We start from the raw sequence: 133,781 nt of genomic DNA on the forward strand, positions 1-133,781 counted from the left end.
CAAATCACATTACGGCTCCTGCTATCCCCCCTTCCCTCCCCGTGTCTCACCGAAACTCTTTTCTCTAAACCTGATGTTTTTGGCATGACAGTAGGTAGCAGCACTTGCCACAGCAGCTGCCCGGCTCCAGAAATGTGGCCTTGGTAGCAAGAATTTTGTCACAGATCCAGTTCCTTGGAGGGAGCCCAGATCTCATGCAGACTGCTGCTCTGAACTCTTTATGTTGAGGACAGAAGAGAAAAGTTTCCGGGTCACTGTACATCCAAGGCCCTGCTCAGAGCCTCCGGAGTCAATTTCACTTGCCTGGTCCTGGACTAAAGAAGAGCTTAACTGGGACTTTGACACGAGCTAACTTTACATCTCCTTTTCAGTTCCATTAGCCTTAAAACAATCGCTGTATGGTAAAAACCGTCATCTTTACTATCAAAAGACTTACTAAATCATTTGATCATGTTGTATTTAGCCGAAGAGAGCCGTGACTGGAATGAAGTCCTACATCGAGTGCTGAGATCTTTTAAATGTCTTTCTCTTTGTCACAATTAAAGAAAGATGACGAACTTTACATATCAGAAGATGCAATCGCGTGTTGTTGCATGAAGCCAGGCTCTGACGGCTTTTTTACACAAAACGCAGTATATCAGGACAGCCCTGATGTTACACAGTATGTCTGCGTGTACTCTTTGAGTGTGTCAACATCTCACAGGTAGTGACAGGCATGTCACTACATGTAGGTGTTTTTGCTTACTATCGCTATCACATACTGCCATCTGTGATTCTAATCAGCAGCGGAGTGATACACTCCTGCTTTGAGCCGGGAAACAAGCCAAGATGAGCAGACTGCGGTTAAGTGGTCCGTTCCTCCTTTGCTCGCTCCCGTCTTTCATGGCTTTTTCATTTTCAGCCCCCTTTATCGCTATGCCAAGCAGGCACTCCACTCCTGCATTTTTAATTAAAATGTAAAATGCGCAATAACTCCGGAGACTCTGGGCTAGATGGCACACAGGTCCACTGGTCTTGTCACTCCCTCCTTGCCTTTGTTGCTTATTTCATCAAAGCCATCCATCTAGCCTTTTCCATTTGCCCAATTCAGTTCACTTCACTGCATAAATGCTTTGACATAAGCCACACAGGGTACACAGATTTATCAAGGGTACACCTTTGTGGAAAAACTCTACAGCAAACGAATGAAGTCTCACTCTTAGCCTAATCCATTCAAGGCCCCTGAGAAAAATCCAATCCTCAAAGTCACTCTTTTTGACTTCCCATGACTCCCTGAAGACAAAAGGCTGCTTGTGTAGACATGGACTGGGTAAAGACCCCGGTGCTTTAGTTCAGTCATCTGGGTGCGGCTGTGTAGTGTTCTCACACACTTTACAACGAAATAAATTCCATCTCCCCCTTTGGAATTACCCATAAGCCATATGTTTTTCTACCTGGGAAACTGGTAGGTTGTCATGTTTCACTGTGCAACTGTGATGTTTTAATCTACCCGTACAGTTCCTTGCACAGGAACAGGTGGAAACGGAGCCTAATATTTTAATTATAAGGCAGCAAACTTGGTGCAAGTTTTCCCAGAGTGTTTAATAGCAGAGACTGGCCTTTTTACCAGAACTAAAGACAGACTCCACTAAGCTTAGAGGCGATTATTACACCTGAAGTGAAATGAACCTTCAGGGAAAACACACAGAAGTCATTTAATGCAAGAGCATCCTGTGTACACAACATGTAGTGTCAAAATTTAACATAATTAGGACTTGAACCTCACATAAAATGCCCTAACATTCCTGAAAACCTGAGCTGCTGAAGCACGAGTATTTTCCACGGCCTTTAGTAACTGATTAACTGATTGAGCAAAATAACTGGTCCTTTTTTGGAAAGTCTTTAACTCTTCTGGGGATCCATATGATTGGCATGTGCGTTATGAAGAGCTGCAGGTAAAAACTGAAATGTTCACTCCTCCCCATTTCATCATTATCTCCTCACATATCAATAAAGAAGGAGGAGGGAGAGGGCAGCCAGGTTAGGAATTCCAGTCCATTCCAAGCCTCCTCCTTGCACAAACAGTGGAGGGAAAAAAAGCTTTCCACAAGACCCAGCTTCATTCACTCCAAGCAGCCCCTTGAGGAGAAGGGGGGGGGGGCTTAAACAGTCATCCCACATCCCACCCACCCCGCAAGACTGTCTGCTCGGCCATCATTAAGCAAGACCACCTGCTGGCACACCAGAACCCCCATCATGTTCTCAACAAACCCGGCTAACCTGCAAGCCTTTGGATTGCTGTACACACAGATCATAAAGCATCAGTAGGAAGTCGAGTGGTAAAATGCTGCTCATTATCACCCCAGAAGGACAGCATGCACACTAGCTGCAGTCAGCATTATGGATTGAAATAGATGCAACACAAAGGGGCAAAGAAATGATCTTTGATGCAGCTGTTGCATGACTATGCGCTGAGTTCTGACTGGCTCGTTCCCCCTCCCCTAAAAAGAGAGAAACAAAATAAAGAAGACGGGAGGGGGGAGGAGAGAGAGGAAAAGATCAAGACAGAAGGAAGAAACAGCTCTTTGTCTTTGTCAGGGCCTTAAGGGAAAGACTTTGGCATCAAGTCATCAAGAGCTGAAACAAAAGCAGCTGATAAACAGAGCAAGACAGATACAATCTTCCTGCATACTCAACACTTCTCCATCAAGCAGCTTCCTCTCTTCCAACATCCCCCCCCCCCCCCCCCCCCGCCAAACACTTTTGTCTTCAGTTTGCCTTCTGTTTTTGTTACGTCATTACGTGTGTGTGTGGGGGGGGGGGGGGGGGGGGGGGGGGGAACAGATACAGCACAGGCATTTATTTATTTTTATCTTCTAAACTCTTCACAATATCTGGAGAAAGAGTTCAGTTCAGCCCTAAAATTGCCTTCTTTATCCACTCTTGCAATCCACAACTCAATTTGTTTCCAAAGACACAGCAAATGACTGCTGGATCCTGCTTGACACATTATCTGTCAACTCTCTGCACAGCACAAATGACAGGGCTAACATTTAACTGGTAGCTAGAGAGTTGAACAGAGGAAGACATCCTGCGTGTCCTCAGGGCCTTCTGCTTATCTGCCCTGACAGGGTGCAAATTCAACTATGTGGGAGAGGAGCTGCATTTGTATTAAAGAGCTGGATTTTCAGTTTCTTCCTTTAAGTAACAGAAATGCCTGTAAGGGCTTCGGTAGGTGGCAATAAGACCTCAACATACAAAAGCGGGGCACAAAAGAACACCGAGAAGGCCTTGCTTATTCATCTTAAATGTGGCGGACAGCGTTTTAAGACATAACTGACATTGCAAATGTTTGCTAAATCTTGTATTAGAGCCTGCAGCCAAGTGAGCGCACGCATGGACTAAGCGGCACTAAAGTGGCACCACCCAGTGCGAAGAAAAACGGTGAAACATAACGCCTGAGGGTATCTATCTTCTCGTGGGGCCCCGATCCAACGAATAAGCCACGGCAAACAAAACATCCCTCACAAACCACGTCCTCACATGCGCAACAACAACAAGGAAGAAAAATAATAATCCTCTGCTTTGCCTTCATTCTACATCACTCATCCTATTTCTTTTATGACTGTGTCCAAAAAGAAAAAAGAAAAAAAAAACTCTGGTGGCAAGGAGCACACACAAAGCCTTTTTTCTTCCGCCTCAGACAATGCACCTCCCCACCCAGCACTCTGCCAGGCATTCCTGAGTCTATCCTAGCTATCGAAAATGTCAAGAATGAGGAGAGAGCAGAGGAGGGTACAATGAGTTGCTGCGGCAGGTACAGTCTTGTCCCGCTGTGCTAACATCCCACAGTCTCCGGGGGTACTGGCTGCATAAGAATGGATGGGATCTGACTTGACTCTCTTAATTAAAACCCTTCACTGGAACAAGCCTCACAGCTCATTCTCTTCTGGATGAAGGCATTCAAGCTAATTATCAGGGCCCGAAAACAAAATAAAGATTTCACGGCGGGGCTGCACCTGACAGTTGTCCTGCAGGCTGTTACTTACAGGATGATCATTGCATAAGAAGCTCCACAAGCTTCGCAGCAAAGTGCTAAATAAACCGACTTTTTCATAATGACTAGTATTTCCTTACTGCTATTCCTTCAGCTGTAAATCGATATGAGAAAACCAGGTAATGCGACGTAAACCCTCTTCAAACACAAAGCCCCGTAACAAAAAGGGCACATTCTAGACAGTTTGTCAGAGCCAAGAAACTCCCCTTTCCACAACAGGAGTCCGAAGAGAAGAAAAGGGGGCTGAATAAAAAAGGTTAGCAGTGCAGTGTTTCGTGCCTAGACAGACAAACAGAAGAAGTTTTATGTGAGTGCCAAATGCAACTTAACACTGCAAACAAGCTCCATCCACTGGAACATCCTGCCACCCAGAACTGCTTAGAGGAAAGTACCCAGAATATAGACCCCCGCAACTCGGAACCAGTGATTGCCCCAGAATGCCTTCAGCAAGGTGATTCGCGCTCTGATTCATTTCCTCGCTCTTTTGCTCCTGGCTTGTGTAAGTGTTACAGTCAAACTTTGAACCGCTGCCAGCATTGTCAAGCACCAGTAAAAGTTAAACAGCAGCAAGCTCACAGCTCACTGGCATGACTGGGGGGGGGAGGGCACAGGGTGCTGCAGTCTTACAGTCATGGTAGATGCTGAGATTTATTAGTCATGGCTGCACAGTTTATCTCCTAAGAGCATGACAAATTACTTCTCGGACGAAGAGGAATGTTTTTTAATCGGCTTGTTGTGGGCTGAAGCAAATCAGTTGAATAAACAACAATATTTAAAACACGTCACCTATTTCGACTTTTTTGAGAACGCGTGTGAGCTGAGAGTCATTTTCCCTTTCTCCCGCCATTAAGCGGTGGGAATGTGCATTGCTCCGGAATGCTCCCACGTCATGCATTATGTGTATGTAAGAGTTCAAGAGTTTCACCTCAGACTTAATAAAACTGCCCAGCTTCAAGGTGCAAAGGTCGGGGATCATCCCTCAACTTCTGTCCTTAAGGTGTTTATCAGACACACCCACCTCAAGGCTTTGCTGGGAAAGACCGGAGCCTCACCATAGCAACACAGCTCCTACAATGACTCAGGTGTCCTTGTTTCATGGAGTTCAGGGAAACTTCGACACTCTGAGCCTGGGGCTGTAGAATTTCAGAAGCCACAGGAGTATGAAATCCTGCCTGCTTTAAGTGATTTACAACTGCTGTGAGCCCTCAAACCACAGCATAGATCCTGCACTAAATTCCTTATATGTCACACACTTTATGGAAACACCGTCACAGCAAATTGACTTACAAAACAGCAAGGATACGTACTGATAAACTTATCAGGAGCTCCTGTGTGTTTATCATTATAAGAATTACTACATAAGGTAGAGTCCAGATCTTATTCCCTTCAAACTGGCTGCTTACCTTCCACACAGTGCTCCACAGCCTCCAGGTTACGCAGGGTAATCCTCATCAGACTTGAGTTGAGCATAAGTTCGTTCCTGTGTTCCGGCCTCATGTAGTCAGGGGCAGGGTTGAGGAAGAATATGCGAGTGTCGCCCACGGACACCTGATTGTCACAGATCCCGGGGTTGCCGAAGCCGCCGATCATCACCTTGTTGCCGCCATCCAGGAGAATTTCACGGTTCACGCTGGACTTCCCTTTCAAGTAACGCCAAACTCTGACCTTTACAGAACGACAAAAGAGAGATTTGCATTTATGCATACGCACAGGGGTGCATGTGGGAAATTTTGAACTCAAACATAATCAAGGTTTCCCTGAAACACCCAAGGGCCCCGATGCTTCTGTAACCCCAATTTTCAAATCCTAAACAGATTCTTGCAACTTACATAAAACCCAGCCAACTCTTCCAGATGCAGAATTTGCCCAGCCGCTGGAAAAGTTGCCCACGATACTGCACGCACCAGTGCGCACTGTGCCCATCAAGTGCAGCAAACGCTGCTTCATACGTCATGGGAAAGCTCACTCCTTTCTTACGTGTGTGCTCTCTTGTCTCATTTCAGAATTTGGTGGTGGTTTCTGCTTCAAGAAGGAGAGCTGTGCGCCTCTAATCTACTTCATTCATTCACGGGGAAACGGGAAGCAAGTGGGCGCAGGAAAAGCGCAGCGGGAAAGCTGACCAAATAAAACTTGTTTAGTTTTCACAGATTATAGAGTGGTCTACCACAAGTCGGAGATGGAGGAAGGGTGACTGAAATTTTTCCTTTTAGCGCTTTAGGGTATAATTTAAATTAAATAAATCATTAAATAAAGGCAATTAATTGTAGATCATATGTCTATGTTGCTGAAAATATTACAGCTCCAGGTTGCTCATTAATGAATGGTGACAATGTACTGAATAACTATACATAGCAGTGACTTAAAGTTGTTTGTTTGTGTGTGTGTGTGTGTGTGATCTTTGTATATGACCTGTTATCCACAAGTCACAAAGCCCTAGTTTAGGCCAATGCCAATTGTCAGAGAAACTATAAAATACAAGATTCACGATGTTATCCTTGCATCCACTGGAAATGGGGCATGTTGCATGTTTTCAGCATTTATGAGGGGACATCAAGTACACGCTACCTGTCAGGTTTCCTGCTACAACATGTTTGGGATGATTACATGGTCGGTTAGGCCTGCTTTATGGCTATGTAATTGGCAAGAGGGGAGAGAGAGAAAAAAACACCATCCATCTATTTCTGAAAGCAATGTGGATTCACTCGCACTGTCCATGTAAATGTGCTGCCAAATGCTTCTGAATGAATGAGTTTGTAAAATGTTTTTCAGGCAAGCTGATGATGCCTTTTAGAGAGTTGGAACTGGAAGGTAATGGCTTCCATCATCTACACAAGGGTAAAGATAGCCTATTAGATATTATTAAAGCCCATCAGCAGGTGTACATGCGCTCGGGCGCAGTCGTTTCGGAAAGCACATGAAAAGTCCTACCTTGCAGGAATAGTTGTTATGCACCGGGTCCTTGTTAATTATCTCGTCCACGGTACCGGTCAGAACTATGTTGGCTTCCTCTTCTCTGTCCTCCAACTCTTTCTCCGGGCAATTTGCGGCGCAAAGCTGCCACACAGCCACGAGCAGCCCCGCCAGGAGCAGCCCCGTCCGGCCGGCCCTGAGTGTCCGCTGGGAGCCCATGACCACGGATGTAACCCGAAAAGTAAACTTTTCTCTGATTGGATTTGACCGCACGGTGCGTCCAAATGCAAACTCCAAACTCTCTCGAGTGCGCTAAAGGTTGCTCCAGCCGCCTTTGCCACAACTTCTCTACGCTTTAACCATGCAGCCCTGCTCTTCGCATCTGCAGCCCGGGTTCAAAATCCCTCTCTGCCGCCGCCGGCTGGGAGACCAGGAGGGAAGAGAGGAACTAGGAGGAAGAAGGAGGAAGGGGCAGGGATCTCTCTCCAGGAATGCAACCACACTTCTCTCCTCTCCCCCTCTCTTTTCCTCTCTCTCTCTCTCGCTCACTCACTCTCTCACACACACACAGACACACACACACACGTCCACAGTGACGCTCCCGGATTTGCATGCAATCTGAATTGCTGATCCCACAAGTGAGGATGGAGTAGGTGGTGAAGGGTGGCAGGAGGGTTGCACGCTGGGACGCATGTAGAAAGTGATTGTCCAACGCCGCCCCCAGTCGGACAGACAGTGTCTCTACCGCTGGTGCCCCCCAGCAGCCCCGGAAACCCTGCATTGCAAAGCAGGAGCAACCAGGGATGACACGCTGAATCCCCACCAGCAAAATGGGAAACTTCTAGGCTACAGTTTTGCAGATTTTCATAACTAACCATAAATAAGTCAAATTTATATAACATAGGTAATTAACTATGAGTAGTAACTTCTCTTGTTCTATAACTGATAACATGACCCTGTTTATTGTCATCGTATGTAACGATATAGTGTTCCACGCAGAGGGGCTTGGTTTGTTCAAAGTGATTATCCGGGTGACTGGTTTTGATGGCGCACAGACGTGTAAGGAAACTAAAGGAGATTTTCGTTTATCTCAAAGGTTCTAGGAGCCTTTTTTTTTTTTTTACCAGTGAAATAAGTTAAATTTGACTTTTACAGCACACTAAAAGTGACTTCTAAGTTATCTGGTTCAACTCAGACTGCATTTAAAACTAGACAAACTAGACATCACCCATTGCTTTGCGGCAGTCGTCATCTTGTGACTACATATAAGCCTACCATCATAACTGTGTGTATTTGTGTTTATGTTAACTTATATTGAACTTGGTTTGTTTTTGTTTTGTTTTGTTTTGTTTGTTTGTTTGTTTGTTTGTTTTTTTTTGGGGGGGGGGTTGCGTCATGGCAGGCCTACATAGTTTCTTATATTTATATGGCACAAATGTGTCGTATAGGTGAAACTGACACAACAGTTATGAATGACATTAAATGTAAATGGCCAGGCCATTTACATTTAAGCAAATTACTATTTTTTAGACAAAGTTATTATTACTACTAATAATAATAATAATATAGCACATTAGCTAACACTAGCCTGAGCACAGACGCTTGCTAATTTCTGCTAAGTAACTTACATACTGTAGCAAAGACTTCATTTATAGTAGCTACACAAAATTATTAATCAGATATTTTCAGAATTATATTTTAAAAAAGCGTCAACACCGAACAAATTGACAAGAGGTCCGGTTCACTGACCTGAATTCGCTGACATGGAGCTTCCAGATAGCTCTACTGTGGTACGTCTGCTGCATTCACTCAGTCACAGCAGCTGTCCTTACCACAACTTTAAATCTCCATTGAATTTAAATGGTGAGTTAAAAAATTGAACCAATCCCAGTTTTCAGGACACGCATTTTGGTCAAATTTTTAAGCCTTAACTCCCACTCGGGTTTAAACTTAAGGTTTTAAACTTTCAGTGATTCAGTGATTATATAAAATAATTGTAGAATTAATACTTGTTTTTTTTTATAATACAATCACTGGCCACTTTTAGGCAAACCTTCGACCTCCTTTTGCCTTCAGAACTGCCTTAATTATAGTTGGTATAAATTCAACAAGGTGCTGGAAACATTGCTAAGAAATTTTGGTTCATGGTTCATTTTTGGTAAATGGAGACTTGATGAGGCCAGTTTGAGATGTTGGATGAAGCCATCAGAAGATAAATACATTGTGGTTATAAATGGATGGACTCTGTGGAAAACAGAACTCAGGTAGGCTGTGGCTGTTGAATGATGATCATTTGGTACTTAGGGACCATAAAGTGTGCCACATCCCCCACACTCCTCAACACTAGCCTGGACCCTTGTTTACGCCAAGTTCGTCTAAAAGTCACAGCATAAATCAAGACTCATCAGACGAGGCAAGGTAACCTTCTACTGACCAATTTTGATGAGCCCGTGTGAATTATAGTCTCAATTTGCTGTTACTAGTTGACAGGATTGGCACACAGTGTGGTCTACTGCTGCTGTGCATTAAGAGATGCTCTTCTGCAAACCTTGATTGTACTTTGTTGAACTCCTTTTGCCTTCATATCATCTCAAAGCAGTCTGCCCAGTCTCTCTGATTGCTGACTTCAAAAAGGCTTTTTCACCCACAGAGGTGATGGAGATTTTTTTCTTTTTCAATCCATTTGCCATAATCCCACAGTACATCAGTAATTTTTTTAAAACACTCAAGCACCACAAACAACTTCAGAGTCACTTAAATCACCTTTCTTCACCATTTAGCAGGACATCTTTACCATGTTTATGTGCTTAAATGAAATGAGCTTATCAGATATCTCTATTTACCTAACAACATAGCAGGTAAGTGTGTTGTTATATATATTCTTACATATATTCAGTTTTGTTTTAATTCAAGTCAAACTCTTAGTTCACGTTGTAGCAACTAATTCACTTATTCAGTTTGACAGACCATAACTTTACTGTTCACTTGTTTCCCATGTCTAACAGGTAGCCTTTGTCAGACGTCTGAGTGGCCAGCAGACAATGTTAGCAGCCAGCTGACAGTCGCAATAGAGCAGCTATCAGCTAGAGAGGCATTTATTTTCTAAAAAGAGGTGGATGCCAACAAAGAGATAGAAGCTATATAGAGAACAGAAATGGTACAGAATGACTGGACATACCCTGGCCCACAGCCTTAAAGCTGTAATCGTGTTTCGTTTAGGCGTTAACTCTTAGGAAGATATGGAAATGATAGACTGTAGAACCATAAATATTATGAACTCCCGCTGAAAAGCTACCTCAGTGACTGAACATCCACGTGAAGTTGGACCCTACCACAAAATAGGCGGATCACTCCGTGTCATGTATCATTAAAGATTCCCCTTATATCTTAAAACTTCCCATGATTAAATCTGTAAATGCAACCATATGGCTATTTTGTTAGAGGTCCTTTTTCAGAACAGACAGTGCGTAAATTTCCACTCCTCAGAAGCTGTAATTTTAACTACCCTTCTATTCCTGGGAAAATGACAGGCTTGGTTATGCACAGTTGCTTGAGAGGATATTTGCAGAAATTTGTTCAAGCAGGTCTCAAATGTGACAGTTAGATGAAGGAAACACATCTGTCTGTTGAATGACGAATGTAAACCAAATAAAAATAAAGAAAATCAAAAATAAGAACCAGAAATGAAACAAAACACTGTTATCACATTATCTACCAAGTTGAATTTGATTCAGCAATTTTAAAATGCAAATAATCTTCCAAAATCCACAAATCACATAATGCATAATTTCATCTGAACAGAAATCGCAGGGCCGCTCCACTTACTCCAGAGTAAATGGCAGACTGACTTTGTGGTCTTAAAGAACATTTTCATTGGCTTCCACATGGAAATGAGTTTCATTTTATAGCACTAATGACCGGTTTTAACCAGAAAGCCTATGCAAATACAAAAACATCTCCTCTGCAGGTTATTATGCATTATAAATTATTCCTAATGTAGCTTTATCTTAGTGTCAGACAGCAATCATCGCTATAATTTGGAGACAAAAATATTCTCTCTTTGTTTTCTGGTTTTAGTAAACAGTAATAAGTGTAAATTAAAAGTGCTGTGCAGTGGTATTTCCTGCTCAAGATTACAGGATGCTACACAAAGAGAAATGTGTCTCCAACTGTAAAAACTCTCTGTCAGAATTTTGTTTACAGTTTGGCCTCTTGCGTCGCAGAGGCAATGGACAAAATATTCACTTGCCAGCCACTTCATTAGGTACACCTTGCTAGTACTAGACTGGACTCCCTTCTGCCTTTAAAACTGCCTTGTTCCTTCTAGCACAGATTTAACAAGGTGCTGGAAACATTCCTCTGAGATTTTGGCCCACGTCACACAGTTGCTGCAGATTTCTCACTTAAACATTCAAGATGTGAATCTGCAGTTTGACCACATCTCAAAGGTGCTCTGTTGGAATGAGATCTGGAGACTGTGGAGGCCATTTGAGTGTAGTGAAGGGAAGTCATTGTCAGGTTCAAGAAACCTGCTTGAGATTCAGATTGAGTTTTGTGTTATGGAGCGTTATCCTGTAAAGGATGGGTACAACATGGTCATCAAGGGACACGGACAGCAACAATACTCAGATAGGCTGTGGCATTTAAATAATGCTCATTTGGTGCTAAGAGGCCCAAATTGTGCTGTCTTCTGTGTACCTTGGTTGTAACACACACCTATTTGAGTCTCTGTAGCCTTCCTATCATCTCGAAGAAAGCGATAGGAAGGCAAAATAATACATTTTGTCTCTCATTGGACATTTGGATATCATTGTGAACCCCAGAAATTGTATTTTAGGGAAAATGCATGTAGATCAAGAGTTTCTGGAATACTCAGACCAGCCCATCTGGCACCAACAACCTTGCCACATTCAAAGTCACTTAAATGACCTTTCTTCTTCATCCTGATGCTCAGTTTAAACTTCAGTGTGTATTTTGTGAAAACTTTAAAAGTTTAAGCATTTAATAAATTTCTGTATCTGGAAAAAAACAATCAGAGCTGCTGTTGATTATTAATCCTTTGTTTGTGGACACAGAACACAACATCCCTCATGGTGAAACTTAACAGAGCATCCCCCACCTCATCCCTCCTCTCCACTTACATCCTGACAGCCTTCATCCTCCCACAAATATTTCAACACAAAAGCCCTGGAAAGTAAACAAGCTTTAACAAGCATCTTACTGAAGGAAGACTTTTAATAGGATCTTTTGTGAATAAAATTGTAGGCAGATGCAGTTGCAGCAGATAAATGTGAGCTCTATGCAGTTGCAGCAGATAAATGTGAGCTCTATGCAGTTGCAGCAGATAAATGTGAGCTCTATTCCCTCAGAGTGGCACTACCAGCCGGCGTGAGGAGACTGTATAGGAAAAAACTGGTGTGTTATTTTGCTTGAACATTTTCCCGTAGCCACATATGTCAGTTTTATACAGATGCAGAAAACAGTATTTATAGCACAAAGCCACTTACTTTGCAGTCTGGCACAGTAAGTGGCACCTTTTTTGCTGTACTTTTTTACAGTTTTTCAAAACTAGCAGGTCCGGTTAGAATGACTTTAGCGTGAATGATGCATGCCTGGCCTTAAACCTTTTTATAAAAACACATTGCCGTCAATATGTATTTTTTCACAGTTGTGACGAGTATAGACACAGATGAAGGCTTTTATTACAGTCTATTTTGATAAGTTGTACTTATGTTGATGGCTTACACAGAAGAACCGCCGCTGCTGGAAAGAGTTGACCGTGTCAGGCGTGTGTCACTGGAAAGAAAGAAGTGTAACCCGAGAAGCAACATTAGCAGCCAAATTATATGCGAAGCCCGGGGACTGAAATTTGCTGAGGAGCTGCTGTATCACTGCATCACGGTCAGTCGGACAATCACAGTGCAGTGCAGCGCTGAAAACCAATCCAACCTTCGGGCTTGTGTTCTAGTCGTGTAAGCGATATCTTATATTGTGTGTCACATAAATAATGCAGCACCCCTGCTGAAGTTATTCTCTATGTCTCGGCATTCGCATTGTGCTCAGTTTCACCATCCTTTATACTGATTGTGCACTTGTTACCTCTGCTGACTGTGTCATGTTGTATGTTGCTTTTATAGATAATGTGTGGGTGCAGTCCCACTTAGCATTCACCAGTATGCATCACACATATAATCTCACACACTCACACATTCCAGTGTTATCAAATGAGGCTACTGTAGCTCTTTTGTTTTTCTAGAGGACAGGCCCACTCGCCATTATCAGGTATGTGCATGACAACAGAGGAGCGAGGCTCAGCTTCCTGGCATCTATCTGACTCAGACTACAGATAAGGTGTTCAGTTTCCTACAGTGCAGCCTGCCCTCTTTCTGCTGTCTAATGGTGCAACAGTCAAAAGCAGAGAAATGCTCTAATGATGTGTTTACCATTCATGTCTTATGGATGGACTTGTCATTTTGTAAGGATGCAAAAATATAGTATTTTAATTTTTGGTGTCAGTAAAACAACAATTTGGTCTGAGTATTTCAGAAACTGCTGAGATAGTGGGATTTTCCAATGCAATCATCGCTAGTGTTGACCGAGAATGGTCTGATAAGAGAAAATATTCAGCTAGCAGCAGTTCTCTGGGTTAAAGTGCTTAGCTGATGCCAGAGGTCAGAAGAGACTAGCCAGACTGCTTCGAGCTGATATAAAAACAATGGTAATTCAAACAACCATCCGATGTACAACACACTGGATCTTCTAGCAGATTGCATACAGCATCAGAAGGCGATTAAAAAGCTAAAATAATGAAATTGGGGATACAATTCATTCAAATTAGACAGAAGAAGGAAAAGATTCCGTTTTTTTACACTTTGGTCCTCTTAGTACCAACTGAGAATTGTTTAAACATCACAGCCAACCTGAGTATTGTTGCTGTCCCTGTCCATCCCTTTATATACCCATCCTTTATTGGCTACTTCCAGTAGGATAACTCACCATGTCACAAAAGCTACCCGAGTTATCACATTCACAAAATTCTGAGAAAACTTGACCTCTGACCTTTAGGTCAAGGTCACCGGGAGTCAAACTCCCGGTGACCTTAGCGTGTCTTTAGCGTGTCTGCTAAAAAATTTTTAGCAGACACGCATATGGTATCAGTTTCAAACTCCTATGTTTACTCATTCTCAAGTTATCACATTCACAAACTTATGTGTTCCAAGCTGCCTCACTGCCCAGCAGGGTGACAACAATACCCCATCAACCCTGTGTGGATTAGGGGTAAAAACCAATTTTCTCACAGTGTGCCCATAAGGAGGCCAGGTTGACCTCGACAAAGGGCTGGTTGACTGGTGAAGAGGCGAAGCTACAACAGGTAATGTAAATAAAACTAAGGCTCATGAACACTGAATCCCACTGAAATAACTAAATGATTAGAACTGAGAGGCGGAGTCTCAGTGTGGTGATGATAATTGTCATGCTGATAAAAAAAAAAAGCATAACTATTGAATTGTCTATCATGTTGAATGTAAAACAACATGATTGACAGACCTACAGGAGATAATCCTTTATGGTGGCTTACAAGGACTGTGTGTGGAACTACACTCTGGCATTTCCATTGTTATTCATTATGCACAGAGTTTGTATGAGAGAAGTTCTATAAAAAGAAGAGCAAGAACAAAAAATATGAATATGCAAAATGTGCCTGAAGCCCTGCTCAGTTTTTCTGAAATGGAGCAATAAGGGTTCTATTTGAATAGCGTGCATGCACAGAGGCTACAAAGTCTGTACAGGTTGATTTCCATACCAATTATTTTGCAGCAAGAGACAATTGTTAGTTTTTACATCTGTTTTTTTAAATATAATTTTTGCCATTAGGGTAGACATTTAGATTTAGTAAGGTGACCTCAAAACCGAGGCAGTTTCATCGAGTACTTGTTGAACCATCATATATGAAATGCCTATAGTGGCTGATTGCATTTCCATAAGAAAATTGCTTTTTCAATTTTGCATTTCTGCACAGTTTAAATCTATTTGAGTCATTACACCATCCGGTACAAGGTTCATTCACAGATAATTGGTTTCCCAAAAATGTGTAGCATGTCGCCGACAGCATTAAATTGCTTTGTTTTCTGCAATGCAAATTGTTTATTACACCTCTTCACTGCAGACCCGTTTATGGTGTAAATTAGGTATTGTTGCAGTTAGACTTGTTGATGTCTGCATCATTCGAAAGGACTGAAATTACTAAACTTTTAATCTCTGAATGATATTTCTTTCACCCTATCAGCTTGCAAACAATGCAAGCCTTACATCCATTCCAAAGCATTTCCAGTTTTCCAAGAGCTGTAGCAAAAAACATTTTGTTTATCTGTCTGACAGTTTGCCAGATGGCCCTCTGCTTTGCAGCTTCAAGTCAAAACAGGAATGGTGGTCTCACACCTGGTTTCATCCCTGGGTATGTAGCTGGAATGCCAGAGAGTTCATTGACCCGTGAAGCCTGTTCTAGCTCTTTCGGTTTTACTTGGTCAAAAATGACGTGTTTTTTGTTGGTGTCTACAAATTAGTCACACAGAAATGTCAACTATAATCTGGGTACATTATTGTGGACCTATGCACACCCAAACAAGCAAGCATCTTCTAATTCTAATTCTAATTTTATTTTTTTTATTTTTTTATTTTTTCCTTGCCGCCTGTTCCGTTTGGTTCTTTTGCCATCAGAATTATTGTCTGAAGGCCAAGAAAGATGCCCAACGGATTTACTATACCAAGTGGACCATCTCGGCCTAGCCGTATTGGTCCATTTGATTGACCTTTGTTTTTATTATTTATTTATTTTTATTTTATTTTCAGTTGTTACATACAGGCGAGACATGACTGGGGGAAAGGGATGGGAGAAAGAAAGAAAGGGAGGGAAAGAAAAACAGCGGGGAAGAGGAACGGTGATAAAGAGCACAAAAAAAAAGGTGGGGCGTCAAAAAATACATATGTATATCTATCTATCTATCTATCTATCTATCTATCTATCTATCTATCTATCTATCTATCTATCTATCTATCTATCTATCTATCTATCTATCTATCTATCTATCTATCTGTGCTCGAATTAATGCACGACGGGACCACAGATCCATGTTTTGAGCCATCTTTATTTAACATTTGCATCACACCACCACAACCCCACACCAACCCCTGAGTCCCCGTGTTTTAACACGGCGGGCGTGATTGACCACACCCGCCCACCACACTATAGATATACATACATACACACATATATATACATACATATAGATATCAATATCACCTGGATCACCTGTTGAGAAAAAAGAGAAAACAAGCAGAAAAAAAGAGCAATATAATAAACAACATCATCGCGATAATCTATGTGTATATAACAGTAAATACTAAATATTGAATATTATTGTGCAGCACGTAAGATCGACAGCGCACAGTGTGCTTTGAGGTAGCAGCTGAGAAAGGTGTAGTTTGTGTCTGTGAGCACCCGTGTGTACACCTGTCAGCATGAGCGCGCTTGTATTCAAAAGGTTCCTTCGTGTAATGATCTGCTAGAGGGTGTGGGGAGCAATAGCCCCGTCCCCCATGGCATGAAGCAGGTATGGAGGAGATCCAGGCTCCAGACATCCAGAGACCCCAAGAGCACAAGAGTCCAAAGAAGACCAACGGAGGGGCAACCGTGCAACCCTCCTGGAAAGAGCTGAGGAGAGCCCCAGACGAGGGGTCACTCAGCAGCCGTGGAGCAGAAGCCAGAGGGGGTTGCAGTGACGTACCCGTGAGCTAATTCTAATTCTAATTTTAAATATAAATGATAACCTTGTGCTCCTTGAGGTTTTCCACCACCATTATCATCTGTCTTATCTGAGATAAGGCTAAGTGGGGACAAGAGAAAAGAGTGTCAGTGAGGAACACCATGTAGACTGTCTATCCACCTCATAGATAGCCAGCCAGATAAAATCCCCCTACTAAGTCATGTCACACATACCTACTGTATTGACTACTTAGGGGGGATTTTATCTGTGACTTCTCCACACAAACTTGATAGACATTAGTACCAAGGTGATATGGACCTTAGTTGACAAATTCTCTCAAAGTAGGGTCAGTAAACGCCAACTTGAAAAAGCGACATGCAAGGCAGTCTAAGTTTCTGCAAGTCATTATGTTTAAAACCAGCTGTAAACTGTTCACTGACCGTGCTGACAGCAGGGCAGCAGTGAATGATCGCAGGTCTGCTTCCATTAGTTTGTTGCGGGACCTCTCCATCCATCTGCTCCTGCTCCCGCCCAGCTCCTGCTCATTTATGCAGAGTGGCCACAATTTACAGAAGGCCATTTTGTCTAATGGATACCATTCATTCATTCCCAGTGTGCTCTTTGGCAGGCGCTCACCAGAGTCCATTAGGAAATTAGTCCACTGCGTACGCGGACGCCATTGGAGATGAACGGCAAGATCAAAACCTGTCTGACTCCCGGTGATTGAGTCACTGCCATAGAGCTGATTTTGTATTCGGTGTCTGTCGGCTATACTTCAGTTGCTCGATCGGTAATGACACCATTTTGATGTGAAATTGGCTACTCGGATTCACTATTAGAGAACCATGCCATCTTCCCTCTGTTTGACATATTGAATCCCACCATAATAAAATGATTACCAAAGAACAAGACACAGGCCTGTAGTGGATATTATGAGTAATGCCTTTATGTAAACACTAATACTATTTTCAGCCAACGGCACCAGCAAACACTGTTGTACCTCCTGATTAAGGACTTTTTGATGTACAGGAACTCATTGTCAAAGAGGATCCTCATTTCCATAAGCTGGTCTTAGGTTTCCCCTGCAATGTGATTCATGGATTAGCAATAGTGTTTGATCTATATGACTTGCCAGGGGAAGGAAACTTGATCAATAGACTGACTCTGTGGGTGTATGTGTAGCTGCCCTTCAGGGAGCTGAGCAGTGTGCCAGAAGACAAACTAAGCACTGTGACAAGAAAGTGCAGCATCATCATGGGTTCCTCCTCTGCAGACTCTATTTGATCTAAAATGCCTGTCAGGTTTCATTAGGTAATTGCCCTCTACATTGTCTCTGAGCTACTTTGCACTTTTTTTCCACATCTAATCAGCTTTGCTGATTCACTTCAGAATCATTTAAATCTCCTGCAGTGACTAAATTTAGACTTACCTGTATTCATCAAAAGGACATGAAAGATACTGATCTAAAGATTTAGAGATCTCTAATTCTTTGCTTTCCTAGTAAGAAGTTAAGTCTATCAGCACAGAGTGCTGTTTGTATTGTTTTTGCTTGACTGCCATATTACTCCATCATAGCTTTGCTGGGATTTACAGTGCTTTTACACACAATGGGAAGAGCTAAACCCCTATCCCTATGTTGGAAATAATGCTTTGTGGTTACCCAGGTGTCTCCCTCTAACACAGGCATAGTAGGTAGTGAAGGTATCAAAAGATGTGTTGCCCAGGCAGGTGGGTAAGACACAACATATTCAGACCAGGATACACTGTTGGGCTGCAGCCAGGTAGGGGATAAGAGCTGCCTCTAGCATTTAGAACCAGATGTTACCTCATGAATTCTTGTCCAGGAATCTGTGACTCATACTATACCGCCCAACCACAAAAAAAAAAGAAAAGAAAAAACCCCCGCAACAACCACAGAACTTGTGGATACTGCAAAAAGAAAAGGGGAAGAGTATGGAGAAGTGGTGGGGGATAAATCATGAAGCATTTTGACAGGGGGAGGGAAGGATGAAGGTGGGAAGGATTAACAGATGGATGGATGGCAGATGAATAAGGTAGGTGGAGGAGCTAGTGCAAAAGCGAGTGCTTTTTTTCCCCCTTCCCCTCCCGACTCTCTCGATCCTTCAGTGTAAATGGAATGACAGGCTTCATCGTGGGGGAAATATTTCAAAAGCACGGCTGAGTGAAGAGGCAAAGCAGAAAATAAACAGGACGGATGGCAGACGAATCAAAGCCTTGGACTGATGAAAGTGCACCCAATATCCTGTCTGTCACTTAGCAGAGGAGGCCGGCTGCTTGTTAGGACAAGAGCCTCTGCAGCTGTGAGTGTACATACATTTGCGGCGCTCAAGTGGCTTTATATGTGCGTGTTGAAGTCAAGTGACTGCATGTATGTGTTTTTTTTAATACCATTTAAGCACCATCTAAAAGTCTTTTTTTTTTCTCTGTCTCGCGCACAAGAACTTTTCAGTGAAAGCACATGTTTGACAGAAAGGTGAGTCTTCCAGATTGAATGAGTTGGTGTCACATGGGTGAAATATGTCTGGCCCAGCTAGACCTAAGATAGGGAAGGAGGAGGGCCTTGGGTACACAAGTAGGGATCCATTCCTCTTTCCTGTGTTGTTATACGCTTCATTTTCTCCACGTAAAGTGCTTTAAGGCTGTAAAAGCTCTCTTTCTGGTTCTCCTCCCTCTGCAAAACCATAAATCCATAGCTGCATTTACACAGCATTTACACATTAACACGCACATTTGTATTTGCACCACACATTTGCACATACATGATGCACGCATGCTCACAGAAGTTGCAGCTCTGCTGATTACAGCAATAAACTGATCAGTGTTTGATTGACTTCATGTGTCACATGACCTCAAATGCATTTCATTTGGCACAAGAGAAATGTGCAAGAAGGATCCATCCATTAGAATGAAAGAAAGAAGTGGTTGTTTCATTTAGTAAACCTGAAGATATCCTTTTAAAGCGTGGCATTGCTTTTCATGTTAAGTGATGATCTTTATTCTTTTAAAGCTGTTAAAGAGAAACCTTTCAACTATAGTTGTAATTCTAAATGAAAGGTTCACTGTCAGTAATGACTGAAATTAATTCAGCATTTCAAAATGACAGGATGGCTCACAGTGATATTGACTACTTATCCAGTGCTCTCGGTTCTACTGTTATAATCCATTATAAATTTGTGGGTTTTATAAAATGTGTGTTTTTCTCTGTCATTACACAAACTTGCTACTGCTGTTTTTCTGAACTTGAAAAAATGTAGGTGTCTCCTTGCATGTTTTAATGCCAGGTGTGCAATAGCTGCACACGTGTATGATGAAATACATAAAGTAAAAACTCCAGGCTTAGTCCTTTTTTGTTTTGCAGGAGTAAAATTCATTGATAAGTTAGAAGAATTTGTGGTTGTGTTGGATGGTGGGACCTCCTGACACTTCTAAAGGAACACTCTTGGGCCCCAAAACCCCAGGGTGGGAACAATGGGCATACAGTACATTGTTTGCTAGTGAGAAATTATCTCCTATTATGATCTCATGGGGAGAAAGACAGTAGCTGTGGTGAGGAAAATTAATTTGACATTTAGGCTCCAATTTTCTACGAGTGGGAAATAAGAGGGTACTCGCTTAATTGGTGTGCTGCACTATGGTAAATGTCACCGGTCATGTAGAACCACGTAGAGCCAGATATGTTTCTTTAATACTGCAAGGTGTCTGTATGCCTGGTCAATGTCTCCCCCAAGAGGTTGTAAGTTGAACAGCAAAATAAAAAACAGTCACACAGGCTGCTGCGTGTAGTGGACGCTTTTTGTACACTTAAATATCTTATTATTATCTGTATTCAAAGTGTGTTTTCATTCATGTCCTGACAAGGAGATCAAAGCTTTATAGTTTGTGTACCTCGTTCTGATATGCTTATACTGTATATCTTATTAAATTATCTAAATTCTCAACAGTGTTGGGCTCATTTCCTCCACCAGATCAACAACAACAACAACAACAAACAAACAAAAAAAACTCCCTGACATGACAGTATGGATACAGTTATATATATGTGTGTGTGTGTTTCAGAACATTTATGGCTCCATAACGGAGGCCTTTCATACATTTATTCTGAAGAACAAATGTATGAAAGGCCTCCGTTATGGAGCCATAAATGTTCTTACAAGGCTGCTTTGTACTCATGGTGAACTAAAGCGTACGACTATCATTATTGTTATTAAGTAGCTACACCATGAGATTATGTCTGCCTGTAGTACACCAGATTAATTGCATTTAGTCAGGGGAAGAGCACAAACTATAAAACTGTAAAATTATAAGTAATTTTAATAATAATAATTATTAAAATTATTTTAATTTTAAAAGTATACCGGAGTAAAAATGTTGAGTAACTAGAGTACTGGGCCTCAAAAAACATTAACATAAAAAGACGACAGGCTCTGGAAACTACACTCAAGGACGTGTGAGTTGCGCTCAGCTCAGCGCAGACTGCGCAACTTGACGCTTGTGAAGTTCCGTGTGTATCGCTAACTCGAGCTAATTCATCACAGATACCTCAGCTAGCCAACCTTGCGCAGTGTTGGCCAGGTAGACGTACAATGAGAGATATTCCGGATAAATCGAATAGCAGTTAAGTGTTCGGCATTTAATACAAACACGTAAGTGCTACAAAGCGACTTTGCCTCCTTGCTATTGGGTTGTCACGGGAAATAGCTTAACATTAGCACTAGCTCGAGCTAATCAAAACAAGCACGAAACACTCATGAGGCTCTGATTTCACCTATTACACTGCAACTACCCAGGCGTCTCCGGTTTTGTATTAGTTGCGTAAAGAAGTCTGATGTATATTTCCTAATAACTAGCAAGCCTTGCAGCTTGTTTTATTAGCTAACCAGGCACGTTAGCTAGCTGGGACCAATGTCAGTTAACAACATTAACCTGGTGTTTTATCAGATTAGCGCTTGCATTCCTTCTTTCCATGTGTACTGTTTACCTTGTTGTTGTTTTTAGATACTGGTTGTTTAATAACCCGGAATGTTGCATTGAAACCACATATGTCGCCCTCCCCCATGCAGATTAGGCCGTCCAAATGGTGATCATATCAGGCACAGCCACTGTGCTGCAGCAGTTTGTCAGTGGACTGAAGAGTCGAAATGAAGACACTCGAGCAAAATCTGCCAAAGACCTGCAGCACTATGTGACTACAGAACTCAGAGAGGTAACAGCAATAAGCTATATGTGCATAATTAAAAAACTGTCATTGGAAAACCACTTAGTATACTGGATTCTTAATCAAGATTGTTGCCCACTAGTTGTTTAGAGTTCTAGAGTTTCACAAGTAGACATGAATCCCCAAATCAGTTCAGTTGTAAATGTTATGTAGTGACTTATGAAACAATATTAGGAAGCATTTTCCTCTCCTTTTCCCCCCTCTTTGTCATATCATGGTACAAATTCATGTCATCAATTCCTTCCTGTTTCCATACTTTTTGACACTGGTCTTGTCCCACAGTTAAGCCAAGATGAAGCTACTACGTTCTACGATGAGTTGAACCACCACATATTTGAGCTGGTGTCCAGCTCTGATGTGAATGAAAAGAAAGGAGGGATTCTTGCCATAGGTAAGCATTAATAAAACGTTGTTAAAATTGTTATGTTTTTAAGTGCTGTCAATTTTGGACTTATTTAAGATCTCTTAGTTTCTATCACTATAAAATGATTATTGTTTTCATCAGTGAGTCTAATTGGAGTTGAAGGAGGCAATGCCACCAGGATCAGTCGATTCGCCAACTACCTCCGCAACCTGCTCCCTTCCAGTGACCCCGTGGTGATGGAGATGGCCTCTAAAGCTATGGGCCACCTTTCTATGGCGGGGGACACCTTTACGGCTGAGTATGTGGAGTTTGAAGTGAAGAGAGCCCTGGAGTGGTTGGGAGCCGACAGAAATGAAGGGAGACGCCATGCTGCAGTAAGTCACTAGCAGACAACAGTCACTGTGGTGTTTGCTGTTCAAATAAAACCACATATTGGTGGTGTTTACATTTGCTGGAAATGTGGGCACGTTGGGAGCTGTAATAACTTTATCTATTGCTGTAGTGAAGGCAGTGTTGAAAGTTCCTCTAGTGTGTTTTGGGTTGAAGGCACAAGTACTACTTCATATGCACTCTCATACCCCAAATATCAGCACATTCTTGTTCTGATTTCCTCTTTGCTCTGTTCTGTGTGCGTGTGCGTGTGGGTGGGTGTCGCCCAGCTGTGGCGTCAGCAAAACCTGAAAGCAGAGAAGCTTGACAAGATGTTGATGCAACCCGGTCTCTATGTTTTTATAGAGTACCGACCCCAGACACTGTTATTATTGGCTGGGGCATCACACTCATAGTCCAGAAAAATCCTGAACGCTGCAAAATTAGAAAATGAGAGAATGTGCTTGCCTTTTTCTATGTTTTATTTAGCTTATTATGCAATTACCATTTTCCCATTTCTAGTGGCTGTAGAATATTAAACCTTGTTACTTTCCCGAGAATGTCCACATGATGTTGTTGGGAAATATTTGTAAAAGAGTACGGGGAGACCAAATTGGCAATAAAAAAACTAAAATTCATAGTTGAGCTGTGCCAAAACGAAAGAAAAAAACAACAAATCCTACAAGCTAAAAAAATTTAAGTGATCAAAATGCACTACGTAGGAGTAAATGGTCAGAAGAACACACATAGGATTGGTTGTGTAAAGAGATCAGTGATTTCACTCCCAAGTGGAATGTGTTCCAGCAGTAAAATTGAAAAAGTAAGGAAAAACGGGATCTGTTTTGCTCCTTAGCAAGATGGAGCCATCCATATATCAGTAGCATCACAGTGTGGTCAGTGCTCCGCTTATCTAACGAGTCACAAATACATTGCAGTGGCAGTACAGCTGACAAGATTTACAGTTTTACTATTATTTACATGCACTGTCGCTATCCTGGATTGTGAAGTCGGGGTTGGTGAGGCTGTGCAGACTTTCCAGGGCTCGCAAAATTGCTAGCCCGATGTCCCGGGGCTAGCGATATCTCCGGTCGGGCGACCAAAATCTATCTCAGCCCCGCCCGTCTGGCTACAGCTGAGTTGGAAGTCCAGCTTCAGAGGGCATTCCAGTTGAAAACACCATTTGGGAAATCTGAAATTTCGATTTGCAGCTTCAAATGGTACGCACCACAGACACTGCAGTGGAGTCAAATGAAAGGGACAGTACCTAAAACAAGGAGAGAAAGCAGGGCACACCTACACATTTAAACAAGCAACGTAACATAACTACATACAGGACATTCCCAGCTTATAGTTGCTTCAGAATTCAAACAGCGACAGTCAAAATTTTATGTCAAGCTATTTTAGGATCATATGTGGATTTTGTTTTGGCGAACAGATCGTTGAAAAAGAAGATTTCAGGTTTCTCAGGTGTATTTTGGTAAAATAAAAAATGTGGAGCAGTGCACGCCTGCATTACTTTCGTTTTGCAATCTCTTCCAGGTTTTGGTGTTGAGGGAGCTGGCTGTGAGTGCACCCACCTTCTTCTTCCAGCAAGTCCAGCCGTTCTTTGACAACATCTTTTACGCAGTATGGGATCCTAAGCAGGCCATCCGAGAAGGTGCTGTGTCTGCCCTGCGAGCCTGTCTCATCCTCACCACTCAGAGAGAGACAAAGGAAATGCAGAAACCACAGTGGTACAAAGTAAGAAATGTAACTGTACACCGGCAAATCATGTGTTATTCTAATTAAAGTATTGGAGAGTTTGTTTGTTTTTTAAAGCGGTGACATGAGTGGGTTTTTTTTTTCTGTGACAGCAAACCTTTGAAGAGGCAGAAAAAGGCTTTGATGAGACTTTGGCCAAAGAGAAAGGGATGAATCGTGACGACAGGGTCCACGGCGCTCTTCTGATCCTGAATGAGCTGGTTCGCATCAGCAGCATGGAGGGAGAGGTGAGGTCGGATATCAGCTTGGACACATTATCAGTGGTAAAATCCAGTCCGCTCACAGTCTTATTTCCCACCAGCGTATGCGCGAGGAGATGGAGGAGATCACACAGCAGCAGCTGGTCCACGATAAGTACTGCAAGGAACTGATGGGGTTTGGAACAAAGCCCCGCCACATCACACCCTTCACCAGCTTCCAGTCGGTGCAGCCGCAGCAGTCCAACGCCCTCTTAGGCTTGTTGGGCTACAGCACACCTCAAGGCTTCCCCAGCTTTGGGGCCACACCGGTACCCGCCAAGAGCTCTCTGGTGGAGAGTCGCTACTGCCGTGAGTTGATGGAGGAGCGATTTGACCAGGTAGGTTTTAACTACAGACAAAATGCATTGTAAAAGTGTAATTGTATATTAATGTAATGTGAAAATACCTTGGACTAAAATCCTTGGCACTCAAGGACTTTAGCTGCCATGATAAATGCACTGAACAGAGTTTAGACATATAGTTTCGTGCATACTGTTGACTGAGTTTGGAATCAGATGTTAGTGAGGGTGGTTTCTGCATATGCAGCTCCCCTTTGGAAAAACATGGAAACTATTGTAATTGTTGTCAAATCATGGCTTTCTTAATACATACTGATGTCAAAAGTCATCATTAAGGGTACAGGGGATGTCATCAAATGTTGTCTTTATGGGGGAAAGAGTTAAACGTTTTGAAAAATACGAAAATTTTCACGGTTTTTTTTTTTTGACAGTCAGAGTGCTGGTATCAGTCTTTGATGTTTTCTCTATGCACTAACTTGGATAGTGTGTTGGAAAATGTGTTTGTGAGTTTGCTTGAGGTTAGGCAGTTGAAGTCATACCTGTGGTAGTCATCTGACTGAATAATTGAGGAAGCTTTTGTGTAAATATCCAGGTGTGTAGGTGGGTGCTGAAATACAGGACCAGCAAAAATCCTCTGATCCAGATGACCATCCTCAACCTGCTTCCACGCTTGGCTGCCTTCCAGCCGCATACCTTTACAGGTGGGTTTAATTAACACATATGTGATTATCAGTTTGGTGCAAATTTTATGTGAGAACTTGAAGCCATGTATTGTTTTCAATCACTATGCACATTTGGTCTATATATGGTTACTATTGTGATGTAAGTAGGTCATGGTTAGTACTTTTCAGGCTACCTTTTGAAATGTCACTACCAGGGTTTCTACCGCTTGCTTAAATGAATGTGTTGTAGCTAATAGGAAAAAAAGATTATGTGCCATGTGGATGTTCATTTGCTGTGCAGACCAGTATTTGTCAGACACTATGGGCTACCTGCTGGGCTGCCTGAAGAAGGAGAAGGAGAGGACGGCAGCTTTCCAGGCTTTGGGGCTGCTGGTTGTGGCTGTGAGGACAGAAATCCAGCCGTACCTCTCCAAGATCCTTGAGATCATCAAGGCTGCCCTGCCACCCAAGGACTTTGCACACAAGTCAGTTATTGTTTCTAACAATTTTTTAAAAAATGTATCATTTATTAAATAGTGACATATTAAACGTTACATTACAGTGTCCCTTAAACCTAAAGGCTGAAAAAGTCTAAAATTATATTATGGGTAGAATTTGCTCAGTGGAGTTGTGAATTAAAAAAACCATGTTGCTGTCTATGCACAGTTTCACTTACTGATCTTTCATCTGTGCAGGAGGCAGAAGACCATGCAGGTGGATGCTACAGTGTTTACGTGTATTAGCATGCTTTCTAGAGCCATGGGTCCCAGCATCCAGCCAGACATCAAAGAACTGCTTGAGCCTATGCTTGCTGTGGGCCTCAGGTAGGACATCTTCAAAGAACTTTTTTAGCAATTCAGTTTCTGCTCTGAGTCATGTAATTTTCAAATGAATGCTTGGGTTTGATTGGATTGTTTGTCTGTTGTTCTGGTCTAGTCCTGCACTTACTGCAGTGCTGTACGATCTGAGCCGTCAAATCCCCCAGCTGAAGAAAGATATACAGGATGGTTTGCTGAAGATGCTCTCTTTGGTATTAATGCACAAGCCATTGCGTCACCCTGGCATGCCCAAAGGCCTGGCTCACCAGCTAGCCTCACCAAGCCTCACTAACATTCCAGAGGCTAGTGATGTTGGCAGCATCACCCTGGCCCTGCGAACCCTGGGAAGCTTTGAATTTGAAGGTAAGAACCTTAAACAAAACGTATATCTGTGTGATGGATTCTTTTCCTGCATAAAATTTTAGGTCAGTAGTATGTGTCAAAGTCCAGGACCCAGTGTTTCACAGCACAGTGTTGCATTGTAATACACAAGCAAGCAAGCAAATGTTTTTTCATTAGCACTTATAACAGAATTACAAAGTGCTTTACAACAATGGGATTAAAACCAGGGTAGAATTAGAAGAAGCAAAATAGAGCAATGGAATTTAAAGCAACACAAAAATGCAAAAAACGGTGAATCCAAAGGAACACCGTGAAAACACAGTGGAATTAGAAATGGTATATAAATTAAAACAACAACAAAAGACAGAGGTTAAGAATTTAAACTCGATACCGAATGGCTGTTGCTCTCCTCACCCAACAATCCGTTGCATTTTGTAGCTAGCCATTTTTTTTATTATACTGTTCTAATGGGCAAGGGTGCAGTGATAAGTTGGGCTTGCTGAAGAAATTATTTAGAGAGTAGTGGCATTACTGTCCTGAATGATCATAAGAAATAAGTGGTGCAGTTTTGCTGTCTATGCACTCTATATCACATGCAGTGAAGTTGAAAATGAAATATGTTTTTAAACTAGGCTTAAACTGTCACTCGTAAGTCATTGGAGCCGCCAGCGGTGACAAAAATGTGGACCAAAAGAAATGATTATGTGAACTGCAGAAATGGCCGGGGCAGTTGTGCTGATGACTGTGCCCATCTTTCAGTGGTCGATATAAATAGCGTCTCTTCAGCCTGTCACCGAGATGACTAGTTTTTTGTTCTCCAGCAGAGAAACTGGGGAGAAAAATGATCAGTCTTTGGTGTCATTCCTCAGCAGACTGCTGGATAGGTTTGCATTTTAGCGCAAAAGCTGGGGTAACATTGGATATTTAGTTAAGTAATTCAGTCTCCACTGAAACAAACCACCCGACTTCCTATTGAGTTTTAGAATCCCAAATAGACAAATGAAGAAGAAACGCCATTATAGGATAAATCAAGTCAGTGTTGTTTGTTTTACATAAAATAAGCAACAAAAATGCTGTTATTATCTACCAGGATATTAATACTACTAAAAAAAATAAAATAAAAGCAGTTGTATTTTGATTATTCTACATGAACGTCTTTCCCCAGGACATTCCCTCACCCAGTTTGTGCGCCACTGTGCTGATCACTTCTTGAACAGCGAACACAAAGAAATCCGAATGGAGGCAGCTCGGACTTGCTCACGCCTGCTTACTCCCTCCATCCACCTGATCAGCGGCCATGTTGTCAGCCAGACCGCTGTGCAGGTTGTTGCAGATGTTCTCAGCAAGCTGCTAGTTGTTGGCATCACTGATCCAGGTAACAAATGCACAGAAAAGGAAGTCGGCATTACTATGCAGATTTATTTTGTTTTGTTGCTTTTATGGTGTGAGGCTTCAGAACTGTTAACAGCTACAGTGATCCATTATGGCAACGGATAAAAAATAAAAGTGATAAAGAAAGCCAGTCTGATTTTTGTCCCTGATTTCCTGTAGATCCAGATATCCGATACTGCGTGCTGGCGTCACTTGATGAACGCTTTGATGCTCACCTCGCCCAGGCTGAAAACTTGCAGGCGTTGTTTGTTGCCCTGAATGATGAGGTGTTTGAGATCAGAGAGCTGGCAATCTGCACGATCGGACGCCTGAGCAGCATGAACCCTGCCTTTGTTATGCCCTTCCTACGCAAGATGCTCATCCAGGTATGAGAGGCACAGTAATGGCTCAATACGAGTTTTATTTATTGCATTAGACATAATGTTTTAATTTATTTAAACCATTAAATTTGTTCATTAGGATTCCTTGCATGCCAAAGATGGCATGCAAGTATTCAACAGTTTTGCAAACGCTTGGCTTCTACATTCATCATTTTCTTGTGACAATTACCTGCTTGCGTTTCAGTTGGATACCTTTAGGGGGCAGCAAAGGCCATGATATTATGCTAAGCTGAAAACTCAAAACACACACACACACCTCTGTAGTACAAAGTCACAACTGATTTTTGTCTAAATGCCTTTGTGTTTTCCACGACTTAAGCTTATTAAATGTATTCCAGATGAAGATGAGTGCATGTGCTGTGCTAACATTATCATTTTTCTGCAGATCTTAACAGAATTGGAGCACAGCGGTGTCGGCAGGAACAAAGAGCAGAGTGCTCGTATGCTTGGTCACCTGGTCTCCAATGCGCCCCGACTTATACGTCCTTATATGGAACCCATCCTCAAGGTACTGCTTTGCAAGTTCTCCGTTGTAATGGTGGATAAGTGTGTATGAATCTAAACCAGACTGAAAGGGGCTTCGTGTTCCCAGTAGGCCTATGCTAATAAGTAAAAGCTGAGGTCCATTACATCCTCATTTCCATGGGCCTTCAAATAAGTAATGATTTCAAAGTATATGAGGAAATGACCACATTGCTTTTAATTTTTCTAGGCTCTCATCCTCAAGCTTAAAGACCCAGACCCTAACCCTGGAGTAGTCATTAGTGTCCTTGCAACCATTGGCGAGTTGGCTCAGGTAAGGCTGTTTTTACTCTGTTTGTAATTATAAATAGGCTGTTTACTGCAACTAGATAAATCTTAGCAGAATTTATTGTCCATTGTACACAATTAATTATAAAAAAAATGTACATCTTTAATCTGGGTAGTTTTCAATGTAAATCCAAGCTTGTCTTGAGATTGAAGGTAATTGCAGGCTCTTACCCTTAGATGTTTGCCTTGTTCTACCCTGACCAGGTGCTTGAATGGTCCCCTGAAAGCAGTCAGGGAGTCACAGTTAAAGGGCCTTTGAAGTTCAGACAGAGTGCGGGAGATGCTCAGGGAGACTCAGTGCAGGATGAGACAGAAGCCCAGCTGTTTGGGAACCCAGACAAAGCAAAGATGCATGAGAATGTAGGGAGTACAGATAACAGAAAGTAAATGTTACTTTGAAAACAATCTGTCTGCAGCCTGAAAGCACATTTAAAAAAATAAATTGTACATTTGGTAAGTGATGGTGGTTCCTAATATACATGGACTTGAGAATTTCACATGGATTCTCTGACAAATAATTTATTTAATAGCTTTAATATTAGCTTCTATTATTTTTCACTGTAGCGTCCTTGAGTTTTGTGCACTTCAGTTTATCTATAAAATGTTACGAGTTCTTATAACAGTGCCCTTTTGGCTTTAGGTGATTCTACAGAAAATGGCTAATTTATAAAATTTCTGTAGTTTTGATTGATTCTTTCTCTGCCCCGTCAGGTGAGTGGCCTAGAGATGAGGAAGTGGATGGATGAGCTTTTCCCAATTATTATGGACATGCTGCAGGACTCATCATCACTGGCCAAGCGACAGGTACACAAGGAACAACTTAAAAAATAAATACAGACGGTATACTCTTTTCTTGTTGATGATTAGTTAATGACTGTCTCTGACTTTCCACCAGGTGGCTCTGTGGACACTGGGCCAGCAAGTAGCTAGTACAGGCTATGTGGTGGAGCCCTACCGCAAGTACCCGTCCCTTCTAGAGGTGCTGCTTAACTTCCTCAAGACTGAACAAAACCAGGGCATCAGGAGAGAGGTATGAATAAATGTTGTGCCATGTGGGCCGATCACCTTACGTTTCCCCCACCGTAGTAATGGGAACCTCATAGGCCAGCAAGGCTTGAAACCACTTTACAGCATGCATTGAGTTAATGTGTAGATCTCTGTAGATGCATTGGATTTGGTGAATTACAATGATATGGACATGTAGCATGAAGCAAAGCACATTTTCCATAAATATATGGACATTTTGATGTGAAAAGTTTGAGTGGAAATTGTCATTGTTTAATTTCTTACATACGATATTGTTAAAAGTGCAGGGAATGCACTTCCCTCACTTTATATGGTGAGAAGCTTCTCAAACCACTCTTACTATTTGGCTGTAGCACTTTTTGTTAGTGTCCATTTTCCATGAATACTTCGTTTTCAATAGCTTCCTTATATATTTGAAACTCAGCTAAGGTACCAAATTTGGTGAACTTTTGACATAGATTATGTAAAATGACCAGGTATATACTCAATTTTGTGTTCCTGTGAGGGACCACTAACTCTGTGTTTCCAACAGGCTATACGTGTTCTGGGGCTTCTTGGAGCCCTGGATCCCTACAAACACAAGGTGAATATCGGCATGATCGACCAGTCCCGAGATGCCTCTGCTGTCAGTCTCTCAGAGTCCAAGTCCAGTCAGGACTCGGGTAGGTCTCAGATTACTGTTAATACAGACAGTTTTTTTTCACCAAGAGTCACAGTGTGGATTAGATTAACTTTTTATTTGCATTCCTCAGACTTACAGCAGTATTTTCAGTACAACAGCTGGAAAGTCTCTAAATGAGCACGAACCCATTTTCACATCTCACAGTGGAACTTGGGACTGTTGCTGTAATTTTAGTGAGTCTGCATTATGAGCCTGATGAATAGTGTTGTCAAGAGTTTGTATATAGACTTGATGTTATTGTAGCTTTGTGCTGCGTTTACTGCATTTATCATAATGTTGTTTGACTCTTCAGTCAGAGTTTAGGGTATTTTCTTCCAGATTGCGCTCTAGTCATTTACTTTTAATCGCAGAGTTGTTCGTATTGATGAGACATTATGATCTTTATTTGTGGGCTCTCTCTCATTGTTGGTGTTGTGCCCTTTGCGTCACAGCTGGTTGTGTTAGACAACCCCCTTTCTTTCCATCATCACCAACTCTGTGCTCATATGGGATTGTCTGATGGTTGGCTTTTTCTTTCTAATTTTGTAAGATCTTTACCTCACAGTACCAAGTTGATGATGACTTTGAATTAAAACAGAAAGGCCCCAGTCAGGCACCTTCTTGCTGGGAGGTGACACCATGCAATCATGTGTGCACGTAAAATCATCATCTCGATGTAGTTATAGGTCAGTGCTCCAGAAATTGCCGTGAGTTAAATACGCCACGCAGCAGTTTTTCTTAGGTCAGAATGTGATCCCTCGAGTGAGGAACCGATTTCATCTTCAGTTTTACAGTTTTAGGAATTGCCGAATCTGGCTCCCATAAATAATAATAATAATAATCATGGATTGCATTTATATAGCGCTTTTCGGGAACCCCCAAAGCGCTTTACAATTCCACTATTCATTCACTCTCACATTCACACACTGGTGGAGGCAAGCTACAGTTGTAGCCACAGCTGCCCTGGGGCCCACATAAAGCCAGTGAAACTGTCTTTTGAAAAAACACTGAAGATTATGCTTTACTCATTGGCTGTTTTACATTTAATAAATCTACAAATCATTTAAAATGGAGTGCAGGGAGGAGATATGTCTACGCCGACAAGACAAAACACAATCTTTTAAGGTCTTGCCCTTGTATTTGAAAAGTCAACAGCATCAGCGGCTTTGGGTTTGCCTTTTGTGGGAGTTTTTTATTCTTTGGGATCTTATATCTGGCTGCTGTCTGATCTAAACCCAACTAAAAATCCTTCAGAACAAGAGTCTGCCAGTTTGGAGGGAAATATAAGCACCACAACTGGAGTAGGACTTTTTGAAGTGCTGATATTAAATTTAATGTGACCCACTTTAGACAGATTTCAAGCATCTGTTTAATAGAATATCAGTGATATACGTCACTCTTTTTCTTTACGGGGTGCACGGATTACTGGTGCAGTCCGAATTTGCGTAAACGTATTACCATATCAGCTGAATAACTCAGCATTGCCTGTTAAAAGGCTTTTTGGTCAATATGTTTGTTGCAATAAACAATATGTCCAAAACAGGATTAATGACATTGATCTTAACCCAGCTGACAGATTTTTGAATAACAGTGCTAAACACAATGTGGGTGGATCTTAATATACCCTATGTTATCTGTTAGAAGTAACAAAAGATGTAAAAATGTTTTTCTTGCTCGTAGTGGGTTTGACTTTAAACTCTTGGATTATTTCTCTGAGTATGATAAAACTCTCAGAACACAACTTGGTGGTTGTGCATCAAAAACGGTCTGGATATTGTGAATTTCTCTAATAATGCACATCTGTCTTCGGTCACACGCCTCGTGTGTGGAAAATGCAGATCTCCACTCGTCTGATCCAGTCATGTGTCTCAGAATGACCTTGGACAGTATGGTAATGGTTTTACCAGTTTGTTCTCCAGCTAAATAGACTGTGACCAGAACTAGAGGTCGTATATCTGTTGGCGAATTTGATTTGTTAGGGTCACTGTCTGAAACACTAGTATCTCGGACCACTTTTTTTTTTTTTTTTTTTGTAGGTTTCTGGGAGTTGACTGTCTAGTTCCATCTCCTCACCTGACTTTAAATTAGACCAGTCAGATCATTACAGAACACAACAGTCATAAAAGTGATGAAACGCTTCATGTCCCCTTGGGAGTTGCTATATTTTTTACATGCTATTAGGAATAGTTAACAGTTCCTATTCGTCCCATTCACCTGAATTATTACACTACTCTTGCTTCACTTGGCTACACTAATGCCTGTTTGTTTGCCGATAAATACAGATTGTTATCATTTATCACCATCGTGAATCTTGACTTGGTGAATACTGAAATATTAAAAAGCTAACTTTTAGTCCTCGGCGTCTAAGGGGAGACATTCAAGCAGCTGAAACAGTAGTAAAAGGCTGAATACCACACATTTGTATTCTCAGGTGCCTTGTAAAATTTAATAGCCCCGCAAAGATAAATGGACGACGAGAGCTGCTTTGTATTCCCTATTACAAAAATATTAATGGAACTAATGCACTAATAAAACCCCAAACCCCGTGATCTTTTATTCTCAGCAACCCTCACACAGCTCCTTGTGCTCTTGGATCTATTAGGAATGGAAACTGGTACATATTTTACTGGTGATGGCAGTGCCTAGGTGCTGAATGTTACTTTATGTTGTGACAAAATTTTGATTATTTTTTGGAAGAACTTTAAGTATTAGGTTTCCTACTGTCTCCAGCAAATCTAAGATCTCATTAAGCTGAATGAGGGGATTTACTAAATGCTGAAGAGATTCCATCTTTTTCTTTTACCTTAATGGTAAAACCTTGACTAAAGCGCTAACTAGATCCTGCAGTCACTGCAGTTAATTTGAGCAATTTATTGCATCTGACTGAAAGTTGTACAACAGGCTGAAATTATATTATGTGATTACGACGAAAGAATGTCCTCGTCAGATTTATATTTGGCAAATTACTAAATATTTCTAGGGTTTAAGCATGGCCACTCACAACTGTCACATTCATCAACTGCTCCATCAGTATGACTGAAGGAGAGATGGCACAAAAGATTCTTGCATCATTATTTTTTTATTTTATAGTTTATATAGTTTATATGACAGCATCATTCAAACTAACCAACCTCACTGTCCTCTTTTTGTAGCTGACTATAGCACCAGTGAAATGCTGGTGAACATGGGTAACCTGCCCCTGGATGAGTTTTACCCTGCTGTGGCAATCGTCACTTTGATGCGCATCCTGAGAGACCCATCACTCTCCAACCACCACACTATGGTAGTCCAGGCGGTCACCTTCATCTTCAAATCTTTGGGCCTAAAGTGCGTCCAGTTCCTGCCTCAGGTCATGCCCACTTTTCTCAATGTCATTCGGGTCTGTGATGCCAGTATCCGAGAGGTAAGCTGTTGTGTGGATTAAGAGGAAAGAGACTGCCTGACAGATTCATTATGGCATTTCTCTTATTTTGTCAGCTGTTCACAAAGCAGATCTTAGACTCTGTCTTCTGTCTTCCTCCAGTTCCTCTTTCAGCAGATGGGAATGGTCGTGTGCTTTGTGAAGATTCACATCCGTCCCTATATGGATGACATCTTCACCCTCATCAGAGTGAGTAACTGTTTCAACCCAATCTCTAAACACTCGTTATGCAGCCCTTCTTTATTTTCCTTTGAGTTAGGCTGACAGCTAAGAACTCTTAATTGCACTCAGTTGTGCTTTCTACTTTCCTCATTAGAAGTAATGTGTTTAAGGCCTCTGCATGAAGTCTTGCCCCATGTCACACAGCAGTATGCATTGTGTGTAGTGAGGTACTTAACAAGATTAAAGAAACTGTGAGTCAGAGAAAATAAGAAGTTATGTATATTTAGAGATGTTCTTTTTACTCTTCCTTTTATTGTCACTCACTGTTCACCTTCTAACTGTAGCACTGCATGTGGCTCCGATGTACGTTTCCACTCACGTTATTCAAATAATATTTAGGAGAAAAACTGCCGATGACTCATGACGCTCACACTTATCCCATGATGTGGAACAACTGCTAAAGCCATAGCCCCTGCCTGCACTTGCACAAACACAATGTCAAGCACATAATCATTTAAAGAGTCACAAAATATCATATGACTGTCCTTGCGTCGGAATCTTGGTAACACTGTTACCGAAACTTTTGCAATGGCCGCAACTCCACCTGGTGGAAAGTAATTGAGAGAAGCAGGCCACTGCGCCTCCAGTCCCTATGAGTTAATAAATGGCAAGTAAAACAAAGAATCTATTCATTTTTGCTCCAGTTCTGCTCTTGCATCCAGATGAGGGGGCTGGAATAGCCATTCAGGACGTACTCTCACTTCCTCTCTAGTTAGCAGCCACAGGCAGGGAAAGCAGGAAGTTGGGGGTTGCTTGAGACCTCTCGTCCCTGACAAAGCGCCTTTGCCAAATCTCACAGCTGAAGCCCATTGACTGATTGATATATTGTGTGACTTCAGGTCTTCTCTACTCCAGCTATTAATATTTTTAATGTGCACAGTGGTCAAACCTAGATTTTCCAAAACACTGTCAAAATCCACGCAGAGGCATGATGTAAGTCCCAGCTGACAGGAAACTGTCTCCATTCCTTGCCATCCAGTATTGTGACCCCCGCTTTGTGTCTCTAGCACGTGAACGTTTTGCATTTCCAGAGGGAACACTGATCCAGACATTTGTCTCTCACTCAGCTTATTGATAAAGCACATTTTGACCTACTTCTGTATACCTACACAAAAATTTTAGCATTACAATACAGCATTTTTCCTTTTTTTCCACACTGTTGCTCCTCCTGTCCCAATTTTTTGGTAATATAAAAAATTAATAAAATTAATTAAAATTAATAAAATTAATTTATATAATATAAATAATAAGAGCCAACCAAATCTAACACACAGTGGTCTTTGCACTGTGTTAATCTAAATGAGTTATAAAATATTTGACTTGTGTTTTTGTTTTTATTTACATTTTACAAAGCATCAAAACTTTTTTTTAGGTGGATGTTTAGTACTGTAGTAATTTTGTTATTACATACTATTAGTATTAGAAAGCGTTGGCATTTGATTGTCTAAGAGTAATTTGAATTTCTGTAATGTGTTTGAATATACTCTCCATTAGGGCTTTATCAGAATGTACAATCTTGTAACTTATGTTGGCTTTGATAATAATGAGCAAAAATGGGTGTCAAGTTAATGTAATGAATACCAACATTTCATTATCTGTGCCTTAGGAATACTGGACACCAAACAACCCAATGCAGAACACCATCATCCTCCTGATTGAGCAGATTGTGGTGGCGCTGGGTGGAGAGTTCAAGCTCTATCTCCCTCAGCTCATTCCACACATGCTACGTGTCTTCATGCACGACAACAGCACCGGGCGCAGTGTTACCATCAAGGTGAGTTCACTGCGGTGCAATTGCAGACGACATGCGATGTCAGTATCTGATTTGCCAGCAATAGACTAAAGCTGTGTAGTTCATTGGGTCCCATATTTTTATGAGCTTACAGTTACTGTGCATACACTGAAGGGTAGCGGAGTGTCCAACAGCTGGAATTAATAACACAGAAGAGAAAAAAGTCAGCTGAAGATAGATTTTCAGTGTTTTTATTTTACAAAAAGCTTTTAATTACTTTTCCAATTCTGCAAAAGTTGTTTAGATTCTGGATCACAAATCAATATATTGTTTTTGCTTTTCTTGGCATCTTCGAGAACATTTTTCAGGTTTGTGTCTGAAATCACGTGCAGCTTACCGTGCCAGAATTATAGGCCGCGGCATTGCCCGTGACACATAGATGTTTAAAAGCTGTAGTTGAGATTACATTTTGGTACGAGGGATTATGATTTAGTAGTTGCAGCAAGAGAATGTACTGTTTTCTTATGTTAATGTTGCCATGAATGCTTGCTCTGCAGAGTGCAGAGCTGTTGGTGAAATAAAAATTAAATTGAGTACCCTTAATTATAAAAACAGACCAAAATGCCTGCTATGGTGCCTTGGGCGTCGTTATCAGAGAAATGGTGGTTTGTGTACTTGTTAATCCCTCCATTGGAGCTCTGCATTCTCTAACTGGCAATCCAGAGCTTATTTCCAGCGCTGTTGCCTTCACTTTCCTTTTTTTTTTTTGTTTAAATGAAAGCAGTTTTGTATTCTATCCCAGTTTCATCTACACTCTAAACTACAGGTGGTTAGAAAATCCGTAACAGTTTAAGAGACTATTAAGTATTTTGTCATACATATTTTTTTCCGTTTGCAAACGTGGGAATGTATTCACGAACCTACTGACCGTCGAATAGAAAGTAAACTGTGGGTGACCCAGATGATCAATAGGATGTACGTATTCTGATTGGTGATTGTTTACTCAAAAATACATATGTAAGAAAAACAAGTCTGCATGAAATTGAAAGGCCAACTCACAGAATGCAGACACTGGTAGCTGTATTTGCATATATTTATTTACAATACCAATGAATCTTTTTGATACTTACAGGGGGAATAACATTTTTGTGTAAACTGGAAGATATGATGATGTCAACCAGAGACATTCTCCTGGGAAATCTAATTTGTAGCGCTTCACTGCGTTTCTAACTCAGTATTTGGAGAATATTTCTCCTACCTTAATGTCTGCCATTTTCTCGTCTGCTTAAGAAGCTCAGAAGATTCTGAAAAGTCTCACGTACTCCCTTTAGGGCTGTTATGTTTTAAGAACTTTTATCTCTACCTTGATCTCATCTTGAGAATATGAGAGTAAATTCTTAAAAACAAAAAAACAAAAACGTTTTATCACTACATACTACTATTGGTCTTTTATATCACAATATAATTTTGGTCATACATACAGTACTGCTTTTCTTGTTAATTATACAACAGAGTTGATTAATCCCACACTTTGCTAAGTGTCTGTTTCACCATTGTGCTCATTGTTGTATCAGTTATTAGCAGTGCAATTAGCATTGATTCCTGAGGATTACTGCTGAGTAGTAACAAATTATTTAATTTTTAGTAACATCATTGTAACATTATTACTTTCTCCTGTAGTGACTTTTGTAATGTCCGAAAGAGCCATTTCTGAAGGCTGTAGTTACTAATGCAGTTCTGGGTAACTTGCCCAGCACAGATAAGGATAAACAGGAAAGTACCCTCATAAATCTCAGTTATATTAAAGCAAAAAGGGTGCTGTAAAGATTTTTTTTAATATATAAAAGTATGATCATACTTAGTTTAACTGAAGTAAGTCAAAAGATTTAAAGTTAAACTCTGTAACTGAATAAAATCAGTGGTTAAAGCCAGGTGCTTTATTAAGACTAACTGGTTGATCATGATTAGTTTGGTATTATGCGAGATATTGTGATGTAATTAGTAAACAGAATAATTAAGTAAACTCTTGAGATATCATACATTTGTTGGAAAGACATTGTATTTGTATTTCTTGTCCCTTTGGACTCCTTGAGAAATGACATTTTCTAAATAATTGGTGTTTTTTGTTATAAACAAAAGCGCATAATACATTTTCTTTCAGAAGAAAGAAACTTGAGAAGTGCGTGATTGCACGAGTGGTGTAGTCAGTAATAAAAACCAAATGCCAACCAAAAGCAAAATGGATGTCTAGAGGATCGCGCGCCAGCAACTGATCTTCAGGAAACTTTTTTTGGAGGAGGACTGGCACACCGGGCCAAAGTTTTGCCAGTGCTGCTGATTATCATCAGCCACACTTCCCCTCAAGTGCTTTAAAGAGCAGCCACGCAAACCAGCAGGGAAAACCGTCACAGACAAAGGGCCCTCTTTGGCCCTATTCATTTTTGTGTCTGACACCCTCCCACGCACGATTTGAACCCTGTGTGGAATTACATGCTGAGGGTTCTCTTAACTTGGGGGCAGGGAAGAAATACAGCAGCAGGCTTTGGGATCCCTTCACCTTTCTCCAAATGAATTTCAGCATCTCTGGTGATTTATACTGCTATTAGATAGGAAAAGAGTGCCACAGTGAAGGAAAGTGTTGTGCAGAATTTATAGCATAAGACAACACGAGAGAAATATTAAGACAGAATAATTATGTTGTTTCACTTATTGTATATTCAGAATGATCAAAGTCCTAAAATCTTCAGTAATAATAACATTTTAGTGCAGTGCAGAAAGCTTTCTTTCATAGACTCCCTGATACACATTCATACTCTCAGGGAAACACTAACTAGTAATTTACCATTACATTTCTTGTAATGTTACAAGAAATAGATAATACCTTGGTAATAGCAGTCTGAACAGGCTGTTTGCAGTTTTCTCTGCTTTTAGCGACACACTAACTTTTAGATTTCAGGCTGACGTCTACCAGCAGCTCAAACCATAGTTTGTATAATGATGTATAATGATGGCCTGGTTAAAAGTTGTACTCAACACATGCTGTGTCCTTAAAAAATGGATCTGAAAATGTGAAAACATGAAGATATAAGGATCCTGTAAGACAGAATAATGAAAGTTTATTGTCAAAAATTAGCAATGGCCACAAAAAAACCCCTCCATTATGAATGTCTCAGTGTAGCACGACCCTGAATCTGTGTTTTGTAATAGATTTCTTTGCGAGTTGCACTGAGTCAAAGTAAAACTTGTCATAAATCTAGTGGAGAAACTATATTAACTAGACTGAAAAGGGCCTGTGTCAGAATGACGAGATGACTTTGTTTTGCTAGCATTAATTTAGGTTTAATAATTTAAGCTCACATCACTCTACACTCATACTGAAAGTACAGGAGCTCAGCCTTCAGTTGATTTATTGGGGTGGTGTTTTATGTTTGTGGCTTCCATCAATATCCATCAGGACCTTTTGAGGTCTAAGCCACTTGCTCGTAATACAGCAGTTCAAAGACAGCACGGACCTATAAGTAACACACTCTCCTGTTTCAGCAGCGGCAGCCAGTAGTTGTCAGGGTTTTCCCTCAAACCCTAAATCACGATTTACGGGGAGACCACAAACACGGAATCGTGCAGAGCACAGTCATCTAGTCTTCTCTCCTCTGGTGCTGTTTAGTTTCAAAGTCTGTAGTATAGCATAATTCAGCAGCCCATAATCTGGATTGTCTGTAACTCAGGTCTGTGTCTGGAGCCTGATCCTTAGCGCAGCATGGGGGTCATGAAATGAGGGGAGTGGGAATCAGATTTCCCGCTTGTCTACAGGAGAGGTGAAGAAAAACATACTTCCATCATTTCAAGAAGCCTTCTCCCCTGAGCTCCACCCCCACCCTTCTAGGCTCACACATACACACACTTGTACACCTCCAACTCAACTTCCTGCTGTCTCGCCGTGTGCACTTTAGACATGGGGTTGGAGAGTGGGGAAAAAGCAGAGGCGGTCATGGTATGTATTGGGGGGCTGGGGTAATTTTGATGCTTTCAATAGACGTCATCCTTTAAGACCACCATGTAGCCACCAAGCCTGTGTGCACATGCGCCACACAACACCATGTTTACTGTTACCTTAAGGCACTGTGAGGCTTTCTCAAAAAATGCCATTTAGTTAATGTTGGAATTTGTATGCAGTAAACATGACTGTACTCACTAATAATAGAAGATATACAGTCATTGGTGATATGTAGATTAATAATCTAAAATTGACAAAAAGCCCCAAGCAGAGGTAGGTCATGAAACTAACATCAATTTTAAGGAAGGTAAAATTGATGTTTAAAAACCCCCCAAAACCCACTAATGTAATGTTTGTATTTTACTTTATGATTTGCATCCTGTGAAGGCACAGATTCATGCTCACTCATTCGCTAACAGCTATACACAGATTTCCTGGATACGCTGGCTCGTGTGCCAGCACCTTGCTGAAATAAAATGCCATTCGGCTTTCCCTTCAGAGCTCCTGAAGAAAAGCATTTACAAGCTCATTAAAGCCGCTCATGTTTAAGTGCTGCAGTATGTGGAATTAAGGAATGTGTGCTGTCCTTTTCAGCTACTCAATGCCATCCAGCTGTTTGGTGCCAACCTAGATGACTACCTCCACTTGTTGCTGCCTCCCATTGTCAAGCTCTTTGATGCCCCTGATGTGCCCCTGCAGGCGCGCAAGTAAGCGCTACACCCGTAGTTTTAGTGAGGAATCTAGTGTGATAATAAAAGTCATTCTCACTTAATTTTGCAAATAAAAATGTATTTAGCATCAATCTGATGTCACCACAGAAATGGGAAATTAAAATTAGACCATCACTGTGGTTAAAAGAGGGGGAAAAAGAACAAAGCTAAACATTTTTATGTGTATGTTTTTTTATTAAAGAATCCATCTGGCAGCGATGTCAGATTTTTCACATGACTTCTTGGCTATCGGAGCAGGCTGTGTCTCTAAGTCCTACAAACATTTCAGTAAAGCTGAGCGTCCTTTGTTTTTCCTCTGTGGCTCAGGGTTGCCTTGGAGACACTGGACCGACTGACAGAGTCCCTGGACTTCACAGACTACGCTTCACGCATTATCCACCCGATCGTTCGGACACTTGACACCACTCCAGAGCTGCGTTCCACTTCCATGGACACCCTGTCCTCGCTCGTATTCCAGTTGGGCAAGAAGGTAACCAGAGCTGTCCCCCGGGCTGTCTTTTAGCTGTAGATACTATTAACTGTACTTTTCCAGTCTTCCTACTGTTGGCTTCACATGCACTGCCCCCCCCCCCCCCTCCCCCCCCCCCCCCCCCTCTAGTTTTATTACTTCCTGCCAGACTGCTGATGTCATTGACCATTACGCAGCATGGGGTGGTGTTTACAGGAGCGGATGAGGTCACATTTACCCCTGCCTGTCCTCTCAAGCCTTCCCCTCCCTTATCCCTCAAACCCCGTGTCGTTAATGTGTAGGGGAAGCTTTTGATCTGAGGTTCATGGAGGTTAGAAACAAGTGCAGGACACCCAGTTATTTACTTTATGGTGAAGGGAAAGCGGTCTCCAGACACACATACACCCTTATGTTTATCCTTCCTCTCTCCTCTTATTTTCAGTACCAGATCTTCATCCCCATGGTGAATAAAGTGATGTTAAAGCACAGGATCAACCACCAGCGTTACGACATACTCATATGTCGGATTGTCAAGGTATGGCTCGCCAGTAAATCCAGATTATTACTACACATTTTTCACACGTCTCGTAGATTATCTGTGAGCTGCCAGTCTTTTATTTCATAACGTCACATGGCACAAGGTGACCTCACATGGTCTGGCAATAAATTACATAAGTATAAATAAACATTTCATATTCAGTGCACCATAAGCAAGTCATTACCATGTCTTGTTTATCAACAGTCCCTCAGGAAGGAAATGCACTTCTACTTTCATAAAACGTGTTTTGGGACTCGGCTCAACAGTTTGAATGTGTGTGGCCTGCATGTGTGTGGCCTGCATGTGTTTGTTTATGTTTGTTTTTGTGCCTATCAGGGCTATACTCTGGCAGAGGAGGAAGAAGACCCTCTAATTTTCCAGCATCGCCAGCTTCGTGGTAACCAAGGTGACGCTTTGGTCAGCGGACCAGTAGAGGCGGGGCCTATGAAGAAGCTCCACGTCAGCACTACTGCACTCCAGAAGGTTGGAAGGAACAGTTGGCATTTTTTTCCCCCCATGATTAAAGACACGCACACGTCCAATGTTTATATCGGTGGCAGTGTGGCAGGTGTTTCATTTGTGTACAGCAAGCAGTGCTGAAAGCCGTAGTTCAATTGTGGTGAGGATGTATGAGTCAACAAACTGGTGATAAATTAATGGAACAACGTCGTCATATGAGCAGAACACCACAATCAGTGCGTATATTTGACTGCAGAAAACAAAGGATTACCCGCTGATTTGATGATAGTTTACAGAGTGGTGTCAGACTGGCCTGTGGACCGATAAATTACACAGCGCTGTTCACTACCATCATCAAGATAATAATAAAAAAAATCTCACAGCTTACATTATAGTCAGATTATCCCATACACATTACATGTGAAAACTTTGCGTCCACATATTTGTTCTGAAATTGATGATTTCTGACACTGGAAAGGCTTGGGGAGCTGCCAGGAAGGTGTCCAAAGATGATTGGCTGGAGTGGCTGAGGCGCTTGAGTGTTGTCCTGCTCAAAGAGTCATCCTCCCCAGCTCTGCGCTCGTGCTGGTCACTGGCTCAGACCTACATCCCTCTTGCCAGGTAAATGCAAACATAATTCCTTATGAAGAATGTACATAAAATCTTAAGCTCTGTCACTACTGCCAAAAGATTCTCAGTTATCAGTAGTGCAAAACTGGTCAAACTTGACAATGTCAAAGGTGACTGTATGTAGCTGTATGAAAAGCAGAGTTACTAAAATGCTAAAAAAAAAAAAAGCTGTGTAAAAGCACAAACACCTGTTTATTCTGTGATCATTTTTACAACTTTTAGAATGATCTCGCTACTGCAAAATACTTGAATATTTTAATGTTGTTTTAATGGCAATATGTTGTTTTTGTTGACCCCAGAGACTTGTTCAATGCAGCTTTCCTCTCATGTTGGTCTGAGCTGAGTGAGGACCAGCAGGATGAGCTGATCCGCAGCATTGAGTTAGCGCTCACATCTCAAGACATTGCTGAAGTCACACAGACTTTGCTCAACTTGGCAGAGTTCATGGAGCACAGCGATAAGGTTAGCAGTGACCTGATAACCTAATTAAACTAATAGCTGTGCTATTGTTTAGACATACATGGTTTAGGGTCCTTGCAGATGTGAACTGACTCTCAAACAGCATTTTCAAAATTAAATTCTAATCCTCAAAATTTTTATATTAGCCAGAGTATTTATTTCTACATCAATCAGGTTTTGCCTCGTTAAAGATTGTAATAAAAATGTCTCTCAAAAATCAAAGTAGGTTTAATGTTTTTAACTCTCGCTCAAATAATTAGTCGTATTCTTAATTTGATTTTAAATGTTTATAGTGTCAGTGTATATCGGTCTAAATTGCGAAGTATAAATGGAAATTCATCTGTTTTAAATTAATCCACAACACATAGTGTGAAAAATAAATGCTTTTGCAGTCCCACTGCACATGTGTTTATGATGTTGAGATAATATTCTTCTCACAGCCTTTTAGAACTTAATTTTCATTGTGAAAATAATACAGATATTTTATTTGATTCGCTTAATTATTTCTGCCATCAACATCACAAAATTTAATTAGCTTTTTATCAGTTTATGTCTCTTCCAGAAAAGACAAGAACTACAGCAGATATAGATGTGGAGACATGATACTCATTTGCTGTTATTTTTTCATCTACTTATTTGCACAGTCACATGCAGCATTATATTAACAGTAAGAAAAAGATTAACTCCAGAAACACGGAAATGTGTTAACCTTTTGATAAAATAGGAACTTTAGACTTTGCATAATAATAATGATGCTGTTACATTAAGGACTGTGAATGTTGTGGTTGGGCTGTGATTTCAGTTTCAATATGCTCCTCGGCAACGAGCCCACCGTCGAAGAATGATGGTATTCTTCATAGTTGGATAATCAGAGCCAGTGGAATGATTGTCATTTAGAGTTATTTATTATATACAATTTCCTTTTCCAGGGCCCTCTGCCCCTCAGAGACGATAACGGCATTGTGCTGCTCGGTGAGAGAGCTGCCAAATGCCGTGCCTATGCCAAGGCACTGCATTACAAAGAGCTGGAGTTTCAGAAGGGACCAACCCCCCTTATCCTGGAGTCTCTTATCAGGTAGGAGGTGTGAAAAAGCTCAGAAGTGAATGTGTTATTTTTATGAATAACAGCCACAGCTTACCTGAATAGGGTAATTAAAAAAGCATGTCATGGTCCACTTAACTTTTTTGTTTGTGTAATTTAACAGGTCCTCAGCCCAGTTACTGCAGTGTAGGTTATCGCTTAGAACAAACATTACACCACCCCCGAGGAGTCAGTTTTTCAATCTAATAAATAAAGAAAAAATATATTAAGCATATCCTCCTCTCCCACAAGCCTTTGATATCTTCTGTCAACTTTTCCATCCCCTTTTCTCATCTTTCTTTATTTCTACGCCTTTGGCATTGCATGGAAAAATCTGTTTTGCAGGCATCTAATTGGAAGCTTGCCTCCTTTTCATCTGTGAGTGTCTGGACTTGTGTTTCTCTGGGGCCTGTTTTCAATTTCTCAGAAGCCTTGATCATGATGAATGATGGAAGCCGGCACTCTGGTGTTTTCAATATCCCCATCTGGTTCTCACCTCTCCAGGATTTCCCATAAAAGATCTAGACGCTAGTGTGCAGAAAGCACTGCGAAAACCTCTTTTTACTGAGTCGCGGCTGTATTAGGGGAAAAATATGTTTCATATCTGATGCACACTTTTTGATGACAAGGAGTTTTGTCATAGCCGTTTCGGTGCCTGAGTCATTGTGTTTGTAAGTGACATTGGAACTGATCATTTCATTCTTTCATATGGATATTCAGTTAAAATAGTTAGTTTATGGTAATACATCTGTGACCGCTACAAATGATGTGTGAGGGATTTTTAGAAAATCCACAGAATTAATTTGTGGTTTGACTATGTTCTTAGTAGGCACAGAAGTATCGAATATAGCCAGGAAACTTGTCACATTTTCCCCTTTATTCCTAACAGGAGAGGAATGCTGCTAATTTAGCAATTTGCATTTATTTGTAGAAGTCTATCATGCAGTGTTAATATATGTGAATCATGTGATAGTCTTTGGTTCGGATTTGTTAATATTATGTATTAAAAAATATTGAATTTGTCATTATTTGGTAGAATGGGGTAAAAGAAAGCTGTGTATCTTGGAGGTAAGTGCTTAATAAGTGCTAATACATATACATTTGGTTGATCTGTCATAGTTGTAACAGTAGAGGCCAGGCATTGTTGCATCTAAACCATGTGTTGGTCATTTTTCTGTAGCCTTAGTGTTATGGGTACCATGGAAATGCTTGGAAATTGAGTCTTGAATAAAACGTAGCATGTTGTTGAGATGCACAAAAGACTGCACGATGTTGGGTATAATATCATCTTATGCTACCCAGCCAGTGTGGCTTTTGTTTGTTAATACCAGCTGCAGTAGCTTAGCTTAGCTGGGTTTGTTTTTACCTTGTGAGTCTGCGTGCGTATCGTGTATCTTATAGGGGGCACAACCATGACACTGGTTTAGAGTACTTTGACAGGTGTTTATACGGTATGTTTGTCTGTCCGGATCTCTGTAGAGAGATTGTGTCAGCATAATAGTTAGAGTTTACAAATACATTTGGGCTGACTCTTGAGCAATAAGTACTCATGTAACAATGAAGTAATTCTTAAATAATTGTCATATTGTAGATGGTACTGCATTACATTCCTGAGTCAGGAATATTGACAGGGATAATGCATTTGATCCCCCTGCAAGATGGTCTAGTTTTTTTTTTTCTTCCACTGGGAAGTTTTGATGGATTAGGATAAAGAGATGTCGTCATCATCTCAAGTTGGTAACTTTTAATCTACCTGTCTTGTCTCTCCCTGCGCTTTCACCCTCTTGGGTTCTGGTCCAACCAAGGCGATAGTAATAAAAGTATGGAGTATAATGCACAACCCCAATTCCAGAATGTTGGGATGCTATGTAAAGTCTCACGAAAACAGAATGCTGTAAATTGCAAATCTCACAAACCCTTCTTTTATTTGTAATGGAACATAGAAAACATATCAAATCCTTTGAGACATTTTACTGTTTGATTAAAAATCTTAGCTTGTTTTTAATTTGATAAACATGTCTCAAAGTTGTGATGGGAGCAACAACAGGCTGGAAAAGTAAGAGTTACTAGAGCAAAAGAGCTGGGGGAATATTTTGCAGCTAATGAGTTTAATTGGTAACAGGTCAGTAGCATGAATCTTGGAGAGGCAAAGTTCCTCAGAATTAAAGATGGGCAGAGGTTTAACAATCTGCAAAAAACAAACAGTTTCTACGAATTATAGAACAATTTGAGATTTGTCTTCCTTGATGTGAAATTGTAAAGACCAATCTCATCATTTCCAGTAGAAATGATCCAGAGAACATGGAGAAAACTGTGCACAAGGGACAAAACTGAAAATCAATATTCTGTGATGGAAATCACTGTATGGCCCAGAAATCATTCTCTGTGATCACAGTTCACCTCATCCACAAATGCAGGTTAAAGCTGCAATAATGAAGAAAAGAAACCATATGTGAACATGATCCAGAAACTATGTCTGCTCTGGGTCAAAGCTCATTTAGAATTCAAAAGCCTGCATCTCTGATGATATGGGAGCGCAATAATGTTTAGGAAACTGGCAACTTGCACATTTGGAAAGGCAAATCAACACTGAGAGGTGCATACAGGATTTAGAGCAACATATGCTCCCATCCAGACAACAGATTTGTCAGGGAAGACCTTATATATATATTTCAGCAAGACAATGCTGAACCACATACAGGAGATCCTACAATAGTATGACTTCATAGTTGAAGTCCAAGTGCTGAACTGGCCTGACTGCAGTCCACACCTTTCACCAATTACAAACAGTTTGGAGCGTCATGATATTTAAAAAAAATCCCCCAAAGAAGATCCAGGACCGTTGAGCAGCTTGAGTCCTATATCAGACATGAGTGAGACTACATGTCTCGCCTAAGAGTCCATAAACTTGACTGGTTAAAAGAAAAGGGATTTTACACAGTGGTAAACATAGCTGTGCCCAAATTTTTGAGACGTTTTACTGCCATCACATTCAAAAGATGAAAACACAGCTTTTCCAAAGGTAGTATTTATTGCACAATCCCTATATTTCAATTGAGAAGTACACAATGAAATGCCTGTAGTTCTACCTTAATATAAAATCTGCATTTCAGGTAAAAAAAAAAAAAAAAAAAAAATAGAGTGAAATCTTGCTGAAGGAGCTGTCTTCACTAAATATTAAACAACACTTTTGGCAGACCTGTCACTGAAGTTTAAATCCCCTAGGAAAATAGAAAAAAAATCTATTTATTGAAGCAACTTTCTTAAATAGAACGTGCTAAACATTAGAATTCCTCCAAGAGCAACAATGTTTATGTCAATAGTAATTGGCCTCTTATTGTGGTATAGTTCACCACTGTTTGAGGTTATCTTTTGTGGTGGAGCCACATGCTTAAACACATTCTAACCCTTAAAATAGATAGACCTTGTTTGTTTTAAGCGACCTTTATTCTAGTATGGCCATTTCATTTGAAGGGAAAAGATAAATGTCCAGGTTTAATTAGATGTTTACCCTGACGAATATTTCACCTTGTTAAAGGAATCTGTCATGCCATTGTTGTGATTCTGAGTAATCACAAGACTGAGCCTGTGTAGGCCGTGCTAGCTCTCAGTCGGTGTAATCTAAAAAAATCTTTGTTATCCTAACCAAATGATGTTATTGTTGTCATGGTAACAAAGCTAAAGGCATTTAACTAAATGGAGCTTGGGTGTGTGGTTGTGTAGTCTTCTTTCATCTGTTTGGGTTAGGTGGCACGGGACCTCTGGCTGGGATGTCAGAAGTCAGAGGTCGGTGGCTCAAGGCAAATATGTAGCCATTATTGGACACAAGTGGACATAAGACCATGACTCGTTCCGAGACTTTTTCAAGTTTGTCAGAATACCTATGCTGTTTGTTGAGTGAAGGAATGAATAGGCTGACATGGAATTCTATGTTTAAAAAATATTTTTTATTTTCTACCACATAAAAGAACATAATTACAGAACTGTACACATTTTACAAATCACACATTTCCATCATGAAGGTTTATTGTTTGAAGTGAATGAAGAAAAAGAAATGGAGCATCATTGATAGGACCGATCCCTCGCAACAGCTCACAAAGAAATGGTAGTCTGGCAGTCTTTAAAGATTTATAGATGAATTAGAAGTTTCCAATGGTCCTTGCTTGTTATAACTGAAAATACATCCCAAGTGCATTCAAGACAAATGACTGAAAGAATAAAATTCCAGTTACCCACAGGGGAGAGTGTTGAAAAGGCATCTAGGAAAGCTTTTAAAAAATAAAATATCTTATATCTGATAAATACACACAATTAACTACAATTTACAATCAAAACACAAGAAAAACATTACACATTCATCTGACTGAAATCGAGCCAAACCATTACAAACAACCTTATCACTTCGTTCGCAGTCCAGAAAAAGCCACAGTTTGGTAGAACAGTTAAACGGGTATTATTGAGAGCTCTCTTTATTCATGCGTATGATCTTGATCCAGAAAAAACAGCCGAAACACTTATGACTAAAAATTAACTGGTCGGACCTTCATCTCCACCTTCTTGAGGGAGTAGGTGGGTCCATGCCAGCTGTACCAAGTGATCCCATCTTGGTTCTTATCTTGGCTCTTTATGTGGTTACCGTAGCGATAAAAAACACCGTTCAAATTTGAGTCAGTGCAGCAGTTGTACCAGTACCCACCTGGAAGTAAGAATTGGATTAATGGCAGCACATAACAGCCTTTCTTATCTGCTGTAGACGACTGGATTGGTTTTGTAAGATTTTCTCATACGTCTTACCTTTGCGCCGGGCTGCACAGTCGTCCAAACATTTGTCATTGTCTTTGTTCATGGTGCTGAAGTTGGTGTTGTTGTGGTACCGCAGAGAGTCTCCAGCATTTCCACTGTAGTTGGCAAGGAAGAGCTTGTAGCTGTTGAGCTCATTACTGACTGTGAAAAAGCCATACTCGGCATAGCGTTTTTCTCCTTCCCAGTCCTGCATTGGAAAACATATAACACGATTTAGAGAATGACAGTTACAGAAACAGAATATTTGCCTTTGTGGTCTGCCTAATGTCTTTTCGAATCAGTTTGATTTATTGCTAGTTCAAGTATGGTGTAAAGTGATTGTTATGCCCTCTTGCTTTTAGCCATGAAGTGGCTTTTACATGGTTTATGTATTCTTGCTCTCCTGCGTAATGGTCCCGACACTTACCTCCATATCAATCCTAAGTGAACTTGGCTGCCTTGTTAGGCGGAAGATGTTGTCATTGCCCAGCCAGAAGTCTCCACGGATGGATCCAAATCCTTGTTTGTACTGCTTCCAGTCACGGTTAAAGGATGTGAGGCCAACACTTCGCCTCTGAATCACAGTCCAGCCACCTCCATTTGTCTCCATATCACAGAAGAGCTGGGAAAAAACAAAGCCTGTAATTTAGTTGGCTTTTCAAAAAGCTGAAAAAAGCCTCTGATAACCCCCCCCCCCCCCCCCCCCACCCCCCAAAAAAAAAAGAAAAAGAAAAGACAACCCACATGCAAGAGTGCTGAAACTTACAGTGAATTCAGGTGTTCCCAGAAACTCATCTTTAGGCAGCTTGTACTCGCCAGAGATCTTGTAGTTCTTGCTGTAGAGTGACGCACAGTCATATATGGCTTCTGGAAAAAGGAATATCCCAAGTTATGCTAAAACCATATGCAGATCCATGAGCTTTCATAGTTTTTAAAACATATGATACCTATAAATTACAGTTTTCAGGGTATCTGAGGAATTGGACAGAGAAAAAAAGAGACTTTTCTTTTTCGCCCCAAAAGAAAAATAGATCAAAGAAGAATGAGACATGCACAGCATGCTGAGAGTTTTCCATAGCTGCACCTTTTACTCCTGTCCCAGTATAGTGATGCCTTTAAGATTACGGTGGAGCAAAGAAGCCAAAACTTAAAGATATGGAAACCTTCCACTCCTAATCACTGCAGCCCTTCCTGTTCTGTTCTCTTGTTTCTGATTTACTTTACAAAGGTCTGTGTGTTCTCTCTGCCAATGACATGAATGCGGTCCCTTTAGACCACACAGTAAAACGTGAAATAATAAACGACGTAATGCCTGGTTAACTGCTCCGCGGCAGCCAGTGCTGATTAGTGGTGTGTTGAAGTCGAATTGAACGGTGGATATGATGTGGCTTTGATGGAGCTCATTACTGACAACCCTGCAGATGGGATTGCGCAGCTCTAAATGATTGGTTTTTAGTACTGTGGGGCAGCTCTAGAGAAGTGCGGCACTGTAATTTCCCTCACGACTAATTCACAGCAGGTGTCTCAGATCCTGAAAGGCTGATTATAGTGTTTTGCAGCAAAAATAAATACATGATGATAATGTGTGCAGAATAGTTTATAGTGAAGTGACTTTGTTTTGTCTACTTTTGAATATGAACACCCTTCCCAATAAAAAGAAGCTTTTATGATATATTAAAATGATACTAAACTATTCAAAACCAAACTTATACTGTCTGGAAATGTTGAGAGGTGAAAGGTGTCTGTTTAAAATTTGGTGTTTGAAACAAGAAATAAGAGCAAGAATGAGCGTTTTCATAGCATCTGTTTTAGGGTATAGAGACAGTATGGTCAAACTCTCCAGATGATGGAGTGTTAATACTCACCTGATGAAGTCTTAGGAGCAGACTGTGCGGTTTGCAGCTGCATGATCTCCACACGGTTGTTGATCTCAGAGTACTTGCTCTCTGCCTCTGTGACTCGGACGTCTTGCTGTCGGCTCTGCTGGTCCAGATCTAGTATTTGCTTCACAAGTTTCTTCATGTCTGTCTCCTGCTTGCGACTCAGCTCCTCAAAGAGGCTGGTGAGATTGGCCACTTGAACTTTGAGAGAGCGTACCTCGTCGCAGCACTGACCCTTGGAAGGCTTTGGAAGCGCCTGTCTCTTCCTGAGATTTTGAGCCCATGTCTCTGCAAGCAAGAGCAGCGCAACCTCTAAAACAACTATACTCAAATTGATTTTTGCCATTTTTTAAAAGTCAAAGTTCTGGATCTTCTCGCAGCCTCTGGGTGTTTTGATTGGTTGCTGCTAAAAAGGAATCTCTCTCTGTAGATGGTTCTTTCTTGGAATACGAAAAAGATGCAAGCTCACTGCAGCTATCTGAAGTTTTGTCCAGTTGAGTTGGAGCTCTCCTTTGACCACTTGCTCACTCAGGCTGTCGTGTTACCTCAGTGAAGCCCTCCTCTGCTTGAGCATCTTAAATATTGTATGGGTCCTCCCCCTCTCCCCCCTTCCACTGACCCTCTCCAACCTTCAGGGTGGAGGACCTTTCACGTTCCTCCTCCCCCCTGCACCCTTCTACTTCACCCCTCATCTTACTTTCACTCATACTGGGGAAGCTTTGCCACATTTTTACTTGCTTTGTCAGGTGTTGAATGTTTCTGGGAAGTCCTTTTTTTATTCCCTTTGCCTGGAAGAACCACATAAGGACCTGGGCAAACAAACAACGCTACTGTCTGAACCTGCGGCGCTTAACTGGAAATGCAGACTGTTTAAAAGATTTAACTACATTTGATTTTAATTTATTCAGCTATATACACTAATGAGATTAAAACATTTGAATACTTGTTTTAAACGTTAGTACATCTGTAGGTAATTTCTTCCCCACATTTAAAACACTTTACGTTAATGACAGTTTTTACGATATCCTTGAGGGTTGAAGTCACTAAGCATTCTTAATTGTAGGTTAAGTGTTCTGTTCGTGCTACCCTTTTTGGCACATGGCAGATGTTAATGCCAAGCGGGTTTCAGTGTCAGATTTCAAAGGCGTGTTGATACAGGGGAAAACCTTCAGGATAAAATCTGATCAAATACAGTTTGTAGTAAAAGCTGGAAGAAATGTTTAGGATAAGGCAAGTGGACTAGTGGGAGTATTTTATCTACATGTGTAAATGCTTAACATTTTGCCATCACATAGGCAGCGTATTTCTTAAATAAGTTTAGATGGTGTACCCACTAAAGAACAACAGAACAAAAAAATGAAGTCATACTGTTATGGCTTTTATTATCAGCAGAAGGGGCAGCGTGCTTGTGTTTTCACTTCACTAATCAATTCCATGCCTTTAGGTATGTTTTCAACTTGTAGATATGGAAACTCATCAAGCATTAGAAAGTACAGGAAACATTACAATCAGTCAAACATGCAGTCTGGATTAGGTTTCTGTATTAAATTAGAAACAATAATTAAAAGCATATTTCAGCTCAGTTAAAGTCTGGTGTCAAGTAGATGCATACAGTGTAGCATGTGGGTTACTTACCTAAGGGATTAATTTAGTTGAATTAAATTTTATTTATGTAGCGCCAAATCACTACGATGGTCGCCTCAAGGTGCTTTATCTTTACAATAATAGAGAGAAAACCCAGACAATAAGATGCGCCTCTAAGAATAAGCACTTGGCAACAGTGGGAGGGAAAAACCTCCTTTTAACAGGAAGAAACCACTGGCAGAACAGAGATTAGGGAGAGGCAGCCATGTGTTGCGACTTGCCAGGGATGAGTGGAGGATTACAGTTTATGCTTGTCGTTATCAGTTCTTCAGGAAAGAGTGATTTATTTCTTTTTTTCCTTTTGATTTTTTTCTTTGATACCTGTTGTTGAAGACAACAAGTTGAATGCATCATGCGTGAGTATAACGAGTTTTGGGTTGTGATGATGTCACAGTATTACACACCTTAACATGAACATTACAGTTGGGAGTTGAATTTTCAGTGCATTTGTGGAGGGTACAAACTCTTTACTCAGCGAGTCTTGCCCGTGCTTTGCGGGTTGAACCACTAGATACAGCCTGCTGCTGAATGAGGTGTGTTTGCCTGACTTAATAACAGTGTTTGCAAAACTCCTGCTTCTGGTTTGTCTTTTAAAATTTCTAACATTCCAGTCACTGGATGGGGCTGAAAATAATGCCTCTCAGGGAGGCGCTTTTATGTCCCGTTTCTGTGGAATTTCTCTTTCTTCCCTGATGTGCTGCCATCCCTGCCAACCTACAGGACACACAGGTGTTGGGAAGCAGCCTCAAGGGTATTTGTGGGGTTTCTTGAGGTGCCAGATCGTGCTCATGGGCATTAAGATAGTATATGAGGCATGCCTTCTGTGATAGTTATGTATGATAATTTCCAGGCAAAAGAGATTAAGTATTTTATGCTGAAATAGAAGGAGCTGTAATAACTGAGACAATTCTGAGAGTTCTTACTTTCAACTTTACCAATGTTAAAGTACAATTTTTGTACATCTAAGGACCCTTGTGTTTGCCTTAAATTTAATTATAAAGGGAAATTATAATTTTATTATCTGGGCATCTACCTCTAAGTAGAGTGCTGCAATAAATCAGTGCTGAAGTGCTACTATTTGACTCAATGATGCTTAAGAATGATGGTCTGTTGATTTTATTTTATTTTAATTTTTATGTAAATAAAGAACATACCTATATATTGGGGAAAGCAAAGTTTAGGGATCCCAAACTTAATGCTGTCTCCATGTCTGGACGTTAGCATTGCTAACAGAGCGCAGACAGGCAGAAGATTTACTTGATACCAAAGACCAATTCATATTTTATAAATTGTAAAGTCTAGAAGCATAAAGCTGCAAATTGTGGTGCAGATAGAGTGAATGGAATATTACAAACATGGAGCTAAAATGAGATGTGACACTTTGTGGCGTTCGAGGTTTTATTACATAATCTCTCACCACCACACTGAAAACGTTTCTTGCTTCAGGAGGGACACAGAAAGCCTCCAAATGTTTGGCGTGTGTCCTTTCCCAGTTCTCACTTGGAAAGACGATCAAATAAGGAAACAGTTTAGCTCGTTCTGCTCATCGTCAACTTTGTTATCACGCCGGACTGTGGTTTGGACCACAAATAAATTTTTTAAAAACCTTTCTTCAAATTCCAAAATATGATATAATTGTCAGGCGATCATCTGTTGCTCTCACGTGTCAAAGGGTGATGTATGTTTTTTGACTATTTTTCCCAGGCATTCTCTTACCTCAGTATTTTTTGTCTGCTATTTAGAAAACTTTGCATTTTTCTCTTTAGGTTGTTCTTTTCTATTCTCCCAATGTTGCTGTTGAATATCGACTTGTGCTTTTAGTTTGCCGCCTTTCTTTGATTTTTAAGGAACACGTGGGAGCAATAAGGCACTTTATAGAAGAGTAATGAGATATTAGACTGCCTTCATGTTTAGTTGCTGCACGTTTTAAAATTTTGCATAAATTCTGAACTCATTAGATGCTACACATGATCTTTCTCTTAATTTCACCCATTTATAAATAATAATGACTTTCTGTAACTATTATTTTTGTAGTCAGCCCAGATTTTTTGTATATCAGTCACTTGTGTCACTGATTGCTTTCAGTATAAAATGGTCAACATAGTTAGAGAGTAGAACATTGTGGTTAAATTGAGCTACCACATACTTGTGCTGTAGTTATATAGTTAAATTCAATTTGTTTTAAATGCAACACTGTGGCTCTGTTTCTGTTTTTCTTTCTAGTATGGCATTTGATGATGCATAGTGCCTCTTGACCTCCATGTAAATTTTAACCTTAAGACACTTATGTGCGTCAGTCTCTTTTGGAAAAATTAGGATAATTTGCCTTCCTGTATTTTCTCATTGCCCTAACTGCTCCATGAGTCATTTCTCACTCCAGCAGTGCATCACTTTCCTTCGGTCCTGGAGTCTGTCATTCAGGGTTAGTAATGAAAATCCAGCTGGAGGCTTTTGTTTCTTTCTTCTTCTTTTTTTTTAAACATTTACCCTTTTCTAACACTTCCCCTTTAACCATGTCTCTCTAGGGTCTATGTAAAAAATGCAAGCCTCTTAGCCTCTACTCTATTAGAGCTGTTCACTTTATATAACCACTGTGGGAAGCCCGTCTATTCCGTCAAGCAGATATTTTCCCTTTGGTGTTTAAGAAGAGTTGGACACCCTGCTGTGCTAATTGCAGCAGTGATCTGACTTTGATGAGTGAGAAGTACGTGGGTGTCATAACATGCTCACAGATGCTTTTTGTGTCCCTACATACACTGGAAGAACAGTTTGCAGTTAAACATTGACCAGAGGGTCCAAGCTGTCAGCAGAGCACTCTGCCTTTCCTGTAACTGAACACAGGAGGTGAAAGCACGAGCCAGTGGATTCCAGAGCGTCTATCTCAAAACCTTGAATTGCATAATCTTTACGAACAGTAACCCCTTCCACTTGTCGGCTCTGTCAGCACAGAAGCTCCGCATTTTGATTTGAGTTTGGCCCATTTTGAAAGTATTTGATTTGCTTGAGATACTCAAATGTTCCTGTCAAAATAGGTTTTTAAAAACTTTATTTTATTTTTTTTATTATGTTGAAATATTGTAGTGGATCATATCTTTGTTTTAACCCTACAAATGTTTAATCAATGTAGGGTCTGTGACCAAATTTATAGATTTGAAAACAGACTTCATATTGATGCTTCATAGCTGAGGCCTTGGTATACAGCTGAAAGCATAGATTAGGAGGTTAACACAGAGAGTCGAGAAAATCATAAGAGTCAGGGTTTGCTCCACACTCAAGGTTGTCTTTAACAAAACAATCGTCAGACATGCCCTAAAAATAATTTCTGATCTTAGCTTTTAAGATCCACCAGTGCAGGTTCAATTTGCTTTAGTAGTACTTTTTCTTCACTCTTTTATTAATATTTAGTACTTCTTAGTGTTTCCTTACAGTCTACTTTAATTAGTAGTACAATCTAAAAATGGCAAAGAAATTGAAATGACAACTCTGACAGTGCAGCTGCTATAAAATCATGAGATGAATGGTATGTCTGGACACCTAATGCAAGCAGCTGAGCTATAGCTAGATTTGAATTTCAAAATAATGCAGTGGATAATGATCTCCAACTCCGGTCACGTATAGGAGTAAAATAAACTCTTCCATATTTTCCATAATGAGCGGCACTGTATGCACCAGGGTATCCTCCAGCTCCGAGAGTGGCAGACTTCATTCCCTGGCAGACCATCAAGAGGTCCCTGCCTTAAGCCAGTGATGGCTACCAGGTGGCGTCTGTTGTCATACAGCGGATGCAGACCAGGCAGTGGCTGTCTGCTCACCCAACCCAAAAACCAGTAGCTAGGATAAACAGTACTGGAGGGATCGAAGCTGGATTAGGAAGAATAGTATTTTGTGTATGCACAGTTGGCCTTGTGGCATTGCTTCAGAGAAGCATTTCATGACACTGGAATGTAAAACAGTTGTGGCGCAGGTCAGAAAACAAAAACCACTTGTGCCAGTGTATAGAGATTCCTTTCTTTCATCTTTTGCCAATTATTATGTGTTTTTGGCTTTTGGGTATACAAGTGAGTAAAAAAAAAAAAAGCCAAAAATGTCACTTGCTATATAGGCTATAATTAATACCATATCTGTTATTCATAATAGATTCCTTACTTAAACATATACTGATTTTGTGTACATAGTTGCGTACATATGAAGTATATAAATAGTTAGCTGTTTAGAAGTTGTGTAATCCTTCTCTTTAAATGAGATCACTGTCCCCCGATGCTTGTTTCCATTGTTTAGGACAAAAATCAATTACAGCATGAGTTGGTTTCAGTTGAACAGAACAGAAAAAAAAGTAGAAGAAGACCTGGCGTATTTAATTGGAAATATATTAAAATTTAATTTGTAGTTCAGCAGAAATCAATGTTTACAAATCTCTTTGTCTACATAGCAACAGCAGCATTCCAATGAGGTAACTGTCAGGCTTTTTTTTGCCTGTTTTGGGCCACCGGAGACGCCTCGTTCTGTTGGCCTTTTGACCTGAAGGTGAGAAACCCAGGAGAAGGCATACTGCATCATTGTCCCAATGTAGTGATAATGTGGCGTAAACATATGTGCAATGGTTTCTCTGGGCGATGCCTCAGTGACCCCCTCACACGCCTAACTTGCTTTGGGAGAGAGAAAAACAACATTCAAATGTCATCTAAAGTTATGCATTTGTTAAATAACCAGTATTAAATATTTCTTTCCTCTTTTTAAGTGCTGCATTCCAGAGCACTGAACTTTCTCCTCAGCTTTACAGCGATAGAGCAGAATTTTGTCTTTTCAGATAAATTGTTTCAAAGTCAAGGGACACTAAGTGTTTCCCTATGGTGCAACATCTGCTTGGTGATGGAACAACCGCCCTTTTGTCCTGATGTTTTTGGAGAAACAACAGAGACAATAGGCTAGTCAGATGGTGTCAAGGATGAGTTGAAATATACATGTCTCAGGACAGTCTGGAACAAAACTGGCGAATGATGTAATCACTTTGTTTGCGTCCTTGCTTACCTCAACCACTGGTGCTTAACAAACACAGAGAATGAGAAGACCTTTGTATAATTTTGCCATGCTGGTCATCACTTCCATTGTGCAATGCTCAAAGATTTATATTCTGTATGTATTACAAGTTTGACTTTCAGTTTCTATATTGTCTATCAAAATATTATCAATAGTAGTGTTATTGTTTGGCTTTAAAGTCAGACTAATGAGGTCTACGCCATCCTTCAAATCCCTTTTTTCCCTCCCCGCTGTTTATTTGAATATTTCATTTGTAACGGGTCGTTCTTTTTCTAAGTGGCTATTCAGACAAACTCTCTTCCCTTGTCTTTGTCAACATCTGATGTCAAGATTCAGTAGTACAATGTTAGTTTTTTGTCTGACATTCAATCATGTTGCTATAAAAAATATAGAGTTGTAAAAATAGCTTTCAGTGTCAATCATTTCATGTTTTCTTGTGGCTGGTCTGTGAATGGGACTGTTGGTTTGTAGAAAGACAAAACAAACAAATTAGTTCATGGTCCAAAATTTGGCCATGTTAATAGTATTTTCTACTATTAGGATGGCCCTGTTAAATATTCTACTTTTATAAAGGGCAGGTATTTGATCTGACAATAAACATTGTAGGTGTTGCTTGAATTCCAAACTTTTATGGTTTCAAGTGTTAACTACTGTGCCATTTGCAAGTGCTTTATATTCATATTTTTCTTTCTTAGTACATCTTAATACAGAAATTACTTTTGTTTCCTGTTTTCAGTTTAGGCTTTACGCAGCATTGCCTACTGTCTGACACATTTCTTTTTAGGAAATTAGCTCATCTTGGTTGTTTATATCCATTTAATTTTTCAAATGTCCTTTGTATGGTAAATGTTTATTTTTTAAGTAGTGTTCTCATCTGCACAATGGAGAAACCCCCCAAAACACAACCAATAATGCTAGATAGTTAGGGTCTTTCTTTCAGGGAGCATTGATTGCATTTTGGCTGCCCCACAAATGAACAGTTGTTTGGACGCAAAGGCAAGACAAAGTCTCTGTCAGTCAGTATCATTTTCCATCAGTGCATGTCGTGGTAGCAGTTGTTGGTTTGGCTAGCATCAGTCACATGAAGGATTCAAATATGTAATACGCTTCAACATTTTAAACCCAACCAAAACTGGTTGGTGGTCTAATTCTATGTCCTCTTTAATGGCCTATTTAATTGTCATTCTCTTGACAAAGACCCTTGTTTGAAGACGTGGTAGTCAAAATGAAAATGAGCAAACGAACAAGCCAAGCTGAATGTTCTGAATGTGTTAGACTTTTTAAATAGAGAAGTAAATGACAAAGTATTTTTAAATCAAATACTACATAATAATGTCCTCTTTGTTTTCAGTGTTTTTAGACAAAGGAATTAGATCGAGCACCTGGCAAGTAAAGGGATGAAAATCAGGAAGGCTCAAATGGATAGCTTCCTAATTAGATTTGATTGAATCCAGTAATAAAGTCTGATTTCTTTTCCTCTGCGAGGTTTGATACAAATTAACCTCTGAGGAGGAAAATGTCTACAATTTATTCAAGGATCGTGCTCTCTCTCTCATTACTAAAAAGCCAGGCCACTTTAGAGTTTAATTTTTTGTTTTTTTTTGTTACCCCTCAGCCAAAAAGGCTGATAGGATATTGTCGTCACCCTGCTGGGTGGGTGGCAGCCTGAACAGGCCAGCTTTGTGAATGCGATAACTCGAGAAGGAAGTCACCTAGGACTTTTAAATTGATACAATTTGAATACTAAAAGGGAAGCTACAGGGAAGCTGGTCAGAGTTGATGGGAAGATGGATGGAGCCAAATACAGGGCAGCCTTGGAAGAAAACCTCTTGGAGTCTGCAAAAGACTTGAGACTGGGGCAGCGGTTCACCTTCCAGCAGGACAACGACCCTAAACATAAAGCCAGGGCAACAATTGAATGGTTTAAAATAAAACATATCCATGTGTTAGAATGGCCCAGTCAAAGTCCAGATCTAAATCTAGATGTGCAAAGCTGGTAGAGACATACCCTAATAGACTGGCAGCTGTAACTGCAGCAAAAGGTGGTTCTACAAAGTATTGACTCAGGGGGCTGAATAATTACACACACCCCACTTTTCAGTTATTTATTTGTAAAAAATGTTTGGAATCATGTATGATTTTTGTTCCACTTCTCACGTGTGCACCACTTTGTATTGGTCTTTCACGTGGAATTCCAATAAAATTGATTCATGTTTGTGGCTGTAATGTGAAAAAAATGTGGGAAAGTTCAAGGGGGCCGAATACTTTTGCAAGCCACTGTAGGCTCAATAATAATTGGACAGTTTTAATAATCAGAAAGATTGTTTTTAATAACTGGATTAACTTATTAAATAAACTCCAAGAAAAGATCTGGTCAGCATATCAGCCAAACCATGAGACACTTTATTTTTAATATTAGCTATCCAGATTTCTAGCGGTGGTACAGTGCTCTGTTGTTTACAGTCAAGTGGCTTTGAAAATTCCTAATCATCATGTGGGCGTAACGGCAGAACTGTTGGTACTGTTTTTCTTCAGTCCTGATATATGAAAGAAGAGAATAATTATCATCTTGCAAACTGCCAGGCTCCACCGTTTTTACATGTTTGTTATTGTACCAACATAAATGAGTGAATCTGTGATTGGACAAAAATAAAACTGTATTTCATGTGATTTAAGATGGGACTACTTGGTGTTTAGTGATTGTATGATAATCCTTTGATTCTTTTAAAATATCTTTTTCATTACTTGCACCTCTTTTTGGCTTTGATGTAGGGGTATATTCTTAGTTTTACATGTCTTTGTACATTTTTGTGGAAGAGCAACACAACAACAGTTTCAATCAGCTTTCTTTCTTGTTCATTTTTACACACCAGATTGGTAAAATTTCTTGGTGAGATGTAATATATTGACAGCTTTACAGTCTCAAACCTCAGCACATGCACTTTTTGGTGACCTCTCCATATACCAAAGGTACAATGTGTAAAAAGTTAGGAAGTGGTACTTGGGGCCCTGCACACATGAGAGGGTTTGACAGTGATATCAGTACATTTTCTGCTTGCTAATAAGTTTTTTTTTACTTGAGAGGAATGTTATGTGAGCATTGTCATCTGGATGTATTTAGACTGCATGTGCTTGGAGCTGGTAGCCATATGGCTTTAACTGAGGGACAGTGAAATCTCCAGGGTCTGCAGGAGTGAAAGCCCTCCTTCTGATTTGCCATCCCAGATAAAGGCACATCTGGCCAGTTTTAACATATCTGTTTCTGTTAGGTAGGACATGAAGACTTGAGGGGTTTTTTTTTGTTCATTTTGAGTTTGAGAGTAAATTACAAACAACAGAAGAAGTAATTTTTTGGTTTGGTTTAAAATCAACAAGTATATACAACATACCTGTGTGATAATGTCAGGATTCTTCAGAATACTGGGTGATAGTTTTGCCTAATTAAGAGTGTGGGATACTGCAACAGTGCCTGGCACCCTATCAAGCTCCGTGAGAGTCACAGACAAACGGTTATTTACTTAAAAGAAGCTTATTTTCATATTATGCAATCATAGTCTAATGGGATTTTCTTGAGGTCATTAATTCTTCTTCCCTGTGTCATCTGATTACACCACCAAAATACTAATGTCTGTCAAAGAACAATAATCACTGTTCTGCAAGATCGATGGGATTGCTTGGTTTGATTCGTGATAGACCTACCTCTCTAAATCCAGCCTGTTCTCATTTACTGGGGGATTTAACTGATGTTTGCTCAAAGTTCCTGGCTTGTCACAAATATGGATAAATTCTCCTGTGGTCTTGATTCCTTGAAATATGGACACTTGTGAAGATGCCCTTGGTGATGCATTTAAATGTACAGGATAGGCATAATTTTACATTGTGCAGGGTTGTCCAAGTGTTTTTTTGGTACCTTAAAGTGTCAAAGTCAAAGTCAAAGTGTCAAAGTGAATAGCGTACAAAGCTCCTAGAAGTGACATAAACAGCAGTCTCATGACTGACAAACTCGTGCTTTAGTCTTGTGGCAGTTCTTCAACCTACAAACGCAGGCTTGCTATATAAAAGAGAACTGTTACCTCTCAGCCTTCATCACTGCTGCGCAGGCACTAATGCTAAGGGAGACCTTCACTGTTTCACTGCAAACCCAGCTGCAAGTGTCAGGAAAAAAATATAAATTGGAATCACACAGGACAAGTACTTGCTAAAACTACAGTTCTTGTTGTACATGTTTCATATAAATGCCAGGTCTTCATTATCTAATAATGCAATGCTTATGGTATGTTTATGAACATTTTTAGTTAAATGTTTTATTAATGTTGTGCATTAAAATCCAATCAATGTAATTTTCTGCAACAGATTACTACATTTATTTATTTATTTATTTAAAAATTGTACCCATCATCACACAGGTCCGCACTAACGGGTCCTTTCAAGCTTTAGCATGACCCCTCGCAGTGCGGTTTCATCACAGTTTCTGGCCTTTACCCTTTGTCTAAGCAGATTTCTGACATGCATGCTCTAATGCCTGTCATCAGCTTTTGCTTGCTGTCCTCAGGAATTTCGCTGCATACCAGCACTTTTTGAAAGCTACATTTTACAGATGTATTGGCTGTGACTGCACACAGGTTTCACAGTTGAGGAAGTATAATAGACTCGTGGTTCATATGAGTGTTTCCAGATGTGATGGCAGTGCGGGTCAGCGGTGGGCGCACAAACGGGAATTGTGACGTCTTGACAGGAAATCATCCTTTGTCAAACAAGCATGACACATGTCAATAGGTACCTTTAGTTTTCCCAATAAACAACTTTGATTAAAGTATCAAACATTTATTTAACATTTCCAAAATGCATTGCGAAAGGATGCATTGATGGCTGGCTGGGATAAGAATGCCTCATCATTGTGTGAGCTGCTTTTCTTCTAGGATCATGGATGAAGCAGTGTTAAGGATAGCTGGGATTTAGTGAGAGGTAGTGTGTTGATTAGCTTCATTAAGCAGCATAGAAGTCTTTGCTGGCACTTCCTGTGATTGGGATTTATACATCCATGTCATATTTTCCATCGGTGTCCCTTTGCCTTGTCTTTCTTTTTAGATAATACTTGCATCTACACGTTGTCCTCATGCTTAACAGTAAAGCTCTGAAAGCCCCTGTTTTGTGTTCAGATTGGCCTAACAGTTTGACATTGTTTTGTCATTTCTTTCAGCATCAACAATAAGCTGCAGCAGCCAGAAGCAGCATCTGGGGTTCTGGAATATGCCATGAAACATTTTGGTGAGCTGGTGAGTACTTTTTCCATTTTCCAACCAGAAAAAAAAGAAAAAAGAAGGAAAACGTGTCCCAGGTTTTCCGATAATAAGAGATGTAAACCCATGCCTTGATTTGCTATAAACTCCACTGCTTTCTTTACATCTGGTAAGTCTAAAGAATTCTTGGATAATCAATTAGACCATACTCATACACTCAGACCCTTTTATTTCTTCAAGCAGTTTTGGACTGAATATGTCTTTAGTGAGTTACATTGTATTAGGAATTCTGTCTGCACGTCTTCCTTTCCTTATTTTAATGTGGGGGTGATGGTTGTTTGAGGCAGATATCCACAGAACACCATGATCTTAATGTGCTGCATATTGAAAAGCCATCTGCTACACTTATCAGGGGTTTACAGCAAGAGACAGAATTATGGACTCATTTGTCTAATTAAGATGAGGTTTGCATGTTCTTAAATTTTTACTTGCTTTGTCTGTCTGGTGTACATGACTCTTGGGCCCACTGGGCCCTTTTTATGATGCAAAATAATGTCATTTTTCATCTAAACAAAAAAGGAGCAATATTTCTCTCTTAATGACGAGCTTTTCCTGTGTGGGATGAGTCATTATAAAAGTTAAATGAACTGCTTTGTATTCTTTTGTTTTCACTCTACCATTGTAGAAAAATATTGGTTTTGTTTTTCAGATTTTTTTCTTTTCACATTGAGCACCACACCTCCTAAATGTTACTAAAAACTCTGTTTCTTCATGTTCTCCGTACATGGACTCGATCCATATATGAAATAACTGTCAGAGTGGACATGCTTTGGCTATGATTACACCGATTTTCCACACAAGTTACATAACAGGAAAAGAGCATTTGGTTATTTGGATCGGTCTCCCTCCCTTTTACCAAAGTTACGTCATTAACTAACTGTGGTTTTTCCTTTTTCCTCGAATGAATGTGCCAGACAGGCACTTGAGGTACATTGACAATCAGTTGAGTAGACTCGTGTTATTCTGTTTTTATTTTGGATTTATTTATTTATTTTTTTGGAGGGATATGATTTACTCATTCATTTATACTAATTGCAACAGTTGTGAACATGGACAGAGTCTGAAACTGTCTCCAAAATAACCAAAAATTTATAATAAGCCTTTTCCCCCCCTATTAGAGTAATTTGACATTAGTTTCTTGGCATCCGCTGTCCCCAAAATCATATTTCCTTTGAGTTCATTGGATATTTGCAGCATCCTAAATCATAAATGGGAATGAGTATCTCCACACCAAGAGAAAACAATAGAAACTTCAATAATTAATTACGCTAAAATAAACTAACTTGGACATGAAGACAAGACTGATCAAAGTCGATCTATATATAAGTATTGCTATTGTTTAAGCCCTCAAACCAAAGCTTAGAGTCTGGGCTTTAAGCCTATATTCATACAACTGTCACTTCAATGTATATTGGTATAAATTTAAAATTACAATGGCAGCCGGTATAGCTCAGTGAGTTAAGCAGGTGAACCATAGGCTAATGCAGAGGTTAGGGATAGACTCTGACTTGAGATCACTGAGTGCGTTTCCTCTCACTGCGCTTTCTCCCAGCTTCTCTGTCTTCTCTCCTGTAAGAATTCACACCTGATTTTATAACTAATCAACACACTACCACTCACTAGATACCAGCCCTCCCTGATTTGTATATAAAATGACTTTTCTTTGCCTTAGAGAGCAGATTTTCTGTTTCTCTGTGAAAACTTGGTAAAGACTCAGTGAGAAGAGTTTCACTCTGGACCTTTGTTAATGTTCTGACCATGTGGAAGGCTTTACCGTGGGAGAATGCAATGTTTTCCTGATTAGTATACACTTCAGGAGCCCTCCACAGTGAAGTGTGTGCTTAATCATTCATGCATGGCTCCCTAAAGAAGTCCTGGAAGTCATTGGTAGATGTAACAGGTCCAGGATTGCTTGTTGAAGTAGAAAATGTCAGCCATACAGCACAGTAAGGTACTGTAGCTGGAAAAAGGATTGCTCTTCCAAAACTCTTTATTACATTGTCCAATGGTCACGAAAAAACGCACATAACCCAAAAATATTATGATACAGTGTTATAGTTTGATATGTCTTCTGTAATCGCTATCCTACTGTATTTTTTCATCTTTTAGGAAATCCAAGCCACCTGGTATGAGAAGCTACATGAGTGGGAAGATGCCTTGGTAGCATATGACAAGAAGATCGACATGAACAAAGAGGATCCAGAGCTCATCCTGGGGCGAATGCGCTGCTTAGAGGCTCTGGGAGAATGGTATGTTATTAGTCTTTGTTTTTTTTTTTTTATCTTGGGTCACATACGTACATAGGAAGTCATATTCCTAATGAGACCTGACATTAAGTCTCTCATTTGATACCTCTGAGTTGACTAAAGACGTTTTACGAGAAAACACATGAACAGTCACCCAGGACAAGCCAGAGGTGTTGCTACACCATTGAAGCAAAGCCTCAGCGCCATAATAGCCGCCCACTTTGATAGAGCATACTTAGGGGAAAAAATCACAAGATGGATAGAAATATGTTGATCATCACAGAGCTCAAAAAGCAAAGCAGATGTTAATTAGCTTATATAACCTGCTGTCATTATGGTGCACACTATGATTCTTTCCACAAGAGAATGATTCAGCTGAAATAGAGCTTTGTGTTTGTGTGTGGCAGGGTAGGGCTTAGAGATGATATAACAGTTGACCAATGTTAGGTTTTGTTACACAATGACATTGTGAAGGTCTCAGTACTAATCAAAAAGTGATTTAAGATTGCGCAGTTCATGCTTTTAACAATCTTATTAGAGAGTTGGACACCTTTTAAGCAAATGTTTAGTCTAGAAAGTTTGAAGGAGGGAGCCTTTAGAATTAGGAAAGTCTTGCTGCCAAAATTTTGCAGTAATGAGTCCTTCTGTGTTCTGTAGACATTAGTCAATTTTGCGAAAGTCTGTTATTTCAGGATGACTGAATGCAACACGAGCAAATAATCTGTGTATATAGAGTCATTTTAGCATGTTGTTTCTCTGCTTTAAGGTGGTATTCATTGTTAATTGGAACTTAAAGCTATATAAGGCACTGAATGTGTTCCTCTTGGAGAGGTCTGCCTGTCTAATAAAGCCAGTTATCAAATTTTTTGCATACTTTTCATGTGCACATTTTCATTTCATTTGGTTTTCACCTTTAAAAGTATTTTACAGTGCCAAAATATACTTCTATTTGTCTACTGTAGACACATGTGCTAGTTTACTTGAGGTTGTACCTGTTGCCTTCATTGTTATGTGATATCCAGGCAGATGGAAAACAACTTCATTTCACTGACCCCCATCCAGCCCCGTCTCTCTCATTTTCTCTGCCTATCCTTCCTCTCTTTCTCATCTAAGCTTCTTCCAACACTCTGCCATTAAAGCACCTGCGGTTGGGTTGACTTCCTTCTGGACATTTCTTTGATTGTTGTTAATGCAGAATCAGTCTTGGTTGGATGCACCTGACCCCAACAGGAATATCCATCTGTTTGGTGGGATACTCGCTGTTATCAGATTGTTATGGAACAGTACACTGATGATGTTCATCTGTAAGAACAAATGAATGTATAAGTAATTGCAGATGTCGCAGAAACATTATCTTTTGTCAGTTTCCTTTTCATTTTGTCCAGATGTGCTTGGCAGGAAAGTAATTTTGTATGAAATGTCATTAGAATGAGAAGATCCTTTTGATATGTGGTGAGGAAAGACCAGTATAATATTACAATACTTTAAAAGTACCAGTTAAAACAGTTTCTCGTAGTTAATTTAAATGTTTTTGAATGTCAAACCTGTTAAGATGAGATAAATATGAAAAAAACCATTAAAGACTAAACAATATACAGTATGAAAAATACAGGCTGTGACTACAGTGGACACTTGTCACTGTTTTTAACACTGAGTTTCATCTAAGTTTGTACGTTGTAATTTCTGTCTTATCTGCCGCTGGCTGATTGACCAGCAGCAGCACAAGGAAGAGTACCCACAGACCAGTTGTACCACGCATTTTTGAAACTGCTCCCTTTGACAACAGATACTGTCTAAAGGTAGATAAGCAGTCAGAAGCAAACACGCTACCACTTTTGGACCATAATTTCCTCATTAGACACCTCTGATATGCAAATCAGTATCTGTTCAATGAAAAAACATTCCCGTGCATCATCTTACTTTGACTTTTGTAATTCAGTGTCATCTTGGCCGTCTATTTAACGTTCCAGTATTCAGTTCTATTTGTTACCTGATTAACAAGACATGTTAAGTTCAGTTTTTTCCCCTGAATGCTGTACATACTGTGGGGTTGATCTCACTCCAGTACTTTAAATTTGTTTGCTTTAATTGGAATGTTTCAGTTTCTTTTCTTTTCTTTTTTTTTTTTGTTGTTGCTCACCGTTCTCGTGTTTTTTTTTTCTTTCTCTTTTCTTTCACTGCTGTGATCACCTACTTCCCCACTCACCTACAAACAACACCCTCTATTTCTGCATATTCACACACCACGATCACGCAAACACATGCGCTCAACGGCAGCACATTTACAACAGCCTCACAGCGCACACAGACTTATAGGACACACACGCAAGCCACGCTTGTTCATATTAGTGAATATACACACACATAGTCAGACTTATGGAGCCTCTCACCGCACATTTTTTTCTCTTTCTATTTACAAACAAGTGATGTTTCCACATTCTCTTCACCCGTCTAAACGAAACACCCAGCGTACATCATTAGACATACACACACAATTATGGGCACACTAAGGTTTGTCACATGGAATGTAAATGGAGCTGGCACCAGAGAAAAAAGGTTAAAGATATTTAACCAGCTTAAAAAACTACAGGCAGATGTTGTTTTATTACAAGAAACTCACAGGCCTGTCATAGGTTTAAACGAACTTAAAACACCTGAGTTTCCTAATGTGTTTGCAGCTTGTTATAATTCTAGACAAAGGGGAGTAGCAATTTTAATAGATAAAAATGTTAATTTTACAGTACTCGATACAGTTATAGATCCAAGGGGTTGATTCCTTATTATTAAATTATCAATATTTAACAAAAAGCTATGTATTGTAAGTATATATGGTCCAAATGTTGATGAACCCTCATTCTTCCACGGATTTTTAGTGCACTCTCTGAATACCTTGATTGCACACTTATTCTTGGACTCGACCTCAACCTTGGAGTAAATGAAGAAATGGATAGGCTCAACACAACAGGAGCTCAGCGCAATTGGCAGTCCACAAATATAATCAAACAGTATATGAGCGACTATGGCCTTTGCGATGCATGGCGCTCACTTCACCCCCAACAGTAAGGAATAGTCTTTCTTCTCACATGTCCATCACTCCTACTCTCGTCTGGATTATTTCCTAGTCAGCAGCTAACTGCTGAGTGACATCTCAGACACCGAGATGCCCACCTTTCAATTTTAAATCCATGTAGACATTGAGGGTTCTCGGCAGGGGCCGTGCTAACACCTGCTGCTCTCTGGCAGCAGCACCATGCTCTCCCGTGTTTTAAATGCACCTTAGAACAACACGCAGCAACACTACGCATGAGCGAGAGGAGAGAGGTTTGGGGTCTTCACACACCCCTGTTCTCTGCTGGCCATCGGGGCTGGCACTGCAACCCCCTCTGGCTTCTGCTCCGTGGCTACTGGGTGACCCCTCATCTGGGGCTCTCCTCAGCTCTTCCCAGGAGGGTGGCACGGATGCCCCTCCAGTGGTCCTCCTTGGGCTCTCGCACTCTGGGGCCTCTGGATGTCTGGAGCCTGGATCTCCTCCATGCCTGCGTCATGCCCTGGGGGACGGGGCTATGGCTCTCTACACCCTCTAGCAGACCATTACATGGGGAAACCTTTTGAATACAAGCACGCTGATCCACACAGGTGTGCACACGGGTGTTCACTGTTCACAGACATAAACTACACCTTTATTGGCTGCTATTTCCAAGCACATTGTGCGCTGTCGGTCCTGCTTTCTTGTCGGTCTTTCTTTCTCCCTTTCCTATCCTCAGTCATGTCTGTCCGGTCTGTAACAACTAAAAATAAAATAAAATAAATAATAACAACAATGGTCGATCAAATGGACCAATACGACAAGGCCGTGATGATCCATTTGGCAAAGTAAATCCATTGGGTGTCCTTGTTGGTCTTCAGACAACAATTCTGACGGCTAAAGAACCAACAGGCAAAAAATAAATAAATAAATACATTTGTTTGTTTTGTTAATGTTTTCCAGGGGCCAGTTGCACCAGCAGTGTTGTGAAGAATGGACACTTGTCAGTGAAGAAACGCAGGCCAAGATGGCGCGCATGGCTGCTGCTGCTGCCTGGGGTCTAGGTAATCGCTCAAATACTTAATATGAGACTGCAAATATTCATTCAAAATAGTCAATGGGGTGAAAATGTGAATATATATATCTGTATATTTAGCAGTCAGGGTACAGAAAATACCATCGCTGGGCACTTAAGCCACTGTCTGCCTGACTCAGTGAAACAATGCAGCAGTGAAAACAGTACCAGCTCTTGCCAAGTCCTGCTCGCATAACCAGATGGGAATAGTATCCAGTCACAACATTGACATATCGTAATGTGCAATGGTGGAGAAAAGCAGGGAACACACTGCTAAAGCAACCCCAGAGGTTTCTGGTCTGTTGCTTTGACTTTCCTAACTAAGTGGTAAAACCAGATGTGACACCCAACTGGCAGGCTTGTCTTTCTGAAGATGATGTTGAAAAACATAATATTGAGGTTATCGTTATTTACGCTGCGGTGGAGCGTTGATCAAAGTAGCTGTGACTGCACACTAAGTAATATGTAGATACCACATTTAAATATTTACTCATTATGACAAAGTTCTTGCGTAACTCCTGTCTTTGTTCTTTTTTTTTTTTGTGGCGTTATTGTTGTCCAGGACACTGGGACAGCATGGAAGAGTACACATGTATGATCCCTAGAGACACGCACGATGGGGCTTTTTATAGAGCAGTGCTAGCCCTTCATCAGGACCTCTTCTCATTGGCCCAACAGGTGGGTTAAGTCATCATTCACGAATGGGCCCGGCTCATACAAATACACTAAAGTGTGTATTTTTAGATACACTCTCATAAAGACATGCTTCACTTGAAATTACCCCGTCTTATGTCGTCTGGAATTTTCCCTAGTCTTTATAGCAAAGAATGAGACGTTCAAATCACCAAAAACCAAACATTGTAAAGAAACATAAAATTGTTTTACAGCTCCAAAAGGGATCAAATTCCTCCCATCAGCTGCGGCTGTTCATTAAACTAGTAAAATACACAAGGTTTGGGTATTTTCTTTTCTTTTATGATGTGGTACCTCCTTGGTGTGGAAATGTTATGTAACTCCCCAAATTGGAAATCATTACGGCATTTATCCTCAAACAAATAAAGAGCCTATTAGTCCTCCTGTCTGCATGTTGACAAGGTCTGGTGGAGGTCAGGTGGGTTGTGTTTTCCTCATCTGATCGCGTTTGAGGATTGTAGATGAGTTCATGGTCCCTGGAGATGCATTTGTTCAAACTGGATGGAGGAACGTCTCACGCACACATGCCTCACCTGCTTCTTCAGCTACCTTCCACTCATCCTCCGTGTCCCCTTCTCACCATCAAAAGCCCTGGAGACTTGCTTCCTCTGACCTCTCTTTCCCTTCACAGCCCTCCCACACCACACACAATTTAGAGATTGGGTCCAGGTGTGGCCCACAGGATTCTTCAGAATAAGGGAAGTTTCGACTTTTTGCTGACAAGAAGCCACTCACAATGAAAGAGGAGGAATGAGAAGCAGATGGAGAGAGGGAGTAAGCTCGAACATCGACATGAGCTCAGTCTAGTTTTCCGGATGCCGTTGGTAATCCTCGCACTTGAGAGGCTGGCTGACGCTTTCTTTCCTCTATACCCCCAACAACCAGACATGTGCTCCGTGAGACTTGGACGGCATCTGTGTGAATGGTTTCAGGTTGCTTTGCTTTATAAAGCCCACTGTTTGGTCTGTTGAACTGATGATGTGTAGACACTAGTCATGCTCCTTGCACAAGATTTATGATACGTCTGCTCTCTGAATGCGTTTGATTTGTACATTTTCTTGTGGGTTTTGCAAGTCACATCCCTCTTTTTGACATCTCAGTTTTGTTTCAAGGCCTAGTTATGTTTTTTGTTTGTTTTTTCTTCTGCAGTGGCTGATTTGGGCCTAAACAGTCATACACAGGCTGTTATACTAAACTGCAATCATAAGCTAATATCACTGAACTTAAACCGTAAATGCAACCTTGTCGTAAAAGAACAGAATCATTGGGTGATGGTTGGTTGTGCTGCCAGGAGCCAGACACTGCATTTATCAGGAGTCGTCTGGACTGCACATTTCCAATGAGGCCCCAGCGTGGTAATTCAGGAGTAAACAGGACCATAACAGAGTGAAGACTATAAAGAAGCAGCCTCATTGTCACCTCATCCCCACCACCATCTTGTTGTGCGTGCCTGAGGAGTTGTTTTGGCATGCAGTTGCTCCTTTCCCTCCCCACAAAAAATAATTGGTGGGAGTTGGTCTGAAACAGCTGTGTGTCCTGGTCTTAGACGCTTCCTCAGTAATCCTCTCATTTTACCTTCCCTCTAATAACAGTTCCCAAAAACATTGACTGTACAAGCTCAAAAGTCAGCAGACTTCCAGCTAGAATACGTGTGTCCTTGTTTGTCCCTTTAACTACTCTGGATCAGGTCTTTGTCTCATTTACGGTATTTCTGCCCCTCGGGGTACGCATTCACCGGAAATGGAATGTTTGCAGCATCCTTGAATTTGGAGAAGTCTCACAGGGAAAGTTGGAGACTTGCTGAGTGTGTGATACACTCCAAAACTCCAAATGTAGTGGAGGAGGGAGGAGAGTGAATGGAAAAGAAAAGGTTTTTGTATTCTGTTCATAGCAGGAACCTTGACTAAGAGCTTCCATTGTGAGTTCTTTGTCAGCCTGCATTTACCCTCTCTTTTTCTGTAGTTGTGTAAAAATTGACGTTATTTTTAAGACACATTTGACAGCTTTAAGCGTGGTTACATAACTTTTGTACTGTTGCTCTCAACAGTTCATTTACTTGTCCTTATAAAATGTTTGGCACTCAGCAGTGCTTCAGATCATTTTCCTATACAAGCAAGCATTCTAGTCCTAATTGCATTAATGTGTCACTGTTGGCAGCTCTTAAGTAAGAAAGGTTTGAACCGGAGGCTGTAGCATGACTTTGTGCTTTTATACCAAGTGTTTTTATTTCCTAGTGTTACCCAAACCTAGGCAGTCCTGACGCCGGGAGTTTTTAGGAGAGTGTGACATTGTGCTATGGTACATTCAGGGGCCAAGCTTGAGGAAATGCCCTCTGCAACCAGTAGTATCAGTGGTGTATTTAGAGAGAATTCAAGGCCTCGTTTGCTAACTAATAGTTGGAGTATTCAGGAAAGTTTTTTGAAAACAAAGGGGAGGGGGAGGGGGAGGGGGGGGGGGGAAGGAAATGTAGCATATTTACATTTATGTGTGGTGATAAACTATGGATGTTTCAAATGTAACACTATACTTTGAATGTGCTTTTAATGCAGTGCATTGACAAAGCAAGAGACCTCCTGGATGCCGAGCTGACTGCCATGGCGGGAGAGAGCTACAGTCGAGCCTACGGGGTAAATGTTACCATTTTTTTCATAGCATTCATATGCAGTGAGCTTGCGTAACAGCTATAAAATTGAATTTTCATTTGACTTCCAAGTTTCAAACCCTAAATGTCATGCCACAGCTGTGTCTATTTTATTGTGTATCTAAATGGTATTATCCAAACATATTAACAGCGGAAACTAGAAAACAGCTGTTAATATGAAATCTGATCATAGTAGATTTTGATCCATAGTGCAGCAGTAACATGGTAGATATGGGGAAAAAAACAAACTATTGATATCGGTATAACCAATGTTTACTGAAGCTGCACAGTTGGGTCCAGTGGGTTAATGAATGCATTTGTTTGCAATTTCTGATCATTTTAAAAGCTGTTATGGTCTTTTAATGATTCACAGAAGCTCCATCTTAGCAATGTAACTGCTATAATCAACTGTTATACTCAGTATCTGTGTAAGAATAAATGAGTATGTTTTTTTTCTTTCTCAGGCCATGGTGTCTTGCCAGATGTTGTCAGAACTAGAGGAGGTAATCCAGTATAAGCTGGTGCCAGAGAGAAGGGAAATCATCAGGGAAACATGGTGGGAGAGGCTTCAGGTAATAGCACACGATATGTGGACACAAACACACACAATATTATTTTATGATGTTTATTTAATAAATATGATACTGTAGCGCAGTGCGTACTCTGTAGTATTCCAGTTCCAAATGCCCAGTGAATGCACCACATCACCCATCCATTCACATGTCACCCCCGGCCTGTGGAAGTTGACGTAAACTGTCTGCCTTCTACTTTTTAATTGACGTAGTCTCGCCCTGGGTCAACACACTTGAAATCAATGATTAGTTCATTACCAGCCTCTGGAGATCTTCAAGACATGTTGAGGAGGTAATTTAGCCATTTGAATCAGCTGTGTTGCATCAAGGACACATCTAAAACCTGTACGACACGGGCACTCGAGGCCTGTGTTGCCTACCCGTGCCCTAAAAGAACAATTCCCAGATATAAGTCGTATATTTTTTTAGAGTAAATTAACTTCCTCAAACATGTGCACAGACTAATAAAGAAAAGAAGATTAATTTTGATCATATAGTGGCTTTGCGTACCATTAGTGTCATGAAAAAAAGAGTTTATTTTCAGAATGAAAAGGGTGGCTCGTTTGATGTAATCCACACTGTAAACTCCTCATTTGACTGATTATATCATTATTAATTGTGAATTTCAGTGTTGTATATGTTGTTAAATGAAATACAAGGATGTTTGGAACAACCTTGACTCCACAAGCGGTTGGGAAATATTTACAGCCTGCCAAGTCTTTGGTATTTGAGCCGAATGTCATCCAGTGTAAAATAATGAAGTTCAAGTACATCTTTTCCATTTTGCGTGACATCTTAATTAACTGTGTTTCGCCCTTTTATGTGCACGCTGAGGGGAGGAATATTAAGTCAGAGAGAAAGACTGTTAAAATTTTGATCTGTGATGCACCATTCCTCACACTTTAAATCATATCACTCTAGTTGTTCTAATGCAGCATTAATTATATGGCTTAAGATCAGCCCTTTTTGGAGTTCCTGCTTCTCTTCTCCTGCTCAGATGTTACGGACACTGCTCTGGAAAATTTTCGGAATTGAAATGCAAAAACCTGTGTCATCCTTCACCTTTACCACGTGCCAGGAACCGTGTACTCATCTGAAGGCACTGTGTCCCTGCCCAGATTTTTTTAGTATGTTGTTTTTTAGTTCTTTTTGGACAGTCTGACGTGGAAATGCCAGCGCACTTAATGCAATTGGATCACTTTCCTCCCACTCCAGAAGGTCACAGTGGTGTCCCGAGATACAACAAAGGACACTGGCTTTTATTGAACAAAAACAAAAACCGAAATACGTCGAGTGTATGAACAATATGGGTGATATGTGATTTTTGGATTGTTGTATTTTTAACACTTTTTCACCAAAGTATCAGATCCACAGACAGTATAAAAGCTGCTATCGTCACACACTGCTTCTGGACTCTGCATTTTTTTTGGGGGGTGGGATTTAGAGCTAGAAGTTATCCTATATGGGGAAAAAAAATTAGTTATCGGCTACTTATAGCAAGTTTGATTATCCAGCTACATTCATTAACTGTATTGGTTCAAGACACAAGTGCAAATGCTAGTTAATCTGTGCTATAAAAAAAAAAAGACAGACTAATAAAACATTAGTATTTCATTCACCAAAACTGAAGCACAAATGTGCTGAATCACAGCCAGTTTGTCTGTATCACCGTAGTTAATCCATTAAAGTTGCTGAAAAAGGCAACCAGCAGCACACACAAACAGTGAAGAGGTGCAAGTTAATGACATGAAGAAATAGAAGCGAGGCCTAACATACAGCAGTTGTCTTTAGCACAGCAATGCGTTTAACTCAGTTATCCAGGTTATAAGAAAAAAACAAAAACAAACTGACCCCACTCACAGTGGGTTTCTGGACAGAGGTTGAAACTGTCTTTGTACCACGCTGTGAATATGCTTCTGAATGTTCTAAATGTGTCAATTTTAATGTTGAAGTCTCTGGAGATTGACTGTCTGTTGGAGCAGCCTCAACTGGGAAGTAGAGTAACGGCAGTTTCCTCTACTTCCAGTTGGCTTTATGTTTCGGAGATTTCCCCCCTCGATTACAGAACACTTGTGACTCTTTTTCTACTCAACGTTGCACACGAGTTTATAAAATAATATTTCCCAGTCATCTTACCTTGTGTTGGGGATCAAACTGTGTATTTGTCATTTGACACAGTCCACACATCTGTCCATGAGTTAGTGTCCTGCTGTTAAGTGCTTTTTCCCTTAAACAGCTTATCCCTCATCAAAGTTTTGCAGGTATGGTAAAGGTGCAAGAAAACACAGCCCCCTGATGTTTGTTCATCGGTGTATCAGATTGATTTCTTGCACTTCTGTCCATTTAAACCCCAGTTTCAGTCACGAACTAAGGCCAAGTGTCTGTTAAAGGATCAGTCCTTTCCCCCCCCCCTTTTTTGTGTTCTGTTTCTCAAACAAATGCAAGTCGTGAAACATTTTAATATTCGTCTAAGAAAGAGGATTTCAGGACTTTTGTGTATTTCTCTGTACTTCTGTTCACATATTTTAAAACAGCAGCCTTTTTCCTACTCGTTTATATAACAGATTCTTTTGGCAAATTCTGGCAGATTGCCTCTCAATAAAAGCTCTTTGTTGTTTACTTGCGTTCTTCAGCTGTTTCAGCTCACAGTTCATTTTCAATCAAAACCATAGTATTTTAAAACATATTGGAAATTTTTATTCTGTTTAATTAAATGAAATGGGTTTATTCTTGTGTCTCGAAGGACAGCTACATCACTGCAGTGATGTCGTTTAAGACCATCTGTCCACCATGATGCACATTCAGGTGCATTTGTTCCCTTCAGTCAACGTGGATGAATTGGATAATGTGGCTTCATACCTCATAAGCACAATGCCAATGATTTCTTGTGGTTTAATCCAAACTAAACTGTGTTAGCTATTATAGTTACTGAATAATAGTGAAGTCATTGAAGCATACATCTCCCTCACGTGTGTTTGTTCTCTCAAGGTTCACTAGTAGGCATCTCTCTCTCTGAACAATGTAACGTAACAACAATATGTGTTTTCCTTCAGGGCTGTCAGCGCATTGTAGAGGATTGGCAGAGGATCCTAATGGTCAGATCTCTGGTCATCAGCCCCCATGAAGACATGAGGACCTGGTTGAAATATGCCAGTCTTTGTGGCAAGAGCGGACGCCTGGTGAGTACAGTGACATGTTTGTACAAGGGAAGGGATTCTACAGATGAATTCTAGTCACACAGCACTCAGAACAAAATCAGAGCTGATTCTGATCAGTTTTTCCAGGAAGAAAAAAGGAAGGTCATTTCTAACAAAGTAAAGTGCACTATGAACTCCTGAAATGAAATGATATTTCATTTGAAATGTTTTTAGCTGGCACTGATGAAAGTAGAACAGCTGCACACCTTCAATCAGCACTGTTTAGAAACCTGATCGTTCATATCTTCTCTATTAAATTTGTGCAATTTTCTGTCCTTGACCTCAACGTTTTTATAATTGATGGTAGATTTTTCCATATCTGCTCTTATTATATTTAAGTGCACACAAAAGATAGCAGGATCTCAAATAACTCACTGTAACATTAAAAGTAGACGAGAACGGCCATCTTAATGTCTTAATCTGTCTTCCTCTTTTCTGAAAACCTGTTTTCAACTAAAGACAAATACAGGTTGATGTTTCTGTAGTTTTGCAAGTCCCTAAAAGTCAGGGGTAATATCTGTGATTTCATCTTCCAAATTCTTTTTGAACTGTGAGTCTTCTGACTCGGGTACTTTTTCTTGGCTACTTTCTCCCTCTAGGCACTGGCCCATAAGACCCTGGTCCTCCTCCTAGGTGTTGACCCCTCCAAGCAACTTGATCACCCATTGCCTACAACCCACCCTCACGTTACCTATGCTTACATGAAGTACATGTGGAAGAGTGGCCGCAAGGTAGGACCATCAACAATGTTTTTGTAGGTTCAAAATGAATGTTTCCTAAATGACTAGAGATCTAATGATCACTCTTGTATGAGTGTTTTGAGAATAAATGAAATAATCATCAAAGCTAGAAAGGGAGTGCTTATATTAGTCACCATACAGTAATTTCATAAACAGCCGATTTATTCTTTTGAAAGGTTTAAATGAGCCAGAAATAACATAAATAATGTGAAAAATGTTAATTGCTTGTTTGTTTATTGCTGGATATGTAATTCTGACAGAAGACTCACCATTTTAAATTAATACATGATGAGACATCAGTGCTTGTGTCTGCTGCCCACAAGTTTAAACAATGTAGTAAGCACTGGTTCTTACATTAATTGGCATGTATCACTAATAGTCAGTGCAGGCAGTCAGTGACAGCCAGAGGAAAAATCTGTTATGCAATCTTGTCTTCAGATACGTCTGTAAATCTTTCCTCAACAGGCTCCATAATTATAATCACGGGTATGAGGTAGGGGATTTTTTTTCCTGAAATACAATTTGGAAGAGCATTTTGGGGGATTGAAAAAAAAGCCATTGTTAACATATTTGCAATACAATATTGTTCAATCGCGAATGAAGTTTTATTCAGTTTTTACTTAATTTGGGCTTCCAGCAGCAACTGTGGATGGAAATATATAATTTTGCAGAGTGCTGTGATACGTGGCAGATTTGACAGAATTACAATATTTCAGAAAATGGAAAATATTAAAGAGTTTGATTGGATTGGCCTTAATAATTACAGTTCCTGTAGCGAGTGACTAATGGAGCTCAGTCTCATATAATTTTTAAAGAGCAGAGCCTCTGAATTGATCAGTAAAACAACCCAGCTGTTACATTTACATGAATGTTGTTAATAATCTTAAATATCCATGGCAACAATGGAAAAAGTGCTAATAAATGTTAGTACTTCTTCAGAAACACTTGTTCTTTCTGTGTTCCAGCATTCAGCACAGTAACACAGGTCAAACTGCCAACTACTGGCGGCAGTGACTCAAGGTTTCAATGTGTGTGTCACCCGAGCAGCATGGGATTGAACTGCCCTGCCCTGTGCCATTTTACACACGCAAGCACACTTGCACCCATTCGCAAACAGTATACACCCCCCCAAACGCACTTAAACATGTCCAGATTTATTTCTAGGTGTTAAATAGCATATGTGGCTCCAGGCTGCATTCTCATTAGGGGACTTAGGTAAGTGTGAGTGTGAGCATGAGCACTGCTGTTGCCAGGACCAGCTGCTCTGCTCAACTGACAAATAATATAAAAACAGAGAGCAAGAGCAGGGGCAGGACCCTACTGCTTCTGGGTTTTGTTCAGGGACATTAGCCCTGTCACTGATGACTGAATCACACAGTAGTAAGGCATCTACCAGTAATAGTCAAATTAGCATTAAAGGCAATGCTTTTGGAAATGATTCATATATATATTCATATATATGCATTCATGCAGATGATCAGGTGAAAAAGATGCAGATTACTGGTCAGCATTGCAAATCTGGGGATGATGAATAGTGTATAGGACACTTTTCTTTGCTTTAAGATCACGTCATAGAGGTCTTAACCAGCTTGACTAACAAAAACCTTGACTGCAGAGGTGTGCTAGCAAAACAGAGTAGCAGGCTTTCCCCTGTAGAACCAACAGTAAGCCCACCGACACTGATATGTTCAGAAAACAGTGTTTGCTGTTGGTTTCATGAATGCACGAATTAAAGAAGTGATCAGCGTTGATAAAACACTCACAAACCTGTCAAACCAGAAATAAAAAACTCATCATAAATGTGCAGTTTGTGTAGTTTGACTTAACTGATTTCATTAGGATGCAAACCGTACACAAATATATTTTAAAGTCATGCTAAAGTTTATTTGCTATTGCTATTTGCATCTCTCCAGATCGACGCTTTCCAGCACATGCAGCATTTTGTGCAAGGAGTGCAACAGCAAGCTCAACACGCCGTTGCAGCTGAGGACCATCAGCGGAAGCAGGAGCTCTATAAGCTGATGGCCAGGTCTGACCTTTTTCTTTAAAGATGGAAAAATAGAAGTGGACTTTCAGAACTGCAATGTTGTAGCTTTAGTTTTAAAGAAATCATTTAAGAAGCTGAGAATGTATTCCCCTTTGCCAGTCTCTGTATACCCACTCTGGCATGGCAGAGAAAACCCAAAGCAACATGCTGAGGCAAGGAAAAAGTAACCTCATGTATTTCCTCCCTCATGCTCTAAACACGTAGGGTCATGTCCAGTGCAGTTTTATTTCCACGAGCGTGACCCATACTGGCATAGCACCTTTTACAAATCCACTGGCATCCTGTGTGATTTTAGTTTTTTCTGTTCTTCCAAGGCTCAAAGCTTTCAATAAACAAATCCTTTTGGCAGGAAATGTGGCACCATGCTGATGGGTATCACCACCACAGTGCTGTTAGTTTGCACCTTTTCCAGTAGGCGCTGTGCTGTTCATTTGATAGTCCTGGCACATTGGTTTGCACCTTTACCCTATCATCACCTCACCTCACAGTGGAAGAAAGATGCAGTAAAGTCTTTTGAAAACTCGATATTCCAGTAGCTGTTGTGTGGTTTTAGATTGTGATTTGATTTTTTTTTTTTGGCTGAGAAAATGGAAGGTTTCATGTTCCCAAAAATGACTGGGAAAGACTTCAGACTGTTAAAAAAGATGCACGCTCTTGTGGGCTCATCAAAATATTTGAGAAAGATATCCAAGACTTCCTTCTTTTATGGTTTAGCTGCTTTTCTTTGTGCAGAAGAGACTGATTACTTTTTAAAGAATTTGGATGTGCTGCATTGTCTCTCAAATAAGTCAAAATAAGCAAGAGGTGTTGCATGGGAACAGGTATAATCCCATGTACAGTAAATCACACAGTGTCATTTGGCCATGTGCACAGAGCAGTCATGTGTACCCTCCCATCTCATAAATCAAACGTGACAACACATAAGTGTGAACGTGGGTAGAAGGGGCTTTTTCCACTCACTTTTGCATCTTCCACAGAATGGTTGTGTAAAAAAAAAAAAAAATGCATGACAGGGAAAAACACCTGTACGCTGTCAGTCAGGACGGGTTCTCTCTAGACATTCTGACACACTTTCTTTAATACAGCCTGACTACATGGTATGGAGAACACCTGGACTGCTCAGACACTCACATATACACAGTCATACAGACACCTCCACCCCCAAACTATCCTGTATAATTCCACTGATACTAATCAATAACTCTGGGGTCTGCTGCCGGAAGAAACATGTTCCAATGTCACCAGATGCCTCGTCCTAACTCCTTCCTTCAGTAAAAGTTGAACCTGTCAACAGTTTACGGACACAGTTCCGCACAGATGCTGAACTTGAGCTGTACATCTGCATGGAAAAGCACTCGTACGAAATTACGTAATCCAAAAGGCAATTTATTGGAGGGGCTCTGACATATCCACAGTACTGATAGATGGTTTGACAAAGCAGTGCTTGCCAGTTTCTCAGTTTAGAGTAGTTTTATCTGAATTATGTGTCTTGGCCCTGCCAAGCACAACTAGTTTGACTTTTGCCTGTAAGCATCTGTGTTTTTTTGGATGATGGATTGAGCAAAGTCCTCCTGGGATGCCACAAAGCTCACCGTTGGGTTAAATTAGGGGAAAATTGGTTTGGATAATTGAAAATCTCCAGCCTTTCAGTAGATAAATGAACTGTTGCCTCACGTATTACTACTTTTGATATATGCCTATGAGACTTCCAAGCTGTGCATCATTATCGGACCTTTTTATATAAACTGCCCTTGGATTTCCTGAATGTGACTGCCAAGTCTTTATAAGCAATGACAACATAAGCATGCTTATAAACTCATGAAGATATTTCTTTTTGGCTTGTCCCTGGAGTACATTTGTTTCCTTGTCACTAATGTAGTCACTGAATTATCTTCTTCTGCAGAGCTTCTCTTAATGGCGCTGATCTTTATTACCTTCTCATGGTCTAAAAGAGGTTTAAATTCTTAATGCCAGAAATATCAAGGGCTTAAATCTGACTTATAATATATGGTGCACCAAATAACTTCTTTCTGCCAGTCAAAATGGTATATTTACATGTGATTTAAGTACTAATGTTAGAGTGAATTTCCCTCTTCTCTTTCTCCATTTAGATGTTTCTTGAAGCTCGGGGAGTGGCAGCTCAGTCTGCAGGGCATCAATGAGAGCACCATCCCCAAAGTTCTGCAGTATTACAGCAATTCAACTGAGCATGACCGCAACTGGTACAAGGTCAGCTCCTCTCTTTTAACTCTGACCTTTAACATTTAACTTCTCTCTCTGGCTGCAATAAAATCCCAGCTGTGTCAGTAAGTAAACGTCTCAGCCCTGTTATGCCACTACGAAAACCTTAGACCTCCATTCCTGCGCCCTTATTATTTTGCTCAGTAGATACTCTCCAATTGTTTTCTGCGCTCCATCACATCAAAGATATGTGGTGATGGAAGAGCTGAAAGCATCTCTGCTTTTTCTGCCTGTGCTGCAGGCTACAGAGACGTCTCTACAGACTCTCTCCCATCCATCTTCACCAACTCGCTTCAGCTTCAACCTTTAATAGCAGGTTGCATAACAGTGCAAACATCAAACTCATATGTTTGTATGAGAGAAATTACAGCGCCCTGGGAGATATCTGTCCCATAGCAAACTGGAAAATGACATCATGAACAAACGTGGAAGTTATTTCCAGTTAATAGCTCCGAACACCAGTTTCACTCAGTTTGAACCATCTTTCGGCAGGCTTGGCACGCCTGGGCTGTGATGAATTTTGAGGCAGTGCTGCACTACAAACACCAAAACCAAGGGCGAGATGAAAAGAAGAAGCTGCGGCACGCCAGTGGTGCCAGTGCTAATAGTGAAGCCAGCAACAGCGACAGTGAGGTTGACAGCACTGATCCCAGTCCTGTGCCCTCACCAGGTCAGAAGAAGGTCAGTGAGGTGAGTTACGGAAATAACACTGAGCATTCGGTGTCCTCTTGTCCAAGCGCTCTAAATTCAGCTAGTGCTTTATGATACTTAACATATCTGACTTGGTGTGTAAGCCATTATACACATATTTTCGCCAAATGTTCAAAACTGCTCATCAGTCAGAGATCCCTCTGCACATACTTGCTCAAAAAGCATGTTTTTTGGGCATTTTTGTTTCCTATACAAAATCATCTCAAAAACCTAAAATGATCTTCTTATTGCACTCTGTTTATACAGAGCTTTGAAAAAATCTCTTCAGTTTTCCTATTTCTTTTTCTAAACTCTCAACTGCAGTGGCTCTCTATATCTTAGCATGCCCACAAAGAGACATCATCTATAGTTCAGTATCTGCTGAATCTTTTAATGTCTCACTGTCATCTAAAACACATTAAACATATAAGAATTCAGGTTCAAACTGATAATACACCACGTAAATCTAAAACTGCAATATTTTACATCAAAATGGTCAAAAGTCAAGACTGACATGGCTGAAAACTGCAGCTTGACTTGTTCAGGTTGTCATCTGACTGTTTGTTTTTTAATCATGAAAAGCATATTTTTTTATACTCTCTCGCTTTAGGACCTCTCAAAGACGTTGCTCCTGTACACAGTTCCTGCTGTGCAAGGTTTTTTCCGCTCCATTTCCCTGTCCAGAGGAAATAACTTGCAGGACACGCTTAGGTGAGTTGTGTCCGACTGTAACACACACACACACACTGGACAAGTAGCCCAAAGAGCACCCATATGTGCTATGTGAGTACAGGAGGCCCTCTAGTGGCTGACTGTGATTGATTCACAATGGTCAAAAAGGAAAAGAGAGTCTAGTTTTATTTTGTTTTCTACTGCTCAGGGTTTTGACTCTGTGGTTTGATTATGGTCATTGGCCCGAAGTGAATGAAGCTCTGGTGGAAGGCATCAAGACCATTCAAATAGACACCTGGCTGCAGGTAATATATGTAGAGATACAAATTTAAAGAGGCTTTAGCCTAGAAATAAAATCATATGAAAAATCTTTTTTTGGGTGGGAGAAAAGGCTGATTTGAGTGTATACTTATAGTGCAATGTTTTTATATTTGCAGGTCATCCCGCAGCTTATAGCTCGAATCGACACCCCTCGAGCCCTGGTGGGCCGTCTGATCCACCAGCTGCTAACCGACATTGGACGATATCATCCCCAGGTAAGTCTGCTTATTCTACTGGAGGCTACATTTTAGAACACAGAACAGCCACACAGCCACATTTCTTTTATGAAAAGTTAAAAGCTGTACCCTCAGTGATCAGCAGTTGTTCTGTGTTCACATGCAGGCTTTGATCTACCCACTGACTGTGGCTTCAAAGTCCACCACTACCGCCCGCCACAATGCTGCCAACAAGATCCTGAAGAACATGTGTGAACACTGCAACACCTTAGTTCAGCAAGCTATGATGGTAAAACATCTCTGTTGCACTACTGAATTAAAACATCTTTATAAATTGCATAGTAAAAAGTTGTGGGTTTGTTCCATTGGGTTAAATGTGAACTTTATAGTCTAGTGTTCTAAACATTTGGCTAACAAGTGGATGATCCCTGGTTTGAACCCGGGAGAAGACACAAGGTTTTTATGGCGTTGCGTAAAGACATCCAGCATTTAAATAAATCAATTAAGACTAAACCTGCCAAGTCAAACAGAGCTAACTGCTGTGGCGATTCCATATTAATGAGGGAGCAGAGCTGACAGTAGCTTCTTCTTTATATATATAATTAACAAAATATTTAATTTCCAAACATGAGTTATAGAAATGTAGATAAGGTTTTCTGGGTCTTGTTATGACTTGTTGTATCATTTAAAATTAAATGGGAAAGGCTAATTAGCAACAGAGGAGGAAAATCAGCCTTTTTTCTTGTGATTGTGAACATTTCTAATCGTAATTGAATTGTAATGTACATCACCCTGTAAAAGGAAAAAGCTTGATGAAGGTGAACTTTGCATTTCCTTTTTTCTTTAAAATATTTGCAATTTATATTTTCTGTATAAAACAATTTTAAATTGTCCAGATTTTACCTGTGAAAACAGGTCCTCATTATGCTACAGACTGACCTTTCCCTTTCGTTTTCCTTCATCCAGGTGAGTGAGGAGCTCATCCGAGTGGCCATCTTGTGGCATGAGATGTGGCACGAGGGCCTTGAAGAGGCATCACGTCTGTACTTCGGTGAGCGCAACGTCAAGGGCATGTTTGCTGTACTGGAACCCCTACATGCCATGATGGAGAGGGGACCACAGACCCTCAAAGAGACCTCTTTCAATCAGGTTTGAATCTTCTCGGTTTGATTTGTTGTCGCGGTGCAAGCAATGACGACAGGGACTGGAAACAGTACTCAAGCATGTGTGCACTAGCTTCTGATTCTGTTCCTAAATGTAAATGATGACTTTCACATTATTTTGTTACATTTCTGTCAAAAAAGGCTTAAAGATTAATGATTAAACATTCTATCCATGCTTCATCTAAACTGTTGAAAACAAAATGTGTTCTGATATGGAGGCTGGGAGATAGAAAATTGAAGTTAAATCATTCTACCTTATAGAGGGGCCTTGGTGGCCTGTGCATATTATATATATACTTTTTATTTGCAGCCTCATCAGCAACAGCAGTGGTAGAAATATTTCCAAGCTTCCACAAATCTAAAATGTATACCATCCCGCACAATATAAATTTATCATAAGCCAAATTAAAAATTTAATAGCTTTCAGGAGAGAAAAGAAATTGGACATAAAAAGAAAACACTTGTGTTTCTCTTACTTCATGCTACAGGCTTATGGGAGGGACCTGATGGAGGCACAAGACTGGTGCAGGAAGTACATGCGCTCTGGAAACGTTAAAGACCTGACTCAGGCCTGGGACCTCTACTACCACGTGTTCAGACGCATCTCCAAGCAGCTGCCACAGGTGATTGAAAATATGAAGCCTACAGTCAGTTACACTACCTTTTTTGTTAATAATATATAAATCACCATCCTAATGATCACTGCAGTGTGCCTCATGTAGTAATATTCAACAGTATATGCAGTGTATGTACAGTATTAGCATTTTTGTACTGTGTCATATGGTACGTCAGAGTACGTCTTTTGTGCCTCCTGGAAAAATCTGAGCTGACATCTCACCACGTCTGTGTCCATTCCAGTGCTTCATCAGATTATAGATTTTGCATTTCATGCCCTGACTCATTCTTTGATCTTAAAATGGTAAATGTCTCTTAGTCGTGTAATATGACATAAAAGACTAATGGCTACTGTGTGTTTTTTGCCAGCATACCAACATTAGAAACAACACTGAATGGGAGCTAATGATAGCGACTTCTTTCATTCCCCCATTTCTATTTAAAGTCATTGAGCAGGAAGAAAAAAACTAATGTTGCAAGATGTTGAAAGATGGCAGGATGGTGATGAGAGTGATGATGTAGGAAGAGGAATGGCACAGCATCAGTGGATAGCATTGCTCATTTTATTGTCATGCCCTCAGGCGCCACTCTGTCTATTAAATTATGGCATAATATCCTAATGTAAAATTTCACAAGAGGCAGAATATTTTTTGAGATATATTTTACAAGTTGCAGGTAGTTTATTTTCTGTGGTCAATTGTTTGGTTTTAACTATCAGCATCTGTCAGATTGTTGTAGCCACTTTGGTACAACATAATGGGTAGATGCTTCAATAGAAAGCAGGGCTTGTTGCTATAGGAGAAGAGATGAAATTGAATTGATAGAAGCCATTCCTAGCAGCTATCATCACATTGTTGAAGAGTGACATTAAAAATAGTTCTGTCAGCAGCTTGTACTGCACATAATAAATGAAGATGGCGATGCTATTTGACACTGTAGCATGGCCCCGCTCTCAAGGATGCACCCTGCTGTGACATTACAGTACGCAGCATGAAATACACTGCAGCATTACGACATGCTGGGAGCAGTGCAAATATTCCCCCACAGGGCATTAACATAGAGATAAACCCTTCCCAGAATGCATCCAAACGGCAGTTCCAGCGCAGGGCGGGACAGTAACCATACATCAGCATTCAGAAATGAACCATAAAGGCCTTTAAATAGTGTGCCACATTCAGATTTGATGCAGTGTAAATGACTGATGGTTGCAGACAAGCAGCAAATGCATTAAGAAAGTGAAATGTTCCAGATGATTTATAAAAAGCTGCGTATAAACAAGTTTCTCTGGATAAAGCCTTTTAACTTGGATATGAGCCAGTGTCTGCTACAATATGCATATTGCTTTAGGCACTGTTGGCTTGGCAGGCGCTGCTTTGTCAGTGAAGTTTTTGTACACAAGACTTAAAACTAATTGTCTCTTCCTGTGCTACACCCCCACCTCATCAACTTTCCTCACAGCTGACCTCCCTGGAGCTCCAATATGTTTCTCCGAAGCTGCTGATGTGTCGAGACCTGGAGCTTGCTGTACCCGGCACTTATGACCCCAACCAGCCTATCATTCGCATCCAGTCCATCGCCCCCTCCCTGCAGGTCATCACCTCCAAGCAGCGCCCACGCAAACTCACTATCATGGGTAAGATTAGGAGAAAATTGCACAGCCCTTGTGGCTCTGAACCCATTATATTAGGAAAATGGATTAAAGAATATTTCTAGTCATATGCTTTCAGCAGGCATGGGCCATCACATTAGAGAAAATTCAATATTAATCGAATCCAACAATAAACAGCTCCAAGGGCACAGTTTATTTTGAATTCATCGGTCATGGCATGTGGTGTGGCTAGAATATGACCGTAGAAAACGTTCATACCACCAGAAGCAAGATCAAACAAGTGATAAGCAAATATGAATTCCACTCACCACACGTGGACCAGACTCGATGGTTATTTAACTTTCTACCAAAAGTCTCTTCCGATTGAACATACGGGGACACACCACGGTTTGTCGCAAACCCTCCCAACACTGTTCTTTGTTATTAAATTGAATACTGAAATAAATAACTTTGACATGCTTCCCTCTGCTCCGTTGTGTGATATGAAATATGACAGCGAAGTGCTTCTAAAATGGCAAAGCACTGTAATATCACATTGTCTTGAAGCCAAATCCACACATTATCAATCATAAACTGTTCACTCTGCTTCACACATTTTATGCCCCTGTACCAGCGCCAGCCGTGACCGGAGGCAATATGTTTTTGGGTTGTCCTACCCCACTGTCGGTAAATCTGATTGTCACGATATCTTAGGGATTCATTGCCCTTCAGGGACATTTTGCCACAAACATCCACTAGGTCTCGGTGGACTGAATTAATAAGCTATATTATAAGATATAATAATAATAATAATACGTGTCTAATAAGTCAAAAATGCTAAATTGATGAGATAATGTAGGCAAAAGGTCAAAGTTTGACTTCAGTGTGACGACATAATTTTCTGCAAAAGAAACTTTTCTGGCCGTTATTCAACACCATACCTCAGAAGCACAAGGGGAGATTGTGACCATATTTCACGTGTAGTCGGATATTGAATTGGTGACACTGAGGTGCGGTTTCCACCTTGAAACTACAGTGATAGATTTTTTTTTTTTTGTGCTGCAGGGCTGATAGTGTGTGTGAAGCATACATGATTTAGAATTTGTAGCGCAGGGCGACATCCCTGTTTGAACCGTCATCACAGGACTTTGTGTTTCTTCAGAATCGGCGTTATTGACCAAGTTTAATTCTTTCAAAGTCTGCACAGACAGCTGCAGCTTTACTGCTGGGGAGAGGTTACAACTGCAAGGCGGTAATTCTACTTCTCTGGACATTGCTGCACTTTTTTCTGATGTATTCCATCAGTGTTATATAAGACACTCTGTAAAAGATGATGGCTAATAAATCAACTGACCTCTGGAGCAAGACTTCAGATTAAGACCTGTCAGCCACTGCAGGCAACCTAGATTTACTTTCGATGCTCCTTCTTCTGGTACAATGTACTTACTTACTTGGGATAGAACAGGGGCATTATTTTCCACTGGAAGCTTCAGTTTACTCCATTAAAGGTAGCACAGTGTTGGTGAAATAGTGGAGCAATTAGATAAGTGTCATCGTCTGTAATTCAGATAAGTGAAATATGTTTTCCTGTCTGTCATGCTGAAAACTTCATTCTGCTCAAGAGGACTGAGTCAATATCATAGTTCATCCAGCAGCTATTAACATACTGAAAGTATCATGGTACTTCATAAGCATCATAGGCTTTATTTATGTAGAGTCTTTTTAAATCCTTTATTGCATATCTGCTGTTTATTTGGTCAAAATGATTCGCGTCCTGATGCTAATAGTCAGTTGTGAATCCTTTTTGCTGGAATTTGTTGTGGTTTTCAACAAGTCCCTCACACATCTGCTGAGCAATTATACGATGGGATTGCTCCTCCAGATTTGATGGTCTTCTGGCATGGACCTTGGTCTTTAGTTCACTCCACAGATTTTCAAAGGGATTCAAGTCAGGGCTTTTTGCAGGCCAGACAGTAACAGTCACTCTGATATCCCGGAGGTAGTTCTTCACCACGAGCAACGTATGTTTTAGATCGTGGGTTTAAAACAAGTATGACCACGTGAGTCCTCAAAAGTTGCACACAAATCATTTTGCATGTTAGGAAAGGCCTGTGGATGTTATCGTAGGTATTTGGAACCCTTTTGAGGTAAATCTCTCTCCATAACTTCAAACCTCTGCCAGACTTGTTCTGTACTGTTAGGCTCACTTTAAAATTCTTGACGATACTTCTCACTCCAGTTCTTGACACTTTGGAAACACTTTGATAACTTTGTGTATCCATCTCCTGCTTTGTGAGCATCAACAAATCTTTTTCTCAAGTCTAAACTGATTTCTTTAGTTCGTGGCATGATGATTTCTGAAGTGACAGCTCAAACACTCGCCGAAGTTTTTATACTGTGTGTAAATTGGAAGATAAACCTCCGTTTAAGCTTAATTTTACAAACTTTTAGCATTGCAAAGTTAAAACACCTAATTGCACAGCAGTAGTTTGTGCTGTGTCTCAGGGTAAAGGTCAGTATAGAAAACTAGTATATTTAGAAATCCCGTGTTGAAAATTTCTCGCTCTGTTGAAAAGCACTTGGGGAATTTTTGACAAAGCTTCAAATGTCATGGGGGGTGAGCTGATAATTTTGTTCTCATTTGTTCTCATACTCAGAGGAGTATGAGTTGACCCTGGCAAAAATACCGAGCACTGCCATTTCCAACCATTAAGAGTTTATTTATGCATTTCTTTCCATTGTTCAAGCAGTCCATCATTGTTGTATTTTATTGCCCCATCTGCAGGTAGTAATGGCCACGAATTCATGTTCCTGTTGAAGGGCCATGAGGACTTGAGGCAGGATGAGAGAGTCATGCAGCTGTTCGGTCTGGTTAACACGCTTCTGGCAAACGACCCTGCGTCCTTGCGCAAGAACCTCAGGTAGACACACACTCTGGCGTCACCACACACGCACAAATTCCAAGAGACAGTTGTGTTTTACTCACCTCGCACATACCTGACAAAGTTGTTTGTGCTCATCCCGGCTGTGTGTTGTGTTCATCAGCATTCAGCGCTACGCAGTGATCCCCCTGTCCACCAACTCGGGCCTGATTGGCTGGGTGCCCCACTGTGACACCCTGCATGCCCTCATCAGAGACTACAGAGAGAAGAAAAAGATTTTGCTCAACATTGAACATCGCATCATGCTCAGGGTGAGGAACTGCTTCTATTTCCACTGTCTGAATAAGTGACAACAGTTTCAGGATGTTTTCTCTCCAACTGTGTGCTTATTTACGTTGTTTGATCCCATTAGTTACTTTTTCAGCCAGTTAGCTTCCTTTGGAACTTCAGCATGTCACAAAAAACACATTCACACGATGAATTAACTTCCTGTCTTACTAAATACATTTTAATGTGTTATTGGCTGAACGTACTCACATGTTGTTTATGTTTTGTGCCAACAAGCTGGTCCCACTCGTTTATGAAATTGTCATTTTCATATAAAACTACACACTAAATAGATTCATCAGAGCTAAGGGAAGCATCTGTTTTGAGTGATTATATTGATGAATACCAATCACTCTTTGTGAAAACACATTTACAGATTTTTAATTGTCACAAATTAACTGCAGATCCCCCCCGGAATTCCTAATTAGTCAAAGGAGAACAACAAAATGAATAATTTTCTTTGCTAAAACATCACTGCAGAAAGTAAAAGCTCTTGACCCAATACCAGGATCAGGGGGGAAGGTCAGTGGTTTGATGCCTGGCTCCTTCAGTCTTCATGCCAAAATGTCGTTGGGGAAAAATCATGAAGAACAAACACTTCACTTCAGCTGTGTGTGAGTGTGTCTGTGATAGAAACAGCAAATGGGTGAATGTGGCTTATAGTGTGACGTTTACAAGGCCTTAAAACCAGAAAAAGATTTGCACAATTTGCCTCCAGTTTATGATTTTCAATCAGATTAATCTGACTTTTTTCCCTTTTAAACATATTAACAGCCTATCCTAGCTGCTCCTTGCAGGCCCCCAGTCTGTCGGTGGTCTGAATAAAAACAGTAAGAAACCAAATATCAGATATTGAAGAACAGCGGTTTATTTCCAAAAGTATTTGATTAACACTTGTAAATGTCTTTTCTTATACTGGTGAGCAGTTACATTTTGAACACAATCGAACACCATGGGGGTGACAACTCAAGTTTTATGAATATCTATGTTCTGTCGATCACCTGTGCTTCTTGCTAATTGTTTGAATTTGTAAATACTGAATAGCGAAAGACTTTCAACTCTCACTCCAGATGGCTCCAGACTACGACCACCTGACGCTGATGGAGAAGGTGGAGGTGTTTGAACATGCTGTCAATAACACAGCCGGAGACGACCTGGCCAAGCTCTTGTGGCTCAAGAGCCCCAGCTCTGAGGTAAAATGCTTCACTTTTTTACTCTGTCAGCAGTGCAGAGGAGGGGACTTGATCTTTTCACTGTCTATCTTTATGTATTCAGTGGTCCTTGGATAAAATGTCAAGAGAGTCTAATTATAGATCCAATAACTTCTTGAATTAACATCTCTTCCTCAATAAAATACCGCGTCACCTCAAAACTGGTCTTCCTTTGGGAAAGGTTTTCATTGGATGCAGACCAAGCAAAGTAGGTCTTTGTAGTTTCTCATTTTTCTGATTACTGCGGGGGATACAGGTGTAGTGAAATAAAATTGTTGTTTTCCCTAAAGAATGGGTTTTCTGGGTTATCTGTCCTACTTTTAAAGCACTGACTCTGCAGGATTTCACTAAGAGACCATCAAATTGAATCAGTTTTAGTACCCCGTGTACCTGATGCTCCATGTGTTTAAGTGTCTGAAAAGATGTGTTCAGCAGCCTGCCAGAGATTTCTGTTTCATTTCCCACAATATTTTTTTATTATGACCTAGAGGAGCACTCAGAACACAAATGTTATTTCTCCTACAGGTGTGGTTCGACAGGAGGACGAACTACACTCGATCCCTGGCTGTGATGTCTATGGTGGGCTACATCCTCGGACTGGGTGACAGGTGAGCTTCTCGAACAAAACACTAAAAACCCTATATTAATGTACAAAAGTGTTAGAATGGCCACAAAGAAAATGGTAAAACATTATTGAGGAGATGATGTTTCTGTTCTCTAGGCATCCATCCAATTTGATGTTAGACCGGTTAAGCGGCAAGATCCTACACATCGACTTTGGAGACTGTTTTGAGGTGGGAGGAGATTTGTATTAAATATATTACAAACTTTTCTGATATATATATGTTTTGTTAAACTTACCCTCGTATACATTTCTAACAGGTGGCCATGACCAGAGAAAAGTTCCCTGAAAAGATTCCCTTCCGACTGACTAGGATGCTAACCAATGCTATGGAGGTATATGACTATGCTGGCGTGTGACAAACTCCATGAAGTGTGTTAAAGTGTGCTCACGGTAACACCATGTGTGGTCATGAGTCATTCAAGATGATAGGTAGTTCAATACATAATATTATGAAGAAAGTTCATTTTCCAGGTGCTACAGATTGGCATTTCTTGTGCCTGGTGTCATGGAGATATTTGCTCAACAGTACAGAGCAGCATCACCCCTGCTCTTACCTTTTCCTTGTCATTTGTTCGCACAGGCGGATATTAATAAAGCTGGTTAAGTATCTCTCCTGCTCACAGAGGAACGACCACAAAAAATGTAATTCTGTATTTGTGGTAAATTTTAGCCACAGACCGTGTTGGCCTGGTGCTGCTGTTTTGTCCATTATCACGGTTAGGTCAGGTCATTGATTACATTCTCAGTTTGAATTTAGGATCATGATGCTCGTTCGTTTCACTTAGCAACATCCACCTTTATACTAGCTTCATTGTGGCCAGGGGTTTGAAAGCAGTCGTGATGCAAAATCATGTAGTTGACTTAAACACAAAGACTTAAACTTGAGAGCCAAGAGAATTGGCTTTGGTCAGCTGATCAAAGCTTTTGTGGGCACAAAGAAAAATCTGCCGGAGCTCACAGTTCAAATCAATGTCAGAGTTATTTTAAGGCAAGTCATTTTTCTCTGCTGCACCGCTATGGCTGATCTTAGGGTTTCCCCACCTGCCAAATCCCTCTTTCACTCCTCCCTATGGCCTAGCTTAAAGCAGTTATAGTCCCGTTTAATTAGGTTAGACAGTCGGAGACTCTGCAACAGAAAAGTCTTTCTAGTACATTCATTTTATTCTGGCGTCAAAGGCCCCCACCCTTAAACACGACAAGTATTCCTCTACTGAAGTGAATCCTGCCTGAGCTGCTTCTTCTTTGTCTTCTTTATTTCATTCCAAATAATAATTAGTCTTCTGTGACTGTGCAGAGTTTTATCAGAAGCTGTGACTCACTGTGCCTTGAATTTAATGAGCAAAGGAAGAAAAGGAATTAAAAATGAAAGCATCAAGAAATAAAATTCTGCATTGTAAGAGGTTTAAGTTTTGCCTTTTAAGCTACTGCAAAAATTTTTTGGACGTTGGGGTTTTTTTTGTTTTGTTTTTTTTGTTTGTTTTTTGACATATGAAATCTTCTTAAAACATATTTTCAGCCTTCTAAATACAAACAGAGAGGCTGTTCTACTACTAAACTCATAAACAATGATCCAATCTAAGTATACTGATATTTCTGTAACGTGCACACGCAGAATGGAAACCTAATTCCCAAATGTCATGTGCGTCAGGTGACGGGCTTGGATGGTAACTACAGGATCACGTGCCACACAGTGATGGAGGTGCTGAGGGAGCACCGGGACAGCGTCATGGCTGTGCTGGAGGCCTTCGTCTACGACCCGCTGCTCAACTGGAGGCTTATGGACAGTAAGGAAATGCCAGCTGTTTAAATTGAGTACAGATGTTAGATCAACATATTACAGCCTCACATAACCATAGCAGCTTACCAGCTCAGACCGGTAACAGTTTGGTTAAAGTCAGAGCAGATTACACTTGTTCAAGCTGAAAGACTTCTTTTTGTGGCGGTGAAGAGTGGGGAGCGTTAAATCTACTCGCATCAAGCTGAACTGGACTTCTGCTTAGCTTGTGTTTTCGAGAGAAACGGTTAATGAAGTGCTTCAGACATCTAAAGGTCGCTGGTTAAACTCAAGTGTACACAGTGAATAAATCTCTGTGGCACCTTCTCTACTAATACTGTTATGGTTGCCTTTAGCAAGATATTTAATCAAAAAAAGTGGAATATGTCACTTTGATTATAAAGGAGTTCAGCATTTTGGGGTTGGTATGTTTAAGAAATAAGAAGCAGCCAGGGATCTGTGCATAAAACCGCTTTCTCCTTACCGAGACTTACAGCTGCATTAGTTAAACGCTCATTAGTGTATTCTCTACAGTGTGTGTTACTATAGCCATTTACTAAATAGCCACCAGCGCAAACCGGACCCATTTAATGCGAAGGAGCAGGAAACATGACTTTCAGGTCACAGATGGGTAGAATAAATCTGGGGGGACAACATAAAGAGAGAGGTTTTTCCTATAATCTGACCACTTTTAATGAATAGTACACATAACTGTGGAAGAAACCCGAGTTTCTGTCTTTAAAGCAATCAAAGAGGTGGTGATCCTTCCTGGTAAATGAGGCAAATGAAATATGCTACAGAGGAGTTTGTGTATGTTTTTAAATGCACACTTTTCCCGGGTCGCCCACAGCAAACACAAAAGGAACCAAACGCTCCCGCACCAGGACCGACTCGTACACCGCCGGGCAGTCAGTGGGTCAGTTTCCAACACAAGCTGTAACCATAACTATGTTTCATTTTCTATTTAATAAAGGAAAAATTTATTTTTTTTAATCTCTGACTATGTGACGTCATTTACAGAGGCTCTTGAGGGAATTGACCTTGGAGAGACCACGCACAAGAAAGCAGGGACCACTGTGCCCGAGTCGATTCACTCCTTCAGTGAGTTACCTGCTTATTCAGACTTAAGTGATTTTATTTTGTTGCATTACAGCTTTTTAGGTCTGCTCTGCTTAATTTGCCATCAAAATACTGAGCACTTGCTGTCATAATGATCGCTGCAAGTCACTGCGCTATGGTAAGGCAGGACACAAATCTGCTTTGATTTCCTTTAGCCGCGAACAGGTTCGGTATAGACAGCATCATTTGTTTTTTAAAGCTGCCAATAGTTGTTGATGCTAGTATTTTTGTGTGTGTGTGTTTTTAGTTGGAGATGGCTTGGTACAACCTGAGGCACTCAACAAGAAGGCTATTCAGATTATTAACAGAGTGCGAGACAAACTTACGGGTAAGTGGGACATTTTTACTGCACATTTCACTCTCCTGTCTATAAAGTACCCTCTTTTTTGAAATAAGTAAATGATAAAGATTTATGAATACTATTTTTAATTTAAACACATTAAACATAATACTTAAAGTTAAATTTCTTGGATAAGCAGGGACTTACAGTCCATCGGCATCCTCCTGAAACCAAACCAGTCCCAAGTCCCTCGCATACATTTCCAATTTAATGTCTGATCAAAAATGAGCTCAGCAGAGCTTTAATAACAAAAGGGAACATAACAGAGACGAGAGGTCTTTTCAGATCTTGCACTATCCTAAAAGCACCTTTGTGTTGTCTGAACAAAGTCAAGCCGTGTTTGCAGATTGATTTTGCCGGAGCAGATCTGTGACCAGAGTTTGTTCCCTATAGGTCGTGACTTCTCTAACGAAGAGACGCTGGATGTGCCGACACAAGTAGAGCTCCTCATCAAACAAGCCACCTCACATGAAAATCTGTGCCAGTGCTACATCGGATGGTCAGTATGCCTTGCATTTTCAGCTTCAGGGTTAGTCAGAGCAGTGTTGCCTGGCTGCAGGAATCCACCTTAAATCAAACTGAAGTCATGACTTTGAATGTGTGAAGATTGTAGCAGAAAAGTTATCTTGGGCAGTTTTAAATGCAATTACTGTGCCACAGGTTGATCTCTTTTTCTTTCTCTTCTTTTAATTTGACATTTTCTTTTCTCCTCCAAATGTTCAGGTGTCCCTTTTGGTGAAGAAGCGTTTCCTCCAGCCAGGATTTACCCTTGACTCTCTCGCACACTGATAGATGAAGTAGGAGCTCTCAGCTCAGATTGGTATCCACTGGAATGTGTCCTCAAGCCACACTGCAGAGCCTAAACAAAGTTTTTCCTCTTTTTTTCGTGTTTTGATTTCTTTGTTGTTTTATAATTGTATGGTTTGCCATTTACGTTTATTAGAAAGTACCTTTAGTGCTTTGTTTTTACCTGATCATCATAATTTACCAAATTTTGCAGTCATTGCTCATAATGACCTTGTAATTTGTAATTTTTACCATTATATTTACTCGCTAAAAGCTTTCTACAGTGGCCATATTGTAATCACTAATGACTATTACTCCACATACTGCTTTCTTCTCATAAAGCCACCAGTCTGTTGTATCATTGTGTATGAATGTGACAAATTTCAGCAACATGATATGCCTTTTACTAACTTAAACATTCTTAAGGGGTTTCTGATGAGCAGAGATCAGTAAGAATTTGATTTCATTTGATTTGAGTGGACTGCGATGTACTGAGTGGGCATTCGTGTGCCATTAAACCCTGTATAGATACCACTGTGACTGTGCTGTGTTCATTGAACTGTACCGACTGCTCATGAAACTGAGATTGTCACACCTACAGCAGTTTAAAAATAGCTAGGGGTAAGGGCGTCCCGGTAGAGAGCGTGCCATGTATCAGCGCTGAGACGTATTGCAGAGTCTGGGGTTTGAATCCAGCTTTCCAGACACTTTGCTGCATGTGTTTTCCTCGCCTTTCCCTTTTCCTGCTATCAAGTAGAGCAGAAATGATGGGAAAATAGTATGTTCTGTCTCCAAATGAAAATGTGTCGTACATATTTATTTATTTATTTCAGAAGAGGTGCCACTGTCTTTGTTTTTCTAGCACCGACAGAGGGCACTCTGACTCCTAATAGGATCACTCCCCTCCATCTTCTTTAGGAGACAGGCTTTGGCAGAGGATTCACTCATCAGGCCGGAGAGGATAAGACCACACTAGATCCTTCCCTAAAACCAGAACAAAACAGGAAAAAAATACTAGGTTTCAAGCATGTGCTTTCAAATCGAGATTAGATTCCCCTTTTCTAAAAGCAGCCATTTTTTTTTTATCATCATTGTCTGAAGACCACAGGGAGACGCAGTCACTTGCAGCCAATGCAGTCTGACAGAAACAAAACCGAATCAGATGCTGCAAACTGCAGAGGCAGCACTGGAGACAACTATTAATTTGGTTTCCTGTGCTGTTATCTGGTGAGTGCAAGGTAGCTTCTGTTTTTTACTTCTGCTCATTGCTATTCCCCCTCTAATTTCTCCATTTATTTCTTCCCTGCATTCTCCTCTGAAGGTTAATTACTTATAGATAGTTAAGGATTACGGATCAACAGAAAGCAGCCCATTGATCTCTTCCCTGCCGTGCCCACCACTGCAATGTCACACTCTTTACACATTGGGACAAAAGCCTGGTGATTATCTGTTCGTATCGATCGATTCCTCCTCTGTTTTCCCTCGCTTCTTACTCTCCTTCGCTTCCTTCGCCTCCACTCTGTCACTTTGTTCCCTCCTGCTGCCAAAAGCTCATTATTGAAAATGTGACTTTTCATAGTCTGTGCCACCATTTCTGTTGTTCTTTCTCACCCGTCTAATTTGTTTGTATTTTTTTCAGCCTCTCAAGTCTGTTGAGAGGCAGCCGAGTCAATAGCTCAAGTTAAATAGGCTGCATTGATTGGGAGAGGGATTTAGCTGTTTACCAACTGTGGAAATGGGCTAGGGCTGCGGGGGGGGGGGGGGGGGGGGAAAGACACCCGGCACAGGTGTCTGCAAGTCAATGGTGACAAATGATACTCATCGAGAGACAATGCCCCTAAATGAGGGAAGGTGAGAGGCTTGGCGGTAGAAGCTGCTGATGCTGGAGGCCACGCTCCATCAGCCTTTAAGGCTGTCACATGAAGCCGAAACAGGCCTGACACATTAGGAATGATGGGAAATGTAGCAATACATTCGCTCCCCCTCTGGGACTCGAGCCTGTTCCCCCATCCTTGAGCATGTATTTCCTCGCAAGAGCTCCCCTGCAGGTGTTATTCCACATCCATGCATCCTCTTTAGCGTCTCATGACCCTTAGAGATTTCATAAGTGCTCTTCACAACTCTTGCTGTGGCTGGAGTGTAGTCACATACACCCAAGCATGCTCACAGCATAGAGCATGGGTGTTTCTCAGTGAAAGCTTCTAATTTGCTTTAATTTGCTAATATGCATGTAACAGCTCATGAATAAAACGCATTACAAGCCCAACTGTAAAACCTTGTTCTGTATCTGCAATGACATGAGTAACTAAAAATCTAAGCTGGAACATCACCTTACTCCAGTATTGCTTCTCTTTTTAAATTCTATATTTCTGCTTTCAGCAGTTAGCATCATTTTCTATGAGTGAGATTTAAGTTTGAAGAGAGGAAGGAGCGAAAACAAAGGAGCATGAATGCTTATGCAACCTTAATATTACAAATGTGTGTAACTCTACTTGTAGTGAATTGTAAACCTCGGTGAGTCTTGTTAAAATGGTCGGTGCTCATCTGCAAAAATAACGAGGTGAGTGTCTGTGCGTAAACTCTGAGCCAAAAGCTCAAACTTCACACACAAACACACAATTTAGGACAGTTTTGTTTTGTTTTTTTGTTTTGTTTTTTTAACTCGTGGCTCTCTGTGATGTCAGAGAGAAGGGATATCCCTAATATGGTCATCTCCGACTTGCAGAAGCCCTACACACCTGATGTCCAAGCATGTTTGCAAAGGTCAGCCATGCAGAAGAAAGGTGGTACAACTTGAGGTACTGCTCCAAGCTCCAAGATAAGTAAGTATTATTTTAATCTGTGAATCATACAAAGTTTAGTCCTGTAGAGTCCTAAAATTAAAAATGTGCTCTAGTCTAAGAAGTTTGTTGTGAAACCACACATATGGGCTGATCTTAACATTCTCTTGTAAGACGGAGGGCTTTAGAAAACCCCAACAAATGAATTAAGTGAGAGCTGTGAAGTCAACTGGCTGAATGTGAGACGTGATTCATTTTCTCTTCAGGGATGACAGGTGATGCGGGTCGAAGTGCAGGTTTTTGCTTCACGCCAGATCTAATTAAGGTGTCACGAAAATGTACAGCCCTTTTTTAAAGGTGTGTCAATCAGGTGTGAAAAAGCAGAGCTGGAGGAGAAACTTTCAGGACCTAAATCCAGTTAGAGTCCAGCACAAGGGAGCTGGCTGGATACCCTTTCTGACTGTACCACAAAGGAACGACACACTCCTGTGCCTCTCTGCAGTCATGACAATGCTTTCTCACTCATACCACGCAAGCCCCCTGAACTCAAACACACTGCCATGGATAAAAGCTGCGAAGAGAGAGATGGAGACAGAAGCGATATTGACGGCCGACCAGAGCAGTTCAATAGCAGGCTCTGGAGTTGTTTAAAGTGGGAGCCTGGAGCTAGGACTCTGGCTGTCTTTGTGCACTGTGGTGTAAAGCCAGTATCGATGAACTTGACAGCAGTTTAGCCCGCCTGAGATCTGCTGCTCTCTAAGGACAATTCAGACACATTCTCCTGCCATCTTTAGCCTACTTTACCCAGCCCATTCATGTTCCTCAGAGCAGGGACCTTAAAAAATGTCAGTGGAAGGATTTTCTGTTTCTCTAATCATCTGTTTGTCGATTAGTAGCAGCAAAGAGTAGGGCGATTCAAACGGCACTGAAGTGGTCCACAAATCCAGCATCTGTGGCTTATTGGGATGAATTACTGAAAGAAAGTTAGGCGTGGAAAAAGATACATTTGTTGTTGTTACTGTAAACACAAATATAGAAAGCAGGCCAAGGAGAGGCAAGATGAAAAATTGGGCCAGTTTGGCTTTTTAAGCCTGCACTGCGCATTTTGCATGTCGGCGGCTCCAAATTGCACCGTGCAGTAGTTAACTATTTGAAAAATTACAAGTATAATGCCCAGCGACATCAGCAAATGGCACACAGTATGCTCATTTTTGTGTCGACCGACTCTGCTGGACTGTGATGCTTTTTAACAAAGGATGGAGGGGAACACTTCTAACTGGTGAGTACACCTTCCCCGTCCTCCTCCTTTAACCACTTACATCAGAACAAGGCAAACATGACACCAGAATTATAAGACTACACACTGCTCTACCTGCTTTTATTACTGGTAGAAATTACCTTTGCTGAAATAATAGTGAATTCATGCGCACAAAATGATGGTAGTACAGCTTTAAATCGTGTTTCTTTGTCATTTTTCTACATATGAAGTTCATTTTGAGTACATGCTGAGATGGAGATATGCAACATCTCATTCCATAAACAAAGCCTGATTTCTTACAGAGACCTTACCGTTGATTCTTTTCACCGTTGATCTTTTTTTTTTGCTTGAAAATATCTGCAACGACAACTGTTGAGGTTTGTCTTTGGGGGATCGAGTTTATAAATTCAGCATTAGATTTATTTTCCATTACTGTTGTCTGCATGCCTCTCCAAGCCAGTCAAGGATGCAACCACATGTGTCCAGATTAATCCTACACATGTAGTGAAGACTTTAAAGGAATTTAATAAAAAGTATTATTATTTCTATTTGGCAACAATGTTGATTCTGATAGGACACTGCACTCTGGCCACGACAGAGGAGGATGCTTTAACTATGGATGTTACTAGACAGCAGCCACAGTTTTTAAAACACGAGTGCTTTCAGATAGCGACACAATTACCACAAGCATCGAATCCAAGGTTAGTTTATATAATATGAAACAGGCTCACAGTGTCCTTCTAAAATCGCCTAAGTTATGATTATTATATAAGGTGCAGGGAGTATTATTGCAGGAAACTATAAATATCACAGTGAAGTTGACCTTTAACCTTTTGGAGATGCATTATATGGACAAAAGGATTAGGCCACCTACATGTTACACCTACAGGAGCTGCTGAGCTGTAGAAAGCTATGCCGTGAAGCTCCCGGCGTACAGATTTTGTGCCACAGGAGACTTGGAACACACTTATTCAGTTATCAAAGCATTTACTCGAGACCTACAGAAAAAAGACTTTTGCAAATACTCTCTCTAGCTCTAAAATTGCAGTTCTTAAATGCTTTAATAATGCAATTTACAGTTTATCAGAGAATATCTAGGATTAAAGAAGTCAGTGAGCTCTACTCTGACTCACTGTTTCACAAACCTTTGTGAAGATACATGCATGGCTTGTTTTCCTACACCTCTGGCAATGGGACTGAAAAAGACCTCAATTCAAAAATTAAGATTACATTTGATCGTAATGATAAATGAATTCTGGATTAATGGTCAAAATACCCGTCTAAGATAAATCTCAAGAATGTGACTGAGATTCATGAGAAGTGGACAGACAGACGGATCAGCGGATAACCCTAAAATATCTCCAGCGTAGTGTTGGTGATGTAATAAAAGGCTGAAAATCTACATACAGACTAGATCAGCTCGGTCCATTAGCTGTGCTGATGGTCTTGACTAGGGATGGGTATCGAAAACCGGTTCTTGTTGAGAACCGGTTTTCACTGTTTCAATTCCTTGGAATTGTTTGCCATTTTTGCAAACGATTCCCTTATCGATTCCAGTCACCCCGAATGACGTCACCACGTTGCGGAACGTCATTTACCTGGCAGGAAACACGGCAGCTCAAACGCTCAAAAGTTTGATTATACTTTACGAGAACGGATGACAACAGGGCATCTTGCAATACTTGCAAAGTAGATATTTCCTTTAAGGGAGGAAACACTACAAATATGCAAAAGCATTTGCTCACAAAACATAACCTTAAATGAATGTCATGTTTTTAATTCCGCTCCGGACTCGTGAATCTCAACCCAGCAGCAACGGTAACGTTTGCACGTCCTCTCCCGTTAATGTGGCAGGTAAATAATCAACTAACAGTGCATATTATGTTAGCGCGATCTGCCTTATTACAAAACCTGCCATTACTGTGCATTTAGGTGACCATGATGAGAGAGACAGACAGAGTCTGGCTGGCTCAGATGCTGGCAGTTCTCGCTGCAGTCTACCGGTAGCGTCTCCTTTCAGGCCAGGATAGACGATACAGGATACAATTTTTTTTTCCTGGGGACCCTGTGACACCCCATTGAAGAGCCATAGGCTGGATCTCTTAAGATCTCACTTTTGGGTTTGTAAGGCCATGTTACTCCTAAATTTCTATCTTGTTCAAAGAGAAGATATAAAACAAAGTTCTAAGCTAATCGACCTTAGTGTTCTCCTTTTTTAAAAAAAGAATCAATAAAGAATCGAATCGTTAAACAGAATCGAAAATGGAATCGGAATCGTGAAAATCTTATCAATACCCATCCCTAATCTTGACCTATAGTCACATGGTCAAACTTCTCCATCTTGTGTTCCCTAACCTTCAGTAGTTATGTTCTGATCCTTCTGTCATGATGTGCATCACCGATATGCCACAGTGCTCATCTTTCACCTTGGATGTTGGTTCAGAGGTGAATGAGGTTTCAGCGAGCACAGCCTGGCTTTTTTTGCAATTTTCTCCTAAATAAAAAAAGTGCCCCTGAACATCGTTGTTCGTGAGGTCCAGCTAACAAATCCTGTGCCGGCTCTTGCTCAGAATTTGCAGGAACATCGGCCCATTTCTTGATGCAGTGTAAATCATCTGACTGGCATTGAAGCAGCTGCAGGAGTGGGCAGCTCATTGTCCCCTTGCCTGTGTGCATGCATATGCACATCTTGTGCATATGAACGTTACAAACAAGGACCTACTCTTAGATTCTAATTTGTTTCTTTGTTGTAGTGAATAGCTGGCACTTTTTGAATGGCTCCCATGGAAGCAGAGATGTCTTTGAATCCAGCATCTTGCAGCAACTCGACTCAAAAAGTCAGATTTCTGAGTGTTGGACATTATTTGTCTCATTTATCATGACACTACTGCTGAGATCTGAATACACAGAGTTGTTCCTAGAGTCCAACAGCATCTAAAGTATTCACAGACTCAAATGGGCCACGGTGCTAATTTGGAGGTTGAAATAAAGGCAAATCTCCCCAGCGGTTTAAAAGGCTTCATTAGCCCGCAAGCCTCTGTCCAACACAGTGTAAGACAGAGAGGCACAAGCAGCAGGCTGTGTTATTGTTCAGAAGCTAAAGGACAGCGCTGTGGAGGCTGATAATATTATTCCAATCTTGATGCAGTTATTGGACTGTCTGACCAAAAGTGACCTTAACATTGTACTCGCCGAGCCGCTCGACAGATTGCAGCACAGCGCGAGCGGCCGTCTGCAGATGTGTGTGACAGCTCCCAGGTGTGAGTGCACAGGGCTGTATGAATGTGTTCAGAGAAGCTGCGCACTCAGCAAAATCCTTCCCTGGATAAATAAAGATTGTTAAAGTGTTGTTTGTCTCAGTGCTTACTGTAGATGCAGTTGCGGGCGCCGGTTGCAGCCACTGACGCTATTCAATTTGACATTTCAATTGCGTTTCAGGTTTATTGGATTGCAGAAAGAGATAGCGGAGAGATGTCTCAACTTGCACTTTTCAAACACATTTTCACACGCAGTGTGAAAAGTAAAAGTCAGCAGCTGAGACTCGGAGTGCATCGAAAAGCTCTCACAATGGAAGCTGCATTTACACATGCTGTCACTGCACATTTAAACCTTAAATGATTATTGATTTTAATATAATGCTATATATTCATATATATATATATATATATTTTTATTCTTAGTGTCTGTGAAAATTTGGCAAGATTCCAATCGTTTTATTTTTCATTTACGCTTAACAGCTGAGGCCCGGCCGTGTGAGAGCTTGCAGAGTTGTCTTATTTCATGTCATCACAAGAATTCGTATTAGGAGACTGTGCAGGTAGGTGGAGTTGCTGTCTCACCTCTAGAGGAATGCTGTGATCAAAAGTGCTTCCTGATGTTTTTTAATCTGTTGCAAATGTTCATTTCAGAAAGAGAAGATTGTTGGACAGAAGTGGCTGCACCTGAGCAGCAGCGGGGCTCAGCCACTCGTTGGCATCCCGATGATGCTATTAATGGCCATAATGTGTGCCAAGGAATCACTGCCCTCGCCATTACACTCTGTCTACCAGCTTGTATCTCTGATATTGAGCCACCAGCTTGCTGCAGCATGCTTTTAACTCTGGTGGGCCAAGCCAAACCTTTGCCTTTTTCCTCTTCCAGTTTTAAATTACAGTTTAACTGAGGCCAAGACTATTTTTCCCCCCATGGAGAAGCAGCAGCACCTCAGATTAAGTGCCTTGCTCATTGGCATTTGAGTAGATTTAAGGAAGAACAAGCAAACGCTGCTTTTCCACAGTCCAAGTGCAAATTTATCGCACTCCTTAAACGTAATAAACCCGAAGCACCTCAATGCCCATCCCTGCCAAACAGGTGGTGTTATATGCTCAGTGGTGATGTAACTGCTTGTGAGTGGGACAGTGTCCTTTGACTGCGGCGAGATTAGTTTGTGGCAAAATGAGACTTTCATTCTGAGATGACAGAACTGCTTCCCCAGGCTTGCGTTTCATATTCAAAGACATCTGCAGCACCTGATATTAGGAGATGAAACTTTTGTCATCTTAACAATGATTCATTTGTGCGCTCAGAAAAGGCGACTGTATCCATGAAAATGTAGCAGCACTAATGCTTACTCCATCACAACATAGTTCCCAAGTCTGTGAAAGAACCACAAAACACAGTGGTAACACCATGTAACAAGGCCCTGTTTTTAATACTGCCAACAGACAAGTTTCCATCTGAATTTAAAAGCAAATTTTTACTACATTTCCAGAACACTGGCAAATAGAAAATGCACCTGAATGCCAGTTTCTACCATTGCTGTGTTAACATTTTGCCAAACTGAGATAAACAGTGGTGCTAATTATTCACTCTGTTGCTACTTACCTATTACCACGTTGTGGAAAAATGTTTAAAAGGGGATTTTTAATAAGAAGAAAGTTTCCATCGTGCTCTATTATTTTTGTTTGTTGACTCGCCGAAATTGTCTATACTGTAGTTGCTCTTTCTGCCAGTTAGTAAACACCAGAAGATTCTCTGATCTTTAGATGAGGGAGCTGCCTGGGAGTGCAGGATGCATGACAACCACTCACTCCCTGTGAATTCTCATGGATCAATACCTTCTCACTTGGGTGCAATGAGACATTACTAAGAGTTTATATGAGGAGAGTGGCAGGTTAAACACTTTCAGATGACTGAGTCATAACTCTGCATTCTCACATCCATCTCTGCAGGGTACTGTCTTTGTGAGTTCATTGAAGCTCTGGGCTTCAACGAACATTTAAATCACAAAATTCTTTGTCTCCTCTTGTCCTCCTCAGTATTGGAAATCTCCTTGATGTTTTCAGAAACACTTTACAATACAGCCTGTGACAAAGGGGGCAATGTCTCTGTAATTACATGGAATTTAATGAAAAGGTAAGAATTTGGTTTTTACAGGAAACAAGGAAATTATTATTAAGTCATTTTAATTAATGCATGATTAATTTTAAGTGTTGCATAACTTCAGATATTTTACAGGAAAGAGACAAACAATTATTTTAGTACTGCATGAGTAAAGTGTAAATACATGCTATTTTTTTTTAATTATGAAGTGGCTTAACCTTGCCCAACTTTTGTGTATTTTACAGGAAGGGGATACTCTTTTTGAAAGTTGTGTTTGAATAGTGACTGTGAAAGAAAAAAAATAAAATAATTACACTTGGATCCATCATCATAAGGTCACACAGGTCAGAACATTTTGATGGTAATTATTTTTTCTTGTAAGTTGGTAAATCAGTCTGTATCAGCTTTATATTAGTAAAATAAAAGAACAATTGAAAAATAGAACATCCATTATAAACATTAACATAATGCATTAAATGAAATATAGAAATCACACATTAAATAAAGATGAAAAAACATGCAGACCTATACTGATAAAATAAAAGGCAAGATGAAACCACCCCATAATACAGGCCTCACCCCAAAAAGTACAGTAATATGGGGAAATATAGTTCCTTTACAGGATAATTATTTCTTTGTTTCCTGTAAATATTATTTATTCTAGTGTACATCTCTTTAAGTATTTACAGGTAAATATAATCACACTGTAATTTCAAATAAAATACAGTCAAATTAAATTTAATTACAGAGAAATTACAAGCTTAGCTGCGACCTGTATTATAATATAGTGCAGTGTTATCTCATTTTCCTGCATTTCCTGCATGTGGGACTGAACCTAGTTCTGTTGATCCTGTGGTGATTATTATTATTTCCCATTCAGCAGAGAATGAATGTACGAGACAAGATGATAAAATACAAGTAGAATCATTTTAAATTGAGTTTAGGTCAGCACTGAGCTGAGGTCAGCGCTTTTGTGGCAGCTCGCAACAGATCCGTGGTACAAATTCACATCAGATGTTGAACTCGATATAAATTTACTGAGCCTTAGAAAGAGGATCTATCGATCAGATTGTTTCCACTTAAAACAAAGTGATGTTCAGCACTTTGTTCATCGTGAATCCACTGTACTCCCATCATTTCATTCACTTTAGCTGGTTAGATACCCCACTGCATCCCACCGCTGTGCTGGTATGTAATTTGGCCTGTCTGTTGTCTGGTCATTCAGAGCTGCCAGCATAGGGATGCTGTTGTTTCCACACTATTTTTTAAGGATGTGTGAAAATCTCAGGAGGGTAGCGTGACTCTCGTATCGCCCGGGTGAATGCACTTCACTGACACAGAAAGCACCTGCATGCTGTCTGGTATGTATTGAGCTTTAAGTCATGCGATTGCCTTTGTGGAAGCACCTGATAAAGTGGGCCCTGAGCCACTTTTGATTAGCCACTGTGCAGCATTAAAGGAGCAGGCATAGTTGTCACCTAAAGAACTAAAAGCCCAGACTGGATGCCAGTGATCTTAGAAACAGCCTTCATGTCTGATTGTTGAATTGCCCCGAGCCCTTCGCAGCCGTGTACCCAATCATTCAGCCTAAGTAACTTGTTGATGTGGGACTGTCCTCCAGCTGTCTGGGCGGGCCATCCTCTTGTCTCCCTGCTCAGATTTACTCTCCACAGGGAATAGCTATTACATCTCCTGTTATTATTTGCCATAAAAATGCGCTGAATGGCGACCAACTCTGAGGTGCTATAAAAAGCAGCGGTGTGTGAGATGGCGTCTGCACGTCATCAATCAGACACAGTGGTGAAACATTGGGCCTCTCCGCTGGGTAGTGGAAATTGATTTTTCTGTAAGTCTCGACGATTAGGGTGTGAAAAAAGGGAGTGAAGGTGGAATGGGGATGACGGGATGAGATGGGATGGGGACGCTGTAAGAAAATGGAGAGGAAGCTAATGTTTTCAACTGTTGATTGTTTTTTTTGTTTTGTTTTGTTCTTAAACCTTCAATCATTCTCGGCCTTGCTCTGAGGGGTTTCTGCACCTATCCCAAACAGCAAAGGGCAGAACTTCCAGCTCAGCTTGAAATGCGAACTAAAGCATTCAATAACAAAGATCGAAGTCGATGAATAAACCTTTTTCACTGCGGACATTTTTATGTTCTAGCAGGAAGAGCACTGGTGTAATTAACAACCATAACAAAAGCCGCAGTCCGGCAAGGTGCTCCATTTCTAGGACCCTGGTTTAGTACGCAATGCCTCACTGTCATAACTTACTGGAAGCATCCAATTCCACTTATGATTTTCCTGCCATGGCAAAGGAGAATGCCAGGCTGTAGGGTATTCAACAAGAAATATTTATACTGCTTGTTGATTGACTGAAAATCTGGTGCAATCTGTCCAGTTCTCCTCGAAAAGAGTAAAAACCAGCAATGAACCAAGCCTGTCATTCTTTTAGCTCTTTTGTGCCTTGCAGCTCTGTTTTACAAAAAGCATTAAAAATACAATAGGTTTCCACTGAATGAAATTCTCCTTCATTCTCAACAACACAAGCACCTTTTGCAGACACATACAGTTATTTTAAATACATGTACGACAAATGTGTGTTCATGGGTGGCCAAACGTAGTTCCCGACAAAAGCTTAGTTCAGGCCTGTTTAAAGAGCAGTTGCTAAAAAGTAAAGTGTTATGAATTTAAGAGTTTTTGTTTGATATACAGACCCTGGAATGTATTGAGACAGACAAACACGTTCGTTTTCCACCATCTGTAATCCCTTCCTTCATTTACTCACTCACTTTTCCACACAGTACTATACATTATAATTAACCTCATAATTAACCTTATAGAAAGCGTATAATTGAAATTTTTTGACACTGTTTTCGTCAGTTGTTGACATGGACACTTCTTTCTTTGCACTGCGAATAGTTTTATGACACTGTGTGCACGCAGACAGAACACAATTAATTCATGCTCACAAAGGGCTCTCCACTGTGTATGAAGGTGCCCTCCTTGTTATGTCCGTCTGCTAGCACCAACCCCAAAATGACTAAACTTATATTGTGTAATAAATTGAATTCTAACTTGAATGCTTTGGGTATTTTGACTTTATTGCAGAGTGCGAGGAATTTCAAGTTGTCTCACTGGTAGCTAGGGTTTTATTAACCTTATTTATTAGATAAAATGTTTCTTTAAAGTGTCGGCAGCCTCTCTTCTGTGACCTGTGCAGTGTTTGTGGCTCTTGTTAGTTGTTCTAGAATCTAGATACAAAGAAACGTTCCCTCAGCAGGGTAAGTCTAGTGGTTAGAGCTTAAAAATGATCCACCAGCTGGTACATTAAGAAATGAGTTTTGATAACCAAAATGCTTTTTGGGGGTGGCCTGATATCAGGAAAAGTTTGCGAGGAAGATAGTTAGTAGATGCTTTCAATCTCCTTTGCCTCAGCCGTTTGTAAATTGATTAAAATCCTAACTTCATCGTAAAGTCTGATCTCGATGTCTTTACATGAGTGTCAAGGAAACAGCCATAGGCATAGAAAATAAGTAATAGGATTTTTTTCTGACACAGCTGTGACTGTGTTGTGACTTAGCATCTGTTTGCCTCCCTTAGCCCAGAAAGGTTTGACTCACCAGAAGACACTACACCTCAAACAGAAGATCTGAGGAGTGGAGGCAAAGAAAGAAAACTTAAAGCACTTTTATGTATAATTCAGCCTTTCAAGGATCTTTGAGCCTGGAAAATTACGATTCACAAGACGAACACACATGCGCACACACTCCCACACCCTGCGTTTGCAACAGAAGTGTAGCTGTGTCCACTCCATCCAGCTTCCTGGCCTTATCTTCAATTCATTCACCATGCATCATCCATACACATAACTGCACGGTAAGCTATGATTCAGTGAACTATTCTTATCATAGCCCCGGCGCGGTGATGTTCTGAGGCATGCTGGTGCAGTGACCCCCCTCGCCTGTGTCTACAATAAGCATAACCATATCTGACAAGGCCAGAGCTATTGAAGGAGGGGGGTGTAGGGGTGTGTGGGCTGGTGTGGAGGGGAATATCGCCTCCTTTTGATAGCTTTCCACCCTTCTGTTCTCCTGGCTTATTTCCAAGAGTACTCTGTGGCCTAAACCACCTCCTTCTCGTCCTTCTTGAAACGTAGCTGATTTTTTGGGGGGGTCTTAATACTGTTTGCTAAACCGTTTCTTTTTACCCCTGTTGTTTGCGACCCGGCGCGTTTAGCATCAACAGGCAGATGAGTAAACAATAGGTCCTCCAGTAGCTTCAGTCAAGAAGGACTCGAATCCTGCAGAGATGAGTAAAGCTAGGAATTGGATGAATGTTACAGATATAAGCCCACCATTTGTTCTCTGCATTCCTGGGTGAATACTTAGGAATAGTAGCAGTGTTGGTAACAGGAGCCACACACACACACATACACACACACTTGACTGAATTTCATTTACTACCCACACACTGCTTTTTTTTTAGTCAATCTTGTGTCTACAGAAATAATGTGCATGCGCCCATTATCTCAAGAAGGGGCTGCTAGAGCGTGAGGGGGCATCTTTCGCCTGACTGACTTTCATTTACAAAGTGGCGATGTTACTTTTGTGTGGGGAAATGAGATAGCACTGCAGTAGACAGTAGGCTACATTATCCCGGGCTGGGCGCACATCCTGCTCTCTTTCCCCTCCCTCTCCCTTTATCAGCTGCTTTTTCTTACATTGTTCATCAGCCCCCGAGACACAAAAAAAGCACGTCTCCTAGGATCAATTAGTCACTTCCAGGGAGTTGTGGAGCGGAGAGGGAGCTGAGGAGACAAAAGCCACGACCATGTTGGCGTCGTGGCGAGGTGATAAAGTGACATGGTTTTCCTTCCAGGCCATTAGTGTGACAAGCAGTTCTTGTCCGGTAAAGGTGGACCTGACAGCAGAGTGGTGCCCCGCCACGACATGAAGAGAGCTTTCAAAAGAGCACTTGCTTTCTTTGACACACTTTTTATCCCCCCGTAACTGTGCTCCTCTCTCTCTCCAGCTGTTTTCATGCCTAGTCTCTCTTTTTCTGCCTTCTTTTTTTTTCGAACTCCATCTCTGTCCTCTCCCCGGAGCTTTTTTCCTTCTCGGTCTCTTCCTCCATCCCCCTCACTTTCTTAAAAGCTGTCTCTTTCTAAAGCTCCAAAGTCCTCCCCTCGCCCCTCCAAAATTCATTTCTTTCATCTTGGACTCTGTCACAGCTTCCTCTCCATACCTCTAGTCTTCACCTTTTCAAAATATCTTTCTAGCTTTGAATATATAACCCACCTCAAGTCTTTGTTTTTTGTCCACATTTTCCCTCCAGCTACACCTCTTGGGCTCACTCTCTTCTTAAGGCGATCGAAGGTGACACCGGCAATGCAAAACAGTGAGCTGGCACAGAGAGTCACAGCAGGACACAGGCCCAACAAAACACAGGAGAGTAAACAGGGACTATTTTTAGGCTGCTGTGGCCTGTCCTTAAGCCAAAAGCAATGTGCTTATAAAATCAAGATATCGAAGAGCCAGATTTGTTATGCTGGGGTTGTTAAAGAGCCATGGGACAGAGTCTGGAAACCATTTTCATTATGTGTAAATGTCAGGTGCTAAGACCACCAACGGAAGAAACATGATAACCATTGACATTTGGGTATTAAGCTAATGAATACTAAAAATCACTTATCCTAGACAATCAAAAAAATATTTTGAGTATATTAAATTACACTCACGCTCAGTGATGTACATAAAGGGAATTTTGCTTATTAAAATATCCCATCTCTAGAAGTAGTATTAAGGTTCAGGCTCTGTACTAAACAGCTGACTAGCTGGCATACATAACAGAGGATCTGCAACTTAAGTAGATTTAAAGATTAGATGCAGACCGATGGCGTACCTTCAGGGCAAGCAAGGCAAGCAGTGCTTGTCCAGTAAAATCTAAAAATAGACATAAAATCAAAAATCTACCAAAGTGAAAGTGATCTCTCTCCCTGCTTCTGTTCTTAAGCTTCTTGACTATTTCCATACAGCCTGTGAAATGCTGCCATCTTGCGGCGGCACCTAAGTAATGTCTCTGGAAGCAGGCTTAACTCTGCTTGAATTGGGACCCACTGGACTCAGTATAGTGCCAGAGCTTTCATGGGTTGTACATACCCTGTTAACAATGGCTTGAGCTTGTCAAAGTGAGAGGCCAGCAGGATAAACATCTGTTTTTTGATGGAAATTGAAGAAACACAACCAACTCTGGTTTCACTGTTTTGAGATCAGTTCCCATCTGCAGTCTGTGTGGAAAGTCACTGCACGCCACTGGTAAAGATCACAGCTAAAAGAAAGCAGTCATTGTACGTAGCTATCGAGAAACCTTCCACCTAAACCTTAAACAGCTAGCTTAACATTGTTAACATCTTAATTTTGTCGTAGTTGTTTACAAGTGACATACTAAGTAACACTGGAATTTAAAACAAAAAAGCAATGTGCACCCTTTTAAAAGTATCTGTTGACCTTGCTATACAACCCCATCACAGTAATGCACCATGTAGCAAATGTGTTTTGCTGGTGTGTATGTTTGAGCTGCTAAAACTGTCTAGATCAAAGTGTGAGTTTCTGCTCGGCTGCAATTCTATCACTAGAGTTAAAAAAAAGTCTATTCCCCCTTTTAAATGTTCTTTATTTGTGTTGCATCAGTCAGTTGGAGACATCAGTGGATGTGAAAAGTCTACATGTATGCATGGGCAGGCTTTATTTGCGATGGCCCATCACACACTTATTCCCAATTGGTGAAATTGGTTGAACAAGGAACAAATCTTGTAACTTGTTAACTCTGCTTGGCATGTTCACCTCGCCGAATAAAAACGCTGTTATTTCTGCTTTTATGGGAGTTATTTAGCACGTAACTATTCCATGCCCGGGGCATCGGTTATCACAATGTGTGAAGTAAATGGAAAGAAGAAGGAGTGACACACAAACGCTGCCCCTACCCTGTCTGTCTCCTTTTATCAGCCTCACTTCATGGACTTCCACCGTCGAGTTTGACCCTGTCACCCTTCCTCCTCCAAAGAGGCACATAAAATGACCTGCTAAAGGTACAATTACATCACCATTACTGTGACATCTAGTTTTTTCCCCTCTGTTTTTATTTTAATTTATCAAATACTGTTTATATAAGAACACATTTATCACTTACCCCACTACATTAGAGTGGAAAATCACAGTCAGCATTTACATATTTAAACAACTTTTCCCTGCAAAACAACTGTATGCATGTATGCTAGCAGTGATGCTTTAAGAATTGCTACTTTCATCAGAGCTGAAACATCTCATCAGTTATTTGGGTAACACAGAAAGTAAAAGGCATTCGTGACTAACACAGGATGGGTTTTCTCCCTCTGACTTTTACCTCAACAGCTACATGGATTCCAGTGTACTGGAACATTTATTGAATCTTTTCCAGCCATTATCTAAGAATGTGGGTGGTGTTCTTACAGATCATAATGTCAAACTCTGCAAGACTTTGGCAAATTGTTAACATTCTCATTAGTCTCTGCTCAATTTTTATGTTTACTGATATGCTAATGCAATGCTAAGCTGTCTATGGTAAACAAATTATAGCTTCCTGCAAAACATAGCTATGTTGATGTTTTTGCTGTAAGCACCTCAGCATTGCTGGTATTTAAATATGCCTATGTGGAACCTTTCAGAACTCCTGGCTTTTCATTTCTGATATTTAAATATAAATGTCTGTAGCTTTAAGGGCCAGGAACCTTTAAGGAATTAAAATTAGGGGTTCATAAATAAAGTGATGTGGTTTGATGTCTTTATTGATACATACTGAGGTTCCGGGTTTTTCTAAGGGTAGCCCTAGTAAACTGTATACTCACCCTCATTAACATCTAAAGCAGACCCAGTCATTTTGTTCTGGAAGCAGGCCTGAAATATGACAGAAACTGCTCACTCCAGAAAAGAGAAACAAGGGTTACCCCTGGTAGGCATACAAGGGTATTACAAGGGAAGCATTAAAGTTCAAATATTGGTAAATAACCACCTATAGCTTTAAAATGAAGCCGATGCACCTTAAAAGATAATACAACTGAAGGTCCCAAGGGTGCTAGTTCCAAAATCTCTTGTAATCCATTCAGAAAAGTATCAGCTTCTCCCATGAAATACTTATTTATTAAAATAATTTTGTCATTATCTATCATTCTGATCACATTGCTGCAGTGGTCTGAAGCTAATTCTTTATGCTTTAGCCGTGTTCTCCAATCAAGTGTCACTCCTGTTTCATTCCATTTTACATATTTGGAAAACTGCAGTGTTTTTATACAGCATCTGTACTGTCTATGGGCCAGAAACCTTTCGCATGATCTGATCCTCCAATGAACAATTCAGGTCTACCTTTGCAATCTGAAACTTTAGCTCTTGAGGCTCTTTATACAAGCTGTTCAGCTGCAGTAGAAATGAGGATTTCCTGAAGATGCAGACACACAACAAAGTGCTCCAGAGGCCCGTGTAAGCTGCTTACATTTGTAGCTGTTTATTGGCTCCTATAAAAGCAAAAATATGTTATTGTTGGTATTATAAAACTCCTGAGAACTTCACGCTTTTTACTGACAGAATATTTACCACAATAAAGCATGCAACAACACCAATGGCAAATTCTGCTGCTAACCTCTTTTTACTATTACCCAATACAGTACATACACACACATATACACTCTGTCTCCTCCGCCCCCTTTACGCTGCTGTGACAGCTTTGTCACAAAGATGAATTCATCGTCAGCACTGCAGCCAAAACAAGTAATTTGATTGCCCCAACCACAAATTAAGTTAGTGTGATTCAATTTTCGATTTGGGCTTCTCCTGCAGCCATACATCAAGGGAGACATATTTCATTACACAGCAAAACCACAGGCGAGCAAGCAGTGGTGGTCCACTCCCTCCATAGGAAGACATCATGGGAGCATTATGGCATTTACTCGATACCTCTGCAGGTCCAGTCAGGTCGGTGCTGGCACCGGTGCCATTGGCAGGCTTGTTATCCACTGGGCTACACATTCACATACTGAACTGTCAGTGCATTTAGTTTGTTTAGGAAGCTGTGATCAAACCGGGACATCGTGCTCTTAGGCCAGCCTGCACAAAGGAGAACTGGTGCAGAGTTGTATCTTTTGAATTCACCTGAAGACTGAGAACTAAGGGCAGGCGAGTAAATATGTGAAATCACCTGGCTGGATGACACTTTGCCAAATCTTGCTTCAGGAGGCTTCTCGCCTTATCCCCTTATTAGGATTCTGATGATCACACCATCCCCTACTTTCTCACCTTCCCATCCTACGCCTTTCTTTAACCTACTCCTCTGGATTTTTCCCGAGCTCTCGTCTAGTAAATGGGCTTGAAGACAGAGTGCTCAATCAGTGACTACTACCGCCTCCTCCTCCTTCGTCCCTTTCCACCCTCCCCTTCCTCACAATGGAGCCAAGATCTTTCTAATTAAACTGCAGGCTGTTCTTTCTGTGTAACCAGCGTGTGAAAGCTGTGAAGTGAATATGCAGCACTTGGCCATTAATACAAATGAATAACACTGATGTGGTGGTAAAATATGCACCCATTTTTTTATTTTTGAAAAAAAGATTATCGACAGAGGATTTTAGATCGTCGTAGATTGTTGTATTTCACTAATTATCTAGCTCTTATATTCATGAAGTACAAAAAGTACCTTTAAAGTAATGAGCTATGATCAAGTGCTCAGACAATTTGAAGTAAAAGCATTAGGAGATTGCTGCATTGTCCATTCCAAAAATTCGCTCAGTGAGACACGGTGTTGTGGGATGCAAGAGAAACTTTGTTGGCATACAACTTTTATTGTTGTGCAGCGCATTGTCTTTTCACGTCATTTGCTTATTGCAGCTGTAAAAAAAAAGAATGGTGACTGATTTTTCTTGTCCTCTTTTGCGTCAGCTATGTGACCGTCAAGTGTTCTAACTGAAATGCAAAAATCTGTTACATATTTTAATTTTTTTATTTTTAATTTGAACTGAATACTGAATATTTGCTTTGTATCTTTTGATATTACAGGGTCAGTTGCATTGCATCTACACGGTGTCATCTAGTCCACTGGTCCATCAATATAGTTGAAGTGTGCAAACAGAATTTCACAGGAATTGGAAAGAATCCAGATTTTTGACCCCTTGGATTTAATCTGTGGTTTCTGCTGATGGTGGAGTTTTTCTGGTCTCGTCAGGTTGTGAACAGGTCAGCACCTTTCACTCCAGAGACATTTTTTTTCCCCAAGGTGAAGGCTTTTACTCGAACCGAGGCCTTCCTAGAATCTTTACAAGAGTCCATAAGGGGAACGGCAACAACTGCAGGGTTAAACGACAAGACTGCCGATGTCAACACTCGTGTGTTCTCTTATGCGCTGTCTGTGAACAGTGCTTGGACTTGATGTGAATTTGAAGGAAAAAAGATCTACAATGATGAGCTGAAAAATTGTGACATCACTCACCCCCTACACACACACACACACACACACACACACACACACACACACACACACACACACACAGCCCCAAACAAACAAAAAGACAAAAACAGATATGCACGTAATCTCAAATATTGTGTTGTGTACAATTTCTTAAAATATGACCTGCAATGTACTCACATTGCATTTACTAATAAAATATTGTGTTATGTAATATGTATTATAGATGAACAATCACTGTTTCAGAAGTTGGGAACTGTTATGACTATTTATTGTTGTGCTGAACACAGGTAATCGTGAAATGGCTAACATAGTGCTACACACTTAGTAGAGGAAATGAAACAAAAGCTTTTCCTTTATGCCAAAAAGAACACAAACACACATTTTTTTACTTGTGACTTGTGATCGCCATTCTCTGTGACATTTCAAAATAGAAATAGAAATTTTTATGTCACAGTGTCACAGTTATGATTAGAATGTGTTCTTTTTTTATGATGCATGACTTTTATGTGTGGCCACAGATCTTGGTAACCAACAGTGTCAGACAAAGCTGCAAAAGAACTATTTGTTTCCAGCATAACTATTAAACATTTAAACATTTAAAGGTTGCTTCCTGGGATACCTCTCACTGGGGGCATTGTAGGAATGTCCACCTTTGAGGTAAGTCCTAGCACAAACAGATCTTGCTGAAGGAATCTGTGTGTCCCCTCTGATCTGGAAACTCTTCAGGGTATCCCTAAGGAACTTCTGACTTATATGAATATCCATCCATCCATCCATTTCAGGGTAGTGGGGGAGCTGGAGCCTATCCCAGATACCATGGGGCAAGAGGCAGGATACACCCTGGCCAGGTCACCAGCCTGTTACAGGGCTCTGAGTTCATTAGCCAGTGAAATTCATAAATTTCTGTATAGTAAGTGGGCTTTATCTCTTCTGGGTTCTGCAACACCTTGGGAAATTAAACAGAGGAATAAATTAGCTCTGTGGTCTCTGCCTTTCTCTGCTTTGTGGTGTCTCCCTCAAGGGAGGCTCAGTCTCAAGGAAGACTGAGCCCCATGGAAACAGCTCTCTTGGGGCCCTGAAATAGTGCATATCCATAATTCCTGGCAAAACCCTACTTCATGCAGGGCCCCTGAAAACGTGGAAAAACATTCCCTGGAGGATATTTGTGTGTTAGATATAAAGATGTGAATCACAACTTTAAAGAAAATCCAAATAGCACGGACGTTTGGAAATGACTTAACATGCCCTAGAAAAAGGTGTCCTCTGTCTGCCGAGTCTATCAATTCACATTTTCCTTTTTACCCTCCACAATTGAAATGATCCCTCATGGCGTTGTCTTCAAGGCTGACTGCTCAGGTATAGTGGTGATATTGTGCCTGTTATGTGACGCAGGTTTCATTTGCGCACTGTGCAGGACAAAGAAGTACTTCAGAGACAGAAAAAGGATGAGCGAGAGGGAAGCAGTGACAGAAATGCCCACCAACCATGGAGCGTTTCCTGCAAATGAGAATCTGTTCCCTCTTCATCCAGATGCCAGGATTGTGGGATTCCAAATTACAGCTGTAAATTTTGCACAACTGCCTCACGCTTGATTACCCTTGATCTGAAATTTTGCTTGTTCTATTTCATTGCTGCACTTTGTGCCTCCTTTCATTTGGTCTTTTCCTCTTCTTCTAGCTCTAGTGTTTGCTCATTTGTCTCTGTGTATTTGTATCACCACGTTATAAGCTGTTCTCATTTTCTATCTTAAAAATACTCCTGTTCAAACGTGACAGATTACTGAGACTGAAATAACTGGCAATATTATGTCTTAGTCACAAACACTCCTCCCTACATTTGTGCAGAGTGCAGGATGCAGGGTGCCCTGCCATAAGCTTCCAAATATCTGAATGGAATATATATACTTTCTGGAGTTTATTTATTGCTTCTGAGTGGCGGCAGGTGGGGAAGGTCAGGCATTTCTCACATTGTCACCTGTTTTCATCCTCCCATCTAGATACTGGTGAGATCTTGTAGCTTACTTCCTCATCTGGTCCTAATGCTTTAATATTTCATGCAGTTCAAGGCCTCCTTTGTAATCTGCAGCCACAGCACTTTTCTGGACAGTATTTGAATTATGTGCCTGCCGGCCATTCTCTGATTCAGGCAGGAAGCAGTCGTATCCATGAAAAGAAATAGGGGTCACTTGTCATAATGGTGGAACACTTCTTTGCTAAATGGATGCTAAGATTAGCTCTTCTGTAAGAGGATGAGTCATTATAATCACTATGCAAAGTAAAAGAAGCAGCCGTTCGACATTTAAGCGGACAGCACTGTGTTTCCAGCAACAATAGAGCACGAGCTCCTGCGGGAGGTGAAATGAACATGAACGGCAAATGTCAGGGTGGTGAAATTTTCCACCACAAATTCCAATTAGGGCTTTTTTTTTGGGTAGATGCTTTGACTGCTTCTCCATAAAATGTTAATGTGCACCGCTGAAAGCAAGACAACATGAGGGGAAGCTGCAGAGACAAGACTGCTGTTTCAGGACCGTTGAGTCACTTTGCCTCCGACTGCTTGACAAGCAAACACAAACTTCCTGCTGTGGCTGTGTGCCTGGCTGGCTGCCACATTACAGTTTAAGTCCGTGCCTCAAAATAAACAAAGTAATTACATTGGGCACGTCTAAAGCAAGATGTGTGTTTTAATAACATAACCCTCCTTACATTCTCTGTATGACACTACATATACTCTGCTCTTACAGTTTATAACCAATTAATATCATTTGAGATGCTCAAGTTTGAGGTGAGGCTTCTGAAATGTCTGCCTCCACACCGGTACAGTGGGGATGCTTAAAAGTTTTAGCTACTGTTTGTCGTTTAAGTAACTTACCTTAATCTCTTACTGACTGCTGCAGAGGCTGATGACGACAGGCTCTAGCTGTTAATATGACATTGTTTTCCTTTGGCCATGGCTATAACTGTTCATCTGGCTGTAAAGACAAGGTGCTTTCCTTGCTTTGACATAGTAGTTTAAAATGGTTTCATCTGATCTGATATGTAGGCTGAGTTCTGCTTTGAACCCCTGAAGCCACTGTATACCACCCTTGAGGAAGGGTAGTATACAGTGGCTTCAGTATGCAGCTGATATGTTAACAAAACTTGGGAATTCTGGTAATTTATCAGCCATGGAAAGACAAAGTGAAATAGGTAGTGTATTACCCCCTTAACTTACCACTCAAATGTTTGTGGCAGATGGCTGCCCTTGCCTGGTTCTACTAGAGGTTTCTGCCTGTTAAAAGGGAGTTCTTCCCCCCCGCTGTTGCCAAATGCTTGGAGGTCATTTGGTTGTTGGTACTATACAAATAAAATGTAATTGAATTAAACTGATATTATAAGTGGGTTGAATTCATGCATTAACTCTTTTTTTTTTTTTTTAAATATATATATATATATATATATATATATATATATATATAAAATTTAATTTAATTTTTTTCACCAGCCATCTTATTGGTGAACCCTTTTGCCTTCACAACTGCCTTAATTCTGTGTGGCACAGATTTGGCAAGACATTTCAGTCCACAGTGACATGAATACACTTTAATGGCATCTCCAGTTCTTCCGCATCCCAAAGGTAGTCTACTGGACTGAGATCTGGTGGCTGTGGAGGCAATTTGTGTACAATACATTCACTGTCATGTTCAAGAAGCCATCCAAGGGCTGGACATGGTCAGTAAGAATGCTGAGGTGGGCTGTGGCCTTTAAATGATGATAACTTGGTACCTGAGGGGCTCAAAGTGTGCCAAGAAAAAAAAAAAAGTACCACACCATTATACCAACACACAGCCTGACTTTCCTGTTCTTGGCTGACAGGAATAGTGCCTGGTGTCACCACTGCCGGTGGATATTTTCTAGTTTTTGGACACTTCTTCTCTGTAAACTCTGCAGGTGTCTGGGTGGGAAAATCCCAGTAGATCAGATGTTTCTAAATACTCAAACCAGGCCAGCTTGCTCCAATAACTATGCCAAGTTGAAACTTCTTTAAATGACAATTTCTCCCATTATGATGCTGAATTTGAAGTTCAGGAGGCTGTCATGATCATGTCTAGATGCCTAAATTGACTGAGTTGCTGCTCTGTGATTGGGTGATTAGATATTTGTATAAACCAATAAACTGTGTATATAGAAGCCATTGTCGCAATATTATTCGTTATTTTGAGAAGTATATACTGTACATATACTGGAGAAGAGGGATGCATTGACAATCCAACACAATGGGCAGCACACTGAACACATTTTACAAGTGGTCAGAAACTTGTAAATAACTCATGAAAGAATAAAGTTACGTTGAAACCAAGCACACCATTGTTTTTCTTGTGAAATTACCAATAAGTCTGTACTTGTTCCACCCTGTGACAAGTACAGTTATGTTATATGTGCCACAAACAGGACTTTAATATCACCAACCATTCCCATTTTACAAGCCATATAACAGATAAAATAGTTTATACCATATTTTTTTGCAGCCACTTTTCGCTGATTACTGTCTGGTCTTTACATATATTTATATATATTGTCATTAATGTTGTCTGAGGTATTGCTTTCAGTGCTGTGAGGTGTTGAACAGCACTGCACTGGTTCCTACATTTCTTTACATTATAAGATGAGTATTTGCCCACAACAATGTAGAATAGTAAGTTTGACAGCTTTAATTTAGGGCGTGTGAACCCAAATGTATGACCCATGAGACACTGTGGTATGCTTCTTTTTCTGTTGCTCTCAAAGTGCAATTTCAGTATCACAGATTAAATTATTCCCTATCGTTCCAGCAGCTCTTACATGGATAGATAGCTTTTAAATTGCTGAAGAGAATCTGAAAGATCATCAAAAAGCGTTCCTTGTAATTTATGCTTTTACTGAAGAGATAATTTAGTGTAGCCAGTAAATTTGACTTGTTATATCAAGTCTGTAGCAATGAGCGCTTACCTACTGGCTACTCCCGCTGTGGATGAAATATGGTCTTGGCTCAGGGATATTTAAAATAAATTTTGGTGTGACAGAGGCGACTTGCTGAGTGACTTTTGGAACAGTGATGACATGCAATATGGTGGTGACTTTTTCGTACCATGCAGCCATCTTAAAGGAAAATACTGTTTTTGACATGTTGCCTCTCCAGTGTTAAGTTTTGTTCAAAGTTACTTTGAACAAAAAAATAAAAAATAAAATAAAGAAGTGCAAAGTTATTTGATTGTAAACACTGCTCACAGTTTAGTTTAAATTAGTGGTTCTGCTGTTCTTGCCACATGTAAGCTGGCTTTGAACACGATGATATCTGGTTTGTACACTACCATTCTGAGACCTCGAGTCTCGTGTTTGTAGCCTTTGCTATATTCATACTTTGAAGCCTGAAGTGACCAAATTTGCATGGCGAGTGTGGAATGCTAATTTATTAGATAATGCTACCTAGCTTGGTTTGCAAGGAGCCAAAGGACCATACAGAATACTAGAATTTCATTCACCAAAAACTGAAACATGAATATTTTCTATGAGTTATTAGTATGTAAAGTGGATGAGGAGGAGGGAAACCCTCAAAAAAAAAAAAAAAAAAAAAAGAAACAAAACAAACAAACAAAACAAAAATGGACGGAGCAGCCAAGGGAATAGAACGATAATGAAACTATGACAAAACTATAATTTATTATACAAAAACAGTTAAAAGTTTAAAAGCAATTAAAACGACCCTGGCCAGAACACACAATAAAAACCAATAAAACATAAAAAACACTAAGAGTCCAGTGCCGTCAGCCACAGCGTTAAAATCCGGTGTTCTGAGAAACCATCCTACTCTGACAAGTCGTCCTACCCGTATTATAATTTGACGGTGACTTGTGACCAAACCTACCCCTAACCTTAACAAGTATTCCAGATGGGTGAGAGAAAAAGTTGTTAATTTGGGTTTGGTGTTGTGCGCATGCGCAGCGTCTGCGCAGAAACATTGGGTAGGATGTTTGAGGTAGGATGGATTCCCAGAACACTGGCAAAATTGGAGTGGGCAACGAAAGCCCGGCGGCGTCCCCGGCCGTCCTGTCAGTGTCTCCGCTCCGGAGTACTGGAAAAGAGAGGGGCAGCGACAGTCACTGTTCTTTCCGGTGGCTCGGGTTATTGCAGCACGATATGTCGCGGGACTTACCCCGGATGGGCAGAGCTCCTAACTCTGCCCGCCGCTTTTTTGTGTCACGCCAGCACTATGGTCTGACCGTAGGAGGTAGGCCGCTCTCCCGCTGCCAACTAATCCCCCACCGTAGCGTTCTCTGGCCTCAAGCTATTCCAGCAACAGCACAGCTCCCTCTGCCTCGCCACGTACTGCTACACCAAACCGCGCCAACGCCGCTGCCTCCTGCCACCATCTACGACGCTCTGCTTCTCCTAACCGGCCAGGCCCTCTTATTGGGCCTCTGTGACCTCCTAGGTGTGCCAAGTTAGTAATCAGTGAGGGGCGGAGTCTCTCCAGGACAAGTCAAGAATAAATACAATAAAAGCATACAATAAAACAAGAATAAAACACTATACAATAGTAAAATATTAACAATAATAAAACACAGCAACTCATGCGAGATAAAAACCTAGTTAACTTGTCCATTTCCACCCCGTGACAAGTACAGTTATCTATCATATAAACCGCACTATATGTCGGATAAATGTATTACAAAGGGTCAACAAAGCACGAGCACTATGAGTACAGTAGACACCTCTTGTTCCAGCTATAGCTAGCATCCAAAGTATAGCCACCAGTGTTTGCTTCCAACAAGTGGCCATGCCGCTACTCATGATTTGAATTATGAGTAGCTAGATGTTTTTTGAACTAGGCTGTAAATATATTTACATGTTAACATGGACCAGGCACGTTTGTGGTACTGAAGGAAATGCAACTGTTGGCACTTAAGTTCACTTCGCCAACAATGAAACTTGGATCTTGGAGTCTTTGATGCAACCGTTTCAAACAGAATGAGACTGCAAGTTCATTGCAGATGGTTTCAATAATTTTGGTCATGTCACAATCTCTAGTGTTTCCCTTAGTATAACTGGTGCATTAGTAGTAAATGTTAAACAAACATACTATGTAGTCCATGGGAATAACAGCCAAAACCTGTCAAGATGTAAAGAACCAGATTTACTCTGTAGCATTCCAATACTTTCATTCCAACACAAGTTTACTGTTGAGCAAAAACAACCAAATTAAGATGTCCCAACTTCTAAATCCTCAGCAAAGAAAGTTTGTTTGCAAAACCTATCACTGGAGCCACAACTTAACTATGCAAGCCTCTTTTCTTTTCTGCCCTACATTCTGCAGCCATATTGTTTGCATTCAAAGGCAGTGCCCACACAGCTGGAGGATAAGCCAAGTCTCTCAGCAGATAAAGTATGGTGCCATTGGCTGCTGCACCCTCTTTTCATTTCCCTCTGTCTACTGGGATGTCAGAGGCTCCTGGCCACAGCTGGAAGATGAATGTTGCTGCACCCCTCTACTTTGTCATGGTGTCCAAGAAGGCTCTAAATGGCATTGAGAGACTCTCAGGCTCTCACAAATGGGATCTCTGCAGCCCTGTGTAACCTTGTATGTACAAAACAGGCTGAATTTTAAAGTTGCCTGCTGCAAATATTCTCAAGAGATATAAAGTCTCTTGTGGGTACTGTTGCTTCAGCAAAATGCAGGAAATGCATTTTGTTGACTTTTAAAGACAGACTTTTAAAATCTTTTAGAGAAGGATATGATAATTAAGAGCAACAGATTTGCATCATGCTGATTGATCTGTCAGTACATGTACATGTGCAATACCACAGTTTATACCGTGTGTTGAATTGCCTTGCGGTGCTTGGGCTGGAGAGGCTCAGATAGCAAAAATCTTTTAGCATTGCTTCCTCTCTGTTCAATCTGGTTGTCCCTACACCAGGGGCAACAACACCTACCTGCTCTGTCTCGCTGTTCTCATGGAAACGCATCAAAGGAGCTGAAAGATAGACAGAACCGAGAGAGAGAGCGGGGGAAAAAACAAGCCTGAGATACTTTGTTACTGTAATGTTGCACTCTTTATTGTCCCTGATGCTTTTCTCGGCTGTGACAGTAAGCCCTGTCACACATGTCTTTCCCCTTCTGTTAGAGGTGAAGACCAAAGTGAAACACAGCGTGTAGGTGCTGTTGCGCTGTGTTGAAATTCAAGGCACCCAAGTCACCCACTCAACCAGCACAAACTGCACACATTTGTCACTGGGGTACACCTATACATATTTCAATGGTTTGAAAGTATTGCTCCATGTTAAGTTTGCCCCATGTGATATCAGCAGGGCTGACACTTAAGAGAGCCTGGGGCCTGAGAAGTTTTGAACCAAGACTAAACCAGAGACGCCTGTAGGCTTACAGCTGGTGATTACAACACCCATTAAAAGTAGCCTTGATGGAAATCTCGAGCGGCGTGACTCAATAGGGAAAAGATGATTATAGGATGCATTCACGGCCACCTCGTAAGACATGAGCCAGTAGATGTTCTGGGATTTAGCGTAAGTGATATTTGGGCATGTGTGGCAGCAAGTACTGCTGAGTGTCACAACATTCCTCCACAGACAGGAAAGCAGAACAAGACCGTAGGTGGTATGACGAAGAATTAAAGTGTATAAATTGTGTTTGCTCTCTGAGCTGTAAACGTGGCCTGATAAATTTATCTTCAATTTGTTTGCCCAGAACACATCACCCCAAAAGACCTGACCTTTGTGCGTGTGGTTAACTGTAGTGCTCCTAAAGTTATTTTCAGACAGACCTCAGCCCTCCAATCCCATCCAGGCTGTGTAAGCAGAATATAGATGCATAAACTAACAAATGCAAGTGCTACCTGCAGGTCCTGTGCTGAAATATTTGGATTCCTGAAGACTTGTTTTTGTGTAAAACTGTCCCCATGGTCTGAGTTTGCTGGATGGGCAATTTGGCAAATTTTTAAAATATCTCCAATTACACAAAGAACTGAGAGTGCAAACCTCTGCCAAGACAGTTCCCTCTCTGGAAAGCATTTACTTTTAGAGGAATAGTCTTTTGGTTATGTATATTCATTTTTTGCTTTGTCTTTCTTACTTTTTTTTTAGGTTTCATTGCAGGAAAACAACTGCAAAATTCAGGAATTTGCATCATTTTGCACAAGTTACCTTTAATAATTACTGTCATGAACCGAAGTTCAGTACACAAGCTGGACCCAGAAGCAGAGACAATACGCACAGGACTACGAAAAATACATTTTATTTCAACTAAAGGTGCCCTGGAAGGGTTAAAGGAAAACACACGAGAAACTAGAAAAACCAAGGAACCGGGAAATGAGTTACACAGGAATGCCATAATCGGGACTGTGGGAACAGTCAAACCGGGGCCGTGGGAGCCGGAGGGAGGGGTGAGGGTCCGCGGGGGAGCACCAGGAAAGTAGAGGCGATCGGTACCGGAGGCGATCCAAACTCCAGACGGGCAGGTGGACAGGGAGGTGGCTCAAAAACACGCCGAGCTGTTACCGCTGTGGGACGACTAACGGACTGGCGTGGAGCAGCTGGCTGGGCTGGATCAAATAGTCCACCTGATAATCGCCTGAGATGGGATGCAGGTGTGGAGTTAACAGCCACACCCGTGGGCGTGGGCATCCCATCAGCTCCTCGGACACCGGGCCGCGGACCATGACAATTACTTTACAATTTTAGAATTTCAATAGTGTATTTTATCATCTGCTCTATGGTTGAGTTTCAAAGCCATATTATTTATTAGATAATTACTTTAAAAAGACATCAAGAGGTCCCACTCAGTGACTACATTTAGCTGCTGTGACACCCAGCAGACAACTAGATGGTTAACGGCTAAAATTTTCTGTAGTGAAAGTATCGATTCTAACACAAACCTTGCACACACATACCCATGTGAATCCTCACCTCCCAGTACTTGTGGGAGAGCTGAAAACCAAAGGTCCCAGTTCAGGAAGAATAGATCCCTGGCAACATGCCCACTTAAACCTTTGAAAGTCTTCAAATGAGCGGTTCCTCTCAGCACTGACTGACTTTGACTTGGGGAAAAAATACTTTTCTGGCATTAATTTACTACATACTGTTCAACAAAAAAGAACAAACACAGGAAGACAAAGGTTTTGACATCAATATTCATCTTTGACTTCTTCACTTTTTCTTGCACCACAGGGCTACAGTTTGAGCCATGTTCCTTATCAGAAAGTTTTCAATGGCAACAGTAGCAGTTTGAAAGGTTTATATTTGAGGTAACCAGAAATGTGGGAACAACATGGCTTTCAACTTCACAGGCATCAGCGACATGCAAACAAAGATGCTGCAGAGAAATCACAAAGCATGTTCTTCTGTGATTGCTGTTATTTTTAGGTGTGCACTCAGAAAAAGCGATGCTTTCAGTGTGGGCAAAGTTTCTAGTAGGATTGAAAGTCCCACCTAGGAGGATTTAATTAGCGCTTTGAACGAATAACATTTCACCCATTTCTCTCTCTGTCCTTGGTAATCAGTTCTGGGCCATTAATGAGAGGATGACTATCGACTGGTGGAGCGAGCTGCTGATAATTGAATGTGTAGAGGCCATTAAACATTCCTAATCAAAAACAAACACTCCAAAGCCAGAGTTCCTGCAGAACAATGAGCGGCAACAACAATGGAAGCATGGCTGTCAGGACCTAAAAAAAAGAGAGACTATATCTGTTCTCGTCTACAGCAGAGAGGGGAAACCACGCTAAGATTTCAGAATCTGACAGGTCAGGAAATGGCACCAAATTGAATTTCCCAAGTTAGTGTTTTCATCCAAACAGCTGAGAGGAGACAAAAGCAAAGAAAAAAAAGCACAATGACGATGTAATTGAAACATTCTCAGGGGCTCCACTCCACATGCAAACAAGCCAGTAAATCACTTACAGTGGCTATGGTGTGCTGCTGGAAATCAGTGCCACTATCGATTGAGCACTATTGATCTGACTTCAGTATCACACCAGCTTATATGAAGTTGGTAAGTCAATACTAGTTAACAGTTCTAACCCTGTATCGCCTCCGGTGGATGTAACATGTTGTTTATTATGCCAAGTTGAAATGGAACGACTTCTCGTGTAAATCGAGTTGGATGTGTAAATTTAAAGGTTTGTGCACTGTGGCGTTTAGTAAATGAGAGTTTTTGCATCTGGCAGACAGCTTTTTTATGGTTTTACATTGTTGTTTACTTTCATATCTGATTGATTCATTACGAGTGTGCATAATTGATGACCCAGTGTGAAATATTCGACTTCCCATATTACTCGTGGTAATAAATATTTTAATGCATGCAAATGTTACTATGTGCAAATCTGTTGAGACCTATTAAGCTTTTATGGTGTGCTGAAAAGATTATTGGCCCTCAGTGTCTGGAACAGGATGTGTAAACGCCCTCACACACTGGCTATACTTAGTCATTGTGTTACATCTATCAGCATATCAGATTAGCAAAACAGACATTTATTTATATGAAAAGGGCTTTTTTAAATTTTTTAAATAACACAGATATGTATTTAAATGCTGCATGAGATTACTTCTCTTGATGTCACCCAAAGATCATCTACGGGAAGAAGCCATGTGTAAGAAATCTCTTCACTCTGAATCATTATGAGGAGCACGTTGCATCTTCAGTAATTGTGTGAGGGACCATGCTGTTGCGCTCAAATTAGTTTGTGTTGTCCTTTCAAGGTTCGCTGCACCTTAAAAGGACAGCCGCTACTTTGCCTTTCTGCAGTGACTTGTCAACATGACTCTCTGTCCAATGGAGCAGAAAAAGGGGTCCAGTCCATGTCCCATCTGACTGGCATGTCACTCTCATTGTCTGGATGAAGGGAACAAGAAGGAAGTTATGCTTGTAAAAACCAAGCAGAAATCCATGTGCAACAAGGAGAATTATTTCAGAAGGCAAAGCTGAAGACTGCTGCGAATATCTGCACAGGTCACAAGTCGGTATTACACTTCCACGGTCCTGAGGGCCCAGATGCTTTGCAAAATCGGATCATATTGAGATAGTGAAAGTACAGCTGGAAGCTCTGTATGCTTGCACAACACAGTGAGAATTTCATAAGATGACAGCCATGGTACTGATTTTGATCAGTATCCTGATTTTATGTGGTTTAAATTGATTTAGAGTATCCTGAGGTTTAGAACTCAATATATAAAATACAGTCTACCGGCCCTTTTGGTGTAATACTCATGAGACTCATGTAGATTAAAGCACAATGCACATTTTAGTGGCAGTGTGATTGCATTCAGAATTACGGGAATGGTGCAACTAAAGACAAATTTGTTCAAGAAAGGATCCAACCTAACATACAGGGTTTGTTGATCTGTTGCATAAATGCAGAGAGGAGAGGAGGCGAGAAACTGGAGAAAAAGGAGAACTGCAGTTTCAAGTGAACTCTGAGTTCACTCAGAGTATGAGCTGAATACAAACTTCCACAAACAAGTGAGATGTGTTGTTTTGTTTGTTTGAGATGAATTGAAACAGGCTGTAGAGACAGTAGAGCAGTCAAAGTCATGGAAATGTCTCTTTCTGTTTGAACTCACCTTCAGATAATGCTTACGTTTTCTTTAAAATATCTCACTTCACCCAAAACAAGTCATGTTAGTAATGAAGACTAAACTCCTGTAGGCTTGTGCTAAAGCTTTGTAATAAAAAGCTTGACTGAATGCAACTTTAGGTTGTTGTACTAGTGTAACTGGATCATCTGTACATAAAGTTTGCTCATCGTATTCATATAAAACCCTAGGCCTGCAAGGTATCCAGTGCAGATATACAGTACTGTGCAAAAGACTTGGCCATCCTTATTTCTTTATATTTTTTCAAGAAAATGAGAAAAAAATGTGAAAATATACTTGGAAATACAGCACTCAAGGAAAAACAGATTTGGTATAATTCCAATGAGCTTGAAAGTCAATATTTAGTACTCTTCAACACAGCCCGAACTCTCTTCTGCAGCTTTCTTGTAATGTCTATAAGTAGTCATCAGAAATAGTTGAAGGACATTTAAAGCTCTTCTTTGCATGTTGGCTGCTTTTTGTTCTGTTCTCTGTCAACATAATCCCACACTGCTTTAATAAGGTTGAGGTCCTGGCTGTGGGGAAGCCAATCCATGACTGTTGTCTTTTTCTAGCCAGGTAAGCTTTTCCTGCATTATCAGTATGTTTCATGTGTGTCGTGCTGAAAGACGATACCTTCGGCAATCACGTTATGGTATTGAATGCGAGATCCAAATCTGACTTTTCTCATTTAAGTTTTTCAAATTTGGATTCATCACTCCATAAGACCCATTGCCACTGATTTTGTGTGCAGTTCTTGTGTAATCAGTTAAAAAGAACTTCAGCTTTTTCTCCCTGTTTCCCTTAAGCATGGCTTCTTGTCAGCCAGCCTTTCACTGAGACCATTTCTAATTCTAATTTGTAATTAACTTTTATTTACATAGCAACAACAGCTGCCTCGAGCCACTTCATATTGTGTCATGAAGACCCAATAATATTAGAAAGAAACCTTAACAATCACCAGTGTTGGGAAGGTTACTTTTAAAATGTATTCCACTACAGATTACAGAATACATGCCCCAAAATGTATTTTGTAACATATTCCGTTACGTTACTCAATGAGAGTAACGTATTCTGAATACTTTGGATTACTTAATATATTATCAAGCTTTTTACAACTACATGGATGCACTATTGCTGTGTGATTTATTACTATTACTGCAGGTTACTCGCCATACCAATACCAACTAGATTTTTAAATCTTAATATAAAATGAGTAACAGTAGGGTAAGGCTGCACTTTTTACAGCAATCTGGTTTCTGGTCGGTGACAACTCGTACTTTTCGACTCTCCTTCTTCTCCCTCCCTCGTGCTCACAGACACATAACGGATATGGCAGTCCATTCTCCTTGCAGCACGGACTGCACTGCCCATGAGGCTACATTCTTTAGGGCTATGCCTGTAACACTCTGCTTATTGCCTTCATATTAAATCATTTTTTGTATAATTTTTTTTAAATATTTAGTCACGTCATTATGCAGCTGTAAGTAGGGGTGACATGGGCCGCGAGATTGAGATACGGAAATTAGAGCCTCTTAATGCGTGTTTTGTTTGGGTTTCCACGAGCTTGGAATTACCAAAAATACAGAGGGCATAGCCTAACATATGAAACAGGAAAATACCGCCGTGTAATCCATTTATTTCAACAAAGTAACTGTGTTCTGAATACCACCATTTTAAACTGTAACTCTAACAGAATACAGTTACTCATATTTTGTATTTTAAATACGTAACGGCGGTACATGTATTCTGTTACTCCCCAACACTGACAATGACTCAACAGTGATTAACAAGCTCTTGGGAACAGTAGGAACAAAAAACTCACTTTTAACAGGAAGCAACCTCTGGGAGAACCGGGTTTTGGGAGGGGCAGCATTCTACCATGACTGGTTGGGGGTAAAGACACACATGGGAGAGTGTAAAGTTTTGATGAGGCTTTGAAGAACAGTAGATTGACCAAGTGTCAGGTCTTTGCTGGATATTTTTCTATTTGTTAAGGACATGACTTTGAGATACTGTTCATCTGCTGTGGGCCTGCTGTCATGGTCTGCGGTGGGTGGCTGGAATTTCCATAAGGCCAACTCCTCCAGCTCCTGCACACCTGGAGCCTATTGCAGGCAATCAAGCCAGAGGGATTTAAGCCACACGTTGATGTTCATTCACTGCCAGTTCGTCATCAACGCATGTTGGTAACAGGCCCTTATACTTCAAGTTCTTGCTGTGATTTATCTTGTTAACAAGACTCTCTTGTGCTGCAGTTGCTGTATTCACCTTGGCTCACGCTCCACCTCCGGACTCAGGATACCAAGCAATCATTTTGAAAATCTCTCTGCGCCTCACCTGCCTGCCCTCCTGCCATCACACTCCATCTGAAGCCCCGGATCTCAGGTCAGCCTTTCCACGCCACTCAGCCTCCCCTGGATTCTCATCACCCCCCTCTCAAAACTCCATGTCCCCTACTGCAAGTAAGAATTGCTACTCTTACAACTTGCCGCTTCAGAGCTGCCTCCACTACCTCCCTAACTCCACTATCTTCTCTCTTCAGTGTGACTGTTCCCTGCTCAGCTCCACTCTGCATCTCAGGCCCCGTTCCCTCGCCCTAGCCACGTTTCCCAGGCCACGCCACGTCAAACTCCACGTTTTATTGTTTTTTTTGTTCTTGCTACGTTTTTTGCACTTAAGCCTAATAAATAATTGTTACATCATCTGCTGTCTCTGCCCTGGGTTTCTGCACCTGAGTCCTGTTCAGTACAGGCCACTCGGCCCCGTGACACCTGCCATTTCTTCATCTTCATTTCTTTTGTCCAGTTTCCTTATCTTAGTAATGGTCTCAAAATGCCCAAGTCAAGGATTCAAAACATTAGTGCAAAAATCAATGGTATGACTGGTAGCGGTTTTGTCAATCTGTGAAATGACATCTGTGGATTTTAGCAAAGGAAGCCTCTTGCCATAGAAATGACAGAGATGGCCATGAGAAGAGAGGCCTGTACATAAGAGATGTAAAATATGAAAAAAGACACTTCAACAGTTTATGAAGATTAGAGCATTCAATCTTGAAAATTGTGCAAGTTAAGCCATGATTAATGAGGGAGCCCTTCAAAATTGAAAAGGAAGCGGAGGTAATAATCTCACAAGAAACTAGATGCCACCTGGCCTCTGCCATTCAACTTGTCGTTTGTGTATGCCAGACTCGTATAACATACAGTGAAGTCTAAAGGAATTTAATAACTGAGCACCAAAGATTAGCATCAGGAATTCAGTGTCTGTCGAAATATAGCGCCAATCTCGGTTAATTTCCTGAATTATAGTGTTTGATAATGACCACAGATGTGATTTTTTGCAGAAGATTTTGAGGACACGATAAAGTGGACGTTCTGCCTTTTGGATTTCAAATAACACATCATCATTTTATGCTGTTAGACATTTGTGTGATATTTTAATACTAAACATATGATTGCAGTTCTGATTATCAGAATCAGACTCAGGATACTTTATTGATCCCTAAGGAAATTATTTGGTTACAGTTGCTCCAAGACAATAAGAAGAGTAACAGACTAAACAAAATTAAATGATACAATATATCACAAAGTTACAAAATATATAAAACAGCTCTAACATATACAAATAAGTCATTTATAAATATCCAGCAAATTAGACAGATTAAATATTTGTATGATTGTCATTTTACACTAAACTGTAAAAATGTGTTATTTTCAGTGTAAAGGATGTGGAAAAGGGTGTAACTGTTGTACTATGTATTAGATGGAGGTGTACGGGGAGATGGCCGCAGGCAGGAATGATTTCCCGTGTCATTCGGTGGTGCGTTTAGGTCATCTCAGTCTCACTGAACGTGCACCTGTAACTAGCCAGCACGTCATGACGTGGATAGGAGTTATTGTCCAGCATTGTCCTTATCTTGGACAATATCCGCCCCTCCGACACCACCTTAAGGGAGTCCTGCTCCATCCCCACAACATTACTGGGCTTGCAGATCAGTTTATTGAGTCTGTTGGCATCTGCAAACCTCAACCTGCTGCCAGCATGCAACAGCATAGATGGCACTGGCCACAACAGACTCATAGAAAATCCTGAGCATTGTCCAACAGATGTTAAAGACCCCAGCTGCCTCAGAAAATAGAGACGACTCTGGCCCTTCCTGTAGAGTGCAGTGATGTTTTAAATCCAGTCCAGTTTATTATCAGTGTGTACTCCAAAGTATTTATAGTCATCCATTATTTCCATATCGACCCCCTGGATAGAAACAGGGATTGCAGGTTTCCTGGTCCTCCTAAAGTCTACATTGAGATGCAGATGATTCTGTTCCCACCACATGACAAAGGATTCAACCACAGCCCAGTACTCCATCTCAACACCATCATCATCATGCAGAGTCATCAGAAAACATCTGAAGATGACATGTCTCTGTGCAGTGGCTGACGTCTGTGGCTGAAGTCTAAGTGAATGTTTGTTTGGTTTATCCTTGACTTGAAATGAGCAGTGAAGAAATTCCCTCAAGGCATTCAACTGGCATCATGTTCACGAGAATGGGACAATCTGAAAACACAATCCTCATGGCCACGGCTATTGGGAAACATAAAGGTAGGCATCCAGAGAACTAGAGAAGCATTCCAACTGAAGAAGGAAAACAGAAAAAGTAAGAAAAGCCTTCACTGAAGAATTTAAAGTTAAATGTAAGAGGAGAAATAGAGAGAGAAATAAAGGAGATAGAACAGATGAGGAAAGCAGACACAGAGGATGAGGGAGGCTTTAACAAAAGAGGCAGTCATGATGATGAATGAAAGGACAAAGAAACAACAAATAATGGCACTGGTAAGTAATAGACCTATCAAAGCAGCCATTATGACTACTGTTATCAACATGCCATGCCAGTTATCTTCCAGACTCATTTCTGTTTGGCCCTGCAAGAACGAATATGGTAACTGCATCTGCACCAAGAAAGCACAAACATAAAAACCAATTAGGCCGCCGACTCCTTGGTAATCTTTCAAATTTATTAAAAAGGCATGTAGATGTAAAATCCATCATTGCACAACATTAACATTTATTTGTACTGTGTGCATGTACTCCAAATATCTGTGTCAGCCGC

The 133,781-nt window shown here is 40.7% G+C and overlaps 3 protein-coding genes across 8 annotated transcripts in view; 1 reads left to right on the plus strand and 2 right to left on the minus strand.

Annotated features, from left to right (window-relative positions):
- Window positions 1-7,550, minus strand: part of agrn (agrin) — a 259,074-nt gene extending 251,524 nt beyond the window's left edge. Inside the window, exons 1-2 of one of the 3 annotated variants that reach the window (XM_087834376.1) lie at window positions 6,965-7,550; window positions 5,440-5,701 (exon numbers count right to left, since the gene is read on the minus strand). In XM_087834376.1, the coding sequence (XP_087690502.1) occupies window positions 5,440-5,701; window positions 6,965-7,165 (463 nt within the window). In that variant the 5' untranslated portion in view covers window positions 7,166-7,550. The remainder of the gene's footprint in view (window positions 1-5,439; window positions 5,702-6,964) is intronic. The other 2 variants (XM_006785304.3, XM_087834375.1) reach the window with 2 other exon arrangements.
- Window positions 7,551-21,219: 13,669 nt separating this feature from the next.
- mtor (mechanistic target of rapamycin kinase) lies at window positions 21,220-96,727 on the plus strand. Of its 4 annotated transcripts, none has more exons than XM_087834225.1 (59): window positions 21,220-21,345; window positions 21,792-21,934; window positions 22,229-22,337; window positions 22,452-22,684; window positions 24,219-24,419; window positions 24,533-24,667; window positions 24,742-25,017; window positions 25,571-25,679; window positions 25,942-26,125; window positions 26,336-26,464; window positions 26,577-26,821; window positions 27,966-28,175; window positions 28,352-28,557; window positions 28,958-29,080; window positions 29,285-29,368; window positions 29,587-29,742; window positions 30,094-30,186; window positions 30,278-30,412; window positions 30,941-31,070; window positions 34,222-34,472; window positions 34,593-34,679; window positions 36,319-36,486; window positions 41,033-41,145; window positions 41,476-41,638; window positions 42,060-42,152; window positions 42,492-42,638; window positions 43,093-43,235; window positions 43,544-43,706; window positions 44,633-44,778; window positions 63,328-63,403; window positions 65,537-65,676; window positions 69,662-69,762; window positions 70,336-70,451; window positions 73,016-73,093; window positions 73,572-73,679; window positions 76,733-76,858; window positions 77,476-77,607; window positions 79,530-79,645; window positions 81,775-81,892; window positions 82,397-82,594; window positions 83,205-83,305; window positions 83,475-83,571; window positions 83,704-83,802; window positions 83,930-84,052; window positions 84,730-84,912; window positions 85,415-85,549; window positions 87,000-87,174; window positions 89,915-90,050; window positions 90,175-90,322; window positions 91,409-91,531; window positions 92,075-92,157; window positions 92,271-92,343; window positions 92,432-92,506; window positions 93,823-93,958; window positions 94,799-94,864; window positions 94,969-95,049; window positions 95,315-95,395; window positions 95,801-95,906; window positions 96,131-96,727. In XM_087834225.1, the coding sequence occupies exons 2-59, from the start codon at window positions 21,806-21,808 to the stop codon at window positions 96,144-96,146; spliced, it is 7,707 nt and encodes a 2,568-aa protein (XP_087690351.1). In that variant the 5' UTR covers window positions 21,220-21,345; window positions 21,792-21,805; the 3' UTR covers window positions 96,147-96,727. The 4 variants fall into 4 exon arrangements, with proteins under 4 accessions (XP_087690351.1, XP_087690353.1, XP_087690354.1 ...); XM_087834227.1 differs by having other exon boundaries at window positions 82,397-82,585; XM_087834226.1 differs by lacking the exon at window positions 21,220-21,345 and adding an exon at window positions 21,621-21,635.
- On the minus strand, window positions 48,710-52,012 carry angptl7 (angiopoietin like 7). Its single transcript, XM_006785302.3, has 5 exons — window positions 51,432-52,012; window positions 50,333-50,433; window positions 49,994-50,188; window positions 49,579-49,774; window positions 48,710-49,480 (listed from the first exon to the last, which is right to left on the minus strand). Exons 1-5 carry the CDS (start codon window positions 51,790-51,792, stop codon window positions 49,305-49,307), a joined length of 1,029 nt encoding a protein of 342 aa, XP_006785365.1. The 5' UTR covers window positions 51,793-52,012; the 3' UTR covers window positions 48,710-49,304.
- Window positions 96,728-133,781: the final 37,054 nt, after the last annotated feature.

The sequence above is a fragment of the Neolamprologus brichardi genome, chromosome 20, assembly GCF_056152115.1.
Source record: "Neolamprologus brichardi isolate AB-2024 chromosome 20, ASM5615211v1, whole genome shotgun sequence".
Taxonomy (NCBI): Eukaryota; Metazoa; Chordata; class Actinopteri; order Cichliformes; family Cichlidae; genus Neolamprologus; species Neolamprologus brichardi.

Coding starts and splice junctions, on each gene's coding strand:
- angptl7 (XM_006785302.3), bottom strand. CDS start 51,792: ATGGCAAAAATCAATTTGAGTATAGTTGTTTTAGAGGTTGCGCTGCTC. Junction 50,434..51,431: donor TGCTCCTAAGACTTCATCAG/GTGAGTATTAAC, acceptor TCCTTTTTCCAG/AAGCCATATATGACTGTGCG. Junction 49,481..49,578: donor CTGTGCAGCCCGGCGCAAAG/GTAAGACGTATG, acceptor TCTTACTTCCAG/GTGGGTACTGGTACAACTGC.
- mtor (XM_087834225.1), top strand. CDS start 21,806: ATGGTGATCATATCAGGCACAGCCACTGTGCTGCAGCAGTTTGTCAGT. Junction 26,126..26,335: donor CCCAAGGACTTTGCACACAA/GTCAGTTATTGT, acceptor TCATCTGTGCAG/GAGGCAGAAGACCATGCAGG. Junction 83,306..83,474: donor AACTTGCAGGACACGCTTAG/GTGAGTTGTGTC, acceptor TCTACTGCTCAG/GGTTTTGACTCTGTGGTTTG.